Here is a 144179-nt window from a genome sequence, read left to right on the forward strand (position 1 = left end):
CTTTAACGATGATTTGGAGGAAATTTCCAGGTCATAGCTAGAGTTTTCCACTGAAAAAGGTAAAGAGAACCTTGTTTGTAAGTTGAAGAAATCTTTGTATGATTTGAAACGGTCTCCTAGAATGTGCTATCAAAATTTCAACACATGTGTTGTCTTCAGGATTTCTAAGGTCTAAATCTAACCATGATGTGTATCATAAATTTTGTCACATTCTTATCATAGTCCTATATGTGAATGATATGTTGTTTAGTGGGAATGGTGAAAGAATGATTTTAGATTTGAAGTCTTAGTTAGTAGCACAATTTGAGATGAAAGATCTAGGTGTGACAAGATATATTCTTGGGATTGAGATCATCAAAGATAGAGCTAGCATAAAGCTTTGGATGAGATAGAGTAAGTATGTTAACTGTGTTAGAGAGATTCAACATGATAGCTTGCAAGTAGTTAGTTGTTTTAGTATTACAAGGGATGAAGCTTTATGTGGAGGATTGTCCAAAATCTCTTATTGAGATGGAGGACATATCTAAATTACCTTATGTGAGTGTTGTTGGCAACTTAATGTATGTTATGGTCTATACTAGACCAAACATTGCTTAAACAATGAGAGTCCTTAATTGGTTTATGGCTAATCGTGGAAGGGTGCATTGGGATGCAATTAAGAGTGTTCAAGTATTTAAGGAGTACTTATGAGTATTCCTTGTTTTTATAGTTATCCTATTGGACCTCAGCATTCAATTTGCATCCATGGATATGTGGATTCAAATTGGGTAGGTGACATTGACAATAAACGATTCACCAATGGATATGTTTTCACGATGCTTGGTGGTGTTTTTAGTTGGATAAGTAAGTGATAGGTTGTAGTTCGCTTTGTCCAGTACTAATGCAGAGTACATGGTAGCTACTTATGCTTGTAAGGAAGTCATCTGGCTTAAGAGATTGTGTTTTAATATTGGTTTTGATGAAGGTCAAATTACTATCTGTGGTGTGATAGCCAAAGTGCTATTTGTTTATCAAAGAATCCTACTTTCCATGAAAGAACAAAATGCATTGATGTAAATTTTCACTTTGTTCATGATATGGTGGAAGATGGAAAGGTGAAAATCGAAAAAGTTGATACTTTGGCAAATGTTGCAAAAGCATTGACAAAGTCAGTGAACAATAAGAATTTCAAATGGTGTGTCAGTTGTCCCTTGGGCCTTTGAGTAGATATCAAAGTTTTAACTCTTAACAAGTCTTCGACAAGTGGCAGAATATTGGGATTAAGGTGTCTCAACCTTAGAGTCCAAACATGTTTAATTAATCATTTATCTTATTTTTCACCCACTTTGGAAGTCCTAAGTTTAGGGGATTAGTGTCATAAGTCACTATGTTCGGACTATGACCAATTTCCATTATGACTATGATGGTTACTAGTTCAATGGAAGAGTCATGGAGAGTTATTTTTTGGCAACTGGTATTTATGGTGGAGTTCACTTTTTACAAGTGGTGTGAGGTAAAGAAGGCGCCTATTCTTGGTCATGGTAATTTATATGTTGTACTTGCATTGTATTTGGCATGACCGTTATGGATGAGATACATGTTGCTTTGAAAGTTGTGTGCAACGTGTCATAAGATTAGCAAGATATTGTTTATGACACAACTTACTAGCAAGATATTGTTTATGACACAACTTACCACTTAGATATTGAAGATGGTTTTGGAAACCATGAGCACCTACCTCTTTGTTGAGCTCTATATATATGTTGATACCTTAATTGATTTTATGAGATCAATTGATTATTTTCTAAGACATCGTTAGGTTGTCAAAATTGCTCTAGAATTCTTTGTTGTTGTAGCTACTCCTGAAGAACATTGACTATGTGCATTGTATCGTAACTGTTGGTGGTTGTTGATAATACAATTGAGTCTAGCTTTTGGAGAGTGGATTTTTTCTCAAAAAGGTTTTCCCAAGTAAATCTGGTGTTGAGTTTATTTATTTAATCTAAATTTATATGTTTTTATCTAATCTATAATAGTTAAAGATTTTGTAAGAAATTTTTGCATTCACTCTCATGTTAGATTTAGCATTTGGAAGCATTATTCTACACTTTGCTCCCTTTCAATTATTACTAAAAAAAGCAAACATAAATTGATCAATTTGAATAAGGAATGCTACAGGAACTCATATTTTGGAAGTGATTTATTCGTGTCAATGAAAATGACAAGTCCATGACTTCATGTGAAGTTGTTGCTCTTGACAATATTTAGATTGCTACTGCACACTCATGTTTCCAAGTCCAGTGCACATTCATCAAGCTAAACACACTTTCACCACCTAAATGAAGTAGTGAATTCACCACTAAAGGGGAGAAACGAAGCTCGTAGCAAACTAAAGGTACAAACCATGGAGACACATGTCAATTGTCAAATAACCAGATTTCTATTACTTGTTTACCTATTTTCAAGATCCTAGTTATTAATGAACTTATCATGTTAGCTTTACATTTTTAGGCACAATACCAAAATGGTACATTCTAATTATACACCATGTACCTTGCCATCTTCGCAACCATCATATCCTAAGTCCGACGATATTGTCATTTTGAAATCAACAAGCTTGTACAATCCATTTTCACCGATACCAATTACAATCATTGCCATTGTGGTTTTGACCATAGATTTGGTAGCTTGAGAGTTAACAAGAAGAGAAAAGTTCTTAGTCATTTATTGATATAAAGATTAAAAAAAATATATATCCAAAACATATCAAATATTATTGAATGTATAAACATAAATATTCAATGTGACAAACAGTTCTTTGAGAAAATTAGTTCATCGATTTCCTAGAGTGACAAAACCACTTCTATTTTTATCCTCAATAGAAGATACTTCCAATATTTGTGCCATGTATAGTGTCTAGATGTACCTAAATCAAAGTACCAAGTCGTAGACTATATGTGATGTGACAAATGTGAATCCTTCTTTTACCTCTAGCTCACTCAAATCATGTTTTTCTTAATCAACAATACTTGCATGCTTTGATATCTTTTGATCACTCTCTCTTGGAACATTTTCTTCGGCAGTATCTGGATCATTATAGTAAGGACATTTCGCTTGATGGCAATACATAAGATTCTTTGAATTTGGATTATGAACAATTGTATCAATGAACCCCACATGTACTACGAAACAGCAAAAAGAAACAAAATTATGAACAAGGCTAACAACGTCATGAATCCCTAGCAAATTTTTCAATAACAATGAATTCTTGGGGCTTCAAGGATGGCGATCCCAATCTGAAGTCTAGGTCTCCTAAAAAACAAACCCTTCTGTTGACATTCATCCAAAAATTTGGACTACAGGTTTTGAACTTATTGCAACTTACATAGTTGATTATTTTTCAGACTTTTCAGTACTTCAAATCAGATTTTCATGAAATAGGTACCAAAGTAAACTATATACAATGATGAGCATGGGGTTTACTAGGTGTTATTTTTTTTTGTGACTAAATTGGTCCATATAATTCCTCTGTATTTTTATTTTCTTTTAATGTTTTTCCACTATTTATTTGCCAAAAGCATGGCCGCTATGTTAGAAGGCAAATTTGGTATAGTGAAGAAGAGTGGTCAGAGATATCGACCTGTATTCTAAATTTGCCCATTGAAAATTTTCCTCCTCTTCCTGACTGTGGGTTCTATTAAAATGGGTTGCTCCTCTATTCCAAAACCTTTTCAACCAAGTGCAGTGAATGGTGCCCAAGCAATAAGTTGACGCAATAGCTTGAGCTAAACTAGCCATGGCTAAAACAATGGCGTTGAAGGACAGAAAAAGCAAATAGCAAAACTTTGATGGTTGGTATGGTTCAACAAGTCTCTGATTGATAGTTTCATCCACTATGCCTGGTTTGTTGGTTGTATATTTTATAGCATTTTATGCTGGTTGCAATTTAGCATATAGGACTTCATCTACTTTGTCCTTTGTGGAAGACTATGAGGGATGCCACTGCAGAACACATCAAGATCTTTCACATATTTAGATAGATGTTGAAATAAAAAAATGAAAATATACAAACCCAATGTGTTCATCCCATTTATATTTTTGTATTTTATGAAAACGAAAAAAATTATGAGATGCCATTTTATAAAAAAAGGAAATCAAGACAATGAACGATCATCACATCCTTTTTATCTTTTGTACTTGTCCAAGGAAAAATATTACAGGATAGCATAGACACATTCAATTCCGAACTGTGTTATCATACAAGTGACGCATGTGACTTATTCAGGCTGTTTTTGTTTCATAGATTAAATAAGTGCTACATGTTCTTTTTCACAAAAACTTACTAATATCAATTTCTTTGTTATATACATGATAACAACTCATTCCGTGGGGCTAGGCTAACTGGTTAAGATAGGTTAAAACCTTAAAAAGCTAAGTGCCCCAAAATGATCTTAAGATGCTTATATTTCTTAGGTGCATATATATCTAGTAAATTAAATTTAACTTAACTTAAAAGTGGAAATTCGACCTCTTCATGCATGAAGCAGCCAGTTTGTATGAAAGCAGCCAAATTAAGATTGTAGATCATAATTGCTGATCATTTAATTGGATTACATTTTATTTTTGGTGGCTCAAAGCCTCAGTTTGTTTGATAGTTGTGCTATGATTCTGGCTGTATTTCTTTGTCAATCAGTAGCTCTGTATGTTTATTGATAAATTGTTTAATGTCATCATGAAGCATTTTTCTTCTTTTCTCGAACAAGATGATCAACTAAAACATATGTCAGGGCTAGATTGCTGGTTCAGCACACCAGACTTCAAATACAGAAGCAAGTGCCTTAACTAGATTCAAAACTGCTAGGATTACATTCTAATGCCTAGATATAAAATCTTAAAGCTCTCAATTGTGAAAATTTTATGCCTCTCAATCTACTGGAACTCGTTGGAAAAGAATAATTTGGATCAACAGATTAAATCAATATTTGGCAATTACATGTTCATTTCATATATTCCACAACATCTTGGCCAATTTGCTCAAGGAAGGAAACAAAGCCCATCCCATTGTTCAATCCTGTTCCATCAACATCTTGCTCCTCAATGAGGTAGTGCTCAAAAGGTTCAGCATTATCATGGCCACTGCGAATCAAAAGAAGCTTCGGTGTGATGCTTCTTTCCTGCTTCAACTTGTTAATTGTATTTCGCAAAAGACCTGTCGAAAAATATTGAGGGTAAGCAAAGTATGTAGCTCAATAATGCATAAAAAAGTACATGTTGGATTACAATTTGGTCACCAACCATGCTTTGAGAGCCCCTACTACCAGTAGATCCTAATTTCTATATGAATGTATTTACATACATTGTATTTCTGTTTGAGCCATGTAACTCATTGCATAGGAGCACAAATACCATATTGTGAGAAGACTATAGAAAGACATATTAGATTCTTTAATTAACACACCATTCAATCTTTTAATGCATTGATACGTGAAAATAACAGAAATCTGCATACTGATTTTAATGCATATCTTCAAGTGGCGATAAAGACCATCAATAATCATATGAAGGCTTCCATCTCAAATTTTTTTCTCTAATACATAATTTAAAGAGAAAAAATTAGGTTTTATAATAACTCGATCTTTACTTGCATGTTCCTGATAATGAGTTTGGCATTGACTGAAAATGCCTGAGGATGTTGGAAAGAGACCTCCTAGAGATTGGGTTAGGTTTAATTTTGATAAGCAGAAAAAGCAAATCCAGGATTAGCAGGGGAGTAAATCTTTAGAGATGATGGACAACCTCTTATTTAAGATTTCAGCCACTTGTGACTGACTAAGTATAAAGAATAAGCCAGAAGCAATGGCTAATTTAGAAAGCTAAAACTAGCTAAGGAGAAGGGATGGTGAAAACTTGAGGTGAAATCTAAGAGAAGTACCCCATATGACATCTCCTGCAAATAGGTCTTTTCATTATAAATGAAGATTCGTAGTTTGCAAATTTCCAACTATGGTCCTAGTCACTTGTTAGATTCCAGTACAAGGATTAAGACCACGTGCTTGTCTATCCACACCTTATGCTGATCATATTTATCTATTATATAGCCATGCCCTTATTAGTTTATTCCATACCCTGATTTGAAATATCATCCTTGTTTGTCCTATACACCAATTTGAAATGCCATCTCTGTACCCATCTTTTAGCCCATATCTCCAGCTTGCTGTAATCTAAATGCAATGGCATATTGAATCTGATATTGGAAGGCTAAATAAAACTAGTCTATCTGTGATTTGATAATGGTAGCTTTGATGAAAGTTGAATATATGCATTTGTACTCTTGTTTCTATTTTAATATGAATTTTCTTTTTTGCCTGGCATATTAAACTGGACATTGAATTGTAAGCCACAGAACATGTTCGATTTTATTACAAAAAATTTACAAAACAAAAGATATTGCCTATAGAAAGTATACAGAACAGATGTGCAGCTATAACAACACTCACTGCAAATAGATTATCTCAATAAATCAACAAAACTTTCATTTCCAACTTTACTAGACATTCTTCCAAACTAAAAAACTCACAACAGCAAGTGACCAACTTCTACCATGTTTCTCAGACTCTAATAAATTGATGCAGAGTTTTCAATTCTATCACAAAAATTTCACAAAACAGAAGATACTACCTATACAAAGTATACAGAACAGGTGTGCAGCTATAAGAACACTCACTGCAAATAAACTATCTCAAGAAATCAACATAATTTTCAATTCCAACTTTACTAGACATTCTTCCAAACTAAAAAAACTCATAACACCAAGTGACCAACTTCTACCATGTTTCTCAGAAGCAGGTAAATTGATAGACAGTTTGTACTTACAGTTCTGTGGAGGAGGAAATGGTAGTGCAGGATCCGCTGTTGAAGAATAATAAACAATGAGAACAGTGAATGCATCAAGAAAGAAAATAGGACTGCCACTAGTTATGAGTGCAGCACGGCTTAAAGAATGGCGAGGATATGCCTGCTTGTCTGGGGTTGAATATGACGACAACACTGGATATACAGCACGTAGAAGGGAGCTTGGCTCCAGAGCACTGCATCCAATGCCCTAAAGTTAACTACCTCACAATAACCCAGTATCCAATAAAATCCATTATATTCATTAAATATAAATATTATAAAAGAAAAAGTTGTCCAATGAGTAAGAAAATGAGTCTCTCGTGCAGACAAGAAAAAGGTAGTGAGAATAAACGTGGATGAAACAATTTTTAAATGCCATGTGTATACACTACTTGAGATCACTTTTTCCTTCAATAAGGAACAAGCCCTGCAATTTCTATACTGTGAAATTAAATCAGTGATTGTTTTCATGTTCCTCATTACACATGCAGGGTGATCTCAGCCTTTAAAGACAATTATTTACTCAGATTTCTTCAAATTCTAGAAGACCAAACTCCTTACCTGAGCCACAGTTGTACAGTTAGACGTATCCATCAACTTAACTTACACTACACTTCAAACTTCAAGGTGTCAACTAAGATTTAAAAGAATCAAAATAAAAATAACACAAATCTACTACCTGAAAAGGCATTGAAGATAAATTCGATAGTCTGGATGAACACCCTCTTCATGTAGACGGAGAAGAGGACTCCTCAAAAGAGCAAATGCAAGTCTTGGTAAGGACTGCAACTGTGGACAATGTGAAAATGCAACATCAAGCCGACTAGCTGTATTGGGCTTTCCAAATTGAACAAGCTTGCAGGCATCGTTATATTGAGCAGTTAGAATAACAAGCCAATCATGCAATAACAGTCTGCCTTCCTTGACTCCTTGCTCCAAAGATGCTGCAATTACCTAAGAAATCTCTCAAGTGAGGAAGCCAAATCAAACATTTTGTACACTAGTTCAAAGAATCCCAAAAGAATGTTAATAACCAGCAAAACACAAGTTTATTTAGTACAATGCTTAATAGACAATGATCTTATTTTGACAAGAGAAAAATAAAGTGGATCCGACCGCATGCATCCATGTTTGTCAACTCACATTCTGAGCATCTTATCATAATTCACATCTAGTTGAATGGAATCATGGCATGAAAAACAACAATCAGACTGCCAAGCATAGTGCTAGAGCAGGTCAATAAATGTAGTCTTTAACTACAAATAAACAGAATGTACAGACTTTCTAATTTAAGTTTTTCCTGCTTACATTGTGGGTAATGTTAGTTAAATGAGCTAACCAGAATCCATCAGCACGAAAATACCATGAAGATATTATGTATATAACTGTCAAATGAAACCCAAAACAAATGTGCCTTTTATATGTAAAAATCATTTTGTACATCTCATCTCTGACAACTTCATTATGTCTATATATTGCATAGCACTAGTTGCTGGAATTAAGATTTCTACCTTGTGAACGAGAATAGAAAGAATAACTTCTGCATTAGCACTGTCATAAAGCTCATTTATATTTTGTGCTATTTCATACTGTACTGTCCGTATTCTCAACCGCTGTTTGAGCAAGTACCTACAACTGCACAAAATATAGATGTTAATTCATATAAAACACATTCAGTAGTTTGTAAGAGTGTAGTAAGCATGCACAGGAGATACAACCTGAAGAAAGATGTTCCAACTAAATATAGTTTGCTCAAATTAGAAACTAGAGCAACCAAAATGAATAAAGTTTTAGGATAATATCTTATTTAGAATATATTAAAGTTATTAAGTGCATGATCAAGTATGTAATTTCAATATAAGGGTTAGTTTCACATATACTTAACCATCAAAAAAACACCTGTGGGCTAATTCATATTATCATCATCAATAACAGGTTTGATTATTGTGTTACCCTTTTGCCTGAGAACCCAGATTTGGTATCAGATTGTGAAGGTCCAAGACACAATACACAAGATCAAGCACGTGTAGGAAGTTTTTATCAAAGATTGAAAATCACAAACTCAATACAGATTTTAACAATTTGTAGGTTGAAACCCCCATTGTATAAATCAAGAGTTTCATTATTGCAAATACAAAGACTAGAACTCCATGGAAATAAAGATTTTTGCATTTGTGACTAAGATATAAAAATAGTAGGTTTACATATTTCTTGTAGAAGCTGAAACATTATTAGAGAAACCCCTGTTTGCGATTGTGTTCAAGGTGATTGATACATACGTCTTTGCAGAATAGCCTATTGCAGACCAAAAAGATAGTCACCCATCAGTCATAAGATAAGCTAAGAATTTTCTTTTTATCAGAGTTTTAGTTTGGGTCGCACCTGCCAGGGTGAACATCTGCAACCATGGGATCTTGCAGTCAGTTTTGGAGTTGGTACTCTTCTGCAAAAGGGTTTGCCGATTTTTCCTCAAAATCATGGTTTCAAGTTTCAGTTTGGTTACCCAACGTCAGGTTGGATGGATTCTGGTATTCTTGGTCATTAATACATTTTAGATCCAGGGAGGGTCTCCACCACAGCAGAGTGTTCTTTTCGTTTGTGATCAAAAGACCTGTAGTGTCTTCTGTAGGGTAGTTAGTAGATAGAATGACCATTAAGGGAGGGTATTAGAATATTTCATTATAGTTTAGTCACTTATATTTAGTTCCTTGTTTAGTGGTCATTTAGCTTTTAAGTTAATTAGCTTTTAAGCTTTATTTAGCATTTAGCTTTTTCCTTTTAGTTAATTAGCTTTTAAGCTTTATTTAGCGTTTAGCTTTTTAGTAGTTCATTTTAAACGACTTGTTCTTAATTTAGAACGTCCTCCTTGTAATCTCTTTATATACGTTTGTATATTGTTGAATAGATTATCCGATTATTGAATCATTCAATCAATTTATTTTTCAGAAAGTAGGTGAATTTGTGGCAGACTATGATGGAAGATTCTTAGACATCAATGAAATAATTTTCAAGATTGATGAAACAAAATCAGCTTCTTCCAACTAAAAGTCCAAATCTAAAAATAAATGCTAACTTATTTCCTTGAAGCATGGTGTAGACATTGAAAATTGTCCATCGCCTACTTGCAGCATTTTCAATAATTATTCCTCTAAATTGATTAAATAATTTTATTATTTAATTAAGCTAACATTATTCTTCTAATTCGAATTCCAAAATCCAAATTTCCCTCACTCCATTATTAATTAAATAATTTTAATTTTTTTAATTATTTTAATGTCTTCAACCACTAATTAAGTAATTTTTATTCTTTAAATAATCTTCTCTTGTACAAATAATTAAATAATTTTTATTATTTAACTATTATAATTTTCCTCTATCATGCATGTTAATTAAATAACAATAAATATTTAATTAATTCCTTTTCTACCACTTTTCCATAATTAAATAATTATTTAATTATTTAATTAGTTAACTAAGTCTCCTATAGTTAAATAAATTCTTTCATTTATTTAATTATTGACTTTCTTAAAGTTCTCCAAAAAATAAATATTTATGTAATTCTTTTTATGCACATGTTTAAATAATTTTAATTATTTAAATACTAATTAAGTCCACCTCTTAATTGACACTCACTTTGACTTTTTCAATCAATCAATCCACTTCACTAATCAATCAATTCTCTTAACAGATTCATCAATTCACTTAATAGACCAGACAAGTCACTTAACTGATCAATCAACCTCCATCACAAGTCAGTCAACTCCCAATCAATTCCTCTTAACAAACCTCAACCATTGACCATCGAACCTTCTCCTCAAATCACCACCATTGATCGATATTGGAAAATCTATAAAAGTAACCTTGATCATCCATCAAAGAGAACCACACTCTTCAAGCTTTCTTGCACCCATGCTGCGATAATAGTGCTACAATATCTGAGAGCAACAATACTACCAAGTATAGGAAGTAAGAAGAGCAATGGAGACCAAAGGAATGTTTGCATAAGGTTGTATTTACATCATGATTTAGTTTTCTTTCATTTTGTTTCTTCATTATTATGATTGGAATGAATTGCATTTCTTAGGCTTGTTGTGGTTAGGCTTAGCATTGAATATTCCCCTCCTACACATGGTATTTTCTTCCCTCATGCTAACTTATTTACTTGATTGAAAGGATTTAAATTGTAAATGTCATTATACTGCAGAATACAATGCTTGGATAAAACAAACTTCTCATACTGACAGCTACAAGTGATAAGAAATATCTCTATGCAAATGAATAATTTGGATCGTGACTGTATTCAATAATGATAGCCTCGTCTTCTATCTTTTGTTTCTCAAATATCCTATATTATTGTATAATGAATGCTCACAACAAAAATAACAATAAGGAAAGATTGCAAAATAGTACACCTTGCATATTTTCTTCATTTAAATTTATAATCACTTCCATGCTCGCAAATGGGCCAAGACTACAAGTCCAAAAGATTCATTTAAATTCATAATCACTTCAACGTTTGGAAATGGACCTAGATTACAATTAAAAATCCACAAGAAATATTAAATGGTTTGGGCAAGATTGTCATTTATTAAAATTTAATATAATGTTTGGCATAGTTGGGATATCCGGTATTCCTAAGGATGGACAGGTATACTCTCTATTAATTTTCAGTTTCATATTTCATTAATATATCGATAAAATAAAGACTTCTCAAGGATACATTGGGTAAAACCCAAAAAAAAAGACGAACATAAAAAATCAAATGTCTGATTAAGCAATCTAAATGTAAAGGAATTATACAGTACCGAAACTACAGCAGTCACCTTGTTACTAACTCTTAACTACACATACCTGTTCGGTGCACTCAACCCTGTCTTGAAATTTTCCTCGGGTGGTACAACTACAGTATATTGAAAAGCGAATTGTAAAACTGGGGGAGCATCAGAGTTCCTGAAAACCAAGAGTCAAATAAGGGTTGGTTTAAGGCAAAATACAAAAGGCATATATAGCAAGTGCTTTAATATTTCACTTCAAACATGTTAATCTAATCTCTAGACTGATGTTAATGAAAAAAAATTTGGAATGTTATAGGTTTTAGTTATGTACAAAAATTTGGCAAGCTAGCATTTACATAGGATAACCAGGACAATTGTTGACAAATAACAAATATCTCAAATCTTTTATGATAACCAATAAACTAAAAATAAATAGGCCTATTCTAATATTCTCTCCTGTTTCCAATTACTGTTATGTTTATTTGCATACAGCCATGCCAAATGGCAGAAACTGTAGGCATCACTACACATTAAAAAACTTGGGGGTAGTTAAAATTAGTGAAAACAGTTTCACTTCACAAATCTTAAAATATAATCTATATACTTTTTAATAGTATATAATTGAATATTAACGTACCAGTGAACTCTCTAAAATAATTCTTAGGATCCTATGTCTTTCATAAGTTTAATGTTTTAATTCCATCTTCATGTTCTCTTAAGTACCCATAAAAATGGGGACCCCTCTTTTTTGGTTTTTCTTTTTGTCTAGTCTTGCCTCTCTCTGCTTTCAGGATGAAATGAGTGAGTTTATGGGGTTAGCATAGATCAGATAAGGCTAAGTTAGGAGTCATCATTGCTCAGAAGTTTATCTTTTAGGTCTTGTCCCTCCAAAGGTCCAAGAGCGAATTTCATGCCTTGTCCTTCCAAGGGTCTTGGAGCGCACTTTCTAACCTTGTCTTTGAAGCTGTCTTAGAACAAATTGGACTTGTGTCCTTGATTTGATCTTTTAGCAAAGAGTTGGTATTTAAGTCATGTCCTTAGAAAGGACACAGAGCGAGATTCTATTTTAGGTCCCGTCCTTCCGAAGGTCTCAGAGAGAATTTCTTATAGAGGTGTTCTTAGAGGGCTGAATTGATGTTGCTTTTGAATCGATGAAGTAGTAAGTTTCAAGTCATGTCTTTGTAAAGGTCATAAGGTAAGTTGTCGAATCTTGTCATTTAGGTCCTGTCCCTAGAGAGGTCGGAGAGCGAATTTTGCCTATCTTGCTTCTGTCCTCATCAAGGGCATTGAGCGAACTATGTTTTGAAACTTGTCCTTGGGCTGGTTATAGAGCGATTTGAGCTTGTCTTTGGGGAGGTCGGTGAGAGAAGTTTATCTTTTGGTCTTGTCCTCACAAAGGCCAAAAAGTGAAATTGGATTTAGGTCATGTCCTTGAGAAGGACATGAAGCGAGCTTCTTCATTTCGGACTTGTCTTCTTAAATGGGCAAATTCAAGGTATAGGTCTTGTCCCTAAGGCGGTCCTAGAGTGAACCATTTCTTGAGAGCTGTCCTCACAAAGGACATAGAGCAGAATAATAAGATAAAGGTCATGTCCTTAGCAAGGACAAAGGGCAAATTTGTTTATAAGGCCTGTCCTTGAAGAGGACACAGAGCGAAGTGAATAATATGTCTTGACCAAGGCCTGGTCATGAAGCGAATTTATCTTATTATAGGACCTGTCCTTGGAGAGGACATTGGGTGAAGTCCTTGCCTTGAGTTTGATCATCAAACACATGAAGTGATTTGATAAAGCATACATTTTTTAGGGGCTGACCAAAGCGAGTTTATAGGTCCTGTCCTTAGGACAGACATGGAGCGAATTTTGAATGTAGGTCTTGTCCTTCAAGAGGACGGTGAGGGAATTTTGATTATAGGGCCTGTCCCTAAGGCGGCCATAGAGCGAAATATACATCAAGAGCCCCACCTTCATCAAGGATAGTCAGCGAATTAGTTATAGGTCCTGTCCTTCGAGAGGACAAAGAGCGAAAAACCATATAGGGCGTGTCCTTGAAGAGGACTTAGAGCAAAATCAATGTTTAATCAAAATATATAAACCTTGATCAAATTCCAAGCAGAGTTGCATGATACAAAAGGTTTGGCGCTAAATTATTCAAAATTTCGATTTTCAATGAAGGAAACTTAAAATGAAGAGTCGGCCATCATGAAAGGTTAATTGATATTCATTTTTCACTAAGTCGGCCTAATTGTTTCACAAGGCATATCGCATATATAAAGACATTATCAAGATCATTTTAAAAAATCAAATCAAAGCATTTATCTTCTATCATCAGCGAGCTTGATAAGCAGATTGAGCGAACTCTTTTAGCAATCAGCAGATTTCGAATTCAAGGTAGCAAGGTTAAATCATTAGCAAGGCGAATCAAATAAGAAGATATCAATAAACAGATTGATAGGTGAAGTTCATCATTTAAACAGCAAGAGATTGAAAGGACAGAGATTTCTTGAATATCAGCAGTCGCCATTAATCAGATTTCTTTAGGATAAAGTGCTTAAATCAAAGGTAACTCCATCTTTTAGGTAGATTTAAAGGCAGGAGCTGGTCTAGTTTGCATTATTAATGATTTTTTGTCAAAGTCAATTAGAAATTTAGAACCCTTTCAGTAACAAATTTCATATTTGATGCAAGGTTCAGTTTATAGGTCTTAATGCATTAATAATTCATCAAGATTCTAACTTGGATCACCTCTCACAAGTAAACTTATGGCAGCATCTAAGGCAAGTGGATCGTCATCAAGGCAAGCTCTTATCAAAGAAGACCAAAAGAGTGATGATTTGGAGACCAAGATTACATCCCAATGGAGCAACATTGGAGACACAAACCTTGGCAATTTTGACGTGAAGAAGTCTCATGAGGCACCATACATCAGCCAACCGTCACCTATAGCCAAGAGGATAATAGAGAGCGGCATCATCAAGGCAGCCGGCTTCCCTCCTGCAGTTCGATGTCATGAATTGATGATCGAGCATGCCAAGCATTATGATTCACACTCAAGGACGATCGTGGCAGAGGATGGAACCGTACTTGCCTACCTATCAGAGAGAGCCATAAGTGAAGCCTTCCATCTACTAGAACAAAGAGACATGATCTATAGGAGTCTAGAAGGAGCCAAGTCAATTTATGAGGATGATTCTGACACATGCCTATCAATCATCAATAGGGATTGGTTGCAAAAGTGTAGACCCCATCTTAACAAGATTCCCAATGGGCCACATCGCATGGACTTTTAAGAAGAATTCAGAGATTTGATCACCTTGCTTGGTCGAGTTGTAGGAGCTCCTCAAGCCTTTTTCTTTGACAAGTGGATGTTCTTTTTCATTCAAATCATCATTCAAGGGAAGGGAATGATTAATTGGGCAAGGATCATTAGTAATTGCCTAGATGTACAATTAAGGAGGTTGATTCCGACTAGGTCATTTCACATGAGCTCATATATCATATATTCTTTAGCAAGGAGCTATGAATATGCAGGGCTACCACATAGAGGCCGAGTTGGAAGAGGGCCCGGAGAGATAAGGGTTTCTGATTCTTATGAGATATTGCATCATCCACCTAAACAGCATTATAGATTGGTCAATGATACTTTCACAATGCATATCACCAGGACCTTACAAGGAGGAATCCATCAAAGGTTGTCTCAAGATGCACAAGACCTAATCAAGCAATATGGGGCGTGGTTTATTCAATTTCCCAAGTTCACATATATAAGGATCCAAGGATATCCTTCTCCTCCCTTTATGTTGCCACGATATCCTATAGATAGAATAGTATTTCTTGAGATGACAAGGCAATTGTTAGCATGTACTAAATCCTTGAGGTACAAACATGGAGCTGTCATCACTAATTCCATTACACTTGGGAATTCAATAGAAGTTTGTCCTTCACTTCAAGCAGTTTAAGGTGCCGAGCCAGAATTATCTCTCTATTTATCTACACCATTTGCTTCTAGAGAAAATTTTGATCTTCATGGTAATGTAGAAGAGATGGCTGGAATGAAGTACAGGCATGTGTCTCAAGTTGAAAACTTTTGGATGAATGCGCAAGATGATTCTGAGATAAGAAAGAAGATGCATTCTCGAATGCCTCTTGACCTAATCAGAAGATGCAAGATATATAGAGTGGCCGACCAAGCACAAGATAGTGGTCAATAGATCCAATCTACCTATGAGAAAGCCAACAAAGGAATAAAGATCAATTGGGATGAAAAGGAAGTCACTGATTTGAGGGAATTGATGGATCCTATTTTAGCTTGCACACGAAGATGGGTAGATATTCAGCATCAAAAGCTGAAGGAGCAAAATATGACCATGACTTTCAACTTAGAGACAAGGATGGAAGAAGAGGAAAGGGTTAAGTGTGAGTGAGAATGCTTCACACTCAAAAGGATCAAAGAGAAAGAATGAACAAGGAAAGAATAAAACTTCCAAGAAGAAGCAAAAATTAAATCTAGATCAACCTCAGAGCGTTTCTCTTAGACATCAGAAAGAAGATCAAGGTGAAGATCAAAGAAGAAATGAAGATGTAGTCCACGAAGTAGATGAATCAACAGAGTCAACAATACAAAATGACAGGAATGACAAGCAAGAACAAGGAAGAATGTCTCAAGATTCATCACATCCAGCCCTTCATATTCAGATTTGTGATGATGAAGAACAAGAGGATAATAATGAAGTAACCTCTCCTCCTCCTAGGAAAGAACCTCCACCTAAAGAATTACAAGTAAGAGAAGGAATATCCTTCATTCCCGAATGGCTCAAAGAAAGGCTTACCAAAGAAGTGATAGAAGAAGAACAACAACAAGCATTTGATTTAGATATTCTTTTAAATGGATCTCAAGAGGTCATTGAGAAAAGGAAAGCTCCAAAGATGTCTAAGATAATAAGGGATGATACAAGTTCTAGAAGGATAGAGATTGCCACTCCCGCCACAGATAAGTATGAAGATAAGATCTTGGCAGAAGAATATGATTTGGAGACATTCGACTTGGGTCCACTCACTTCCGACTTCCGAGCAAGCCATGGAGGAAGCCACTGAATCCGTAAAAGCAGTAAATGAGAAGCTAAAAGTTGAAATAGAAAAGAACAAAAGATTAGAAAAAGAAGTATGTGCATGGAGGAGATATATTCAGCAGTTTCAGCAGCCTTTGAGACATCAAAGTCCTCTGACCACACCACCTCCTTTGCTTTCTATCAAGTCAATTGATCACATGGAAAAAATGAGAAATTCAGCACAACTTCTAGAGGCTTGGATCAACAAATCTTTCACAACGGCTAATGAGTTTGTAAGGAATATGATGAAAATACTTGGAAGAGCCATTTGAGTTCTTGAGATAGTCACTAGGGACATCACCATTCCTGTTTTGCAAGCAATAAGGAAGGCACCTACACAGATGATGGCACAAGAACGGATAATTAGGAAGGAATCAACTCCTAATCTTTTACAGTGGTCAACCTTGCTTCAAATAAAGAAACTCCTTTTTGAAGATGTGAGTAATTGATGTAACCAAGTGGAAGATACCATCCATCCTATTCATGATAAGATCATCGAGATAATGTGTATCATTCTTGACAAAAGAATGGAAATTGAAGCGGATGTGAACGTTCAAGAGCTAGAAAGAAAGATAAAGGTTATCTTCCAAGGAGAAGGTGGATCGATCACAGAAAAACAGTTGGATCTTATGCATACCACTATGTTTCATATTGATAAGACAAAAGAACTTGAGCATGGATGGGAGGTCTTACTTCTTACAGCCTTTGATGAGGTGGTTCACCTAGAGGAGCATATGAAGAATCTACCTAAGATTCCTATTTCTGAAATTGAGAGCATGACATCCAGATTCATCGAATATGCCAAGAAGGAGAAAGAGAAAGGAAATAAAATTCTAGAAGAAAGTTTGTTATGATCTCATTTGGCATGTCGCGTTCCTATTGGAGGATGCTTCCTCAATTTCCGTGTCAGCATGTGTTATCTCTCATTGGTTGATTCATTATGATGATTATCCAAATAGGGTTTTCATTTATATCAAACCCTAATTAGGGTTTAGGTGGCAGGGTCTTGACCCTTGATCTCCATTCGATCTCGGCCTTTCATTGTATTTGGAAGCTCTATATAAGCTCCACTCATTTCATTTGTAAAGGTTAATAATAAGGAGAATAGGAATAAGAGCACTTAATAGTTGATAGCAAGAGACAATATTGAATTTGATAGAATAGAAGAGAAAGCAATAATAGCAAGAGTTAGACTTGAAGAATTGTTGTTATTTGGCCAATGGATTATGAAACATTGAAGTTATGGTGTTTTAGCTCAATCCTTGAAGCTTATTGCATGTTTCTTCTATCTTCTCAAGCTAATCTTTTGATGATAATTTTAGTATTAGATTTCATGATGGAATGTTGTATTTGATACATTGTGAAGCTTGTTATCCATACCACTAGCTTCCTTGCTGATTGTAAGCGAGCCTTGTGTGGTCAACCGGAGCATTTAAAAGTGTTTTAAGTTCGATTATTGTTTAACCCTTGATATGCATTCAATTGATGGTGTCTATGGTTGACAGTGATTTGAAAACCTTAAAACATCCTTAGAAGATTGCATTAGTTCTAGCAAAGTTGTTCATGTATGGCGATGCTATAACTAGTTGAGTTTCACTTATATCGTTTCTTCATCCATTCATGCTAGAGTAGTTTAGAATTCCCTCTAAAGCCTCACCTTTGGCCTTTTTTGAAAATCATTTAGTAGTATTAGGGAAAATCCTTTACTACAAACCATCTGCTAATCAATTGTTGAGTATTTTCGAACCATAAATGCCCTTTGATGTAACAATAATTACAACGACCAACTAGGCTTATCCACACGTAGAAATCCTACATTCGGAACCTTGGAGTCTTTCTTGGATGAACCTTAAGCAAATCTTCAGCATCCAAAAGATTTTGTTCATGAGAGGGTAAGATACTTTGGTATTCTATTCTGAGTTTGCATGTGCCTAGTGAACACATCAACACTATCCACTCATTCACTTTCAGATTTGTACAAGGGCTCGTGAAAAATCCTAATGAAACATTGAACAACCAAAAACAATACATTAAAAAAGCAAATAGGTGCACATTAAAAAGCGAGCAAAGTTGAAGACTTCTTAAGTTTTACCTTGGCAGGCAACCAAACACTAACTAATCACAATCAAGTTAAGCAACAAAATAATAGTACATATATATCAAACTTGTAACCTAACCTTCTGATACTCTTCTCCCGCATTGAAAATACTTCCACATCTAAAGCAAACATAAGGAGATGTCTCCATACATCTGAAAACCTCAAATCGAGTTTCTTCCTGTCTCTCTATGACTTGAAGTGTTTCTTGAAAATTGGGAAACTTCTTATAGAAGTTCCTTATAATATCCTATAATAATAAATTGCACTTTTTTTCCAGAAATAATATTTGGTTAAGAGAACAAGAAAAACTAAAAAAATACACTTATAGACTTGTAATTTTCTATTTTTTGCATGAAAATTCATGAATTTCTTTTTGGTGAAAAATATTCTTATCAAATTCCAAAGAGGTATTAGCACAAAGAGAATTAATAATAAGGCTTAAGATGTCTATGTGCACTGAAATGTTATCAATTAAATGAAAATATAACAATCCAAGTACCTCATACCATGCTTTTATAGTTAAACTAATGTCATTCTTATGGTCTAACGTCACAGTGATGATTATAAAATTAAATTAAAATTAATCTTTGATTTCATCAACATCTAAAACTGTTCTTTAAGATGTTTTTTTTAAGGCATCATACAAGAAGATAATGAATGGAGAACTGCATACGTATGTGGGTCTGGTTCTAAAAGACATACCAAGCGTTCCATCCATAGAAATGAAAATCGCCATGAATCGCCTAAACTCAGCGAGTCCGAGTCTGAGTCATACTCGCCGAGTCTCTGGGACTCGGACTCGGACTCGGACTCGTCCGAGTCTGGCAAGCAAAATCGCCAGACTCGCTGAGTTGGCGAGTTTGGCTCAAACTCGGCGAGTCCTGAGCCCCAAACTCAACTACTGGCTAGGTTGGTAAAATGACAAAAAAAAAGCATTTTAAATTTTTTTTTTTAAATGAATGGTATCGTCTTTGTTCACTACAACCTCCGCCTGAGAATGAGAAAAATTAGGGTTACAACATGCCAGCCAATAGAAAAATAACACGCGACGGCTTTATTAAATAATAAGTTTTTTTGGCCTCGCGGGGCGCTGCCCCTCAACCCCGCAAGGGGCGATGCCCCTTGACCCCACCTTGGGGGCGCTGCCCCCAAACCCCCGTTGAAAAATATGGGGGGAAACTGCGTCGATAGAAGTAGGGAAAATTTAACCTCTGAGTCTGACACTGATTGGATCGACCAGGTAGATATAGGGGCTGAGACTGTAGCCATGGCAGAGGAGGAGCGGAGAGCACGAGCATAGACAGGAGATTCAAAGGCAGATAGTGACACGGATGTTCCTGATGTTGGTAAGCATGGCATGGTGTCACGGGGAGCGGCTATGGTTGTCGAATCATCCAGGACCTACCTTAGACGCCTTCGCAGAGGGCCGGAGCCGGAGGGTGCACACCTCCTCTGAGCCATAGGCTTGTAGTTGTATTTACCTTTGGTATTTGTATGAAACATTTGATGATGATCATATGATGACATGGATTTTTTATTCCATGAGTTTTGTAATATTGTATACATTTGACAATATTTATATATCTATGTTTGTTATTTCCTTCAGCTACAATTTGCGTTTATGCTTATGTGATTGATGTATACTTGTGTATGTAATCAAATGAGCCGAGTTTGATGATGTTATTGTGTCTTTAAGGTGTATTCAATAAAGGGTGCCTGAAACAAGTTTTAAATCTTTAAAAATCTCTAAATTTCTTGAGTTTTTCACTTTCCCGAGTCCAGTCGAGTCTGACGCCGAGTCCCGAGTCCGAGTCCGAGTCGGCCTTGTCGAGTCCGAGTCCCGTTTCTTTGGTTCCATCCCATTGTAATCAGTCATATTGTGCTGATTTCAACTTTAAACATTCAACCGTATTCCTTTGATGTTGTATATATCTGTTTGACATTAAGCATGTTTAACTCAGTACTAGCTGAGGTATCTTAACGGTTTTTGTTTGGTGTGGGGGCCATTTCTATGATTTTAGCAATTCAAAGGTCTTTAATTGATTGTATGTGGCTACTCATAATGTTTCTAGCCTTAGGTGGTTAGTTCTTTTTGAAAAAGGTTGTATTGGACATGTTTTCTGACAAGTGATAGGTTATGGAGCATTGGTATTCAAAGGCCAGGCATATGCATCATGTGCTTTGCCAATGAGGAAACGTCTAATCATTGATTACTAAATTGCCCATTTGCTTCAAAGTGCTGGGACTGGTTGTTAGAATCATTGGGATAGTTTTCTCCAAGACCAGTGGATTTATACGATTTTATGGTAAGCTGACCAAAGCTGATGTCGAGTGTGACATGGAGTAACATATGGATAGCTGCCCCTTCCATGCTTCTTTGGCATATTTAGGAGGAGCGGAATAGGAGACTTTTTTGCAATCAAAGTATGAATGTGGAGGATGATATCAGAAAATTTGAAGAGGGGATTTGTGAGCTGGTCAATGTGAATCAAAAGAATCAAAAACAACTCTCAGTTTACATTTTGGGACAACGAAATCCAGAAGAAATAGCCTATGTTAAAACTGCCATCAGGCAATATAACAAGTTAAAAGTAGGCGTGAGGCCGGATGGGTCACTCTAGGTGTTGGCCGATACAAACTGAACTTTGACAAGGCTGCTAAAGGGAATCCGGGTCCGGCCGGAGCAGGTTGCATTATTACAAATGAAAGAGGTGAATGTCTATGGGCCCTATCAAGGAAACTTGGGATTACTACCGACAAGAATGCGGAATTTGAAGCTTTGGCACGGGGACTTTGGCTTTGTGTGGAAAAAGAATTGAAGGATTTTGATATCGAGGGCGATTCCCAAATTTGCATCAACGCAGTCTATAGGAAGCAGGTCTAAAATTGGAAATTGAAACCATGGATTGAAAAGATTTAGGAGTGTCTTCAGTGGATGGGGAACACATCTATATCTCATGTTTTCAGGGAAGCTAATAAAGTGGCTGATTATTTAGCCAATTGTGCAATAACATTGGATGGAATTGAGTCTGTGTGAAGCTTCACAGCTGTGGCCTGAATTAGAACAAGTTGTAGATAAGGAGAAAATGGGGGGTTGACAAGGCATTGGTTGATTGAAGGGACAATTCACGTTGGTGTTTTGGCGATGGTATGATAAATCCTTACTATGGGCTCTGCTTGAGGAGGGCTCGTGATTAACTATGAAGTGACACCAATTGAGAGGGTATGAAGGATATCATTGCTCTTATTCTTAAAATACAGCATGTGGTGGTCTTGGCTGAATATCCCAAATTTTTCATCAATATAGAGGATGAACAATATGATATGTGAGGTAGGAAGTGTCGATCGATTAGATTGTTCACAAGGATAAGATATTGGGTCTGGTCCAGATGATTTGTCTGTGGCAGCTCGACCGATCTTTGATGTATATAGTGAATTGGTTGGGGCAGTGGTTCATGTTATAAAAGCATGTCTTTGGACAATGTCGGGGTGTATAGATACGACTTGTCTCTGGTTCCTATTGCAAAAGGTTTCCTAGTGATGGCTAATCAATTTGGTGTGAGGTGCAAATGTGCTAACGAGTCCCATGAGGAACAGATTGCCTCTCTCTTGTAGCTCCGAGATGATAAGGCTCGTGAAGCTATAATAAAGGTGGTCGGGGCCAATTTCTTGGATGATAGACATGTACATGATGGGCTTGTTTACAAGCGATTCCTCTCCCTCACAGTTCAAGTGTTAGGCTACATTCTGTGGGGTGTGCATATTGCAAGGAAGACTGTGTGCAAAGATAATCTCAATGTTGTTTGTGCGGCAGTGGACAACCTCCAAGTGCCAGAATCAAAAGTTATGTTAGGCGTTATGGATTTGAATGTTGAGGGAAAGAAGGTAAAGATGGATAAAGCTTAGGGCATGTTTAAAAAGGGAGCTGAAAAGAGGCACAATGTTGATGATTTCAAGGCATTTATAAATGCCAATAGTGGTCTTTTGCCTCAAGAAGTTGTAGTTAAGATGTTGAATATTGGTGCAGGAATAGGCTTTTTCTATCACAAATACTAAGCCTCTAGCAAACTATGTAACTAGTTTTTATATTAAATATAAGGGAGCTAACCCCTATGGTAGTGCATATATATTGTTCACATAAGTTCTAGCCTGCCTCGATAAAATCAATCTACCGAAATATGTCTAACTAAATAACTGTCATTGGGTACCTTGCATTTGGTCCGAGTATGCATAACGGTATGATACAAGTCACAATTTGATGTGGGTCCTCTCTTAGGTATGCCCAAGGTACCACCTAGGCATATCAAGGACCCACAACGAATCTAAGTTCCCAAGCAATACCTTAGGTGTATCCAAGAAGAACCCAAGCCAAAAAAGGTGCTTATTTCAACCAAAAAAACATTTTTTTTATCTTTGCACTCTCCTCAATACATAATTTCACCGTAAAGAAACTTTATTTGGTATTTGCAACTCATTTGATAGACACAAAGCACCAAGAAGAGCATTTTTTTCCTCAAAGTTGCTATTGTTTGGTTTTGAAGGTTACTTCAAGCGTCTTTGAAGGTGAGGGCCATTGTGACGTTTTCACACATTACCCCATTACAAATGGGGACCCCCACTTTTTGCTTGATAACATAGTTGTTTTAGCTTAGTCGTCTAGTTTTGCACTAATTTTGGTATCTTTAACTTGTTGCTTGTGAGGGGATGCAATACCTTTGTCGTCAAGATGTGATCAAGTGAAGCAATCTAGTAGCAATCAAGCCCCCCTCTACACTAGTTTGGAGTCTTCTCAACTCTAAGAGTCAAGTGATAGGTGAGAGTCAAGGTAGTCATTGGGTGATGCTTCACAATGCAACCTCTAGGTCAAGTCAAGGTGAGTCTCAAGATAGATAAGTAATCAAGTGAGGCAGTGACTTTTATCCTTAGTTTGCTAGAATCCACAACTTGGATGCCTTTTGATCAATGTGAGTCAATGATGATGAAATGCAACGTTTATCTTTCAAATCCACACTCGGGATGAGGTGCTCAACCATTCAATGAATAAGGTGAAGTGCTTGGTGAAAGTGATTTTGTACTTAGAAAAATTTTGGAGAAGCAGTGCAACACTAAGTCAATCGTGTAACAATACTATCTTTCACTTGGTGAAATTCAAGAACTTGAGAGACGAAGTGAGTTTTGTCCATCACCTCATGAAATCCACGACCTTGTTAAATCCACGACCTAGTGGTGATGAATTCAACTAGTCTTTGAGTGCAAGAAACTCATAGCTAGAAGTCAATGAAGGTGTTGATCGAGTGAGTTGCATCATTCTCAAGTGTTGATGAACAATCTTGAACTAGGTGAAGTGAAATGAAGATCAAGTCGAGGTGGAGGTCACACTTGCAATGTTTGTCCTTGACTTGCTCAAATCCACGTCCTAAGAGGTGTGGTGATGACTTTTGTCCTTGAGTTGCCAAAATCCGCAACCTAGGGAGTCCAAGGCTTGAAGATCTTTGAAGGCAATAATGAATGAGAGTGATGCTATCCTTAAACCTTAATGAATGATAATGAAGATGCCTTGGAGTAAATTGGATGAAGAAGTCTTGATGATAAAGGTGGGTGATGATGATCAATCCTAGATGAAGAGTGGTGGGCTCGTGCAAAATATGTTTTGAATTTCATTGAGCCCATCATGAGCATGATTATGTATGTTGATACTAACTGCCCATGTTTAGCTGAAATTTATGATGGCACGGACTCTATAGTGGAAAAAATAAGAACATTAATACAAGCCAAGGAACATGAGCCAATGGAAACATTTTTCAAAATTGCGTGTTAACCATTGGAACAAAATGACCACCCTATTACATCTATTGAGCAAGTTTGGTCACTTCATATCTTAAAGAATCATGATGTTTCCACTCTTCATGACAAATATAGGAAAAGTGTTGATGAGTGATGGTATCTACATGGTCAAGGCTCCATTTTCTTGCAGCCTCTTGCAATTAAAATACTCTCCCAAGTATGTATCTTTTTATTTTTTATTTTTCTTGTTTTTCATCTGATGCTATTATGTTATATATTATATTTTATATTTATAATGTTATAATTTTATAATTTACGTTTAAAGTTTTGAATTTATAAAATTAAGTACTGAATGTTGCATGCAAACTCAAAAGGTTGCAAGTTCTTCTTCAACTAAGCAGAATTGGAGTACATATTCCTTCATCCACTCAGTCAAGTGCAACCATTTGGGTGAAAAAAAGTAGAGGATTTGGTCTATATACACTCCAACCTTCATCTCTTGTCACATAAGAACCTGAATACAATGAGGGTGTGTAAAAGAATTGGGATCTAACCTCTAATTGTGCTGATTTAGATGCTACAATTGAACAGCTTGCCGAAGTTTCTATGGATGAGGCAGCTTCTGCACTTGACGCACCTAGTGGGAGAGGCAATCTAGTTGATTGTGGTTCAAACTCAAAAGGTTGCAAGTTCTTCTTCAACTAAGCAGAATTGGAGTACATATTCCTTCATCCACTCAGTCAAGTGCAACCATTTGGGTGAAAAAAAGTAGAGGATTTGGTCTATATACACTCCAACCTTCATCTCTTGTCACATAAGAACCTGAATACAATGAGGGTGTGTAAAAGAATTGGGATCTAACCTCTAATTGTGCTGATTTGGATGCTACAATTGAACAGCTTGCCGAAGTTTCTATGGATGAGGCAGCTTCTGCACTTGACGCACCTAGTGGGAGAGGCAATCTAGTTGATTGTGGTTCAAATGAAATTGAACCAAATGTTGACCTTGATGCTTTTGATGAAGAAGAATATAAAGGCTATTAAATATTGATTGTAATTTGAATTTTCATTGTTTAATGACATTATGAGACTTGAGCATATTCACTTTTGCAAATTATGAATATGAGGTATTTAAATATTCTAATTATTGGCAATTATGATTATCACTATTCTACTTCTTAGAATTAAATTTATAATTTGAACATATACCCAAGGGAAAAAAAATTCCATACCGAGTTCTAATTCTCGTACCCGCACCCATACCCAAACCAACAACTTAGCTAAATAATGATAAGTTAATAAAAGCCATAAATTTAACAAACCTGATTTGAATCCACCAAATTAGGTTTGCAAAAAAGGTTCAAATTCGTGATTCCCTCAAATATTTTCAAAAATAAGGTTTTATTGATCAATATCAACTAGTTATTGTTGTGACGTATTCACACATCGCCCCATTGCAAATGGGGACCCCCACTTTTTGCTTTCTGGGGTTAGCCCTTTTGGTTTTGTTATTAGTCGTTTTAGTGTCTTAGCCTTTGCATTGAAGGGATTGAGTCAAGTGGATCTCCTCCAGAGGTCAGGTCAATTGAGTGATTAGGGGTTATTTAGATCATTCCTAGGGTTTTTTTTTTGTGTACTATCCAGTCGCACTTCAAGTTGCTAAATCAAACCTTGGTTGTATGCATAATGTCCTCCTAGGTCCCGTCCCTTACATCAAGGATAGAGCGAATTCGCCTTAAGAAGTCTGGAATGTCATCCTGATCCTCAAATGTCCTGAAATTTGGCTAAGTCTGGAATGTCATCCTGATCCTGAAATTTGACTAAGTTTGGAAAATTGAAGAATCCTCCAAAAACTAGATTTTGCATTATAACTCCTGGAGGTCCGAAACCACTCTCAAACATCTTGACAATATATATGGAATATAACTTAAAGTATAAGTGACATTTACTTAAATGTTATATTCCATATATGAATCCTAACGGAGAAACTAACATGTCAAATTTCACTCCTGACCCTTCCAAAGGGTCCAAAGCAAATTTCAATTTCGCTCCTCACCCTTCCAAAGGGTCCAGAGCGAATTCCCTTATATCTCCCTTCTTGGTCTTAATTTGCCTCATAAACCTTGTCCTTATGGCGTAGTTGAGAGAGTGTTGAGGTGTGAAACAAAGTGAAGTGATGAAAAGTAAGGAATTTGAGCATAATTGCAAATTTCGCTCGTGACCCTTCCAAAGGGTCCAGAGCGAAATTTCCCAAAGACCTAAGATTTCACCTAAGTCATTGAATGGTTGAGTTAATTTGCAAGACTATGGAAGGAAATGCATCAAGGGATGATTCTAAGGCAAAGCCAAGTGGAAAACAAGGTGAATTGAGCCTAGAGGACAAATTTCGCTCCTAACCCTTCCAAAGGGTCCAAAGCGAATTCCTCCATAAGGCATTCTACCTTGCCCAAAACCATGAACCAATCCTCGTCCCAAGCATAATTGAAGGCAAAGTACTTGTTTGGATAAGGAAATGTTGGAGATGAAGTCAAGATTTGAGCCTAAATGTGAATTTCGCTCCTTACCCTTCCAAAGGGTCCAGAGCGAAATTCTTGAATGACCTTATTTCCTCACTAAAACTTTGAAGTAAATGCCACTTTGAGAGCAAGTCGACTTGGCGATGATAGGAGAAACCTTGAGAAGTTATATCCAAGGCAAGGAAAGGAGAAAGGAGGTGTGAAATGTGCTCAAAGACAAATTTTGCTCCTGACCTTTCCAAAGGGTCCAGAGCAAAATTTCCCATAACCCCTATTTGCTCCTTGTTATGACTAAGACTTTGACTTCTATGGCATAGTTGGGAAGGTTTTGATGCATACTGGTCTTTGAAAGGTAGTTTAAGGCAATAAAGTGGTGAAAATCAACCCAAAGGAAGAATTTCGCTCCTGACCCTTCCAAAGGATCCAGAGCAAATGTCATGTCCCCTCTTTAGTATGACATGACACTTTACGTGGATTTGCCTATTCCAGACTCTCGTAGGCAGATGGTTGTGATGAGAGAGTCATTTTGGTGTTTATTTGGTGATTGGATGGCTCATTATGCTCTTGGAGACATTATATTTATTATATTTTATTATTACTTTTTATTTGGGGCCAAAATGTTATTGAGGTGCACTTTTTATTTTATGAAGTTACTTTTTATCTAAAAAAGTGCAATGAGGTTTTAAAAGACTATTATGGATACTTCTAGAAAGCTAAGAGGCTTCTAGAAGATTCTATTATGGATACTTCTAGAAAGTCATGGATACTTCTAGAAAGACTAAGAGGCTTCTAGAAGATTCTATTATGGATACTTCTAGAAAGTTATGGATACTTCTAGAGGAAGATTCTAAAAAGTGTATAAATAGACCCCATGGGTCTCTCATTTGGCATCGAAGTCTATTTTCTCTAGTGCATCTACTTGAGCATTTGTGGAGCTTGAAGGTCTGCAAATATCATTGATCTTTGGGAACGATAACTCCCTTAGATTAGCATAACTGAGGAAGTGAAATATCTTCTAAAGGGTTGCGTTATTGGAGATGGTACTCGGCCATTTCATGTTGGATTTCAATTGAAGGTTGATTTGAGGGCTTGTATTTGGTGAATAAGGGTTTTGAATTCATCCCAGCTCAAAATTTGGTACTGCAGCCGCACAGTACGACCCAGGTACGGCCTGCAGCAGGGACAGTACGGTAGTGACAGCAGGGCATTCTTGGGACAGTCCAGTCCTCCTTTCATCAGCATTTCATAATCGGAGTTCAAGGAGCGATTTCCAAGTTCCATTGCATGGTTTTTGTTGTCAATTTTTATGATAGAAGTGCATAGTTGTAACAGTCATATATGTATTCAGAAAACAGTCCATTGTAATCAGACATTGCTATCTTGTAGTTGGATTGATATAGTAGAGAAGGTGCATTGCAAGGTCATTGTTCATGTGTGATAGTTTATACATTCTCTTGTCATAAATTCAGTGCTCATGTGTAAGAGTTTGTAACAGTCATACATTTTTAGAAAATTAGTCTACTGAACAATGCAATCAGAATTTGGGAAATTCATGATATATTAGCATTGAAGTCCTTGCATGAATATTTAGAGTTTCATTATTGTTTATTGTGTTACATTTCAATATTGGAATTGTTATCTCAATTGTACTTGATGCTCAAAACAACTATCATATTGAAACACTACATCACAAACAAAACAATTCAATGCATGCCAAGTGTTTGACAAATTGTCTCAGTTCAGATTTGGGGTTTATTAGTGGCCTTTATAGTAAGGGTCATTACAGCAAAATCCTCAATTTGACTCTTTTTTTTGCCTAATGCATTAAAAAGACCTTGTTTTGAGTTAAATGGATGGCAAATTGACTTGATTGTGGTGAGAAGAAATTGGATAAATCAAGTTTGAAGTGAGTTGAGGAGAGAAGTGGTGTGGAATCAACCCAAATCATGAATTTCGCTCCTAACCCTTCCAAAGGGTCCAGAGCGAAATTTCCCATAAGCACTATTTTCTTCCTTGTGTGAGGTCAAACCTTAGTTCCTATGGCATGGTTGAGGGTAGATTGGTGCATTTTTGCCTTGCAAGGTGGATTGGAGTTAGAAAAATGAAGGATTTAGTCCAAAAACTTGAATTTCACTCCTGACCCTTCCAAAGGGTCCAAAGCAAAATTCTTTATAGGTCCTGTCCTTGGCCATGGTCTGGAGCAAAATCCTCCTTTCAGGCCTTCCTAGGGGTCAAATAAGTGTTGTTTCATGAGAAAGGAATCCAAAGGTGAGAATCAAAAGAAAACAAAGTAAGAAGAAGGAGGAAATCAACCTAAAGCATGAAAATCGCTCCTGGCCCTTCCAAAGGGTCCAAAACGAATTTCCTCATGAAGTACTATGCCTTGCCCCAACCTACAAGCTAGCTCATTCACAAACAATTTTGAAGCCCAAAGACTTGTTCTTAATGACTTAATGGATGAAGAATGGAGCTAAGTGAGGGAAAACAAGCAAATCATGAATTTCGCTCCTGACCCTTCCAAAGGAGAGCGAAATTCTTAAAAACCTCTAATTTGCTCATATTTGAGATCTAGATTTGGTTTCCTAAGGCATTGGTGGAGCAAAGATTAATGTATACTTGCCTTGAGAAGCAATTTGGAGCAAGGAAGGGATGGAATTGTGCCTTAATCATGAATTTCGCTCCTAACCCTTCCAAAGGGTCCAGAGTGAAATCCTAAGATTGAGATGGGGATAAGACATAAAAGCCAGGCTGAGAAGTGAGGTTGAAGGAAATGGTCAAGATTTGTGCATTTGACAAAAATCGCTCCTGACCCTTATAAAGGATCCAGAGCGAAATTCCTATAGGGCCTATCCCTAGAGAGGATCCAGAGCGAATTTCATTTTAATGTCTTCTTGTTGATGATTTAAGGTAAGAAATGCCATGTTAGGATAAACATATTATGTATACTTAATCATCTTTTGGTTTGTTTTGCAGATGGAGGAGGATCAAGCCAGGACAAGGATGACCTATTCCAGTCCCATCATCATCAAGGACACTTCAAATATATGGAGGAGGACTTCAAGTGTTCGAGAAAAGCATTGGGAGATTTCAAGTGTTCAAGGAGTTCCAAGCTATCCTCAAAGACTTCATTCTACCATATGGAGAAGCCACAAGATATCAGAAGAAGGATCTTATATAACTTCAAAGCAACATGAGCTACCAGAGGAGGAGTGACTTGACCGTGAGGAGGCCTCATCAAACACATGGGAGTCAAGGAAGTACATCATTCATCACATCAAAGACAGAGGAGGATCAACCAAGACACAAACGTCAGACAAGGTGGCATCCCAGTCATTGTTTCTCCCAGAGTTCCCAGACTCACCGTGAGTTAGGAGAGTTCGCCGAGTTGGCGAGTCGAGCCAAGCTCGGCGAGTTTTGCTGACTCGAGGCTCGGACTCGGTGGGTTTTGGGCATAACTCGCCGAGTCCGAGCTCCAGGACTTGGCCGCGGCAATAGGAAATTTCGATTTTAAAAAACAAAAAAAACAAAAGCTTTTTCACTTGTTTTTTTTTTACTTTCTCTTTCATATAACCCTAAAAGGTCTTCTAATTGTTAGTTGTGAGAAGAAGAGAGGAAAAGTGAGAGAGAGGAAGGAAAACAAGAGGCCATAGGTTTGCAACCAGCAGGGAAGAAGAGCATCAAGGAGACCACAAATCACATTGGGGAGGCCATAGGCTTGCATTGAGAGCATCAAGGAGTCCATAGCAAGACTTCTCAACTCATTTGAAAGAGGTAGGTGTTCTTTGTAGATTTTGCTGGTTTTTTTAGGTATGTTAATGGATTTTTTTCATTTGTTTGTTAATTTTTTTTAGTTTAACAGTTAACTTTCCAAATCTTGAATGTTTTTAATTGTTTAGCTTAATTTCAATGAGAGAAGTAGAATAATAGCAAAGTGCAAACCCTACATTTTTTTAGAAAAAATTTGTAAACATGTATTTAAATTTTATTTTTTTTAAAAGTAGGGTTTGCTGATTTTTTCTATTAGTTTATAACTTTATTAAATTTTCTTATTGCAGCAGCCTTCACGTTTAAAAAACATTCATTTTTCACAATGCCTAAAAAGGATGAGGCTTGGAAATATACTTAAGACTTTATTGGCAGACAAAAATATCAAACAAAATGTTATTTTTTTAAAGAAATTAATTTTGGTGGCATCAATAGATTTAAATACCATATTGCCGGCATACCTGGCCATGATATTGAGGTATGTAAAAAACAAACTGCTAAGGCAAAACATTTCTGTTATGTCCAATTAGAAACACATGAGCAAGAAAAGTTAACTAAGAAGAGGCAATTGGAAGAGTTAAGTGCTATTGGCTCCCATGCATCCGCATCCGCATCCACATCCGCAGGCTGTGTTGGAGAGGGTTCTTCCATGCCTCCCTTTCACCCTAGTGCTTCTGCTAGTGCTAGTGCTTCTGCTGCTACTCCTCCTAGTGGCACTATTACCTTTGGCCCTAGAGTTCGTAAATCCAGGTTGGATAGTTATTTTGTGCCGCGTAGTACTCTTGGGGCACGACCCTCGCTTGAGAGCATGGTTGGAACAAGGAGGTTCATGATGCTGCAAGAAAACAAATTTGCAAGTTTTGGTACTTTTGCAACATTCCATTTATTGCAGCCAGGTAATTCTTTTTGATTTGATTGCTTTAAGTTTAAAAGTAAATTTATAATTTGAAGTTGAACTCTACTTTGTCTAATCATAATCTATTTGTGACAGATCTCCTTATTGGCAAGGCATGGTAGATGCCATAACCATTTGTGGTGCGGGGTTTAAAGCCCCTACTGATGCTGAGTTAAGCGGCCCCCTCTTGTTAGAAATGGTTGAGGATATGAAAGTTGAGCTAGAGGACCACCGACAGTCTTGGAGCCAAAAGGGTTGTACCATCATGACAGATGGTTGGACGGATAGGAGGAATAGAACACTCCTAAATTTTCTTGTTTCCTGCGGAGGTGATTGATCATGATTCATTCTGATTTGTACTTCCCTAAATGCATTGAATAAATTAAATTTTGATTTGTTGAAACTCTATTTTCAGGATCCACCATGTTCTTGAAGTCTATTGATGCTTCCTCACATGTGAAAAATGCCACATACGTATGTGAGAGGCTATTGAGGAAGTCATACAAGAGATGGGGGATGAAAATGTGGTGCAGGTGGTGACAGATAATGCAGCAAGTTATGTTGTTGCAAGTAAACTTTGAACTTTTCAAGTCTTGATGGAGAGGCATCTATGATTATTTAAAATTTTCTTAACACATCAAAATTTTTAATTAACTTAAAATTGTTGCAGGTAAACTTTTGATGGAGAGGCACCCGAAAATTTTTTGGTCTCCATGTGCGGCCCATTGCCTTGACCTCATGTTGGAGGATATTGGTAAGCCTGAATGGGTGAAATCAATAGTTGAAAGGGCCAAAAATATCAGCAAGTTTATCTACAATCATGCATTGGTCCTTAGCATTATGAGGCAATACACGAGGCAAAAGGAGTTGGCTCGTCCTGGTATCACGAGGTTTGCCTCAAACTTCCTCACACTGAAATCCTTGATGAAATCAAAGGCGGCTTTGAGGCGTATGTTTGTTGGTGAGGAGTGGACTTCCTCATCCTATGCTACGACCACTGCAGGGATAGATGTGGTAAATTGCATTTTTGATGAGCCAGGTTTTTGGACCCCCTGTGGAGAAACCGTGCAGGTAAATTTATTACAATTTAACATTTAGTATCTGCTATTTAGTAATTTAATTTTAATTTATTAACAATTTAACTTTGCATTTTTCTTTTTTTTTAATTTAATTTGTGACTTAATTGTTTATGTTTAACATTATGTGTAGGTCACTGAGCCCCTCGTAGTTCTCCTACGAGTTGTTGATGGGGAGAAGCCCTCTATGGGCTATATATATGAGGGTATGGATAGGGCCAAGGAGGCCATTAGGTCCATATATGCAGGAGATGAGGATAAGTATGGCCCCATTTGGGAGATTATTGATAGGAGATGGCAGAACCAGCTTCACAGGCCCATCCATGCAGCAGCCTATTACCTCAATCCGGCATTTCGATTCCGTGATGACTTCAAGGCGGATGAGGAGGTTCTTAGTGGCTTGTATACAATGGTTCAGAAGTTGTGTACTGATGGCACAGCCTCAAGTACAACGCTCCAGCTGGATAAATATAATAATCGAGAAGGGGCAATCTTCACAAGCAGCATGTGCATAGAGGCTCAGACACAATTGCAGCCAGGTAGAAATATATGTAAACTTAAGATTCTTAAGTTTATGGCTTATGCATTTTAATTTTTGATTTTATAATCTAGCCTTAAAGTTGGAAATGAGTTTGATTTTTTTTTCTTTTCGTTATTTCAGATAGATGGTGGCAAATGTTTGGGCCCTTAACCCCAACCCTTCAAAAAATTGCCATCCATATTTTGAGTCAGCCATGCAGCGCTTCTGGATGTGAACGCAATTAGTCCATGTTCGAGCACATCCACTCGAAGAGGTGTAATAGATTGTCTGTGGAGAGGTTGAATGATCTTGTTTTTGTTCATTACAACCTCCATCTTAGGACCAGATAGATTTTGGACACTGACTCCTCTCCGATCACTTTAGCGGAGATCGACCCAGAGTCTAAGTGGATCACTGAGTCTACTGATCCCATCTTCACTGAGGAGGACCATGAGTGGGTTGACCAGGCAGGTAGAGAGGTTGAGGCTGTGGCTATGGCAGAGGAGGAGGATAGAGCACAATCCAGCACAGGCACCTCACAGGCGGACACTATGGCTACTCAATCATCCAGGACCTACCTTAGACGCATTTGTAGGAGGCAGACAGACTACTCTAAGGCTGAGGATGAGCTAGAGCCTGAGCCATAGACTTGTTTTTGTTTACAGTTATATATATGTTTGGGAACATTTGATGTCATGGATTTTATATACATTTGACAACATTTATAACTCTATATATCTATGTTTTCTATTTCCTTCAACTACAATTTACATTTCTACGCATGTGATGGATGTATGTTTATGTATGTGATCAAATTAGCTTCTATTTGATGATGGTATAGTGTCTTTAAGCTTTATTCAATAATGGGTGCATGAAACAAGTTTTAAATCGTTAAAAATCTCTAAATTTCAAGGGTTTTTTATTTTGCCGAGTCATTGTCGAGTCGTTGCCGAGTCATAGCCGAGTCACAAGTTGAGTTGGCCTTGCCGAGTCCAAGCCGAGTCTGAGTCTGGGAACTTTGGTTTCTCCAACCAGATAGGTCCATCTCAGCGGGCCCAAATTCAATGTACCTGACTTGCCAGTGATGGCACAAGCTTCGATGTACCTACCCCTACTTCCTATTGGTCCACACTCATTCAATGTAATTTTCTCATTGGCTAAGGAAGTTTGTTATAACAAACCCTAATTAGGGTTTCCATCTTGTAATTCTAGCCGTTGATTGTAAATTGATCAGAGCCATTGAATTGTAATGAGCTCTCTATATAAAGCTCTAGCTCTTCTTTTGTAAGGGTAAATAGTTAGAAAATAGTCAATAGTTAACAGTTAAGAAAATAGAATAGCATATAGAATAGCAATTAGAGTAGATTAGGAAGAGAAGGCAAGAAATTGTTGCCTTGATTGTAAATGAACTCCATTTTATTGAAGTTATGGTGAAATGTGTCATTTCTTTGCAATATGCATAGTCTCTTATTGAATCTTCATTCTTAGATGGTAAATAATTAGATTGAATGAAGGAGGTTATTGAATGCACTCGCGTGGAATCCGCCTAGTCCAAACCACTAGCCTCTTGTTGATTGTAAGTGCGCCCTGCGTGGTCAACTGGCATAGAATGAGTTTAACCTCAAGTCGTTACGCGTCTATTGTTCATGCATTATCTTGAATGGTGATCAATGTCTGATGGTGTACGATTTGAACACATTCAAAGCATCCCTTAGAAGATCGCACTGAGTTGGTGTTGATCTGTTCAGCCTGATGGTAAGACCCAGCCCAGTAGGACTCCACCTAGTCGTTCATCTATCTTCTCGCGTTCTAGGTCTTAGAGTAGACTTTCTGAGCCTTTCATCTTTTGATATTTCTTTATCTTCCAGCCAGTAGATAGGACTCGAATTCCAGCAAATCAGACGCTCAGGCAATCAAACGTAAGTCCCCTTGTGATTCTAGCATAATCACATCAGACCAAATTGAGCTTATCCACAAGTAGAGGACCTACATATAAGAACCTTGGAGCTGCCTCGATTGATCCTTAGGCGAAATCTTCAGCATTCGGGGAAACTTTGTTCAAGAGAGGATAAGATACTTTGGTATTTTATTCCGTGTTCGCATGTGCATGAAAAACACATCAACAGTTATCAAACATGAATAATAGATCTAGACTCTCTTGTCATTTGAATAAAAATAATAATAACCACAAAATGTTCATTTTCAAGTTTTTTTCTTTCATTGTAAGCCTTCTCTAATCTGCCCAAAGTTCACCTGCACTCAACTATTTTAAAAAATAAGTGAGGTTTTATTAATCAATATCAACTAGTTATCAAACATGAAAATTACATCTGGACTCTCTTATCATTTGAATAAAAATAATAATAACCCCAAATTGTTCATTTTCAAGTCTTGTCTTTCATTGTAAGCATTCTTTAAACTGCCCAAAGTACGCCTGCACTTAAGAAGAGTATAAGCTTTGCTCTTCAATGCATTTTGGTATCTCCCTTTCCTCATTCTTTAATTGTCGAAGAAAATCTCAACTCTCCACCTTGAAATTATTTTGTATAGTTGAATTAATCTAAAATCCAATCAACATATCTTTTCAAAGACAATGTGGTGTCCTAGTTGTGAAAATAACATAATTGGAAAGTTTGCTCCCTCATTCGTCCAAGACATAATTATCAGGGTTTTGCATGTTAAAACTATTTACTATTTAGTTCTAAATTTGAGTCTTTAACTCTTTGTAAGGTATTTTTTGAGCCCTAAAAGTGTCTTAGCATGTGCTATTTATTATTCACTACAAATTTAAAAAGTCACCTCGAGCGAAATATCCCTCCTTAAATATCCAAGGGAGTTTGCCCCTAGTGAATGAATACGCAATAGAGTTAGATGAGCCCCAAATTTAGTTTCTGTATTGATCTAAATAGGTACTAAATAAATATTTTCTATTTGCAGATTGTAATCAAACTGAAAACAGCAAATACAGTATGCTGATTGAACATGTAATTCATTTTGACTTATGACTGCAACAACGACACAGATCAATAATAACATCATTATTTCCTGCACTCCAACATCTGGATTACAACAATTATGAAAATACAAGGTAATTCATGGGCTCACAACACTAATAGTTCATTTTGAGACTCCGCCCATCTGAGAAATGAGATTAAATTATGATGCCTGAAAGAACAACGCCCTGCTTTGTGTAACTGCACTTTAGTGCTCAGATTTATTGTGCAAATTGGGCAATCGGAATGATGTGGTGGCAGCACTAGTTTGCAGATTTGTTGAGGAGATTTAAGGTGGACGGCTTCTATCTAAAAACCTATCGCACCTTAGACCAAGCCATGTATTACTATGATGCAAATAATCCTTAAACTCCATCTCCAAATTGTAAGAGAGGTCACGATGTTTATGGCAAAGCTGGGAAAGTATGACTTCGAATCTAGGGATAGGCAAAGGTGATGAGGTGTGGATCTAGAGTTTAATTGACTGATTGCTAGTCCATTGACTTGAACCTCCGCCTTCAATTGATGATCGTTGGATGGGTATCATCTGATTCACCCCTTCACAACCTTCAACTCAAAAGATCTCAATTGATATGGGCAGCTAGAAATCTCTAATTGATGTTACTTCAATTGCCTCATTCAGCTGTAACAAATTCACAAATGGATTAAAGCACACTACAATACCTCCTTGGAATTACCCAACTAAGCAGAGTGGGATTTTATCCTCAACCTTAAGTCAACCTCCAAGGGATTTCATTCTTGCAGATCAACTACTTGAAAACTCCAAAAATCAATTTCAATAATAATCCAAAATCGCATACCTTTAAAATGATCCAAAGACCTATCTTTATACATAATTTGAATTAGGTCCCATGGCCCAAATTGAGCACCACTTTTAAGCTTTGAATTTTTTCACTTTATTTTATTTTATTTTATATTTAATTATATTTATGTTATATAGTAAATATTAGAGTTTTAAAACATTATTTTTAAATGCTAAATAAAGTGAGCTTATTGGCAGAAAAAGGGGGCATGACAATCCTCCCTCCTCCAAATTGCTTGCCCTCAAGCACCTTCAAATTTGGATGATCAAAAATCTCCGCTCCTTCCCATGGAGCATCTTCGAGTGCAAGATTCTTCCAATGCACCAAGGACTCCATGATGACCTTGTTTCTTAACCTTATCTCTCTTGTATCGATGATAGTTTTGAGCTCCAAAATCAATTTGCTGTCATCATCAAGTGGTGGCAGCTCCAAAGAAGGTGTAACATGCTGTCCAAGAGCTCTCTTAAGGCATGACACATGGAAAGCATAGTGAATTATGTTGTTTTCTAACAATTCCAACTCATATGTAACCTCTCCTATCCTCCTTAAGACCTTAAAAGGCCCATAAAATTATGGCTTAAGCTTTTCCACACCACTCTCCTTGAGCGAAGATTGTCTATAAGGCTAAAACCTCAGAAAAACCATTACCCCCACCTCAAAATTCCTCTCCAAGCAGTGGCAATCAGCATACTTCTGTTGATTTTGGGCCTACTGTAAGTTCTCCTTGAGTGCATTTAGAATGTCTAGACTTTGTTGTACCAAATCTCTAGCTCCAAGAACTCTATTGTCTAAAAGAATCAAATCCATGAAAGATAGTGCATCATATCCATAAAGTGCTTTCAAAGGAGCTATAACTATAGACATATGATGAGTGGAATTGTAACAATATTCCCTAAGATGGAGCCACTAAACACCATGTTGATTTCTGCCCTATGACATAATTCATTAAATATCCTTCAATCCACTTGTTCACAATCTTTGTTTGTCCATCTATTTGTGGATAACTAGTGTTTGGAGTCAACTTTATGCTTGTAAATAGAAAAAGTTCTTGCCAAAACAAACTAACGAATCTATTGTCCCTATCACTCACAATGTTCCTAGGCAGCATAACACCTCTTCAAAGAACAAATCAGCCAACTGTGATGCTCTATATTCGGAAGATGTAGCATAAAAATGAGCATACTTAGGAGTCTATTCACTACCACAACGACACTCCTTACATGTCACTTTCTAAAGACCGGTGATAAAATCCATAGAGAAGCTCTCCCATTTCTGATTTGGAATGGGCAAGGGATGCAACAAACCAGCCGGAATACATGTTCTACTTTGTCTTTTGACAAGTCAAACACTTCCAAACATGCCTCAAAACATCACCCTTGAGTCCCATGAAAAACTCTCTCTTTCCTACCTGTATGTTTTGTAGTACCCAAGGTGACTAGCTAATATAATGTCATGACATACCCTCAAGATTTTCTCCTTCATTTTTAATTTTGAAACAGAGACATATCAAGTCTTTATAGAGGATGAGCTTATCAACCACCTTGTATCTATCATCTTGTAACTTGCCATCCAAAATATTAATAGCAAATGTGTTCTTGACATACTCAGCTATTATAGGAACCCTCAAATTAGTAGAGATATTAGTCATGGAGCACAAATAGGACTTCCTAAATAAGCATCAACCACAACATTATTCTTCCCCTTAAAATACTCGACATCAAAATCATAAGCCGATAACTTACCCACTTTTACTGCCTATCATTCAAATCCTCTTGATTGAAGAAGAATTTCAAGCTATTCTGATCTATTATTACTAAATATCTCCCACAAAACCAAACACTGCCTCAACTTGGCTAGTGCATGCAAAATGGCTAACATCTCCTTGTCATAGATAAAAAAATCTCCTCTCTAATTCTTTAAGTTTATTACTCTCAAATGCTATGGGGTGTTTGTTTTGCATCAAGACTACCCAAATCCCCTCTCCTCAAACATTATTCTCCAAAACAAAAGGAAGTGAAAAATCAAGAATAGCCAAAACGAAACATGACCTCATTACCTCCTTGAGCTTATCAAAAGTTCTTTGTGCTGAATTACTCCAAGATAAAGCTCCCTTCTTTGTCAAATCTGTCAATGGGGCAACTAACTGTGATAACCCTTTGATGAACCTCTTGTAATAGTTGAAAAGACCAAAACACCCTCTCAAGCATGTTATATTCTTACGTGAAGGCCAATTTATGATTGCCTTAATCTTCTCATCACCCACACTAATACTTTGGGCACTAAATTTATGCCCTGGACATAGATTTTTGCCAACCCAAACTCATATTTTTATGTCTCGGCAAATAACAGCTGCTACTCTAGAATACCAAGCACCTCATCTATGTGCCTCAAATGATCATGCCATGTCTTACAATAAATCAAGATGTCATCAAAGAAAACTAGTACAAATTTCCTCAACCGCTTAATAAATACTTGAATTATGCAAGATTGTAATGTGGTCAACACATTAGTCAACAACAATGGCATGACCAAGAACTCAATGCTCATAATGACACATAAAAGTTGTTGTATGCACATCCTCATTCTTTACCCTTATTTGATGATACCCTATTCTGTAGTCAAACACTGTCATACCCAGGCCACTTAGTCCATATGAAAAACCCTCTCCATCTTTTTTGCCGACATAATCCTAGGAGTCTTGTTGGATAAGCCTATAAGAACCACCTCCTTCCCCTCAGTTTAATCTTCAATTGAATGCAGCCATTACACACCCAAAACCACATCTATCTCACCAATGCCAACCGCATAGAAATCATCCCTCACTCTATGCCTCCCTATGTTCATATCAAGATGTTGAATCCTTTTGTTGCATCAAATCGTAAGCCCATCAGCCAATATAACATTGAATACCTTAAAATCATTTGTCCTCAATCCTATCCTAGTCACCAAATCCTCATTAATGAAATTGTGGGTAGCCCCACTATCAATCAAGACCATCAATACAACATTTAGTCCTCCCAGGCATGTCAATTGCTAACATCCAAACTCAAATATGAGGACATTTTGAGCAAACTGATTTTACTTCTCTTCTAAAACTGTATCTTGTGTATAGCAATGATGATAATGCATTTTTTATACATAATCATCATGCCATCATGATCATACTTTATACAAAAGAATGGCAGTACCACCTTTTACATTTAGGATTAACAGCTACACAATGTCCTAGCCTATACAGTCAAAATGTTTGTGTGTAAAAACATAATTTTTTCACAGAAGTTGTAACTCGCAAATAAATATTCATGGAATCATTCCTGATTAAGTTTTTCCTATGTTTAATGGCACAATCACAAAAAAAAATTGTTCATCAGTCTTCTATTGTGAGCTTCCTTAACTGAAGAAAATCTTTTAAAACCCTAATAGTTTAATTCTTATGAGCAAATGGAAATTTAAAAAGATAAAAAAAATGGGATTTATTAAAGAAATTCTATTAAAAGAAAATATGAAACTCTTATAGCAGTACCTGCTAAATCCAGTAGAGTTCTCAAACTCGAAGTCATAGGCGTATGTGGCATATGTATCACAACAAATAATGTGTTGTACATTCTCGTACTGAGGATCTGGGAAAAAATGGCCATACTGCAAAATGATTCATAAACCAAAAGAAAAAACGATCCTCTATTATATTCAATAAAGGCAGACCAAAAAGAAAAAACAACTCTAAAAATGTCTTAGTTCATGCAAAAGGCATTAATCATCACAATATTTTAAGCTACAGTTAAAAGAATAGAACTTACTGCACGGCCCAGTTTAAATTCAGGTGACGTTCTGAGCCTCAGAACACAAGCAAAAGCATATGGACGACTCAACATCCGGTATCTACAAAAATAAGTAAACTTGTCATATCTATTTCACCTCGATAAAGGAAAATATAAACATATGCAGAGCAAATATTATAATAATAATTCCCTAATATTGCAATCCAATAGTTATAATGTAGAAGAGGATGATCCTCAGACTAGAATGAATATGTGAAATGCAGCCCAGAATTTTGGTGTATGAAAATACATAAAAGAGCACAGAACTGGTCATTGACTGAATTCAATAAGAAATAGAAGTAAGCCAACAGCCGTTTTGTTCTAAAATTTCAATACAATGTTAAACTTGACAGTGCACTTCTGTATTGAATGACAATGCATTTTATTCATATAAATCTTCCTTCAACACCAGAAATCAACAAACTTGTTAACTATTTTCATATTACCACTAAAATACAGTGCCTTGAATCCAATAGACCTGTTTACTTCAATTAAATGTTGTGTAAACAAAGGTATAACTTAACAGATAAGGCTTCAGTTTAATGCTTGGGCGTTTATCATTCAATGATCATCACATTCAACTATTCAAGTTATCAATTGATTCTTGGAGGGTGAAATCTGATACATCTGTGTCCCAGTGGATTGCTCTTACCCCTATCTATTTGAAATGCAGAGCTAACTAAAGATGATGAAGATTGAATTGCAGCAGGTTATCATTGACAGCAGCAACACAGACAATTTAGTCTCCAAGAAGATGGTACAAAAGCTGAACCTGACAAGGATCAAGCACCCAGAACCATACCGAATTGCCTGGATACAAGATGATCACAAAATTTTGGTGAGTGAACATTGCCTTTCAGTTTCCACATTGGTTCATATAGGGATGAAGTATTGTGTGATATCATGCCAATGGATGCTTATCACCAATTGCTGGGGAGGCTTAGGCAATACATGATGGGAGGAAGAATACCTACACCATAACCAAGGAGGGAACCTAATTTGTCTAGAGGAAGAACAGAAGGAGGTGGTATGTGGTGGTGCAAAGATCTGTTCAGTGGATGGAAGTTCGTTCCTGGGATTGGCACGAGAACACTTGTTTCGCACTCATTCTGAGGAAATGCAGCAGTGGGGATGCTAGAGATGTCAGCATAAAGGAAAAGGAGGTTCCACAACAAGAAGTAGCAGAGCTGCTTGAGGATCTCCAAGACGTGTCAAAGAAAGTTCCAGAGGGATTGCCAACGGTCCAGAGTATTGGCCATCATATAGACCTGATACCAGGAGCAAACTTGCCTAACAAAGCCCATGTGCAGTACTTGTTGTCTTGGCACCAAAGAAAGACAGAGAATGGAGGATGTGCACTGATTCAAGAGCTATCAACAAAATCACAATAAAATACCGATTTCTTTTGCCAAGGAGGGATGACATAATGGATTGTTTGAGTGGTGCAAGATACTTCACCAAGATTGATCTCAAGAGCGGATACCATCAGATTAGAATCCAGGAAGGAGATGAGTGGAAGACTACATTCAAGACAAATGAAGGATTCTATGAGTGGTTGGTCATGCCTTTTGGACTCACTAATGCACCTAGCACATTCATGTGGATGATGAATGAAGTACTGAAGGAGTTCTTGGAAGGCTTGAAGATGGATTCGAGGAAAGTGAGAGCAACTGCAGAGTGGCCTACATCGGCAGATGTTGGGGAGGCAAGATCTTTTCATGGCTTGGCAAGTTTTAACCGAAAGTTCATCAGAAACTTTAGTACTATTTGTGCACCTATGACGGAGACAATGAGAGGAGACAGGAGGGAGTTCAAGTGGACATACGGACAAAAGAGTTTTGAGCTGTTGAAACAGAAGGTGATGAAGCAACCGGTATTGACTCTACTAGATTTCAATAACGTCTTTCAAGTGGACTGTGATGCTAGTGGCAGTGCCTATTTCAATGAGAAGTTGAACGATGCCCAAAGGAGATATTCAGTATACCATCAAGAATTCTATGCCATAATTCAAGCACTGAAGAAATGGAGACACTATCTACTGCCAAAGGAATTTGTATTGTACATTGATCACCAAGCCCTCCAATATTTGAACAGTCAAGGCAAATTGAACCAAAGGCACATGCGGTGGGTGGAGTTCATACAGAGTTACACCCTTGTCCTCAAACACCAGAGTAGAAAATCAAACCAGGTTGCAAATGCACTGAGCAAAAGAAGAAATCTGATTTTGTAGATGAGGGTGACCATAATGGGATTTGAAGAATTGAAGAACTTGTATAAGGATGATCCAGAATTTGCAGAGGCATGGAAGGAATGCGAGGAACCAGTAGTAATAGACAAAAGCACGTGGCTGGAATATTTCATCCAGGATGGTATGATGTTCAAAAGAGACCAGTTGTGCATTCCCAAGGAGCTCAATGAGGGAGAATTTGATCAAGGAGAAACATTCCAGAGGATTAACAGGGCACTTTGGTGTTGACAAACTAGTGGCTTTGGTGAAGGAAGGATTTTTCTGGCCTCAGATCTACAAAGATGTGTGGAAGTACGTGCAAAAGTGTCGGACTTGTCAAGTAGCAAAAGGGGCTAGCCAAAATACCGGATTGTATCAGGCTCTTCCAATTCCAAAAAGACGTTGGAGGATATCAGTATGGATTTTTTGTTGGTATTGCCAAGGACTCAGAGAGGACATGACTCTATCTTAGTGGTGGTGGGCAGATTCTCTAAGCTGGCACACTTAATTCCTTGCAAGAATATTCATGATGTAGTTCATATTGCTAACCTATTCTTTTGAGATGTGGTGAGGCTGCATGGAATACCGAAGAGCATTGTTTTAGAATGGGATTTGAAGGACGTTGGAAGAAGATGCAGACAAACCTAAAATTCAGTTCAACATTTCACCTACAAACTGATGGACAGACTAAGGCAATGTCTAGGAGCTTGGGGAACTTAGATGCTTGGTAGGAGATAAAACCAAGAATTGGAATCAGATATTGCCACAAGCAGAGTTTGCATTCAATAATTCAGTGAACCAAAGCATACACCATTTCAGATTGTTACCGGACTGCACCCTAGGGGAGTGACCGAACTCTGAGACAACAGCCCGTGAGGTAAAAAGAGCACGGAGGCAAAGGGGTTTGCAGAACACATAGAGAAGGTTCACAAGGAGGTCAAGCAACACTTAGAGAGCATGAACAGCCAAAGAAGATGCCAAGCAAAGACAAAAAGAATTCGAAGTTGGAAATGAAGTCATGGTATTTCTCTGGAAAGAGATATTTCTGTAAGGCGTGTATAATAAGTTAAATATGAAGATGTTTGACCCTGCAAGATCATCCAGAAGTTTGATTCCGAAAATGCCTACAAAAGTAGAGTTACCGGAAGGTGTGGATCATAGCTGCAAAACTTTTCAGAAACTTGCACAACTCACGAGTACTTGCGAGCTAGCAAGCCCAACAAGTCACTTGTGGATATACTTGCTAAAGAGTTTTCCAAAAACTTGTTGCCAACCTACAAAACCCATGCATATATCCTACAACACCGGCGATTTTTTGGGTAGAACTCAGCAATCGATTAAAATCACTGTTTGCAGCAACGTTTCGACCTTTGATTGGCACGCAACCTTGAGCTAGGGCATGCAACGGCTTCTAAAATTTTCTTGTCCTAGAACATTTAGCTTGCTCTTGCTTTGCAAGATGGAGATTCAAAATTTAATGTAGTGCATGATTAATCGGACTAGGATTTCAAAACAACGTTTAATTTTGCCAATAGAGTGACCTTTGTTGTTCTCTCTTTTTCGAGTGGGGGAATTTTGTTTGAGAACCGCATTATTATGAGTTTATAACTATGCGACTCTTAAAAAAATCAGGTTTAATTTTGTTAATTTGAATATATTTTAAATATATAGTCTAGTTTTAGATATATTTTTTAGTTTTTTTTTTAAAATTATTTGATTTGATTGTGTAATTTAGACTCTTCAAAAAATCAGGTTTAATTTTGCTAATTTGAATATATTTAAATATATAGTCTAGTTTTAATTTATATTTTTTAGTTTTTCAAAAATTAATTTTATTTAATTGTGTAATTTAATTTCATTTTTTTAAATATTTAAAAATAAAATAATTTGAACATCTTTAAAATATATTTGGAATATTATATCTTTTTGTTAAATATCAAATAGATATTTTATAAGATTGAAAAAATGAAAAGATTTGTTATTTATATTAATATCTTTTAAAGATTATACTTGCTATCATCACTAATATATATCATATATGTAATTGGTACTAATATATATGTAATCAGTATCTAATTTCGATTTATTTATGTAATTATGATGGAAATCAATCACATGTTCTACAAATTCAATAATATGTATATTTTTTGAAGAATATTTTAAAAATTTTATATATTTTCAAATGTTTGATAAATTTGCCGAGTTATTACCGATTTTTTCTTGAATTTTTGGCGAGCCCTAGATTTTCAAAAATTTTGGGCCAGCTGATTCATTTTTGAGTCCGAGTTTTTTAACTATGGTGTGGATGTTTCATCAATCTTCAACATTGCGGACCTCTACCAGTTTCATAGGGCACAGGAGGATGGCATAGATGCATTACATCAGCAACAATTGCCGTAGGCACCACCGAAGAAAATTGAGCAGATCCTCAACCAGTGAATCAGTCGCAACACTCAAAATAAGGAATACAAGGAATATCTAGCCAAATGGAAAGACAAGCCTGTAGAAGATGCAACTTGGGTTGCAAAAGATGAACTGAAACAATTTGGAGCACACCTAGCAACATGTGAGGTGCATTTTTTAATTTACCTTGGTGGTCTGATGTAGAGACATCCTGGAAGAACCTATTGGTTGAATATTTTGTACACCTATGAAGGCGTGCAAAATTATGGTTTCATCCACAGTGTGTGAGTTAAAAACTCTCCTAATTCTAAGGGAAGGCTCCCCTTTCCTAATTCCTCTAACTATTACAAATTAACTATAACCTATAAACACTATTTTAACTTGGATGAGATAACATCCTTTTCTCCTTTTCAAAAAGGTGATATTCTTTTCTCTTTTTTCAGAAAAGAAACTATGACTTATAGTAACAAATACAGAAACTTTTAAGAAATTTCAACAATTACAAAGATGCTTATAAAGAAGGAAGAGAAGTTTCCATAAAAGCGCAAAGTCTTCCGTCACTTCCCCAAGACGAGAATGTAGAAACAAAAGCTCAAATTCTTCACTTTTCTAGTAGCCTATCAACCTTCCAAAATGATTATTATAGTAACAATGTACAACATACAACAGCTCAAAGTTTGTTTGTATGATGCACCTCTGGACTGCTATTGAATAAGAACGACTACAAGCACAAAGTCTTGTAGCCTCTTCCTATCCTGACACTTAACTATGCTAGTTTAACCCTCAATATTTGTAGCACAAAGTCTACAAGAAATCAAGTTAAAGCTCTTTTCAACAACCTTAATAGAATCTCAAGTATACGCAAAAAAATATATCACTGTAACATAAGAATACAATAGATATATGAACAAACCATCAACACAAAATCTGAAACTCAAATGTTCTCTTTATATTGCTTGAGAGTCCAATTTACAAGTATAAAACACAAAGTTTCTATTGCTGTAAATTTCTGCAAAGTTTTCTTGCTTGCCAAAAAGATAAAAATTACATTGAGCACCCTCCAATATATATAGGAGAGGGGCTAAGAGCAAAAAGTGGGAAAAGTCCAGCTAACTAAGACTTATTCCACAACTAACTATGACTTATTCCAAATTACAGTCCTACTATCTTTCGACTTGTAATTTGTTTACATGTAATTACAAGTTACAAGAATACGAGTAAGGTGACTACTTGTAATTACAAGTTCTGATATTACATGTAATTTGTCAAAAGGGAAAAACAATCTACAACAAAACAAAGACATAATTCAAGTGTCAGGAGACACTTCTTTTCCTTCTCTATTTCTGGCCATGAAAGCTTGGAATTTGCAAATTGACTCCAGCAATTCATCAGGATCTGGACCCACTGTATTTCTTGCAACAACAACAGTTTTGATGATGACATCAAAATATCTTAATATTGCTACTCGATGTTCCTCAAGAATAGTTTGCATCTTATCAAGAAAGACTTGACTATTCACAAATTTATTGATTGAAGCCACTATAAATTGTTCAAATTCAAGCTCCTGATGAAGCCTTGACACCAACTCAAAGAGTATCACCTTTTCAAGACGCAACTCTTCATCTTGACTTAATATCTTGTAGGACATTTTCTCAAAACTAGAAATAATATCCTGCTTCAGTTCAGTACTCACTTCTAGAGCAGCTTATATATCTTTAATCGGTCCTTGACAACTAATGATTTATCAACCATAAGTTCTTCAAATTCAATCTAGCTTTCTCTATTCGGTATCACGGTGTTGTTGCATAGGATTTCTAACTTCACTTGATCCATCTCATGCCAGATTTTTAAATCCTTTTCGATAGATTCCAAACTTTGCTTAAAAGCTTCAAAAGTTTGGTTTAGCTTCATTTTTCCGACCCTCACATTGGCCAGCACCTGTAAAGATTTCTTCACCGATTGAGTACTTTGATCTGCCAATTGATCTACCCAAGAATCAATAGCTTTTGCCTTCTACATAGCTCTTTCAATTTGTTTGATGGAATCTTCGGAAGTGGAAGAAGTCAAGGGGTCAATTTTTTCAGAAGATTTAGTGATCTTTTGGATCACTGAAATGAGTTGTGCATTTTCCTCCTTGAGCTTATCCTTCTTTGCTAAAAGCTCATCATGACTCTGAACCAATGACGCTGCAAAGTCTTGAGCATCATGCATCATTCCAACATGTGTTTGCTTTCCTAGCTCCACTCTCGTGAACCTATAGTTAGATAGTTGCATTTCCCCTTGTGGCTTATCAATAAGAGGTTCTGCCACCTCTACATACTTCATCTTGTTACTGTCCACAATCACTCGTGAAACTATTTTGGCTTTCTTGGCATCTTTTGGCTTGGATTTTCTAAGCTGCTGAAAATCAAACACATCAAGAGAAATTTCCTGCTTCTTCCTCTTGGGAGTGATTGAGTTCAACCATGGTGGCAAATCTAATGAGCTTGCCTCAGTAACAGCAACTATAGTTTGAGTAGAAACAAGCTTAGTCTATACATAAGTTGTCATTTTAGGGGAGGCCTCGGTTTGAACAGCAACAAGTGTTTCCTCGGATGACATATCATGACAGGCTTCAGACATGAACTTATCAAAGATTACGGCAAAGGTGTCAATCTCAAGAAGTGACATACTTGATAGAATGGCATATGAAGGATTTGCATCAAAAACATTTTCCAAGTTATCATGTGAGGTATCCATACGCAAATCTACCACTGACGATGAAACAACAATGCAAGTGGATACACTTGGCACAACAAGATCAACACGAATTGTAGACAAAGAATCAACATATGTGTCTATTGGAGACGTGGAGACATCCAAAGACACTTGGAGAAGGGTTGTATGAGGAGAGTCTGTGCTTGAAGTAGTGAGAGATTCTAAAGTATTCTCTTGTTGTTGTTCATCCTCAGGGTCAATGACCTAAATTTGCACTAGAGACTTCTCAATTCCTTTCAACGATACCTCTTTTGGGGGTATAGCCAAATCTATGCCGAATCTAAGCTTGATTCTTGTACCAGAAGAAGAAGCACCCTCTTTGGTCTTGACTCTTACTTCGGAATTACGCCCATCAGGTCTTGTTGAATCATCCTCTACTCCAACCTTAATCGTTATGGTTTTAATACCATTAATCTTCAACCAAGCATTGGTGTTAGCAAGGATAGATTGAAATCTATAAGAGATTGAAGTGCATTCCTTTTGCGACCATTGTACAGATGGAAGAGGAACCTCCACGACTCTTTGTTCTATATACTCTGGATCAAGTATTTTTCCATCGTCTACCATGCCTTTTGGAATCTTAGTCAAATCCAGATCTACAATCTGTTCCAAGGTGAGCCTGCTATAGTCCATCTTTCTAATGTCTTCCTCTGTACAAAGATCAACCTAGATATCCTCAAGGCGATGAACATGAGTGAAAGCCCTCTTGATTTTATCTTTCATCCCTCGATAGTCAAAATATTTCCTAGCCTTGAACTTCTTCAATTTAATTTCCTGAAGCTCTGTCTTCATTGCCTTGGCTCTAGTTGAAGTCGTCAAAGAGTATCTATCAATTTGCAGTGGATTATGTGAAAATATATTGATACCTGATTTGTGCTAAGCTAATTGGTATGCATGAATTACCATCAGTTGTCTCCCTAATTCCATCAAAATGATCCTGTCAGTAGGATATCTTGGAAGCATATACAGATGACCATCAAAACAGCCAACTCTCATGTAAGTGAAAGTTGGAAACTGGAGGAATAGGCATCCGTACTCATTCACTTTCTTCCAAGCTGCCTCAAACACTCTTTTTTTATTGAGTGTCTTATCAAATAGACACATGAAATGGCCAAAGAAAGCATCCTGCACCCTCCTATAATGAACCCTGCTAGGTCTCAAAGTGAGCTGATCATAATATTTCCACACTGGTATCAACGACCTATCACCCTTGGTAGAAAGACTTGGAAACTGTCTTAGTAACGCTGCTATGTATACCAGGTAGGAATTCATGTAGAATGTGAGAGTAGTTGGAACTTGTGCAAGTCACTCACACAAATTATCACTGATCACTTCATACAAGCAGGTCCTGGGTGTCTTAAGCCACTTGGAATTGATGTGCCTTATGCAATCTCCCTTTTTCTAGTTATAGTGATCAAGAGCACTCTTTAGGGTGATGCCCGCATACATTGGAGCAGCAAGAACTTTAAAGATCTTGTCAATGCTTTTTGCATCAAGTCTAATGATAACATTGCCATCATCATCCTTGGCCATCCTGGATCCCTTATCAAAGTGAGTAGCGCATGCAAGGACAAATTTTGGTTCCAGGGCAGCCATTGGGAAAATGAAAACCAAGTGAATATGACTGTTCAGAAGTAGTTGCATATTATGATTTGTTGACTTTTTTGCTCTCTCACAGGATTCAAACATATCAACATGCCCAATTTCTGTATCTTTGATTTCATCAACAGAAGAGCTCACTTGAGAAGGAGAAATTTCATTTTGGTACTTGGCATATTTGTACTTCATCCTCTTGTTTGAAGGAGATGCCAATTCTTATGTCATTGGGCAAGAATCCGTAATGCTGCGATGAAAACCCCAAAGAGTTAAGACATCATCACAAGCTATTGGAGAAGCCATGACTCCTTCAAATGAAAGAGCTTGTAAAACAATGCCCAACACTTGACCTATCATGATGTTTATCATGGAAAAGGGAAGATGAGTGGACAAGCTTGAATGATATATTTGAACAAGACACCGATGGTGAAAAAGGCAAATTTCAGATCTTGGGAGGCGGAAAGAAAGTGGATCACAGCGAACTTGGGATGCGGAAATGATGGGACACAAGTTGGGGAAAAACATTGACACTTACACTTGCAATCAGGTCTTAAAGACCCGAATGTAAGTAAGCATGCTTGTATGATAGGTATTAGCTTGCAATCGGGTCTTGGAACCCCAATTGCAAGTGTGAGATAAAGTAAGACTGCAAGGTAGGAATAAACTTGCAATCGGGGTTTCAAGACCCGATTGCAAGTGAAATATATCAAAACACTCATGCAATGTTGACTTGCAATCAAGGCTCAAAAACCCGATTGCAAGTAAAAGACAATGATGAAACATGAAGGACTTGAAATCGGGTTTGACAGACCCGATTGCAAGTAAAATAACTTGCAATGGAAGGATAATTCTTGCACACTTGCAGTCGGGTTTATAGAACCCGATTGCAAGTAAAGTATAATATTCACAACAAAGGGGGAAGAACAAACATGAAGGGAGACTGTTGAAGATTGGCAGCGTCGGTCATCACTTCCAACCTGAGGAAGACAAATATGTAAGTGGCCTAATCAGCCTAATTGACTAAGAGGGAGTGTTGATGCTATGGTCGGATTCCTTCAGGCCGACATCGACAACATAAAGGTTGTGATAATATTGTGATAATATAATATAATTATATTATATTGTGATAATATAATTATATTATATTTATTGTGTTACATATATTCTGGCTCACCTAGTTTTAAATTCATCAAGAGATTACAGCACTTAAAAAGTCGGATAAAGGATTGGAATAAGAATACATTTAAAAACATCTTTGCGGAGAAAGGTAGAATTGAGGAAAAATTGGAAGAAATTGGCAGAAATGTAATGCAATTTGGCATGACAAATAAGGAGTATGAAATGGAAAAGGGCTTAAAAATGCAATATATGGAAATTCTAAAGAGGGAGGAACTTTATTGGAAGGATAAATCTAGGGAGCTATGGGTTTTGGAGGGGGATCTCAATACAAAATTCTTCCATGCATCGTCAAAAGCAAGAAGGAATAATAACAGAATCTGCTCAATCAAGGATAAGAATGGGATACAAAAAAGAGTGGATACGGACATGGAATGAATTGCCATTGAATACTTTGAAGACATGTTGGGCAGCTCTGAGGAAGGAAACATGGGCACACAAACAATCATAGAAGAAGTCATTGAACCCTTGATTTCCTGCTCTGACAGAGACATGGTCGTGGCTCCTTGTTCTTTGGAGGAAATCAAATTGGCTACTTTCGCACTTCACCCACACAAAGCACCTGGACCGGATGACTGCACAGCGGAACTTTTTCAAAAAGGTTGGGAATTTATGGGAAAAGATATATGGGTTGTGGTGGAAGAATTTTGGAAAAAACACAAGTTTGTTAAAGAAATGAATCATACTATTATCTGCCTCATTCCCAAAAAAGTAGATAGCGACTCCATGTCTAACTATAGGCCAGTATCTTTGTGCAATACTATCTACAAGATAATCTCGAAGGTTATGGCTGAAAGATTGAAGAAAGTGCTCCCTAAGTTAGTCTCAAAAAACCAGAATGGGTTTACTCCGGATAGAGAAATCGCAGACATCATAATATTGGTCTCGGAAGTCATTCATTCACTTCATAAAGGAAGACTAAGAGGTATGATCGTTAAACTTGATGTAGCTAAAGCTTATGATAAAGTAATTTGGAGCTTCTTGTGCCAAGTCCTTATCAAATTTGGATTTCCCGATAAATGGATTGAATGCATAAAATTTTGCATCAGTACTGTTAAATTTTCAATACTAATCAATGGGAATGTAAGCGGGTTCTTTGAAGCCACGAATGGCCTACGACAAGGAGATCCGTTGTCTCCCTCATTGTTTGTGCTTATGGCAAAGGCGTTGGGGAGATTAATCAAAAGGAGGCACCACGAAGGCATTTGGAAAGGAATCAAAGTCCATGATCAGTTTGAGGCAATCACACACTCACAGTTTGCTGATGATACTATCATATTCGGTGAGGCCTCCATACGGGAAGCTACGGGCATTAGGAACACATTGGAGGAATACACTTTGGCTTCGGGACAAGTTATGAACAAAGGGAAATCCCAGCTGTTCTTTTTCAATACCAACAAACAAACGCAGGGCAGAATTGCACAACTCCTAGACATAAGCATTGCGGAGCTTCCAATCAAGTACTTGGGGGTGCAAATCAACAAAGGGTGCAGGCAAACACAAATTTGGGAAGATGTTACCAAGGCTTGTCAAGCCAAATTAGAGAATTTGAAAAATAGATGGCTGACTGAAGCTGGTCGAATTACCATGATCAAGTCAGTTCTATCAGCAATACCTATATATAGCATGTCATGTTTCAAAATGTCGTTTGCGGCTGGCAAAAATCTGAACAACCTACTAAAGAAATTTGTGTGGGCTGGAGCCAAAGACAACAGGAAAATTCCACTAATCAATTGGGACACTCTATGCCTTGTTAAGGAAGAGGGGGGTGCTGGTCTTAGAAAAATGGAAGTGCAGAATTGTGCTCTTGGTGCGGAGCTCGCTTGGAAAATGTGTAAGGAACCTCAGAAATTGTGGTGCAGACTGTTCCAAAAGAAGTATCTGGATACAGACAACACCAATAGAATCCTCACAATGGCTAATTCGGAGAGAGGGTTGGCAACCTGGAATTTTCTATGGGATAGTAGACACATTATCACAGATCATATTTCATGGCAAATTGGTAATGGTTGCACCGCGCTGTTTTGGAGAGACTCATGGGATGGGTATCCTGCATTAGCAGATGCATTTGAAGACAAGGGATGGGTGGACATGGTGGAGAATTGTATAGGACGGCATGTGTGCGATTACATGGAAAGACAAGCTGATCAAAATGGCATAAGAATATGGAGGAAAATCAACATTGGGAGTCCTTCATCATGCAAACAACTCTGGAAAGCAATTAAAGATAGGAAAATACCGGAGACTAGGGAAGAAGATATCATAATTTGGTGTGCAGCAAAATCCGGAAGATACAGCATCAAACTCGGATATGAAGTCCAGAGACAAAGAGGACCCATCAACAGTTGGCCACATAAACTGTGTTGAGTCGTAAAGTGCTACCAAAAGCCGGGGCTTTCCTGTGGATCGCACTACATAACAGAATTCTAACTAGGGACAAACTCAAAAATATAGGTATCTCAAGCCCTAGTCGCTGTGTTATGTGTTGTGCGGAGGAAGAATTAGCAAATCATCTACTTTTTTGGTGTCCGATTGTAGAATTTTGTTCGAATTGGTTTCTTGAAAGTATTAATTGGGTGGTTGTTAAAAACGAAAGACTCTTTGAATTCATTCTCTCATGGCCAGACAATCAGAAGACAAAGTGGTGTGATATATGGTTAATTGGACCTTCCTTAATTGTATGGCATATCTGGAAAGAAAGGAACAGAAGGATTTTCAAGGAGACATCATTGTCTTAGGGCATGTTGGTGGAAAAGATCAAAACTGCGATAGAAGAAGTAATGAATGGGAAGAAAACAATAGGGAGGGCTAACATATACACTAATTGGGATGCCCAAATGGAGAAGAAATGGGTCCTCGAAGAGCCACAAATAAATGCGATCCCAGCAAAGTGCCATGATAGAAATACCATCAAATGGGCAACCCCTCCGAGGAGTTGGACAAAATTGAACTTTGACGGTGCCAGTAAGGGGAATCTGGGGTTATCAGGTATTGGAGCCATGATCCGAGATGAACAGGGCAATATCCTTCATGGGTTGTTTGGTGGCATTGGAGTTGCCACAAACAACGAAGCAGAGATTCGTGCAATAGAGGCAGGATTACATCTCTATGTCAGGCAAGGAATTTCTAGAATCATAATTGAGGGCGACTCACAAATTATAGAAACCGGGATCAGTCGATCAAGTTTTCATAGCTGGCAGCTTAATAAATGGGTCCCTATGATAAAAGAGCACCTAGAGAGAATTGGGAGATATGAGATTGGGCATGTCTACGGAGAGGGGAATCAGGTGGTTGATTACCTTGCAAACCTCGGTGTGGGAGACTGTGATGTTCCTGTTTACTTTTCCCAAACATCTGCAGCGAAGGATATCAAAGGACAATGCTTGAAGGACTGCCGAAGATATCCTCGACAGGGGATCGGGTAGCATGTCTACGATATTTTGGACCCTATCGACTGCCGGGACATTGTGGTGGCACCGTGATAAACACTGGCAAAGTACGAATCTGAGGCTGCGAGCAGGAAATTGTCTCTTTGGTGGCTGGATCACATGGCCCCTGAGCGGCTCATCATGACGCCTAGAAAATGGCATTTTTGCAAAATGAGAGATCCTAACAGGATATGGACAGAGCGCACTTGATTGACAATACAAATCACAACTTTATATGGCAAATTTGTAGGGCAAAGGCAAAAAAGGAAAGTGTGAGTGCCGTTTCGGGAGCTTTGCAGAGAAATTTTTTGGCAATGGCATACTTTGGAAAGGTCAGTTGTGTGAATTGTGAAAACGCATTGAATATGCAGTTGAGAAACCTGTTTTACACTGAAGATTACGTGTATGACTCTGTGCGGGGGCTCGTGGGCATCACTCTAAATTATGATAGACATTGGTGCGATGCTATGGTGTTGGAAGTTGTTCTCCTGCCACTGGTGGATATCATCGATTCAAAGGAGCGTGTGGTTGAGCTGTTAGCAGGGTTCATAAAACCATTTATTGCAGATAGTGTTGCCAACGCCATTCTGAGTTTGGAGGAAGAAGTCAAAGTGAGCATTTTGAAGATATACTTCCAGTTTGATAACTACTTACCCTCGAACTCGGAGGATGATGGCGACGGCGATGAAGATGGCAATGAGGATGGGGAAGATCGTGAGGAGTATGCAAAGGATGAGAATCTGTAGACAGTGACACCATTCGTGAGATGGCCCGCAGGGTAGTATGGAAGGAAGAGCGGGAGAGGCTGAAAACATTCGGGGAGAATGCATGGGAGATATTTAGGTGTGCGGTATTCAACGGAAATATGGAACCCTTTCGAAGGGTAACCGAGTCCGACAATTGGTGGCTTCCGGAGAACTCCACCCGCAACGCAATCAGCATTGGTGAATTTGCTGCTGTGATATATCAAGCCATTAGGGGGCAGGTGTAATTTCAGAGTAGTGTCGGAATAGTATTGGGGTATACTTGGATAAGTGCGGGACGATAACTTTTTTGGATCCTTATGTAATTTTGGGTAGAATGGGGTTGGGTGTGCATAGACAAGTGGTTTCTCTTGTCTAAAAATATATGTAATTGTACATAGTCTCAAGTAATATAGGGAGCTATCCCCACTAATGATAGCACTTATCTTTGAAAAAAAATATATATATATTATATTATATTATTATCATGAGATAATATTATTATTATTAATAATATGATTATTGGAGACCAACTTGAAAGAGTGGTGACCCTTGGTGAAGGGGCACCGCCGATAGGTATAAAGGAAGAATAAATCTTCCTCTCTAAAGGTATTGAAGAAAAGAAATAATATACTCAGAATTTGTATACCTCAACTTAACAGAGACGATGGATAACATGCTTGCAAAGGCGAAACAATAAGGACTTGTAAGAGAAGGCAACCCCTACATACTTGCAATCGGGTTTCCAGAACCCGATTGCAAGTGAAATGATTGCCTACCAAGGGAACAAAGACAAAGAAAACATTGTTGTGCTCCAAAACCCCAAATCAAAAGAAAAAAGCGACGGACTTGGAAAAACGCAAATGGAACAAACAAGAAAAGGAACGAACATGAAGGAAGGGATGACATAAAAGGAAATACAAGCTGAGTTCAACATACCTGGAAAAGATAATCCACAATGTCGAAAATGCTTGCCTAAAACTTGACGTAGCACCAAATGAAGAGGCTAGAATGAGATTTCAACACTCCACTCAAGGGCTCAAATAGGTGTGTGAAGAAGAACACTCCTATCACAAAACAAAACGCCTCAATGAGGATCCCTACAATATTGCAGGATCAAAGAGGACACAAGGGAAAGCAAATTGGGTCCTAAAAAGCCCAATGCAAGTGCAAGGCATGTTACATTTTGCTTTTATAAAATATACTTGTAATTGGATCCTAGAAACCCGATTACAAGTAAAGCAAACTTTAAAACAATGAGTTGACTTGTATTCGGGTTTCTAGAACCTGATTACAAGTAAAGTTCATTTCCTTGCAATGACAGCAAAAAGCTCCCACTTGCAATGACTGACTCAAAACCTGAAATTGCACGAAAAGGAAGGAAAAAGAAAACAAAAGCCAACCAAAACTTGGACAAAGACAACAAAAACACTTACAAACAATTGGACACAAAAAAATACGAGTTTTGAACCTCATAAAATGTGCCTTAGAGAAAAGAACTACGATTTTAAAATAAAAATTTGTAGGGGTTGTCATTTTTTTGAAAATTCAAAAAATACGACAACAAACTGACCAAACCAAATTACAAAAGCACGCAGACCTCTCCTGGGCCTCATAGAGCTAATGGAGAGTGTCGTGCAATTGATATGGAGCCAAGTGACACCCAATTAGGTCCAAACCTATTCGCACCAACATTTAGATCCCTCACAAGCAACCAGAACTCATACACACGTCGCACCAACTTTGGGACTTGGGAGGCCGACACAGATCACTTCTAGTGATGGGGATCAATATTTAAACACATCATGAGCAATAGGAGGGCATCGGTGGTAATTAGGGGAGTAGTTAGGGAATAGTAGATAGGGGAAGGGTGATCTAAAAGACTTTTGTTCTATTGTTATCATTGTAATAAGCCCATGGCAGCCTGTGAGCTTGCATGTAGGGCCAATGGGCCGAATGTAAGGAACGTGTGAAGGCATGTAGGCTGTTTTTCATCAATAAAAGTTTCTGCTTCTTTTTGCATTCCATTGTGTGTTGTGTTTCAGTATACGCTTGGCTGCAAGGTTGGACAATCCATTCTGGACCCTCTAACCTTGACTTCATCAAATCTACATACTACCCTACCTTAGCCACTCTAAATAAATGATGTGAAAATTGGAAAATGCACATTATGATAGTTTCAATGATCCTATCTTGTGCAACAATGCACAAGTGCTTGAGATCCAAATCTGAAGGACGTTGAGTTGATGCTTTCTCAAGAAGGGGAGGAAAGTATGGCTTGAGAAGTTCCTCATACTAGATGCAAACCCAAGTAGTGCTGGAGATCAAGAACAAAAATGTGCTCACCTAGCTATGCATAAAATGATGTATGGGCCATAGCACAAAGGCCTCATCTTCCAATGTGGACCATTGAAGCATTCCTTCTAAAGATGTAACCAAACTCTATCATTTACCTTGAACGAGTGAAACTTGGTGTGTTTCATGGAGCTCTTTGTATTTTAAGTTGTTGGTGAGCACTTTGAATGTGTTGCAAAAATTTCTATGCTTTATCCACTTCCTATTCTTGTGTGCACAACTCCAATAATAGCAGTCTACAATAGGATATGTTGAGGGATGTTGAAGGTTGAAACCCAAGACATGTTTAGAAAAGACCATGCTCCACCAAACTATGCAAAACTCAATTGTAGGCATACTAGATGTAAAGAGGTTGTCATCTTAAGTGCATAAGTATGCACAATTGTAGATGCACAATAGGTACAAAAGTGTGAGATTCACTACCTCCATCTAACCATCTATTTATGGATGAAAAGTTGTGCACAAATCAAATTATGTATCCAATCTCTGCCACAAGGATTGCCAAAATACACTATGGAACCTTGGGTTGTGATCAAACACAATGGATGTAGATAGCCCACAATGAATCTATACATAGTTGAAGAATAGGCACAAACTCTGATGCAATGATACTTTTCTTACAAGTAACCATTATGGCCATCTTTGAAAATCCATCCACCATGACAAATAACGAATAATTCTAGTGCTTTGTCATAGGAAGTCCACTCATGGAATCCATGTTGATAAATTCCCAAAGCCTTTGCAAAGAATTGCAAGAGGTGTGTAAAGGTCAAGCTTCCTAATCATAAGCTTGCAATGAAACAAGGAATGCATGACTTGATATAGTGCTCAATGTCTACAGACATGTGAGGACGATAGATGTCGTAATGCTATTAGGGTTGGTAAAGGAAAGAGTCCAATTGTTTTTGTGTAGTGTGCCTCCCAAATGAGTCATTGACAATGTGCACCATCTAGAACACACAAATGTTTGAGCTTGAAAAGAAGCCTATTACTCAAATGAAATTCACCAACATGTTTAACTTTTGCAAGCATGATGAAGGTCTACAAAAAATTTTGATCTATTGAGTAAAGATTATTCCAATTGGTGAAGTTGCAATCATGCACGATAGACACTGTGATGAGTGCATGATTGCTGCAATACTAAGGCAATCTACTTCATCTATCGCACATTCTCTAGCTTGTTTTGTGTGCAAGAACTAAAGTAGTAGCTTTGAACAATGGCATACAATGCTTTCTCATTGATGAAGTGCCATTGCATCGTATCTTTAAATATCTCCAAATGGTAGGTGATCAAATGCCCATGCTAAGCGAGTATAGCACCAAGTACATAATCAAATGTGTCGGTCTAAATCTCGAAGGGCCACACAATGTTAGGCAAAAGCAAACATTACACAAAATCACCGTTTGAGCTTCTCAAAAGCACATTATTGTGCAGGCATCCAAATGAATATTGCCTCCATGTGCATGATTTGCCTAAGTGACCAAGCAATGTGTGAGAAACCAAGAACTTGTTATAGAAGTTACCAAGTCCAAGGAAGCTACATAGCTCAACGATATTGCATAGGGTCAACCAATCTCAAATCAACTTGATTTTCTTTGGACCTACATGAATGTCTACATGATTGATGACATAGCCCAAATACTGAATTTGCATCGTATTGAAGGTAAACTTGCTAAAGTTGGCTTGCAACTAGTGTTGACACTGAGTGTCTCAGATGCGCAAGATGTGCGTCACATGCTCCTCCCAATTCTTGGTGAAGATAAGACTGTCATCAAAGTAGACAATAATGAAGGATCAAGTGAAGGTTCACAAGATGTCATTCCTTAGGCACATAAATGTTGCTAGCAAGTTGTCAACCCGAAAGGTACAACCGTCCATTCATATAATCCTTCAACTTTGAATATTGTCTTCCAAAAAACTTCAAGATTAATAGGTACTTGGCAATATTTTGATTTGAGGTCAGTCCTCATGAAGAATTATGCACCATAGAGCTAGTCCAAGAGGTTGTTGAGGCACGAAAGAGGATACTGATTCTTCACTATCATCTTGTTTAGCATGCAATTGTTAATGCAAATGCACCATGCATCATCTTTCTTTGGCACAAGGACAATCAAACTACTACATGGGAAGAGCTAGACCTAATCTATGATATAAAGAACTATTAGAAAGAGGGGATCAAGGAATCAAATCAATCCTACATTGCACCACACAGTGTGTTGGAATATCTTTGCACTCTTCAAAGACATCCATATACCATTGCAATACCTTGTCCATCTACTACAACAATGCTTGCACAACTTTGCGAGTTGCCAATGGACACGTGCTCTCCTACGTGCATCTGAATGCAAAACATTTGATGCACGAAATTCTATGTGTGTGAGATGGTCTTGTACCACAAATTGGAAAAGACCAAAGCTATTTTAGCCTTTAGAGAAGACTCCTGAATATAGAAGTGTTGATCACCATTATGGACTATCCATCATTGTGGTTTTACCTGATACACACCATCCTTGTCATAAGAATATGGCCTCCTAAGTAGAATATCAGATTTCCAACAGCACAACATCACAAGTGAAAAGAACCAAATGCTTGATTGCATCTTATGCTTCAATGGAAAGAACCAAGCATTTGATTGAATCCCATGTAATAATTCTTTTGGTTGCCACTATCAATGATGATATGCTTTTGTTGCTTGTTGAACTAGCAGTTCATATAGAAGAGATGCTCGCATTCCTTTGATGTGCAATTGTCATGGCACGTGTGTTGAGACATTACGCCTCCTAATCAATATCCCCAAGCTATGCATGATCTAATATAGTTTGCACAATCAATGATGGTTGCACACAACATTCAGCATCACTAAGGTAAGTTGTTTGGTGGCAATGGCATCATTTATGACCAAGATTCTTCTTGCCCTCTCCTTGCTTGACATGGATGATGTCATGGCTTTAGAGTTCTACATAATTGACTTGAAGTTTTGTTGCTAATTTTACACAAGAATTTTGATTTTATGCCATAGGCTTGGAAGTGGTTTCTTGCATTAACTTGTTCTTGTGCGAAGTAAACTTATGCATGGTGTTTGCTTTGGCTTCAACCTTGGATATATTTTGAAATGCTTCACCCAATGTCTCCAAAGTTTGAATCTCCATCTTTGCACAAATATAAGGTGATAACCCACTTATGTACTTGAGCATAATGTGTTGCTCAGGAGTGTCTTCACGCAAGTGAACAAAGTGGCCATGGAACACATTGGTATACTCTTCAACTAATTACTCTTGACACTAACATTACTACTGAAACTTCATATATTCATCCTCAAAGTTTCTGAGGGGGCAATATTCCTCCAAAGTGTTAACTAGGGATTCCCATGTCTAAACTAGATCATGGTCCCTCTTGCACTACATGTACGCTACCAATGGGACACTACAATAGACATTTAAATGCCACAAAAGAAATCTTCAATCTACATCCATGAAGTAATTATAGAGAAATAATTCCAATTGTCACACCTAGTTGTCCAGCATTCTAGCATTAATCTTTCCTTAGAATGTCAATATGTCCAAAATGTTTTGTACCTTGAAAGGGTTTTGGGATTATGTGGGAATGAGTTGTTTGGTGTGTTGTGGCACTAGTCCAAACTCCAAACTGAGCCACGAGTTCCTAGAATTGTCCTAAGAGTTCCTAACATTGTGCTTATAGAGCATCATTGGTCAGCCATTTTTCACTTGTTGCAATATACATCCAGTATCTCAAAAGATGAACCTAAGTGAACAGCCTTCCTTTTGTTGTTATGCATGTTTCTCAAAGAGATAAAGGATCAATGCAAGATGACACTCTAATCTATAATCAAGAAGAAAAAGCAAGGTTTCTGTGTAGAATTTTGGATTCATCTATTTTAGTCTTCAGCTTTCTTTGCTTTGTCTTTTAAGGGGTTCTAAGGGTTAGATTGAGTCTAATCAGTTGACTCTCTTTAATATAGAGGAGGGCCTTTTCCTTGGATATGCTGCTTGATTATGTAAGAAACTTGGTTTTGTCAAGTTAATGAAATGTATTTGAGTAATTTTGTTTTAAAAGTTAAATTAACGGGAGTGAGACCAACTTCCCTCAATTTACAAATCAAAAAAAAATTATTACAGGCATAATGTAAAAGATAGAATATAGATTTCTGAAAACCTATATGTATATTTAATTACTATATTTGCATAAAATGGATGTAATGAAGATTTGGCATGTACATGACAGTCAAATTTATGTGAAGGGGTTTTTGTTATCTACACATTCCATTACAACCCTGTTGCTGTAATTGTAGTTACACCTCTCATAGGAGAACTCTTCTTGATCACAACAAATGCAATTGTGTTCAGAAGATGCTGAAATGCCCAAACGGAAGGAATGGGATACTTAAAATAAAAAAATTATTAATACAATAAAGTGATTGCTCAGATTACTAACGTGCATTTAGTGGTAATCGTATAAGATATTGCAATTATATCAATAAAGATTTAGAAGATATGATGGAAAACAATAGCAGGTATTGAAAAAACTTGAAATATTAATCACAGCAGCTAAGTTATGGGGGTATCCCGTAGCTTACAAGTCCTGAGGAAGTGTTGAATCATCACTATTGGAATATAAAAACAATGAACCACCACTTTCGATGCTCAAAAACTTCAATGACGCCAAGTCTGTGTACTCATTTGTAACAACAAATATATCAACACAGACACCTGCTTGAACAGCCAGAGCAGCCTGTGATATGCAGATTAGTCTAAATTGGTCCTAACCAAAAATTAGAATCTCTTTTGATAGCAAGCACGAATTTTAAAAATAATTACCAGGTCCTTGTAAAATGGTGTCTGTTCTGGAAGCAATGCTCGATCTGCATCTTCACCCTTGCTGGCATATTGCTCCCCATAACGTCTCGTGTCCAATTGCCCAGCCCCGTAGTCAGGTGGACCAGACAAAAAGGAAAAGACTCTTGCTGCACACATTTTGCAGATTTAAATTTCCAGTTTGCATTTTTCAGTCAATCAAACCAGGTAAAATCTGACCTCAAACTGCAAACATGAATGGTATTGTTGTTGAAATGATACTTAAATTTGTCAAATTTTATTTCACAATTTCAATGGTTGATTGTTGATGTTTTCCAGCAAATATACCTAATGCAAAAGTGTTTCCATACTCTGACCCCAGATAACTGATGAGAGCATCCATTGCCACTCCAAAGCCCCGTCCCCCAAGAAGTACACTATCTAGTCCTTGTCCTGCCGCTGTAGTTCTTTCCCAAGATGTTGATGGTTTTAAGGTTTCTAGTGCTGCTGTAATGCGGTCTTTGTAACTCTCCACCTGAGAAAAATGATAGAAATCATCAGGGAACTTTAAAAATCTACAAATTATGAGCAATGAGTTACATACCCATTTACTCATTCTTTTTTTCCAGCCAGCTTGAAGCATTACATGTATTGAATAATTTGTTTCATCAAAATAAACTCAAGAGGAACCTATCAGTGCCATACAGGAGCTAAAAATGACAGCAAAGGCATGGCATCTTCCAAATCTATAGGTACACGTCCATCCAAGTCAGGAGGAATGAAAATGTTCTTCACAACTGGAACAGGCCCCTGAACATCATATAATCCTATCTTGTGGCTGAAAGTAATGAGCCCAAACAATGACCCTGGCGCTAAGGCTGCAAGCAAGGCATGGGGAACCATAGAAGACGAAATAAAGAATTTATACACAAACAGTTCCAAAAACATCAAAAGATATTAAACTCCAAATCTCTCACAATTTTGCTCTTGCAATTCACTTACCCTCCAAAGCGGCAAGGAGAGCACTCTTAACAAGCTCCAAAAATTCCTCAGAAGCTGGGGAAAATGCATTTGTCAGTTCATGAGAATCAGAGAATATAAATCTATATCTATTATTCCATTAGTTCTGAAATATCATATATTTGAGTTCAACAAAATAAACAAAGAAAATGAGAAGTTCCTATTTGCTCAGACCTAAAATAAAGCAAAAAACACAATGATAAGTTTAAAAATAAATAGAGACATCAAATAGTTCTTGCACACAACAGTAGACAAAACAAAGGATGTCCCAAGTTTCAGAAAGGGTCACAAATACACTAGATTTCGAGAGATATGTGGAATTTTATCAGTTTCAATTAAAACATCTCACCTAAAATCAGTAGTTTTTAAAGTGTTTCAAAGTAAACCATACTTGGCAGAGATTATTCACTTGCACCCAAACACTAATGCAAGACATATTTGGACAAAAGTAACTCTTCCAACTCCAGCCTACATTCGCTGTTTAAAGTCCTACAAGTAACACGGCAGTTCAAAAAGAAAGTGTAGCTTTAAACCTAATTTAGGTTTTTCCTTTGTGCAGATATTAAGATTAAATTTAGGTTTTCTTTATCACTTCTACAATATTCAAATATTAAAAAAAAAAATTTAAATATTTTCATGTGAATAAACAAACAAGAAACATCTTGTTGAGATCATATCCAAAACCCAAAGCTTCGCGTCTTAAATTCAACTGTTCTTTTCGCAAATAACCATGAAGGCAGCCTCACAACAATAGCCATGGCTCATAACCTTTGGGCGCTATATGGCCTGCAACCTCAACTCACACTCACCTCCTGAAGCAAGAGCAATCTGGATATCCAGAACACTAGAAAAGAAGATAAAAGTATTATTGTGAATATTCAAATAGCCATGAAGGCAGCCTCATAACAATAGCCATGGCTCATAACCTTTGGGCGCTATATGGCCTGCAACCTTAACTCACACTCACCTCCTGAAGCAAGAGCAATCTGGATATCCAGAACACTAGAAAAGAAGATAAAAGTATTAATGTGAATATTCAAAAACTCAGATCTCCAGACAATTAATACCAAAATATCTTTATACTACAAAGGATTAATTTGGATGTCGAAATAGCTATCATAAGTCTTTGTCCTCAGTATAAAATGTGGCTTTAGATAACCAAAATTAATCTCTGCCTAGAAAACGTTATTCTATAAGAGAAACGCAGATCTTCATAAGAAGTGTTGGTCTTAATAACTACAATTGTTCAATGCTGGAATTGACTTGATACAGAAAAATGGTAAGATGTTCATTTGTCACCATCCATGACCATTACTGATGAGAACATATGGCTATAGCCTTCTTGGATGCAGAAACTTCACATATCTATCATTTTACTGTTAAACTTTTGACATATATGGTTTACTGTTACATAAGTGGTCCTCCGGTTTCATATATAGCCATCATCTTACCACCTATCCTTTAAAAATTGAAAAATGTGACTATGGATTTCTAAAGCTATGTGTTTATAGTCAACTTTTATCATAGCAGCAGGCAAGGGTGCTGAAAAATCTTGTATTGCCCTAACCATTCTCTTTCAAAATAATGAGGTACGCAATGCATGTCGCTTAACTAATTTGCCTTTTTGATGGTTAGGGCATCAACACAGCCCAATATTTATCTATGTTGTGTGAGTCTCAGGGATAGGGGTACATAAGGACAAGTCTAGGGGACCAAGGGCCTAGATTTTGCTATGGTGGTGCAAATAAAAATAGAACTTAAGACATAGTTATAAAGAAATGTATAAGGAATAATAACAAATGAAACTTTGAAAGACTCAAACATATTGTATTCAACGATGAAAATACCAAATATCATTCTATTTATATTATATCCAAAATGATGATTACGTTCAAAATTCAAAAACAAAAAAAAGGCCAATGGCCCGATATCTCTAATCACCATTTATCCCCGAAGTTCACTCCAAAACCCTCATCACTTAAACTATTCGACTCCTCAAGTCAAGTGTAATATCCCCACAATTTTTTTTAAAATTTTGCAATTTACAACACAACAAGGACCCGTTAGGGTTAGCAATGAATGAAAATGTAATAGTTCTGAAAACTGCAACCCTTCCACTTTCTGATCACCAAGTGCCCAATCCGGGAAGGTGAGAGCATAAAGTGTCGAGGGGATCGTTAGTTGCAAAATAAAATACTGAAAATTATTACAATGCTTGGGCGGCAAGCCAGCCCCTTCCGCTTATATAGCGGAATATTGGAAACACTAAAATCACTTGACGGTAAACCAGCCAAGGACAAGCCAAGAAACTGAAATGGCAATCACTCAACCGCTTGTGCAGCGGGAGGACGGGAATGAGATTAACAATCACTCTACCACTTGTGCAGCAAGAGGATAGGAATGAAATTGACAATCACTCTACCGCTTGTGCAGCGGGAGGACAGGAATGAAATTAACAATCACTCTATCGCTTTTGCAGCAGGAGGACAATATTACAAAATCCAAATGTAGGCGGCAAGCCAGCCTCTTCCACTTTTCAACGGGATTTGCTTTACAATCCAGAAATGGCTGATAGTACTACTATCCAACCTTGCAATTATGAGATATGAATCTTAGAGTAGAGTGATGATATTGTCCACTACAAATGAATACTTCCAAGCTTAACACACTTAACAAACTCAACCACACCCATAGCAAAAAACCATACTACTGACTCCTATTCTAAAAAAGTCATTTGCAGTATGCATAACACGCAGAAAACAGCCACTACCTAAATCACTGAAATGCTCATAACTCGCCCAAAACACCACCGAATGTCACAAGGACAAAAGCAAATGAAAGATATGATAGAGGCGATAGGACTAGAACCCCAAACCTGCAACATAGACGCCAAAAACTTTCAACACACAACCTAAGGCAGCCATGAAGTGGTACGGCCCAGCAAGAAAGCACGATTTGCATTATTAAATTCAATGGTGCAAATTAAGATCTGCAAATTGGTAGACTCCATCGCCTAAGGGGTAGAAAGAATCAGAGCCAATACCCAAAATTATTTGACGAACACACCAAGACCCATGAACAGGTTTCTACTTCAGCAAACACACAAACCAGCAACAAGAACATTCAGAAAACACTCCAAACATTTGAAATTGATACATAAATCTGCAACATTGTTGTTCAATCCACTCCTTTGAATGAAGAGAGGTCACAAGCTAGACTAGTTGTTATATTGCAAGCAAGAAATCAAGTGGTAGCTAAGAGGTATGTATTCCCTGAAGCTTCATTCCAAATTTTGGCAGCACTTCGTTATAATTTTCTTCATGGATGACAAATGAGAAGCCCAGCACTCATATTTATAGACTCGAGGCTCAAATTCAAATTCACATGGCGCCCAAATCCTCTTTTCTTCATTTGAATGTAATTTCATGGCACTCCAAGGCTTGGCGTCCCCTCCTTAAGTCCTCTAGTCGAACTTTTCCTTGGTCAACATGTTACAACATACAAACATTATAAACATGAAGTACTTTTTCAACCTTGGCGCCACCTAACTTAGGAGAAATAATGAGACTTTTGAATGAAAAATATGCTTTACCCCTTCCTAAGTCGTCCACCATAAAATTTAAATATTAAAACCTTAGGATGCAATATTAATATATAATAAGTCACCTTCAATACAAAACTAATTAATGCCAAATTGAGCCAGAAGTGGAAGTGCTGAAAGCCATCAAGACTGAATTGGGTTGGAGCTCTGCAATGAACTACTAAAAATAGTACTACCTGAAATAGCACTTACTAAAAATAGTAAGTCCTGAAAACAACTCAAAAAATTTTGCTCTTCGAACCTTGAGGATGAGCTCAGGAAACCCAGAAAAACCTAGAAACACTGACGATTGCTTCCAACATACTAAAAATTGTAAGTTCTGAAAACTTCTCTAAACTGAATGCATGTCACACCCTGCGAAGCACTCGGAAAACCCAGAAGGAATCCACAATCTAAATTGTAGAATTCCAACTCGTCCATCATCAACAACTCCTGTAAACCTCCACAAAAGTTGGAAACCCTAATTTCAGCTTCCAGTTAGCCTACGAGTCTCTGAAATAGGCTAATGGCCAATTGAACTTCTCATCATTGAGAAGGGGACATTACATCAAGCTTACCTATGTTGCATCATAATCAATCTTTATTGGCTTCTCTAGTTCCACATCCCATCGGACCGCAATACTCTTCTTGTATGTAAGCATGTTGCAATCAATGAGATGCAAGGTGTTATGTATAGCTAAAAACTTGGCTACCCTTCCAACCTCGTAGTGGTAAATCAATTCATCTTAACAAAGTGGATGAAACTATAAATAGACCAATTCCTCTCAATAGCATAACTAGAAACCTAGGACAACAAACAAATGGCTGGTGTGATTGTCAAAGAATTAGGCCCACACCTTGTCCACCATAGAATTGAGTCCCCCTATGCCATAGTCTCTCTATTCATTTTGGCCTCTTCTAAATATCCCCTGAGAGTAGCAAATTTTGTCCACTCCATAAAAACTGATGTTTGCCTATGTAGAAACATACATATTTTAAATAGCCTTCATGAACCTTTCTTTTATCTCAGCATCCTATATAGGAGTAACTTTGTCACGCCTCTGCAAATACCACTCCATATTCAATGCATAGGAATCCATTTGCAAGCAAGGGTTGAACTTCTCACATCAATGATGAATGATTAATTGAATATATTCATCATAGAACTGCAATGGGGAGTCTTTCTCATGTACAATAGCCCTTTATTTGGCGAAGCATATTGTCAATGCACACATACACCTCTCTAAAACTAGATGCATTAGCATCCCCATATCTAATAAGCTTGAAGATTGGAGTATTGATGGCAACAATGTATCTTTCATCAGCCCAAAAAGTGCCACTCTTCACCACCTCCCCTACTCTAACTTTAGAATAAGGCCATTGATTTCATTCTAGTATCATGACCATTAGTTGGAATGTCTCTTGCAACTTGTTTACTGCTATATCTCATAAATTAAATACATGAATTAATATTAAAGATGACAATGCATACAAGATACAGGGGTAAAATGTCCCTATTCCCACATGAAATTATTATAGAAGAAGACCAAAGATGATCAGCCAAGGATCGGAGTTGATCCAACTAAATCATACTACTTTCCTGGATGATACACAATATATTTAAAGAACCCAACAGTTGCCAAGAGGAACACAACCATCAACAAATTGACACTTAACTACTCGATGCTTATAACCATAGTTTGAGGACTCTGGAGTTAACTACTCAATGCTTATAACCATAGTTTGAGGACTCTAGAGTTAACTACTCGATGCTTATAACCATAGTTTGAGGACTCTCGAGAACTCTCCAAACTCCAAAGTCCTATCTCTAGCTAAGTTCACTCATCGTTGACTCTTGCAGCGAGTCCGAAAGAGTTTTGGGGTTTACTCGTCCGAATCTCGCCCCAAGAATCTTCAAGTCCCAAACTCGAACTCCTGAGTACTAGGCGCAAACTCTCAAGTCCTCTTGAGTGCAGCTAGGGAGGTAAAAAACCATTAAAAAGTGACTTTTCTTCGCTTTTTTTTTGTCCAATCTTCTCCAAAACAAGTCTAAATAAAAAAATAGGAAAGGAAGGAGAGGAGAAGAGGAGCATTTAATATCCAAAAAGACAACGATGAAGAAACAATTCATCATCATTTTGATACTATAGCAACTTTTAGTTCAAGACCTGACAAATTGAGTTACATTACGAGGGGAAAGTGGAAGATGTATATTGTATTTGTTTGTTTCTCATTTTGACATACATTATATGTAAACATTTATAAACTTATGAGGTTGTTATACATTTGAAGTTTGAAACTGGGTATGAATTATGAAATTTAAAATATTGAGTGTTTGAAGATCATATGAAGTGTAATGTTTGAATTATGACAAATTGATAGTCAAATTAGGCTTTTGTGTTCTCTAAATGCAATAATTTATTTATTTGTAAAACTACGGGTTTTTTTTGCTGAGTCCTAGCCGAGTTTTTTGCCGAGTCTGTGTCAAGTCCCAATTCCAATTCCAAATTTTGGACTATCAAGTCTGAGTCATCAAACTTTGATTATAACTACCCACAGCTGACAATTAATATATGGTCAAATAACCAATATTCTTGAACATAATAGACATTGTAAGCTGACCACACAACTCAATCATCCTCTCCAAGAGAATGAAGTATGATACATATCTAGTCTCTATATGTTTAAAAAACTCCTTAAAAAAGGTCCTAAAGAGTGCATGTGAAGTAAGGTGGTTGCATTTGCACATCTCTACCATCATTAACTACCTCTTTGATCCAAATGATTTTTCCCATGTCCTTGAGTGCATTGTTCATGGCATATACACAACAAGGATTCCATCAAATATGCTTGAAGGTTGCCTCAATCAATTTCCTTGCAACTTTACACGCGTATGCCACATCTATGAATACTTGGACCACACTCTTTGGTTTGTCAGTAAACAGATTTGTCATTGTGGTTTTATCTTGAGAAATAACCCTGAATTGCCCAGCAAGCAGCGATAAACTCACCAATAATTGGATAGAATACTATTTAGTTTGTGATCTTCCTTTGAATTTTAGAGGTACAGCTCCCTCATATGATGTAATTTGGTTTTTGGGGTATGCTTTTAACCAAAAAGCAGGAAAGGCAATAACAGAAAGAAAAGTAAGAAATCTCCAATAGAAAACATACGAAAACCACCCAAGATCCTCAAAGGTAGACTAGAACGAAGGGGACAAAAACAAATGAGACACAAATCACTAGTTACATACTCACCAATGATAATTAAAAGAATAAGCAATGATCTCTGCCATACATATAAGCAGATGTAAAACAATCAAAACTCACAAATTCAGTAACAAATACAACCCTAACCTGATATAATAGAGAATACATCAAAGACCGATTGCAAACTCACACAAGAAAACTTACAATCAAGAAGACAAATAAACGCACAAATTTAAAATCTCTCTTCAATTCTTTGATAAAAGGAAAGCTCACAAACTCCCATATCCTTGTACAAAAGACTATGCTTGAAAAAAAATACACTGGTTTCTTGCCCCTCCAAAACTCCATCCACATCTCATTCTTTTTGAAAAGATAAATAACCCTTCAGAAGACCCTCCAACTCTTCGTAACTATTTCTTTTTAAAAGAATTAATTACCAATATAATAATAAGACTTTTCACCTATCCATGTGTTGGTGTATTACACTTAGTAATTGGTAGAAAAATTGATTGAAATTATTTACAGAAGCCGAAGCTTATAAAGAATCAAAGAAATACAAAAAGAGCAAGTTTCTAAAAAGAAACTGCTGAAAGATCGGAAACACGATCTTACCTAATTATTACATAAAATACAATATTGACCATTAATAAATTATGTACTAAAGTATTAAAGTATTATTCTAATACCCTCCCTTAATGGTCAATCTGTCAAAACACCAAGTTGCCCCTAAGTTAAGCAAACTTATCTGGGCTAAGAGACTTGGTGAGAATGTTTGCAGTCTGATCCGCAATTTGAACATACTGCAACTGAACTGAGTCATCTTCAACAAGCTTTTTGATGAAGCAATCGTGAGTTTCCACGTGCTTGGTTCTTTCATGGAAGACGGGATTCTTGGCAAGTTTGAGCACTCCCTGATTATCAGAACAAGGGAGTCGGACCTGCTTGAGATATCTGCATATCCGCAAGCATCCGGCGAAACCAAACTGCCTCATATGCGGCCTTAATTGCTCCTTGATACTCTACTTCTGTCGAGGAGAGAGCCACTGCCTGCTGCTTTTTACTAGTCCATGTGACTGCACCAGATCCCAAACTGAACACATATCCAGATGTTGATTTCCTGACATCAACCGAACCTGCCCAATCTAAATCTATTAAACCACTGAGTCTAGGATCGTGACTTCGAGTGTAAAGAAGTCCATAATCAAAAGTGCCCTTCACATAACGCAGCACATGCTTCGCTGCTACCCAATGATCAGCCTTAGGGGCTGTCATGAAAGCGTGAAATGTAGCTCACTGCAAAACTGAGATCAGGTCTAGTGGAAGTGAGATAGATGAGACTGCCCACTAGTTGCCTGAATGTTGTTGCATCTACAGGAGGAGAATCAAACTTGGTTGACAACTTCAGTCCTGTCTCCATAGGCGTGGAAGCAAGTTTGCAATCCTACATTCAAAACCTGTCAAGCAAGTTCTTGCCATACTTAGATTGAGAAATAAAAATGCTACCATCAGTCTACCAAACCTCAACATCTAAACAATAATGGAGAAGCCCCAAATCTGTCATATCAAATGCCTTGCACGGGTCTTGTTTGATTTCTGCAATCAAATGTGTTGAACTACCAATAATGATCAAGTCATCCACATAGATAACAAGAAAAAGAATATCATCACCAAAGTGTTTGATATACAAATTACTGTCAGAAGGACGACGCTGAAAACCATGAGCAACCAAGTACTAATCAATCTTGATGTACCATGCTCGAGGAGCCTATTTAAGTCCATAGAGTGCTTTCTTGAGTCTACATACTTGATGTTCTTTGTCGGCAACCTTGAAACCAGGGGGCTGCATCATGTAGACTTCTTCCTGCGACTCACCGTTGAGGAAGGCACTCTGAACATCCATCTTGGCAGTAGGAGCAAAAGTCTCCTCATAATCAAAGCCCTCCCGCTGTGTGAATCCTCGAGCAACCAATCTGGCCTTATATTTATCTAAGGTACCATCTGCATGATACTTGACCTTATACACCCATTTGCAACTAATGGGCTTCTTCCCTGGAGGAAGATCGGAGAGAACCCAGATGTTGTTCTTCAAAAGGCTTTGGTATTCTACGTCCATTGCCTATCCCACTATGGAATCCCTTTTGCCTCTACATATGTCTGAGGCTCAAAAATACTATGAATGTTGGCCATGAGAGCAAAGTTGACTGTAGACTGTTGTTTGCTTTTGTTTCAAGAAGATCTACCCTCAATGAGCTCATCAAGACGAAGATCGCTAATGATTTTAGCCCACCATTTAGGTCGGAGAGTAGAAGTGCCGACATCAGATGAAGGAGGAATAACTGGCAATGGAGGTGGAACTGGAGGTGGAACAGGAACAGGTGGAAGATTAGCATCATCCGAAGGAAATTCAAGTAGTGCATCATCAAATTCAGAATCTGCATCATCCCTCCCATCAGGTGAACCAAATGGAAGATGGACACCCAAATCAAAAGCCTTCAAAAACTGATCCTCAGAATGTTGCTCAAACGAGGAAAGTTGAAAAGGTCCTCGTTCTTCATCAAAGACAACATCACGACTGAAGATAAGACGATTAGTGTCTATATCAATCAGTCAATAAGCCTTGTGGTTGTCATTGTACCCTGTAAACATAAGCTTCTAACTCTTGGAATCCAACTTGGAGCACTTAGCATCTAAAATCCATACATATGCTAAAGAGCCAAAAACTTTCAAATGACTGATCCTGGGTTTGCGACCAGTCCAGGCTTCCTCAGGAGTCTTCCCCTTAACAGCATGAGTGGGAGACCTATTAAGGAGATAGACTGCAATAAACACTGCTTTTGCCCAATACTTCTTAGGAACATTTTTGTGTTCCAACATAGACCTAGCCATTTCAGTAATGGTGCGGTTACGACGTTCTACAACGTCGTTTTGTTAAGTGTATGGTGTGGTTAACTGACGTTTTATGCCATGTGTGTCACAGAAAGTGGAGAAAGCAATAGAACAAAACTCCCCACCATTGTCAAACCTAGGAGTAATAATCGAACCGGACTCTTTTTCTTCTAAGGCCTTAAATTTCTGAAATACAGGAAACACGTTTGATTTCTGTTTAAGAAAGTACACCCACATCTTACAACTGAAATCATCAACAAAAAGCAAGAAATGCCTGCACCCAGTAACAAAAGGAGTATTCATTGGACCACATACATCAGCGTGGACCAACTGTAGTACCTTAGAGGCCCGCCATACCATCTTTGAACGGTGTCCTGTGCTGCTTCCCAGCCTAACAAGCTTCACAAACTCATTGATTCTGAGTTTGAATTTCAGGTAGGCCGTGCACTAAATCTTCCCGAACAAGCAAGGTAGTGAATGTTCGGTGACCATATCGTTGATGCCATAGACTGGTGATAGAGGATGATTTAGCTGCGAAGGCATGCTCAAGAGAATCACCTGTATCCACAAGTCTATAAAGACCATGATCCTCAATGCCAACAACAACAATAGTGTGTGTCGCATGATCAACAATCAAACACTTGTGAGCACTAAATATCACATAAAGCAAAGGAGAATGTCGCATGACCTAACTCACTGAGAATAGGTTTAGTTCCTGTTGATGTGTTTTTCATGCACATGCGAACACAGAATAAAATACCTAAAGGTACCTTATCCTCTCTTGAGCAAAGTTTCCCAACTGCTGAAGATCTTGCCGAAGGATCAGTCAAGGCAACTCCAAGGTTCTTGTATGTAGGTTCTCTACTCGTGGATAAGCTCTTTGTGGTATGATGTGATTTTGTTGGAATCACAAGGGGACTTACACTTGATGACTAAACGTCTAATTTGCTTTGAATATTGTTGGAATACAAGATTTCACTAGCCTAGATTTTTTGAAAAAAAGGAAAAAAGGATGATGGCGAGGGAAGGATCTAATTCTGACACTAAGAATGTAGGAGCAATGATTGATCTTTGATGAAATTCTAACTAAATCTTGTTTTGACATCCCAGAACCATCTCCACAAGATTAGTGCGATCTTCGGAGGAAAGCTTTATGATGTTCAAACCATCGCTACAGGCATAGACACCATCAGGCTGATGCATACCAATGAAGAAGCGACAATTGAAGTTAAGCTTAAGCTGAATGATTCCAGTTGACTACACAAGGCAAGTCTGCAATCAACAAACTGCTAGTAGTATGGATATACAAATTTCACCATCAATCAAACACATTTCTTCTACTCATCTAATAACATGAAATCAAATATGAGAAGTATAGAGACCATGCAAATTGTTGAATCGACCCATAAATTTCACCATTTCTTCAATGAAGTTTTACAAGTTTTTTACAACAACATCTTGGCAATAATGTCTTGTCTTTTCTTCTTAGCCTACTCTAATACTATTAACTGACTTATTCACTATTTCTAACTATTCACCTTCTAACTCCTGACTAACTATTAGCCTTTACAAATGAGGACCCAGGGCTTATATAGTGCCCTCAATACAATTCAATGCTCAAATCAACTTAAGATCAATGGCCGAGATTTTACAATGAAAACCCTAATTAGGGTTTGTTACAACCAACTCAATTCTGCCAATGAAATAATTGCATTATTTGGACACATGTCTTCTCTGGAATATTCGACCAATGGATAACCGAGGTAGGTACATCGAAGTTTGTGCCATCTTTGATGAGTCAAGTACATTGAATCTGGACACGCTGAGGTGGACCAATCCAACTGGAGGAGTGATGACTGGGATGCCACCTTGTCTGACACTTGTAACTTGGTAGATATTCAATTTGATGTTGATGAGAAGCTAGCTTTAATTAACTCTTCTGAAACTGTCTGCTTCTTCAATGAACCCTTGCTTTAACTTCCTTTGTCTTCGATGTGCAGGATGGATGGTGTACCTTTCCTTCGAATGCTGGACTGGAAGAGGTCGTCCCTGATGATGCTGGACCGGAGAAGGCCGTCCTTGATGATGCTGGACTAGAGAAGGTCGTCCTTGTTGATGCCGGACTGGAGAAGGTCGTCCTTGTCTTGCCTTGGTCCCCTTTAACTGCAAGACAAACAAAACAGATGATTAAGGACACATAATAAATTCATTTCAACATAGCATTTTATAACTTAAATCATCAACAAGAAGACATCAAAATTAAGTTTGTTCAAGAGTCTTTCTAGGGACAGGCCCTATAAGAGTTTCGCCCTGGACCCTCTGGAAGGGTCAAGAGCGAATTTTTTGTTTGTAGCTCACTTCTCCATCATTTCAACTACAAATCACTTCACAAGGCAAGGAAACACTTCTCTTCTCTCATCCAACTCCAATTTGACTTAATTTTGCAAGGAGAAAAAGGTGATTGAAGAATTTTTGCCCTGGACCCTTTGGAAGGGTCAGGAGCGAATTTCTTCCTTTAGCCCAAAATCATCATTTCTGGAGACAACAATCAACTCAAGGGCAATCTCAAGGGCATCTTTCACCTTGGCCTAGGCATGGTTTAGCATAAATTTGAAAGGAATATGTAAATTTTAGGGTTTTCGCTCTGGACCCTTTGGAAGGGTCAGGAGCAAAAATCTTGTTTTAGGGTTATTTCCTCATCCTTTCAACTTCAAATCACCCTTTGGAAGGGTCAGGAGTGAAAATCTTGTTTTAGGGTTATTTCCTCATCCTTTCAACTTCAAATCACCTCCAAGACTTAGAACACCTTGCCTCCCTCCTCTCTAGGCCATAAAAATCAAAATTTTACCTTGCCTTGCAAAGAAAATAGGTGGAATTGGGATTTTCGCTCTGGACCCTTTGGAAGGGTCAGGAGCGAAAATCTTGACTTGAGCTTACTCCTTCATCATTTGTCCTCAATCAACTTCAATAGGGCAAGAACACCTCTCCTCACACCCATCCAAGCCATGAAAACCTAACGTTTGACTAGACTTGAATGAAAATAGGTGGTTTTAAGATTTTCGCTCTGGACCCTTTGGAAGGGTTAGGAGCGAAAATCACTTTTTTGGCTCAATTCCTTCAAGTTTGATAATCATTGCTAAGTCAAAGTCATTCCTGAGGACCTCTCCCATCAAAACTCGCCCTAGTTAGCACTTGGCTTGGCACAAAATTGGGAAAAAAGGTGATTTAGAGAAAATTCGCTCTGGACCCTTTGGAAGGGTCAGGAGCGAATTTCTTAATTTAGGCTTATTCCTCCATCATTTCAAGTTGCATTCACCTCAAAAGGCTAGAAAACACTTCTCCTCTCACGTCCAGCCCAAGTTTGACTTGATTTTGCAAGGGAAAATAGGTGTTTGAAGAATTTTCGCTCTGGACCCTTTGGAAGGGTCAGGAGCAATTTTCATCATTTGGCTCAATTCCTTCAAACTTGATAATTATTGACCATTGAAGGACATGCCTAAAGACACCTCTAATCTTGACCCACACTAGACTTGGCATAAATTTGAGGGAAAAGATAGGTTTTGAGAAAATTTGCTCTGGACCCTTTGGAAGGGTCAGGAGCGAAAATCTCATTCTTGACCAAAAATCATCATTCTTTCAACTTGAAACTTCATTGCAAGGTAAAATCTCATCTCTCTTCGCCCTAGGAACAAGGTTTTAAGCCTAAGAAAGGTCAAAAAGTAGGCTTGTAAGGAATTTCTCCCTGGACCCTTTGGAAGGGTCAGGAGCGAAAATTCCTTTCTTGGCTAAAACCCTCATTCCTCAATGCTATCAAACACTCTCAAAGGCAAGATCTGTCCATTTTCCCTTTCAACATGCTTTGGACATCACAATTTGGTCAAATAGGGAAGGAAATGAGGTCTAGGAGGATTTTCGCTCTGGACCCTTTGGAAGGGTCAGGAGCGAAAATCTCATTCTTGGCTTGATTCTCCATTTCTTCAACTCCAATCCACTCTAGAAAACAACTAGACATCATTCTTCACCCAAGGGATAAGGTCTTAAGCCAAAACAAGGTCAAAAGAATAGGCTTGCAAGGAATTTCGCTCTGGACCCTTTGGAAGGGTCAGGAGCGAAATTCACCTTCTTGGCTAGAATCCTTCATTTTTTCAAAGCTCTCACACATTTCCAAAGTCTAAACACGTCCATCCTTCCTTTCAAGATGCTCTGCAAATCAAAATTTGGTCAAACTAGGGAGGAAATGAGCTTTAGGAAGATTTTCGCTCTGGACCCTTTGGAAGGGTCAGGAGCAAAAATCTCATTCTAGGCTTGATCACTCACTTTTCCAACTTCAAACCATCTCAAGAAGCAAACTTAGATCATTTTCCACCTAAGGGACAAGGTTTCAAGCTCAAACAAGGTGGCAAATGAAGTTTATGATGAATTTCGCTCTGGACCCTTTGGAAGGGTCAGGAGCGAAATTCATCTTCTTGACTAAAATCCTTCATCTTTCAGTCTTGACAAGGCTAGAACATTCAAAAATACCTTCAAACATGCCTTAGGAACTAGAAATTTGGCCTTGATAAGTGAGAATTTGAGGTCTTCAAGGATTTTCGCTCTTGACCCTTTGGAAGGGTCAGGAGCGAAATCCCTATTCTTGGTCAAGATCCTGACTTCATTTTCACATTTCTTCATTCAAACAAGCGCTTTTACCTTCATTCAAGCCTGGGAATGCGTTAGTTCTAGGTTTTGGTCAAAGTAGAATGTCTTATGGAGAATTTCGCTCTGGACCCTTTGGAAGGGTCAAGAGCGAAATTCGCTTTGGACCCTTTAGAAGGGTCAGGAGCAAAATTTGACATTTTGGACTCTCCGTCAGGATCATTTTATGGAATATAACATTTAAGTATAAGAATACTTTAAGTTATATTCCATATATACTTCCAGGATGTTTGAGAGTGGTTTCGAACCTCTAGGAGTTATATTGCAAAATCTAGTTTTTGGAGGATTCTTCATTTTTCCAGACTTAGTCAAATTTCAGGATCAGGACACTCCAGACTTAGCCAAATTTCAGGGCATTTGAAGATCAAGATGACATTCCAGACTTCATCACTCACCAACTTGACCTAGCTCGGACCTTCAAGAATGATACCCACTCACAAAGCAAGACACAATTAGCAACAAGAGCAAAACCTTGCCGTAAGGAAGACTCTCAAAGAAACCCTAACCTGGAGCACCTGCTGACTCCCCTAGCTCAAGCAAAGCCTACCATCCTATTGATCCCCTGGCGACACTCAAAATGCAAAGGCTAACAGACAAACCCTAAACACCTAGAAAGCAAACCCCAGAAAGCAAAAAAGTAGGGGTCCCCATTTGCAATGGGGCGATGTGTGAATACGTCACAACAGTTCCATGCCAAGAACGTAGTATACATTGAAGAATATGAGATTCCTCCCACCAGACTATATCTAAACGTTGCTGGCACCTCCTCCAAAAATAATTGAATTAGTATAGGGAGATAATTCTATAAACCAATCACGCCTGTGAGTGAAATGTTGAGATGCACCAGAATCTATATACCAGACAGAAGACTTCACATGGTCTACAGGTCTTTTAGCCATGAAGGCATAAAAGGCAGACTTTTTCTGCTCTATGTGCTCAGTGACATTGGCTTTAGGCTGAGACCCCCTTGCTTCCGTAGTTCGGAAGCTATCCAATTGCGACAATCCTTAATCATATGGCCATATTTGTGACAATAATTGCACTGAACCTTTTTCTTCTTCGAACCTTCCTAAGACTAGCTAGAGCGATTCTGCTGACATGATTGCGATGACTGAGATTTGCCTTTATCCTTATGAAAGGATTTGACTGCAAAGGCTTACACAAAGGAGGACGAAGTGGCACCGCTACCAAACTATTGTTTCCAACGATCCTTCTGCAAAAGTTTGGTGCACAACTCTAGAAATTTCAAATTAACATTCGTAGATGTAATGTTGAGAATCTCTACAAAGTGCTCATAGGATTTCGATAGACTTTTCAAGGTGATGACTACCATATCCTCTTCCTCCATTTTTCAACCAATAGCTTTGAGCTGATCTCGAATGTCCTTAATCTTCGTGAGATTCTCCTATAAGGACATATGTTCATCCATCATGATGGAGAACAATTGGTTCTTCAGGAAGAACACTCGACTTTTGTCAGATGTCTCATGCAACTCCTTCAGATGCTTCCAAATTTCTGATGCCGATTTGCTAGAAGGAATCTAAGGTAATTGGTCATCTGTGACGAAGAGCTTGAGAACCATGACGGCTTCTCGATTCCAATCATCAAACTTGTCCTGATCTAATCCGGCTACGTAAGGACGAGATTCTTTTCCCAAAACAAGATCATCTAGGCAGTGGTATTCAAAAATAGTCTGCATGCGCTGCTTCCAGGTGTTATAATTCATGTCGTTGAATCTATGACTGCCTTCCAACATTAAGTTGGTCAATGACACCATTGTGCACACTTCCCAATGCATGGAAAACAAGAAAATCTGAAAAGGCATGAAATTAAAACAGAGGCAGAATCAAGTACAAACTTCAAAAAGGATGACGTGCAACTGGTACAGATACCGAGGTAAAAAAATTGGAAGACCCAAAAAACTACATGAAAAACCCACCAAGAATCTACAATCAAAATAATTTTTCGACTAGAAATGAAGGGTCAAAACCCTAGCCGAAATTGTAGAAACCCTAGGTCAACGCAAAGGGTTACACTTAGTCACTGAAATAAAGAATCCCATGCAGAAAAAAAAACGTCGCGGGAAATATCAAAGAATTCGCCTAAGAAAATCCACAAGAAAACTTGGCCCCAAAAAAATTCCGGTTCCAGAAGATAAAATACGAAAATCACATTGCCAAAAAAAAAATCCCGCCGAGGATTTCCGTCACGGAAAGCAAAAGAAACAACCTCACACGCAAGAGTAAATAGCGATTTTAAAATGCGTTTTCCAAAAAAAATTACGCAAGTCTCGTCGCCAATTTCAGATCGAGCAGAGCTCGTGTCGCGATTTTAAAATCGTGCTAAAGATCGCAAAAGGATTTGCATCGCCGAAAATAACAAAAAAGAACACGAAAAATTTCGCGTTGAAAGGCAAAATCGCGTCACGCAGGAAGAAAAGAGCCACCGAATGAAATCGCGAGTTGCAAAAAGAAACCCGACAACACAAAAGAAAACCGCGACGAGCTTGAGTGTCATGCGGGTAGCAAGCGAAGCCCTTCGAAATGCAAGTTGCACGTGGCAGCAAGCATGTTGCCCAGAAAAATTCGACGAACCAAAAACCCTACGCGCCCAGAAAAGAATTTTTGATTTTTCAATAACTTAAAAAATTTCAACACGAAAAATTTGAGTTTCCCGCTCTGATACCATATTACACTTAGTAATTGGTAAAAAACTTGATTGTAATTATAAAGAATCAAAGAATTACAAAAAGAGCAAGTTTCTAAAAAGAAACTACTGAAAGATCAGAAACACGATCTTACCTAATTATTTACATAAAATACATTATTAACCTTTAATAAATTATGTACTAAAGTATTATTCTAATATGGTGTACGTTTTATCATTCACCGAACATTAGAATAAAATGCCAGAGACACTCTATCCTCTCTTGAACAAAATCACTACGTATGCCAACATTGCAAAGAAAGACCACACAGCGACTCCAAGGTTTATATATGCAAACAAGTGAATTTATGTTGGATAGCTTCCTTGGTTATGTATGCTGAAATACAAAGGATACTTATGCTCAACTAATATTGATCACAAGTTAGCATTTAGACCAATTTAATGATAACTACTCTCTTTTTTTGGATTTTCAAATTTTGGACATCAAAAAAAAGGACAAAAGGATAAGGGTTTAGAAGTTCTAAACTACTCCTAAGAACTCGGGAGATGGTAAAGTTTAAGTGAAACCAATCAACAAGATTCTACTTCCCCACACTAGGGACAACTAGACAAAGTAAGTGCAATCTTCTGAGGTTGTGCTTGAGATTTTCAAACTACGAATGATACCATCTAACAAACAATATTCATCCAAAGTAGAAGTTAAGCACCCACGATATAAGCTCAGGCTAACTTTACACATTGAATAAAAATCATCTATTCAAAGAAAGTATGAGCAATAGTTTCACTAATCTATACTATCAAATCCTTCATTCATTTAATAACTTTGAGAGCAAATTTACTTAAACAAAACTATTCTATGTTGAAGAAAGATATGCAACCATGTGATAATAATAAGGCTTCAAAGCAAACTGCAAATGAACTTATATTATCAAAATAGCTCTAAGCAACATTTTCATAAATCTCTCCACACAACAAAATGAGAGAATGGGAGTTTATATAGAGTTTGAAGAAACAAATGAAAGGTCGAGATCAATCTAAGATCAACGACTAAGATTAAGACAGCACAACTCTAGATAGAGTTTTCCAAAATAACGCCAGGGACAAATGCATGCTAGACAAGTGGCGTGAAGAGCTATCTCCTAGGAAGGCACATCCCTATCCTCGTGAGCGGTAGTGTGTTCAATGAACTTGGACATGATTGGGCCGACCTCTTCCATGGTGACATGTGACAGCATATTGATCATGTATTCCCATCCGTCCAAGTCGTCTGCACAAGAGGCAAATGCAATCTCCCATTCCATCTCCTGCTTCTAGAAGGCATCTTGAATGGACAAGAAATCCGATGCCTAGGTCAAATTTTGCTTCAAGATTGGTCGAGTGTTGGCGAAGAAAATTTCCTGAATTCTGAGTTTAAGATTTTCCAACCGCATATCATTTTCCCGGATGATCTCCTTTTCAAGCAAATCAACAATTACAAGGAAAATTTTGCTTTGTATTTCTTTAATCTTCTCTTCAGCCTTAATACTTTCAGCCTTCGCCCTCTCTAGGACTTCGCTTCATGCAACCAATGCCCAATGCCATGCGTTGAAATCATATGCAGCTCCTGCTGCAATTATTTTTTCATCAATCAATTCCTGTTTAGGAACGCCTTTCAACACTCTATGGCACGGGATAATTCTGTCCTAAGCATCATGAAGGTCAGTCCATGCTTCTATCATGCTCGCAATTCTGGAGAGCAGAGAGGAAGTTTGCTCGTATGTCAACATCAATCTATCCACGAATGTGGTTGCTTCTTCTCTTTTGCTTGCCATCGATTCTTTAGTCTCTCTTGTCGTCACTTTTTCTTCTTCAAAATTTTCAAGTGCTTCTTGCGAGGAATTCAAAAGTGGAGGAGCAACTGAATTGCCTTGGTTAAGTAGCTTGGTCAAGTGCTGAATGTATTCCTTCAAGCACTCAATTTCCTTCTTGTAATCTTTCTTCTTTCCTACCTCTTTGTCCAGTCTTGTCTTCATGGAAGCGACTGAATTGTCTAAGTCTTCCACCTCTTGACCCTTTGCAGTTGGTCCCAAGTCAAAAGTGCTAATTTCATACTCCTAATGAGTAATATCTTCTTTTGACTTGTCCACTTTTGGTATAGCAGTCTCAACTATACGACAACCTGTCTCATCTCTCTAGATTGTGGAAAACTTCCTAGCAGGCTTCTTTGCAGCAACCTTCACCACTTTGGCCAAGAAATCAGCTGTGTCATCTTCTTCTTGGACTTCCACTAGTGCTTTTACTTTCAACCTTTCTTTCAACCAATCAGGAATCGTAGGTTGTTCAATGCCTTCCTCTTCCTAATTACTCTCCTCACATGGAATATCCTGACCTTCTCGAAGAGCAGAAATCATTCCCTCCTAAAATTCATCGCCCAAAATATCCATTTCATTATCCGATTCCAATATCTTTGTGCCTATAGGAGATGGAGGTTCTTCATCTTCCTGCTGGAGTGACATCACATTTCCCTCATGGATTGGAGAAGGAATTTTTAATTCATCAAGTGATTGATCCTCAATAATCATTAGGCTGTCCAAATTCCTAGATGTAGCAGAATGGGACGGCTCTGATCTCTGCTTCTTTTGAGCAAGTTGCTCATCCACGACTTCCTTCCCCCTTAACCTTGAAGGGTCATCAACTATTTCCTTCCTTTTTCTTGAATTGATGCTTTCGAATGGCCTAGCACTTTGAGATGCCCCTTTATTTGAAGAGTATGATTCCATGACGCCCATTAAGTTGTAAGTGAGAGTCGCACCTCTTCGCTTCAGTACTTGGACTTGCTGGTCAACCCACCACTGTGAATACTTGACAACTGGACGCATCAAGGTGGTTAGATTTGCTAGGTTCTGAATCTGACCATTTCACGGGCGAAAGAAGCCAATTTTCATCAAAGCACGACTGAGTGTATTCTCCATCATCCTCCAACTGGTCAGGCACACAGAAGAGCTCGGTTGTTCTGACAAGCTTATTGGCAATCTAGACCATAGTCTTTTCCTGACTTCAAACTCGTCTGCAGCATTCGCCCAAAAATCCTCCAAATCAACCCTATGTCTATATTTCTCTCCATTTACTAATCCAATATGATTGTGGATTGAAATCAACCCTACATCGGTAAAATGTGAATGGATACCACTGCATTTCCAATTTGGCACTCTCAGCTACCTGTGTTGTTGGGCAAGATTCCAGCATATTGCCGATGAAAAATGGAAAGGAAATGGCTACTTTTTGCTTTGCTCTTTGGAAGCCTTGATACGTTTCTAATTGCCTCAAAACTTCTAGCAAGATCATTCTATTAGTGGGATAGATTGGAAGTCGATAAGGGCATCCAGTAAATCCCTAGACTCTTATGTATGTGAATCTTGGAAATTGGATAAACCACGATCCGTACTTGTTTATCAGGCTCTTGGCTTCTTGAGTAAGCCTCTGATGGGTTCCTCCTTGCAATGTTCTGGTGATATACATCAAGAAAGTATCATTTACCTGCTTGAAGTGGGCCTTCTCGGTAAGTTGCAGCTGCGGATAGCAGTCATAAAACTTGAATTCATTCTCGTTGTCGCCAACTATGCCTTTGCAAATCAATCTGGTGTATCTATAATTTCTTGCCAGTAGATAGACAATGTAGGAGCTCATGTAAAAGGACTTCGTCCTTTCCAAATTCTTCAGTTGCTCATTCAAGTTGTCACCGATTATCCTGGACCAATTGAACACTTTGACTCCAGAGGTGATCTCGTCGATAAAATAATACATCCATGTTTCAAATGGAGCAACCTAAGGGCTGCCCATTACTCTATTCAGCAGTAAAATAGTATCACCATATTCCTCCTTGCAGTCAATACGAAGTAATTCCTTCGGCACTTTCTTGAGGTTGGGCCTTGGCTTCTCTAGCCATGACTTATTGACATTTATCGAGCAGAGCTCAAGCTGGTCTTCATAGAGTCTCCTGGTTTCTTCTTTAGTTTTATAGGAAGTCCTGTTGTAATTTGGTATCCCAAATGCTTCCTAGATGGCTAACTCTCCAAGATGAGCCAATACTCTACCATCTAGCGCAATGATTTGCCTTTCTTGTGAGTTGTAGTGTATGGCACATTCAACCATAAGCTCAACACATTCAACCATAAGCTCAGCACATTCCATAGCTGGTGGAAATCCAGCGGCTTGGACAATGCCATTTCTCATCATTCAATGAACAATAGGTGTTGGCAAAAATCCATCTTGCCCATACATTCTCCTCTTGAAATCTTTAAAGTCCATGTGCCCAAGATTGGTGTCTGTAATGTTTTTCCATTTTGAATTGATGTTTGACTCCAGCTGCAATCCTTTATTGGCGAACTTCATCTGAGCTTTTTGTGAAGGTCCTCCTTTGGTTGTCATCAACCTGCAATAAACATGAAAATTTAACTTTATTATCAAGAAAACTTTAAAGATTCTAACTCTGATTTTTGGACCTTTTGCTCGAAATTTCACTCTCAGCCTGTCAAAAAGCTAAATGTCTGTGAAAAAATAAGACTGAAAGTGGATTGCAAGAATAAGTGAATAAGACAGAAGAAAGATGAAAGAAATCAGTCAAACTAAGATTTTAAACCTTCGAAACTATAATTTTGACTGTAAATCTGCCTTTAATTCTGAAAATTCTGTCTTTAACTCAGAGAAAGCACTTTATTCTCTGGAAATTATGTCCTTCAGCTCAGAAATTTTACTTTGTTCTCTGTCCTCCACTTCGAAAATTTACTTTATCTTCAAAAATTCTCCTCCAAAATCCATCTTTCGCAACCTTGAGAAAGCCAAAACCTTTTCACAATCGAACTTTGGAGAGAATGAATTGAAAGTGACAAGCTAAACTTAATACAAAGCTGGAGAAGTTCGACTCTTTTAGCAACTTCATGTTTTTCTTTAGATTCATCGAACTTAGACTTGTTTTATTTCTTCCAAAATGGAAACTCAATCTTCTCCTCAAGCGAGTTGGCATGGAATCTTCTAGATTCTTCTTGAGTTTGAAAATTTCCCTAAGTGTTGGATTTTTGAGAATTGTTCAAGGCAGGACCAATATGTAGAGAGGGTGGTTGTAAGGGCCTCTCCCACAAGTCTATATAGTTAGTAGGGGGGGGGGGGGGGATCGACAAAAGGTCATTTATGCGCCCCTAGGCGGCTAGCATATAGGTAGGGGGCGAACCACCCCTATCCATAGCTATAGAGAGGGTGGGGGCGACACAACTCAAGAATAGATGTTAGGAAATATGCTAGGACGGATACTCACTCAACTCAATTAGCTGCCCCTTCTTTTTGCGCCTACGCTTCTGTTACTGCCTTCTATACCCCTGTGTTTCCTGGCGCTACTACCCAAGAGTTGGAAAAATATAAAAATATTCTAAGTGTTGAGTTTATTTTTCCAACTTGAAACTGATTTAAACCTTTGTCCATGGTAGCTTTCATGTGTTTCATGCCATGTTTGTCTGTTTCTCTAGCCTTTTCTTCTTTCTCCTTGGCGAACTTGATCATCTTCATGCCAAATTTACCTAGGCGGACTTTCTTAGTATTCAAGCCATTTTTCCTTTCTAGCTGGGAGGACTTTGAGAATGTTTGGGCATTCAACCTTGCTATCCATGCCTAGGTTGGACTTCATAACACCTTGGACATCTCTCCTTTGCCGGACTTTGACATTGTTTGGACATGTGCAAGGCCGACTTGGAGAAAGTTTGGACATCCTCCCTTAGGCAGATTTTAGCCTTGGATTGCCATCTTGCATATGCTAGGGTGGAGTTTGCCATTGTCTGGACATTTTGAAATCATATGGCAAGGCAGACTTTAACTTCTCTTAGACACATCCAACCTCCCCTTAGGCGGACTTTACCTTGCCTTAGGCATGGCGGACTTCATGTTTTGTGTGCCACTCCATGGTGGACTTGGCCATTGGCTCGCCATGTCCCCTTGCCTCCTTCCTTGGCGGACTTCACCCTTGGACAGCCATTTTGCTACCTTGGTAGGGCGGACTTCAAGCTTGATTGGACATTGCTTGAGGGCGGACTTTGACATTGTTTATGCCATGCTCTTCCAAGTGTTGGGTGGACTTTGCCAACCTTGTGCCATCTCTTACCTTGGCAGACTTCACCCGCCTTATGCCATTTCAACCTTTTGCTAGGGTGGACTTCATGATCAACATGCCAAAGGGCAAGGCGGACTTGGAGAATGTCTTGCCATGTGCAAGGCGAACTTTGAGGTTGTCTTGCCACTCCATGGCAGACTTTACCTTAGTCTAGCCATTTCCTCCTTCATTGCATAACCTTCATTCGAACTTGTCTTTGGCATAGACACTTAGTAGATTTTCTTGCCCAACCATTCATTTTTATCTAGAACATCTGGAACAAAACACCTCCTAGAGATTTCACCCTGCTTTTTACACCTGGAGAGACATATTTTTAATTCTGAAGATAAGAACGTTGTTGCCATGACCTGAGGGACCCAAGCCTAGGTCAACTTTCAAAAAAAACTGAAAAAAGCAAAAAAGGCTGCTTCCCGAATTGGTACAAAAGTGCCAAAAAGCAAAAAAGCAGAATCCCTAAAAAATAGGAAGGTGTTATAATTGACCCTAAGCAATTGCGATCTTTGTCCTTCGGGCCTTTCGAGTGCTTTGATGGTGTCCAGACACTAATCAAAGCATGATTTCTCTATTTGGCTTGAATGCTTCTAACTCAAACTCTTGAAAAAGACTAATGAAATTGCAACCCTAAAAAGCAAACAACTGGGGGTCCCCATTTGCAATGGGGGGATGTGTGAAATAGGTCACAACACCATGCACATAATGCCTAACTCACTAAAAAGAGTTAAAATATTATGATTACGCATTTTATAATAATGAATGGGAATATGCCAATTCAATAAGTATATTGCCTATTAAGTCCCCCTAATGGACACTCGGAATCCTAAGTAGAGTACCCTGCCTATTCACAAGTACATGTAAGCTTCTTCTTGTTGGTTTTGGGAGAGTCTTCGATCTTATAATTGCTTCTTGCATCTTCTATTTTACATAATCTAAACAAATGTTTGTATTTTGTCTTTCATGTCCTATAGTATAAACTCCTAATGTCATTCTCTCTTGATCAATCTTTGAGGGAAGAATGTGTTTCTTTTGTAGCTGAGAGTCGAGACTGTACTAGGTAAGAGAGAGAACTCCAATTTGGATCTTTTGTAATAAACCATATAGGAGAACATACAAAAGAGATGCAGCCACATCACCTCATTTGTTCAACCATTTTTAAAGCCATCTTCATATCTTCAAATTTTGCATACCCATAAATTATGGTGGTAAATGTTTGAGCCGATGGCTTTTGCCTTTCCTTACCATTTGTTGAAGAGTTCTAACAGCTCGATCAAGATTACCAAGCTTGCAAAATGCATTGATAATGATACTATAAGTCACAACATCAAGCTGAAAATCTGCTCTCAACATGTCCTCAAAGATAGCAAATGCATTAGCACAATCATCTAATTGTACATAACCATTAATCAGCATTGAAAATATTTTCTTGTTAGTCTTATACCATGGTCTTCCATCTCCTTTCTCACTTTGAATGCTTTAGAAACCCTACCAACCTTAGACACCTAAAACTTTTGACTAAAGGCTCCATCCCTAATTGCTTTAGTCTTTGAAATACAATGAGATGCTTTGATTCATCTCCTACAGTTGTATATCCATTCATCATTGTATGACATAAATCCAATGGAGCCTCAGTCCCATTTTCTTCCATTTCCCTAACCAGTGCCTCAGCTCTCTCCATATTACCAACTTTGCAATGTGCATTCACTATGTTGTTGTAGATTATTGAATTAAGTGAAACATCTCTCCTCTTTGCCTTCTAAAACGGAGGCTCTGCAACTTCAGCATTTCCAATTTTCGCATAGCCTACGATAAGAAAGCTAAAGATAGTCAAGTTGAGTTGAACACCCTTTGCCTCCATTTCTTCCACACAAGAAATTGCTCCATACATATCTCTGGCAACTACATAAGCACGAACTAGGTTTGTGCATATGTATGAATTTGGTTCTATTCCTTTTGCCCGCATACTTTCAAAAGTACATCTTGCATGATGCTTGTCACCTCGGCTTGCAATAATAAATCGTCATTAATCCATAATCTCGTCTTGTTGGCTAGAAAACACTGCAGTTTGCTTGGATTGACCATGTCTCCATTTGCCACAGCAATAATTTAATTGTCCCTATTCCAGTCCCATGAAAAGCCGCTTTATGCATTTTTTGCAATAATGGCATAGGTTTTGCGCCTGCTAAATGTATTTGCTTGATAGTTTAAAAAGCCAATGCAACCATGATGTATGCATTGGCTTTTTAGTGGTTTTATGCCCACAATACCTTTCCAAGCAAACTTGTCAGTTATAATGAAATCCTCATTGCAGCCAATATCTAGGCCATCCTTGTCTTTGAAACATTCAGCTAAGCCAAGTTTCCTTGCCAATGCCATAATAGGTTGGATCTGATGAAGTTAAAGTTTGTGGCAACTTGATTAGACGAAGACATGTCCCAATAGTTGAAGGAGGTGAGTTATTTTGTCAAACAGTTCACAAGTATCCTCTATCCGAACACATTTTGCATTTAAGCAAGAACTATGAATACTTTTGTGCCTTCTCCACAAGGCTTAGTCTTAATTATTTTTACCCTCTTCTCTTTATGAAAAGGCTTTGTTTGCACATAGTTCTATTTTCAAGCATCGACATGTGTTACAAAGAACCCATGACTGTAATCCGCATTCGCAACTCTTACCACATACAATGAACAATTAACATCATAAAGAATGCTTCAACACCTCAACCACTTGCAAAGATTCCCACAGCAAATCAGACTGAATATTAAAAACTCCAGTGGCTTTCCAATTTATTGGCCCCCGCTTAGAAAATTACTTGCAAAGTAGAACTTTCTAGGCTTTCCTTCTTCCATTCTCAACACTCTCTGCTTCTACATGCGCTGCATTTATAGCACGTTGGGCTTCTTCTACAACCGTGTCAAAACCAAAGGATCTGTCAATGACTGCAACTTCCAAGCCACACTTCTGAATTTCCAGTTGCTCCACCCTATAAACATTGAAATAGGCTCCTGTCAATCAAAGGATTTTGTTGGTTGTTGTTGTTGATGCTTCTCTTCCATACTGACTTCACCTTCATTTACATATTTGGATCCAACTTTGCAACCAAAGCCCATCTTCGCACAAGCATGGAAGATGCTAATTGTCAATGATATATCAAAATTTATTATCAAAAACATTTGGTTGCGATTATGAGTAGTATGCCAGGCTCTGACAATGGTTGCATAACCCATGCAATCTCCAATAGACTTCAGACATATAATTTGCAATGTATAATTCTGCTCCTACTTCATCAATTCTTTCCTCACTCATTTTATCTAGCCTCAGAAATCTATAAATGGCATCCACAAATTTCAAAGTGTGAGCATCAATTAGTACTGGAAACTCCAGAATTTCAACTTTCCTTTCCAAGTAAAAACTAAGAAATAATCAAATTGTTGGGGTTGCAGATTCTTTAATTTATCAATTTATACTTGAAGGCGGGAGGAATAACAATGGCTGAATTTCTCTAAATGTTGAGGATCATCCATCTTTCAAGACACTAGAACCAATATCCACTAGTTCATTTGAATCTTTTTTGAAATGCCATGAATTCTATGCATTCTTCGCAATACTCTGTTTCCAATATCAATTTGTACCATTTCTTCCAATCTGTTTCGAGGTTAAGAGGTGCTCCATTGTGAAGAACAGGATGCTCTCTTAACATTAGTCTAAGTGATGAAACAAACTCAAGATTGTATCTCACTATCAATTAGCTCTCATAAAACCAGTAACTCCTTCCTACCCTAATTTCATTGCCTACTCTCACACTAATGCCCGCATTGAATCCCATTGGCAACAAAAATGGATTTCCAGCAAGAGTAGAGATTCTAGTGAAGAACTCATAACCATTTGGATACTCTCCTCTTCCAATACCTTTGTCAATAGCAAGGACCAAGAAGATATCGTTTTATCCTCTATTTATTCCAAAGGAGGAACTTTCCATGCATCACAAATAAGACATTTCCCAATAGGGGAAAAATATTTAAAATTTGGGGTGCCAGATTGCAAACAACATGGTCCAACCTCCTCAATAGCATCTCACGGATTAGGATCTGAAAATCAACATCCTTGCAGTGCCCTAAACAATCAATAGTCCTAAGGAAGTAGAGGCCCTCTGTACGTGCGACCATAATGTTAATGAGTGGACAATTGTTGATGTTCATCAACCCATCCATAAATATGTTACATCCACTAGTGACTCAAGTAGCGTTCATTTTCTCAATTAGAATATTAATCTTGGAATAGTTCTTATTTGTCCTCGATTTTGCCTCCCCTGGTAGCACATATGATGGTCATGCTCTTATTATTTTTCCACAACTCCTTATATCAAGAAGCGCAAGCCACATGGAATGGAATGCCATTGGCAAAGAAGACTTTGTCAATGGCATCATCTGTCTTATCCCTATTTTGCATGTCAACTACTTGCATCACTTGCAGTCATTCTAATTTCTACATTTCCCTTAGTCTTTGTTGCCCTTGAAATAGATGAAAACATTGTAAAATGAACTGAAACTCATGGATCTTGGGCAATCCCAGTACTAGTAGAAGGACCCCCCTCTATGGCAAAGTAGTAGGTACAAATGTTTGATCATCACCACAATCTATTTATTTCAACTCTTTTTCAAGTGACAATGCATACATACTCCTACACCTTTACCAAGGACATGAAGGAGGTTTGCATTAACTCTGTACTACTGCCTCGAAATTCAAGTAGACAGAAATGACATTTCCATGTCTAGTGCCCCCTGCTGACCCAAGTTTTGCTTGTACTTTGGCTGCAAATTGCCTTGAAGGGGACTTCTTATCGAAGGTACCCTTGGCTAAAGACTTTTAATAACTTGGAAAGGCAACTATAAGCAGCAGTGCCAATAGAGCTAGTTGACTCACCCACCACCCTACTTTTGTATTCAAAGTCTCAAATTCAACCCCCATTAGCTCTTGCTTGCCCTCTTCCTCACTCATGCTATAAGAAGTAGAGCTCGTGATGACACCACAAGAAATGAAATTTATGGTTACTATACATATGTCATAATGTCATTAAATTATGCATGGGCTCAAGACACAAGGATTTTCTTTTTGTTTTTTCTTATTTTAGATTGCATGTAGCACAAAAGCAAAGGATACACAAATATGAATCATTGTTTTTCAAACTTCACAAAACAAGGATTTCACTTTTGTTTTTCCTACTTCAAATCACACAAAGCACAAAAGCAAAGGATACAAAAAAGACAAATTCCTAACTTGAATTTTAAATTTTGAATTTTAATCAAAATTTATTATATTTCTGCAACTTTGCCCACAAAAAACATTTAAAAATAATTTAATAAATAAATTTAAATACCTAAATACTGCTGCTGTAAAATTATAAATTGACAAAATTGTAAATTTAAAACTAAAAGTTCAAAAACCAAAACATAATTACTAATTAGTATTACTAATAATTATTAAATTGAAAACAAAGCAAAAAACAAAAAAACTGTTATATGATTATTAATTTGATATTTCAGATTTAGGAATGAAGTTTGAAGGGCCAAAGCTTACTTTGAGGCTTGAAGAATGCATTGAATCAACAGTCAATTGATGAAGACTTCACACTTGCTCTTCCTCTTTATATTACTCTCAATCTTCTTACTACTCTCACTCAACCAATGAAGATTTGGCAAATGCTCTCAATCTTCTTATTGGACTCACTTTTCCTATCCCAAAGTTCTCACTCTTGCAGCTTGCTATTGCTACTACCAACCTTAGTGTTGAAAGTTGTGAGTGATTTGGAGTGAGGCTTAAATGTTTATTTATAGTTTTTTTGTGACTACTTAGGGTGTGGAAGTGGCCCATTGACCATCAGGGTAAGGTTTACTAGCATTAAGATCCAAAAAAAAATTGGTTTTTTATAAAATGAATTTTTTCCTTAAATCGGTGCATGAGATGCCTAGGCATCTCCAATACACTTGGGAGATGAAACTGAGTTCTTTGGAAGTGTCAAGGGCATCCTGACTTCTCTATGGAGTTCCCAAATCAAGAGGACATCTCAGAAAACCTTCTATGAGGGAAACATCCCAAAAATATCCCCTAAGTGGTGGTAAGTGGTGGTCGTGGAATGGTGGGGGGGACGTTTCCCTAGAGCCCCCACATCTATGTCTCCATCCTGAAAGCATTTGGTTTTTCAGGGGGCCACATCACTGAGGAAAACTAATATTTATAGATTTTTTCTACAATGATCTATCATTGCTTTGTTCTTGAACTGGCTGATTGAAACCAATACCCAAGTTCTTCAATCGCATCTTTTGCTTCAGTTGAACTTCTATATATTGGGTCTTATTCTCAGTCCTGCTGCTTTGCAACTAATTTAATGTAATAGTTTATATTTTTCTTCAACTGATTGCTTCTTTCTTTCATTTTCTCTTTTTGCCTTGCATTGTAGCCCTTCATGCCTCAAGTAGCTGCTCCAGGGTAGGGTTGTGACATAGTGTCCACTTGGCATTGACAAGTAACCTCCCTCGAGGTGTGAGAAAAAGTATTGTCACCCAGGTTTTCTTGCTAAATATACAACAAAAATTTCAGCATCCCCATCAGAGTGTTAGTTGACATTAGCAATTCCACACCTATATGGCTTCATCACTGAATGCACTCAGTGACTCATCAACTTCCCATCTCAGCTTGTTCTGGTAATTGCAATACAGCTATCAAACACAATAAAAACCACTCTGGACCATATAACAATTCATATTCTTTGTGTTATCTGTATGTTTGCCACAAAATTCCACTGGAATGAAGAGCAGCTTCTAATGCTACACAGCTCAGCCTTTGCACCTACATGTGAAGTTATACATCCTTCCACGGTGTACATACAGGGATTTCATTACATCCTCGAAGAACACATCTGCCCTCGCAAACCCCACCTAAGCATTGGAATACATAGACTCTACCACCTCCATCAGCACTTGCAAACTTTTCTGCTTCTGAGCACAATTGGTCTTTATCAATAAACGTCTAAGATAGTGCCCAAATTTTAATACCGATGTAATTAATAAATGTCTAAGATAGTGTGAGCAAGCAATTCAAAAAACATATACAAATTTAGACTTCAATGAGCAGGACGGTTGAAATATATGAATGAATAGACAATCAGAATACCGCAGTCCTTATGCTCACAACATAAGCAATAAGATTGATATTTCCAGGTATAATGATGAAGACCCTTCTAAAGCTATTGATTGCTCTAACAAGATGAAGTATCATTTCTAACTTAACCCCTCCCAGATCAGATGAGGAATCAATCACTATTGCTGGACTAGACCTTAAAAGAACCACATGCAAATGGTATAATTGGTGGCACCAAGAAATTGACAGATCCACAAGCACCTGGAAGGGGTATGGTAGTTTTATGGTATGGTCTAAACCCTTTGATACTGACTATTTTAATCAATCCATGCAACTGCATCTAATCAAATCAATCAATGACTAATCTCCAGATTGAGAGTAACAACATTTGTTAAGTATGTTCCAAAACAAATTTTTTTAATCCTATATTCACATTGGACTTCTTCAATTTCAAATTAAGGACAAATCATGTGTGCATGAAATACAAGCAACCCAAAATGAAATATGGGAGGCATATCTTGTTGTACAAAGAATGTCATGTCAAGGCGAAAACTATTATTAATCCATCCCAGTTGAGAACAAGTATACAGTTGTCGTTCAAATTTTAGAGTGCATACCCTCATCAAACCAACTTTGGCAGAAAAATAATGACAGACAAGGATTTTTAAACAGCCAAAAACTGTGATTCTATGATGCAAATAGTGAGGATACTATGAGTTCAAAAAATTGTGACACCAGTAGCAAACAATCAATCCAGGGAAGTTTGACAATAGGTATCACTAGCAGCTCACTGTGAATAGAATCATCCATCCCCAAACCCTGAAAATTCAAGGGTATATCAAGAAGAAAATTAGGGTTATTACTGACCCTGGCAACAATAATAGTTTACTTTAACACTGCCAACAAGAACACTTGTTTCATTTGCCTATCCAACAAAAGATTTTGATGTCATGAAAGTTCTGGTACTAAAAGATTTGTCAGAGGTATGTTGTAATGCCAAATTGAGTAGGAAGGAAAATATACTTTAGAAAGAAATTAGACCTTCTGATGGGGTTTCATATTGTTTAAGGTGTTGATTGGTTGCAAAAACTTTACAAACATTTTTAATGGATCTTACAAACCATATCACTTTTTAAATATGTCGGATTTTACCAAACACCCAAGAGATTTAGACCTCCACCAACCAAATTGATAACTTGGTATAATCTCACAGAATAGAGGGAACGATTTGAAAAGGGATAGGAAGAATCTACCAAATGTCTTGGTAAAATCTATCTTCAATGGAATTGTATCTCTCTTCCTAAAATTTGAGGCTGTGCACCTCAGGCAGAAGGCACTTGTTACAAGATTAGTTAAATCATTAGTTACACATTATATGGATGCGTTCATTAGCACAAAGCCTTGATGCCCTCCTTAAGTTGCAATCATCATTTCTACATTTAGTCATTAACATTGCATAAATTAAATATCAATCCTAAGTTCTTTATACCAGCACTGTATTTCTAGTTAAAATTCACTTCCCATATAACAGACCAAATTCTTCCATTTTAATATGTTAAGAGGCCAGAATGCTTCTAGATAGTGGATCATAAGCCCCTTCTTCCTTTAATTATCTCTTCTGATAACACATGGCCACCCATAACCACACTCAAGCAGCTTTTCTTGCCGAATGAATTTTAACAGTTTTCAAACTTGCCACTTGTGACATGTTGCTTTATTACAAAATGGCCTGACGCTTTGTTAATAGAACACAATACAAGGAATCAAACTTGACATCTTGCTTTCCCATAGCAATACCTTATCCAACTTCACTATCTGCGATTTAAATATTTACTACTAGTCAATGGGTTGTATTTGACCATTGAATGGTATGGAGCCAAGAAGTACAAGTTGGTATAAAATCACAAACCAGAAGCAAAGGAAACCCAATCTAGATCGGACCACCAGTCTTTCATAATAGGACACAGTTTTTGAGATGAAATTTGATCCCAATTGAATCCCAATCAAATTGCAATTTTTCTAATAAACAGAGATTAGATAGCAATTTTTTAATAAAGTGAGATTAAATCACATTTTTTTGAATATATCTGTAGCGTCCTAAAATTGCGACACTTGCAATTTCGACTGCATTTGGGTCTTCACGATGGCGGCGCAACGTTGAACCTGAATGGAGACCCCAGAACTTGCTTATAACACCAAAAACTGCATTTTTCAGCACCCTGGCCTGATCCTCCTTGCACCCTGCTGTCCCGGGAGGTGGGACCATGGCGCCCAGCGCCCTGGTCCTTCAGGACTAGGGTGCCCAGCGCCCTGGTCCCCCAGGACCATGGCGCCCAGCACCCTGGTCCCTAGCCCTATTTTGGGCCCGGTCTCTTTTGGGCATCGGGTCTTTAAGTTTGCAATTCGGGAAATAATGTTTCCTAGTCGGCCTAAGGTCGGGAAAATCAGTCTATCAGCCCTAATTGACAAGTATATAAACTACATTTCCCCTCCCATTTGAGGAGGTAAGAAAGAGGAAGACATATGTAGGAAAAAGGCGGAAGCGATATTCAAACATTCAAACATTCAAGCATTCAAGCATTCCTTCAAGCAATTGAGCATTCTAAGTCTCCATTCAAGGCTAAGTGTTGCATTCAAGACAAGGATTCAACCATTGAAGAGGAGATCACATACAACATACAACATACTACATACATTACACCTTCGCATGTTGCAGGTACGCGGCTGTAATTGAAGATCTGGAATCCTTGTGCAGAGACGAACAGATCCCCCTTCGTTTCGCGGATTTTTCGGAGGACCGTGTGCACGTCGGGCGCCATCGTCCCGTCAACTTTCGCTCAAATTTGCAGAACAGCACCGTCTCGACATTTTACTGCTAATTCCAGGTCCGCAGCTTCATCCCATATCCCTATCTCTGTTTATAAGTGAATCTTTCTTGCTTTACATGCATTCCTAGTTCAATCTTTCTATCTACATTCTTTACAAAAGAGGGTATCCTTGATGTCTTAACCCTTGAAACTCATATAGAATCCAATCTTGCATTGCGTGGGATTGGATCTTGTGGGTTTCAACCCCTCTTTTGAATGTAAAGTCTCTCCTAAGTGAAAACCATCAACCCTAGTGACTCTCCCTTCTCTCTCCTTGGAGTTGGGGAGGGGAGAACAACTAGGGTTCGATTTTTCCGCTTTACAATATCAAGATTTTATCAGGAATTAAACTGGTTTTTTTCATTTTCATTTGTAAATACTTGTTTTTTTCCCTCATTTTTACTCAACAAACTTGCATTTTTTTCAAGCACAGATGCACTCCAAGATTTGAACTTGTAATTGAAATTTTGCGCACAATTTTTGACAAGCCATTAATCACAATTATTAATTTCTAATTTTTGCTACTATAGCCTAGACACTCACACTATTTTAAGGATTTGGAGCTTGGTTAAAAGCGGTCAAAATATAATAAAAAATAAAGTGCCATGAATGTCATTGTGGCTCTGGAAGGCATTAATATGAGCTTGGTAGTGAGGGCTGCACCCCTCTACCCACCTTGTATTACAAAAAGAAATGCCTACGAGATGCTGTCCCAGGACCCCACCAGGGGCACTGCCACTCAACTCCACTAGGGACTGCACCCACAAAAACTCTTTCTGCTTTTAAAAAGCAAAAGTTCAAATTATTTTGGGCTGTGCCAGATGGAAAAGCACTATTTTTTTCCCTTCATTTGGCTAGAAATCAAAGGGAACAGCAATTTTCCCTGTTTTATGGATATATCAGAGACACCCATGGATGATGGCCAACAGAACCACCCACAACGTTAAACTCTCCCACAAGAGCACGTTTCAATTTTCAAAATGTTGTCGTCTGGTGCAAATCCATTGTAAATATGCATGTGCTGCATAAGAATACAAGGTGCTCCTCTTGCAAGCCAATTGGGATGTATAATCTCAGATCTCCAGTTCAAGAGCTAGCATGCTTGCAGAATCAAGGAGGTGCAAGAAAGCTAAACTCATTTGCTGTCTGTTAAGTGGCCAAAAAAATAATGGACCTTCTTTGCATATTTTCCTGGACAAATCTCAGATTTGCAGTTGAAGGGCTAGCGTGATTGCAAATGGAAGCAGATGAAAGAAAGCTACTTTTATATGCTGACAATTGAGGGGCCAACAAAATGGACTTTCTTTGCAAAATTCCAGATCCCTGTTTTTCTTAATCTTTGTGCATATCTTTTGACATGCATTAGACTGCTTATCGGTGACTTGTGCAGTGAAAAACTTTTGTGGCCTTTTGACCGCTGTGCATCATCACTTTTATTAATTGCCAAATTTCCTTTTATTTCAATGGTGCTAGATTGTCTAACCTATTTGAATTGTTAGACCGCTGCATATCTCCAATGTTCTAAAACCCGAATTTTCTTTTATTCCAATGGTGCTAGACTGTCTAGTGTACTTGATTTGTGAATAGATTTGCTTAATTGATATATATACCAATCGTCAAGGATTGTCTAGGAAATAAAGCCAAGTAATCGTTAACTGCCACAATTTCCCTGGCACGATCTCAATAGACAAGAATCAGTAAAATATCACGATGTCTCTATTTTGATCTCTGTTCCTTGCCACTTTTGAAATTAAAATCTTCCAATCAATATATCCTTAAATTAATCAAAAATAGGAGTATAAACAGATATATACCTCAATGACACAACCTTCGATACAAGACGATAAGCCACAATGGCTGTAAGGGAAACAGATCCACGGGACCAATGTCAACAATAATACACAAGTGTTGACTATGAACCACTCTGAATGCACAGTCTGAAGCAGTGCATGTTCAGTCCAGCTACAGTGGCATACACCTGGGTTGTTCGTTTAATACCGGAATGTGCATCAGTATCCTCGATACACTGTGATATAATAAATTAGATAAAATGAAACCACTGGCACGACCATTGTTGCAGATAAAAACACTCATAACACCGGTGTGTATTACATAAAGTAATAACATACCACAGAAGTGAAACGTAAGCTCAAATGGACCCAATCGCAATCAAAAAATGCCACTAACGATTATTAGAGATTTCAAGCTTCTCCAGTCGATCAAATTGCAAGCAAGTACTTGTGGAATGTAACGGCGTCAACAAGTGAAGGATGTCCGCATTTTAGATCAAACTTATTGACCCATCATAACGGTGAATAAATCTCATCAGACAAAATACACTGAATGAATCCTGCTTGAAAATTAGAGCACCTTTAAATTCAACTGCAAATTTAGCGCTGATTTTGTCAAACGCGGGTCTTGATGGGAAATTCTCATCTTTGAATTTAATTCAAGCCAAATGATGGATAGAAGAAGAAATGAGCTCAGAAGGGTCAAGAAATTCATCCAAGGTGTTTAGGACTGACCATAACAATAATAAATCAGATAAACAAAATCAAATAACAGACGATAGAAAACTCGCAGATACTGAATTGAAATTAAATAGGACAGAGGACGAAAATGTAGGACAAAAATGTGGGTCGAACTAGATCCTAAGGCTAAAAGGAAAGAAAGTTGTAATGAACGCAGTACAAATTAGAATACCTGTCAAGTCAACTGCAGCAACATAGACAGGACGGGCCAGGCTTTCTCCATCTGTGGATCCATCCTCTGATAACACAGGAAGAATGAATTATAAGTAATCCAGACAAATTACGAAAGTGTTAATGATGTGGGCGGGGATTCCGAGGAAACCTTGGAGCTCGAAATCGACGAAAGAAGAGGAAAGTTCGGGGCAGGACTGAGGATTGGAATAGCGGGCTGCTAAGGGAGCAGAAAGGGCGTTAAGGGAGGCACAGAGGGAGCATGTCCAGGCCCACTGCTCCATCTCACAGAGGGTATTCAAGTATGCCCAGCAATTCTCGCAGCGCGGAATGTGGTGCCCATCGGAGCAGAGCACAGGCTGGTTGCCACGCTCATCCACCGCTGCGAATGGCGTCACAGAAATCCCCCAGGCCACCCCCGCCCTTTCCTGCGCCTCTAAGTTCCCCGGGAACCTCGTCACGCTCGCTCTCACCGCCATCCTCCTCGATCAACTAACTACGTTTGCCTTGTTTTTTCTCCTTTATACATCCCTGCTTGTTTTTTCTACTTATATTCTAACAAAAACCAGTTTTGCAGTACTTGAATATGTCAATTTTGTAGATCCTTAGGGTTCTAAATCATTGGTGAAAGTTCGCATCAAAATTTAAGAGGCAAATGCGATAGTCCATCATAACATAATATATTTTCAATTGTTGTTTTTCTTTTATTGATTTGATGATGAATTCTATCGTGATGATGGATCATGAAGGTTGATATGAAATGTTGATGATGAAAAAGATTACACACAATTGAATCCAAAAGTGTATCAACAAACATTATGGACTATCGAAACTACTTGACATTGGATGAAATTTTATTTATTTTTCTACTCTCGTCTTTTTGTGTTGCTACTAAAATGCAAGTTTAATTTGTTTAAATGTCATTATAAGTTTTGTTTTCTAAAATAAAAGTGTTTTTCTCCTTCACTATCCTATATGGGTGAAAGACACAAATTCTTTCCTTCCATTTCTCTTTTGGTTTCTTTCATATGTGCCCAATTCGCACCACACATGATGTGAGATAGCTCTTAGTTGAACTATGAGAATTCTTTTCTCTCTAAGGGATATTACATGATTATGATAAGTGGGAGATAATTCATCAAAGTAATAGATCATTTTTCTCTTTAACATATTTTCCCAGATAAACTTGCAATTACTTTAGGAAATGGATTTTTATAGATTAAAGTTGAGGGACATTGCATCTAAAGAGATTATGGGGGAATTTTATTCTCATCTCTAAAAAATATTGAATTAAAAAATTAGGTGTCTAAATTACAATAACCTATCATTGAATCTTTTAGTGTTAGGATATTTTGTTGTGGTGAAAATAAGGGCTTTCACTACAATATACCTAGGACAAATAATTAGACAATAATAAAAGCTTGAGATTTAAGTGTTTTGACTAGAATGATAAATACTAAATTATTTTGGTAAAAATTAAATTTGATACTAAACATGAAATTTGATGATGGAAATATATTGTGGAAGACACTCTAAATTGATACACCAAGGTGTTCGTATTTTATGGCTTGATCTGACAACTATCTCTAAATCTACATACTCAATGTTCTCTAATTTGTTTAGATGTGTGCCTACAAAAATGAACTAGTGTGTGAACCTAAACCTATACATATATACATACAAATTTGGCACACATGGTTTCACTTGTATGGATGGGTGATTAATATATATCGTTGTGTTCATGGAAAAAGAAGATGAAATAGATTTCCTTGCAAATAGATAAAAGTATGGTCAAATTGATCTTACAAAACTTGAGGATGAAGTAGTAAGAATGGACAAGAGGTGTTGATTACCTAGGCTGAGGTGAAGTTCATAAAAGAGAGGGGATTATGATATTTGTCGATAAGGATGGTGATAAGAATATCATCCTATAATTCCTACATGAATCCTAAATGAATTTTCAAGCACATCAAGTCATAAGTTTTACCCTTAAGGTTGTTTAGTGTATTGTTACTTTTTTTTTAATATTTTAAAGAAATTTTGGATTTTTTTTGTGTCATAACCTCATTTTTCAATAATGTAATTATTTTTAGTTATTGTATCAATTCTAATGTGCTATCAAATTTTTGGGCATGCTTGTTTTACAATTAACCTAGTAAGTGCTTGAAATAACTATATTAGTCTCAAAATAACTAAAATATATAATATAATTATTATGTTTATCCTTTCCTTTTTTACATTGGTAAAGTTCATTGATTTTTTATCCATGGGTTGGACTAAGTTTGAAGTCGTTGTACAAATTAAATTTGTTTTTGATCATATTGGCACAAGGATCACTCTACACTCAATTAGAGTGTAGTGGTAGATTTAAAATGGAGTACGAACTATCCATCAAAGTGTAAAATAGTGTGGGACACAATCACAAAAGTTCTTTAATCTCTTGTTTTAAATGTTGTTGATTGTAATGTGTTTTGTTATGATTGGTGTATGTGTGGTCTTGTTGTCTTTGGAAGATTGTACTTTAGTGTGAAATATATCATTGTTGTCAATCTTTTTGTATTATCCTTGAATTTTAACTTTGGTATGCATCATTATTTTATCCTGGGAATATTTTTGCATGCTCTTTAAGATTTGGGGACTGGGTTGAGGTCCAAGGTAGAGTAAATAACTATACTATTGTACATTTAATTAATGTTCTCGTGGTTCAAGAGGATTATTATGGAAATCCCATATTTGATTGTTATAAAGTACTAAAAAAAATTTGCTTTTCTTAGCATGGTTAAATAGGATTGAAGTTCTAAGACACTTGCAAGGTTTGTAAGGATTCCAGTGTTTTGTTTGTTATTACGAATAAAACAGGTTTTGAAGGGACCTAAAACCCTTTACAAATAGATTTTTGTAGGGATATAAAACTCCCTTACAAATCAGTGCTAACAGATAAACAGAGTCAAACAATAGCCTAACAATAGTAGACTAGAAGGCTTGTACCATCATAAAACCATCTGAAAGAGAACAAGGTTGAAGCCACCTTACAACTTAACTCCTATAAACTATAACATCGAGTTTTGAAAAGGCTCCACAACCTTGAAAAATGTTGCAAAAGATACAAACTAATTGCAGCCAACACACAACAAGATAACTACATTGGGTTTTGAAAAGGCCCTTGTAACCTTTACATCAGCCTCAAAATCCACCTTAATAAAAGTTGCAAGATCAAAATTGAGAACTACCTTTAATATCCACCTCAAAAGGATAAAAAGGGTGTAGCTAAAATAAAGGGCATTCATGACCCCCTTACAACACCTCCCAACATCTTTTGCAAAACCAATCCCCACCTCAATAGTAGAAGTAGAAGAAAATTGGAAAGGTAGCTACTAACGAACAGTGTAGCCCACCCACACACTCTTCATTTCAATGGGAGAAACAAGGGCAGACTTGAAGGAAAGGTCAATATATCCCCCCTTGTAGCGGATCTAAATCCTCAAAGCAAGTGTCCATTATAACATCCACCCTAAAAACAAGGGCCACTCCCAAGAATGGCACATATACGAAAACTTGGACAATCCTGTCACTTAGCTTTCTCACTATAGGAGCCCAAAAAGCAAGTTCCATAATATCAAAGACTTCTTCTAGCAATATCTTCAAGGATAGAACCATACAAGGAAGAAGAATATCAAAAAAGAAAGCAGAAACAACCCCTAAAGAAGAACACCATAAACCAACAAAAAAATCCCCAAAAACCACAAGGGCCACAAGTTTGGACATGGAGAGGCCTAAACAAAACTGCCCCACAACACAATGAAAACATAAGAGACCAAGCAAAGGGTCACAAACCTCCACCAAAAACCCTCGAAAAAGAAGAAGGGTATCAAAATATAAAGGGGGGAGAATTTAATACCTAGTAGAACAACACACAAATCAGGCCAAAAAGAAACAATTCCATGAAAATGACATTAATAGCAACCTCCTCAACAAAACACCCAACCTCCTCTTCAAAGTAGTCGAGAAAGAGGAAACCATGACCAAAAATATGAACATAAAAGAACTCCTCACTGACAGCCAAAAGGGTCACCGTGGGTAGCAAAGGAAAGCAAGAAGAAATTCACTCAATCAAATAAAAGGACCCACCACAAACTAACCAAGAGGTAGCAAAAGGAAGGACCACCGAAACAAGCTCCAAGGAGGTAGCGGATGCTTCACACCAAACCAAAGAGAGAAACCAAAGGCAGGAAAAATCAACCTCCACCCAAAGAAAAGCAAACAAACCAACAAAAACCATTGAGTGCCTTGCCACACAAAGAAATAAGGGAAAACTACACTCAGATTAAAGGGCAAGAGCTCCCACAGACGCAACTACAAAATCAAATCCCTCAATTTTCCAAAGAAAAAAACATCAAGGCAAAGAAGCAAATGCCACTGTCAATCTCTCCTCATCTATCTATGTATTGTCCTCCCCTTCATCTATAGCAAGATAATCTCCCCCACTTGAAACCATAGCCCCTCTCAAATAGCCACCCAAGCTCTCCATTCCCTAAAAATAATATAATAATAAAAATAGTTAGATTCAAGTGTTTAGTTAATGAATAAATCTAAAGGAAATATATTTATAATTTGGTTTTTTAGGATTTAAGGGATAGAATAGTACTCGTGCATGTCAAAAGGGTTGAAACTTTGTTAATGGTCCTAAACTATGCATAGAGCAATTAATGGTTCTAGACTATGACATAAGTGCTTGTCTTTTCTACTTTGACTTTCTAAGAAAAATAATCTTGCACTTATTATTGCCCTCACTTAAGTCAATTTTGTAGATCCTTGGGGTTATAAATCATTGGTGTATGTTTTTATCAATAACAAATATGGTATTTCAACATATAAGAGGTCAAAGATAGTTTATGGGATAATAGATCATAATAAAATATATTTTTAATTATTATTTTTTCCTATACAATTTAATAATGATTTTTTGTATTTTTCCTACTTATCTTTCTCATAACATTCTAAGAAAAAAAAATTATAGTTATTATTTCCCTTGTAATGGGTGGAAATAGGATTCACAAGTTTATGCATGCAAACTGGAAATTAAACTTATTTCCAATAATTGCATTAGAAGGAGAATGGATTAAATTGGCTCAGCCTTTGATTGGATGGAAAGAAGTTGAGCACAAGGTGAATTCAAAACTCCTTAGGTTGAGTTGAAAATGAGCTATGGAAATGATGTGAATTGAATGCAAGAACTAGGGTTGATGATGCAAAATTGACAATGTTCAACATATACATATAGTTTTAGAATATATATGCAAACATGAAGCATAGATTTGGAAATGGAAAGTTGAGAAGAACCAGTGACTAAAATCTAGACTCAAAAATCAAGGGCAATGTGTTGAATACACCACAGGATTAAGAGGGGGGGTGAATCGGTCTAAACCTTAACACACTTTTCTTCTAATAAATTAAACTTCTAACCACAATTAACTTATTATTGAATTATGAAACATGAAAGAACAAAGCACAACATACACATGAACACCAGATTTGCATAGAAAACCCTAAACAAAGAAAAACCATAGTGAGAAATTTACACTTGCAATATGAATAATTGATTACAATGTTTAGGCTCAAGGCCAAGAAGCTCACTACCCCTTAAAGAACTTGAAAGACTAATATGCACAACCTTAGGAAAAGATATAAATGGGCATAGACTGCCAAAAGGAACACACCTTCTTTCAGTAGGTATAAAGGATCAAATGAATTTAACCGAACAAGATATCCTAATCATGAAATTGTCCTTGAACCATTGTGTCAAGAAATCAATGTCATGGGAAACACGTTTGACTTCAAACTCTATCTCAATGCTCTTCACAACTGTCTTTCACACTTTTTCTATAGCAAATATGCTTGTGCATCATTCAAATCTACTTCACATCAATTCACATGCATCCCATACTCAACTCATACATCCACACACTTATATATACAAGATAATTCATTGAAACCCTAAACTAGGTCAGCCACAAACAAAATATACAAGGTTACATAAATTCAACCACTCAAACCTATAAACATCCATTTTGGTCCACTCTAGGAGATAGAGGGGACCCAAACACATTAAAACACATCCTTCCCAAATAATTCCAACAAACCACACATGCTAGCACATCCTCTAAGGTCGGAACCAAATGAACCACGTAGATAAACAATGTAGCATGCCAACTAGTCGACCCAAAACAATCTTCCCATGCACAATACTCAATCTGAATCTACACATGCCATGGTGATGTCCATATCAATATCCACACACAACCACCAAAGCATATTGGTACCGAAAAGGATACACCACCTCTATCAACCAGAAACCAACCCAGCTCACTACACAAAACTTTGAACACCATAACTTCACTTGCTAGTCAAACCATCACTAGAAAAATGAACTAGAACATTATACAAATCAAATAAACATGTCTTCCAACTTGTAGCACTTGAAATCTCAAATCGAAGAATCGACAAGCATTCTTCAAACCAGTTTTGACATATCACCACTATCAAAAACAATAAAAACTAACTCCATCATCTGAGTAATAAAGGACCTATAAAATTGATAGTACAACATACATAGATCATGAACATTATATCCATAACTGCACTCTATAATATTCACATACTGGAGGAATGCAAAGCATTCACCTAGTGAGACCTTAAAGACTCTTTCCTAAATTAAAATTGTTTTGTGCATATTGAAACTTCCACTACACCAACCTTCCAAATATACCTCAACCTTAATATCACTACTATACCACACAATAACATCATAACATGCATTTCTAGACCACATACAATAAATAGTAACATCAATGACAACATAAAACAAGTTCACATTGATGACAACATAACACAACAACTCAAGTTTCCAACATAGTGATACCAGGCATCCTTATCCAAAATTGTCAAATGCAAACAAATGAAATATTTTCAGAATTGAGATGTCACTTGGGTATCTTTTTGAAAAATTGTCAAAAAAGTGTCAGACACTAATGCTAGGTGACCTCGACCCAATGCTTTAACTTCTGCAAAATCAGGTTGTGTGCACCTTTATCTAATCTTCTCAAATCTATATTTTTTGTCTTCATATCCTATCACCTACAAACACAATAGGGAAAAATGTTGTTGATTTGTTAGGGGTTTGCCTAGGTCAAACCCTAGGTTTAGAATCAACCCTATGATGAATTGAAATAAAATTAAAAGTGTGCCTTAATAGGGTGAAGGCTAGATCTAAAATTGAAATGTTGAATTAAAATGTTATACCTTTATGAATTTTACTTTGAAGTCTTCATGGAAAGGTTAATGTTGTCATGTAGGAATGTAGGGATCACTAGTAGAAATATGGCCAATAAATGACTACGTGACCAAAAAATTTAGTCACGAGACCAAATTTTAGTATTTTTTTACAAAAAAGCTATGAATGACTAAATAAATGACTAATTTGGTCATCGGGTGAGATCACACAAATAAAAATGACTAATTTGATAGATGATAGAGAAATTCTAAATAAATGACTATATAATTGTTTGGCTCTTCTCTTAAAGAAATTAGATACTTGTGGAAATGATATAGAAAATTGATCCTAATATTTTTGTTTGTAAATTATTTATTATTTAAATATTATTTTTATTTATAAAAAAAATTTATTTTATTAGCAGATGTATTATATTATATAAAAATATAATAAGAATAAAAGTATAACAATTTCACTTGGATTCAAAACAATTTTTGAAGATAAAATAAATATTTTACCTTAAATATTTAAATTATTCTTTAGAAAGGCAACAAAAGAAAAAAAGAGAAGAATAGGTTTTTGGAGCTCTGCTAGGGTTTGAGGTTGCGTATTGCTTCATACCACATTTACTGTGGGACTTTTGAGTTTATTATGGCTCCAACCAACTTTAGCCCAGCAATTGATCCTAGTGCTGGAGTTGCTACGACGGACCCTCATGGCGCCTTAGAACAAGCGCCCTCGCAAATTTGTTCCAAAAGTGTTTCATGATGTATGTCCTTGCCTGATGTTGTGCTTCCTATTCAAGATTTTGATGATGCCTGTGAGTGGCTTGAAAAATGCAATTTGATAGGTTATTTTGTGGGTAGGATCCCTCCCGAAAGCATTCTTCATGACTGGGTTGCCAAAGCCTAGTATCCTCATGGAGTCCGGCTTGATGGCGTCCAAAGCCTCACCAAGGGTTTCTTTTTGTTTCGCTTTTCGAACCCTTCCCATGTTGAGGCTATCCTCTCTCATGGGCCATGGACCGTTCGGTCTTCCCTTCTAGTTTTCCAGCGTTGGTCTTGAGACTTTTCTGTCTCAGATGACAAAAAGTTGCGAGTCTCGGTCTGGGTTGAGTTCCTTGGTCTTCCTTTGCCTTGTTGGCTTTTCATGCAAACTATTGCTCAGTCTGTTGGCAAAGTTATTTGTCTTAAACCAGACCGTTTTTTTAATGCTCACCCTCAAAAGAGGGTCTGTGTTGAGGTTGACCTTTCCTGCGACCTGAAAGAAACTGTTGATATTCAAGTGGGAGGCAATACCTTCACCCAGAAGGTTCTCTATTTGAACCTTCACCCAGAAGGTTCTTCCCAACACTTGCTATCAGTGCTAGTCGACGGAACACAAAATCAGGGATTGTCCCTTGGCTATTCTGAAAATAAAACCCCCTGTTAAGGAGACTGACTCTCGACTTGTGGAGGGAGCTAAGATGGATGAATGGACCATTGTAGTTCGCAAAGACAAAAACTTTGTACCTTCGGTCCAAAATCCACCTATCAGATCAAGTTCTCAGCCGACAGCGGAGCCTCCTATGCAGACACTGTCTGCCCAAGCGGTCTCTACGTCGTCAACTTTAGTTTCAAACCCTGGCTAGCAGGGGAAGGATTCTTTTGAGGGTGTTGCTTGACCCCCTTGGGTTCGCACTCCTCTGGCTACATTTGCGATTTATGCTCCACACTCTCTGCGCTGCTCTCGCAACCCTTATAGGCATGCTAAGATTGTAGATGGTGGTTTAGAAAAAAGATGAGTTATTTCTGGTGGGGACTCTCTTCCCGGTCTCAGTTCAGATTTTTTGCGCAATAGCTTCTCCTCTCTTGGGGACGAGGATGACATGCAAGATTTTTCATGAATTACATATCATGGAATGTTCAAGGTCTCACATACCTCGCCAAAAAGTATTATGTTAGAGATGTTCGTCAACGTGTTTTAGGCCTAGATGTTCTTTGCCTTCAGGAAGTTAAAATTGTTGGTTTCATGCTTACTACTGCATGTCGCGTTATTTGGCCGGATAGCCTTGTTTTTGCTTCCCAACATGAAGTTGGTCGAGGTGGACTTGCTACTTCATTTCACCTCGAGGGCTTTCTGCGGTTATTTCTCATGATTTTGATCCCATGCAACGCGTTGTATGGGTTTTGTTGTCAATTGATAATCATTCTGTTGGGATTGTTAATGTTTATGCTCCCAATGATGTGGTTGATAGATCACACCTATGGCATTGGATTGCTGACAATCTGGCACCTGCAACTTGGGTCATGTGTGGTGACTTCAATATGGTTGAGGTGGCGACCGATAAGGACGAAATTTTACATTTTCGATGGACAGCTGGCGAGAGGGAAGCCTGGTACTATATGCGTAATAAGTTGGGTCTTTTCGACCCCAACACCAATCGTCACCGCCTAGGTGGGGTCTGGCACACTTGGTCTAATTTCAGAGTTGGCTCAGACAGAATATTTAAAAGGCTTGATTGTGCTATGATAATTGCTCAATCTTTTCATTTTTTTTTTAAGATCAAGCTCTGCCCGTCACTCCTCTCGTTGATGTGACGATGTCTGATTACTTCCCCATAAATTTTAGCATTGAATGGCAGCCAACTAGGTCGCATCCTTCCAAGATGCAGTTTTACCTCAACACGTCTCTCCTGCATCATCAAGCCATGATGGCCCACATACAAAGGGTTTGGAATTTGGAACCAACGCCTCATCATCACACTAGTTGGATTGCGTGGTTGAATGACGTCATTTCCCGCTCTGTGAGGTTTCTGCGCATTTATGGTAGACAACTTGCCATGTACCACAGGTGCTCATATGATGCGACCACCAAAGATCTTTGTGTTGCCATAGAAGCTCTGGCCTTGAATCCTTTTGATTCTAACCTGCAACTTTTATTCTCCTAGCTCCATCATCAGAAACAAGTTGCAGATAACTACTCTGCCAGAGGAGCTCAAATCAAAGCCATGTTACATTGGCTCAAGGTGGGTGATAGGGCCTCCAAAGAATTTTTCCTGGCTTTGTGTGCCCGTCATACCTCTATAGGGATTAAGAAAATCAAAGAAGGGCATGTTGTTCTCACCGAGCTGCTTGATATTCTACAAGCCTTTGTCTGTCATTATGAGAAGGTGTTCACAGCGTAGGGAAAATCTTTGGCCAGAGCCCAAGCTTTGCAAGATTGCTTATCTATTGCTCCCAATAAGCTTTCTGAGTCTCAGCAAACCTTTTGTGATCTCATACTGACCATTGATGATCTCAAGGAAGTCATTTTTTCTATGGCAGATGATAAAGCCCCCGGGTGTGATGGTTTCCCTTGCGATTTTTACAAAGCCCTTTGGCCTTGTGTTGGTCTTAAACTACATAAGGTCTACCTTGAAGCTTTTCACTCTCAGTCCTTGGGAAATATGCTTAACTGGGGTAACATCAAATTTATCCCTAAGGTTGGGGATCCGGAGGACATTTGCAATTGGAGGCATATTACCTTGCTCAATGTCTCGTATAAGATCATTGCCAAAGCCTTGGCTCTCAAGATTCGTCATCTCCTGCCCTTGATTGTTCGTCTGAAGCAGACTGGATTTATCAAGTCCAGGTTTATTCTGGATAATATTATTGTTGTTTGGGAAGGGATGAACTGGGACCGATGCTCCAAACAGTGGGAAATCTTCCTTAAGATTGACTTCGCTAAAGCGTGTGATTGCATTGAGTGGCCATTTATTTTAGTTATGCTCAAAGCTCTTAGCTTTGGCCCTAGATTCATTCAGTCTGTCCAGATGTTATTCGGAGATGCCTCGACCTGCATCACCATCAATGGTTGTCAGTTTAAGGCTTTTGGTCTTTTCAGATCCATTCGCCAAGGTTGTCCTTTGGCTCTAGCTTTATATGTTCTTGCGGCGGAGGATTTTGGGTAGTTACTTGCTAACACTATCTCTGTTGGGCATGTTCGTGGTATCTCCCTGCCTGAGTCACCTTCTCAACTTATCAATGGCCATTTTGAGGATGACTCCTTTCTCAATCTCATTGACGAAGAAGATAATATTCAAGCTGCTCTTCAATGTTTGGACACCTTTTGCCTGGCTTCTGGCTTGGCCATTCAATGGCACAAGACACAATGTTATAAGCAGTCTTTTCTTCCCGCCCCGCTTTGGATTCTTCAATATGGTCGGAAATGGCTTCATCATGGCAAAAAAATTCGCTTTTTGGGCATTCCTTTTGCCTTTCAAGCTTCACTTGTGGATCTTTGGAATGTTGTTTTAGCTAGGATTGAGAAAAAGTTAGCCTATTGGATAACTAAACCTCTCTCTCTGGATGGTAAATTTAAAATTTGTTTGAAGGTTTTGGCTGCCACTCATGTCTATTACTCTTCATGTTGGGATCCTTCTAAGGCCTCTTACATGAAGTTGGAAAGACTTCTGCAGGCTTTTCTTTAGGCCTCTGGTTGTGACCATCAAGGTTTTCACAGAGTCGCTTGGGAATATTGTTGCCTTCCCAAGGAGTCTGGAGGGCTCGGCCTTATTTCTACCCAGAAACAAGGGCTTGCCTTATGTGCTAAATGGTTCATCAGAGCCTTATTTGGCAACAAGGCTTGGAAAATCCTTCTTCGGTATTGCATTTCTTCAGGATTTCCTACCAATAGGTCGGCCTGGAAGGGGATTGGTTTTCAAACCCTACTCATTATGAAAGACCATGTTCACATCCAGGGTACTTTTGTTGTTAAAAGCATCTAGCGTGCTTGGGAAGCTATTAAGCCTTGGCTTCGGTGGGCAGGATATGGTTTTCATGATGGGATCTCCTGAATCAACATAACCTCTAGTGGTCACCTCTTTTTCAGGTGCAAGGGTTAGCGTTGGCCAAAATCCAGGGTGTTAGTGCTCTACGTTTTCACAAATGCAACATTCGAACACCTAAGGATCTATTTTCCAGAGTTTTTATGAGTCTCTGGTCATGGGATGACCTCCAGGTCTAGTTTCGTCTATCTCGACCTGATCGACAGACTTACGACCTTCAGGTTTCGACCTTACCCTCACATTTGTTACATAAGCTTGGCATTCAGTCTATTAGACCTTGGTGGAAGGATTGGAAGTGGTATCCTTGGACTCCTTTCACCAACTACAAACCCAAAATGGGTTATCTCTGGTCGGTTCCTCATTTGCCTATGGTCCATATTCTTAACCAACAGTGGCACTTGCAGTCTTCTCAGAAATCCTGGAGACTCGGGTTTCTTGTTGTCTGGTCCACCACCACTGAACCCAAGATTGCACACTTTGCTTGGTGTGTGCCTTTTCAAGGGTTTCCTTTGGGTTTTAGACTTAAGCATTTGGGGCTTCCTGATCCTCAGTGCCCTTTTTGTGGTCACCCAGAAACTTTTATGCACATTTTTTGGTTCTGTAGAAGAGCTCAACAATATTGGAGCCAGATCCATGATTTCTTTCGGCCTTTTCGACCCGAGCCCTTTTCTTGGCATATGGCTCTTCTAGGAGATTTGCCTAGAATCCCCTTCAAGTTTTCCCAGATATGGAATGCTTTTAGAATGGATATCCTATTTACTCTTTGGAAAGATAGAAATGCAGTTCTTTTTACTCACAACTCTTTGGATATTAATGTCTCGCTTTATGCTAAAGCTTGCATTTGTAATAATGTATTAATGCAGATTCACGTACAAGTAGATAAAGTGGCTCTTGAGGTGGGCCACTTACAGGAGCTCCTTTATTATTGGGGTAACGCCCCTTGTGCGATTGCCAGAGTGTCGTCGGATTATGTTTCTGTCGATCGCACTCTGCCCCATGGTCAAAGTTCCTCTGCCTGACACTCTCCGACCCCACGGTCCTAGGCTCCTCATCGCTCCTCTAGTGGGAGAGATGATGCGTGGAGGCATCGCTCTGCTTCTCCTCTGCGTCGTGGCTCTACCTTGGGGTGGCCTTTTGCTGCTCCTGTTACTTTGGCTCTTGTTGTTGGTGATGGCTCTGGGTGGCCTACTGCCACCACCTCCAAGTTTCCTCACCCGACTCTAGCTATTTTTCCTCCCAGGTGGGAGGAAGGAGAAGAAGAAAAAGACCCTGAAGATGGATGGTCTGTGCTGGAACCAACTCCTGGCCCCGCTGATGTATGGGGCAAGAAAGATGATCCAGATCCTCTCCCCTCGGCTGCCTCTGCTTTGGCTGCTTGAGGAAGTTTTTTGATGAATAGATTTGTTTTCTGATTCCAACTTGTTGTGTGACTCTCGCGGGGTGATTTTTATCCCCTGACCTTTTTTTGTGAATATGTACTTTAATATTTTTATCTAATAGAGAAGGCCTATTCATGAAAAAAAATATTCTTTATATATATTATCTTAAATTAAAAATTAAAAGTATTCTAATTGTCTTAATTAAAACATAAATAAAAAAATAATATTTTAGAAATATTGTTTATAGGCTAAGATGAATGGCGGTAAATGAAAAAATTTCTTTGAGTGAAATTTCATGTTGGGCACCATTTTTGGTTGGCACTCTACTGGCGCCAAATATTCCAGCATACATTAACCCAAGCGACATTTTGATTGCATTTTGGGTCTGCAAAAATTGTATGTAGAAATATTGCAAACAGATTGCATGCAAACCTTTCTATACTGCAGTTTTATCATTAGAAGCTTGTTAAAGATAGTGATTTGTGGCGTGCAAGGCTTCATCCATAGAGGAAATTGAACAAAACTCCTAAAAGGGCACTTAAGAGTCTCTCAAAGTTCGAATTCAATAGTTTGATTCACGCAAAAGATGAGGTTTTAATCCTTTTAAAACCTTATTTCTTCACAGGAAAAGATTTTATGGTGTTTCCCCACGTAACAGTGAATATTTTAGATTTAGAGTTTTTTATATCATTGAAAGCTCTAACTTCAAGCTATTTAGAAATATGGAGGAGATTTTATTCTTGTTCTTTTTTAAAGATTTTCTCCCCAACAGCCTGTGCATTAAGATAGAAATAGAGAAATGACAATGTTTTGTTGAAGTCAAGGGTATTTTACTGTGTAAAGACAACCCCAAATCTGAACACAAGGAGGAGGGTAATCAAGTGATCTGATGTATGTTTCATTTTATAAGTCACAAAGAGATTTTGTATAAAAAATAAAGATTTCAAGAAGTTGTGCCAAATTGTGACATAAGCTTGTTCCTTTATACATGTCCATCACTTGAAACAACCAGCAGGGCAGTCATTAAGGCCGAAATCTTAGACATTGAAGGGGCATATTTGCAACCTCCAGGGAACAAAATAGATATATCTTTTATGCCTTTAGCTATTTTTCTCTTTAGTTGTGATGTCCATTGTAGATGCTTTAGGTCTGGACCTTCATTACTTGATTCATTGACTCTACTCTTCAATGTTTTGAGTGTCTTTGATCATATCTAAGTGTGTGTTGCTCCATGACCTCTATTCTATAAAGATAATGATCTCCTTCTTATTGCTAACTGAGTATTCTTCTCTTTTATATCTTGACTACTATTGCTCTATCTCGTGGGGCTGAGTGCTTCTTTTAAATCATTAAATAAATCTCCCTTATGATCGTTCTATGGTTGCTCTTACAGTCTTAATGGTTGCAACTCTATCCTAATATTGTCCTAACCTTGTCTACACCTTGAGTAGACTTAATCATGACCTCATATATCTCTTTTGTCACCGCTGGGTCTGTCTTGGAAGGACCATAATGACAGTCATAATAGGACTGCATGTGACCCTTGTACATTTTAATGGTCTTTGGAAGCTCATTGATGGTGGCTTTATGTTTCTTGGAATCTCTATTGCTCCTTTGGGTAGATGATTGTCCTGACTGTATTTGCCTTGCCCTTTTGAGCTTTAACTGCTCCGTGTCTCAAGACTTTTTTATGACTACCATTCCTCTTGGGGTGTTCATATCATCCTCTGACAAAGACTATCATTAAATTCATTGTGATATTTGAGTCTTAAGCTCTATCACATTGATGTTTGGTTGTCATTTTGAATTTATGTTTACCAACAAGATCTTGGATCAATCTTCTCATATCTTTAACTTGACTTTCAACAGTAAGGATTATCATTTAATGCCCCTATATGCTACCTATTGATGACTGTCAAAACTAATTTTGATTGCTTCTTTGTGCTTAGATTGTGTTTCTCTACAACATTATTTTTGAGGGAGGAAACTCTTCAAACCTTCATAACTGTTCTTTATCTTTTCTCCTTGTTTTGTATAGATGTTTTGTAGTTGTGATCATTGATCATGTTGCCACCCCATGTAATAATGAATTGATTGCCTTGATTCTTATGTGAAGCATGATTGCATTTTTTGTATGTTGTCGTGTGACTATGATATCTCTCCTTTATACTTTGTAGCTTTCCATCATGTCTACCATAGCAAGTTTATTTATGATCTTTGTCACTGATATTAAGCTCTCCATATTTTGAAATTGTAATGTTTGTAGGTGCAACTACTTTATGGAATCTCTGCATTTTTTTACAAGTTTAGATAAACTAATCAAGTTTGACAAAAATTGTGTCAAGAATGAAAGTAATAGTTAAGGGATGGAATTATTTTAACGTGCATAGAATAGTCATCAAGAATCTTCCCATTCCCCAAAATGTACAATCTATCGATAAGTGCTCTCCTGAGTGTCAAACAAAAATCATTATATCTATTCAATATACAAGTATACTTTCCAATCTCTACCACTTCTTTCACCTGACAACTATAGTAGTAGTTCCCAAGTGCAATGACCTTCGTATCTCCAATGCAGATGCATAGTTTTCAAATTTTGCCATATTTTCTTTTATAATTTGGCTAATGCTTTTTGGTGGAATATTTTGCCACAAGAGTAATTACATGAAACAAATGCACAAAAATATTGTGAATGGATCAAATTGTGTACCAGCCCAAGGAGGAGGAAGCGTTGAAGTGATTTCCTCATTATTGTCAGACACTCTACAAGCAGGAACCCAAGTTTCACATGAAGGAACTACCATTCTTGCAGTAATGACACCATGATTCGAATCTTGTACAGCTATGGGATTATACCTTCCCTGCACAACATCTTCAACTACAATTTCTAAGAACAATGTAAAGACTTGAAAACATCATCTTGTTTTTTTTTTGTTTGTTTTTTTTATATTTTTCGATAAGCCTTTCCCGAAGCTTAGGATTAGAAGCAACCATAAGAAGCTCCTTCTTTACATCAATAAACGCGTCGTCCATTTCTATATCTTTCATGTCCTCGGCACGATAAGTCCATAGCTTACATAAAGTATCGTTATAACCATCCCAATTGATTTTGCAAGTCCCCTAAAAAAATTTACAGTACACTCCACAGCTACTTTGCAACACATTTCCTGCATAAATTTTTCACTGTTAGAATCTCTGCATATTTGCCTGTTAAGATTCTGGAGCGACTGTAGAGTTTCTACGGTTTTCTCAAAAATGATGCCCTTCGAAAGGTCTGAGGAAATACTCTTCAGCAACATCATTTTTTTTAGCTTAAAATTTTCATTTGAAAGCATGAAGTGCTCTGATGAGTCCAAAAATAATCCAATCCTCATTGCAGTGCCTGGTAATGTACTCTAAAATCCACTCTGCACTTTTCTTATCACTTTTGATTTCAGAAGGAATGACCATCAAACATTTGGAAGCACCCTGTAAATTTCATAGATTTCATCTGCTTTCTATATCTTTCATGTCCTCGACGCGATAATTCCATAGCTTACATAAAGAATTATTATAACCATCCCAGTTGATTTTGCAGGTACCTTGAATTGTTTTACAATACACTCCATAGCTACTTTGCAACACAATTCCTGCATAAATTTTCACTGTTAGAATCTCTGCATATTTGTCTGTTAAGATCCTTGAGCGACTGTAGAGTTTCTACGGTTTTCTCAAAAATAATGCCCTTCAAAAGGTCTGAGGAAATACTCTTCAACAACATCATTTTCTTGAGCTTAAAATTTTCATTTGAAAGCAGGAAGAGCTTTGATGAGTCAAGAAATAATCCAATCCTCATTGCAGTGATTGATAACGTACTCTAAAATCCACTCTGTACTTTTCTTGTCACTTCCAATTTCAAAAGGAGCGGCCATCAAATATTTGGAAGCGCCCTATAAATTGCATAGCTTTCATATGCTTTCTATATCTTCTGTGTCCTTGGCGCGATAAGTGCATAGCTTATATAAAGCATCGTTATAACCATCCCAATTGATTTTGTAGGTCCCCTAAAAAATTTTACAGTACACTCCACAACTACTATTCAACACAATTCCTGCATAAATTTTTCATTGTTAGAATCTCTGCATATTTGCCTGTTAAGATCCTTGAGTGACTGTAGAGTTTCTATGATTTTCTCAAAAATGATGCCCTTCGAAAGGTTTGAGGAAATACTCTTCAGCAACATCATTTTCTTGAGCTTAAACTTTTCATTTGAAAGCAGGAAGAGCTCTGATGTGTCCAAAAATAATCCAATCCTCATTGTAGTGCCTGATAACGTACTCTAAAAGCCACTCTTGTCGCTTCTGATTTCAGAAGGAGCGGCCATCAAACATTTGGAAGTGCCCTGTAAACTACATAGCTTTCATCTGCTTTCCATTAATCATCCACAAAAGCCAGATATGGAGTTATAACATGACTAAACTCCGTGATGTCCCATTATTTGTGCCTGCGCAATTGACTCATTGTGAACATATGAGGAAATACTCTTCAACAACATCATTTTCTCGAGCTTAAAATTTTCATTTGAAACATGAAGAGCTCTGATGAGTCCAGAAATAATCCTATCCTCATTGCAGTGCTTGATAACATACTCTAAAATCCGCTCTGCACTTTTCTTGTCACTTCCAATTTCAGAAGGAGTGGCCATCAAACATTTGGAAGCACCCTGTAAAGTGCATAACTTTTGTCTTCTTTCCATTGGTCATCCACAAAATAACTAGCACTTGCACCAAATAAAGTGCAATGATTACGTCAATAGTAAGATATAAAATATGATTTAAATCTTGTATAAATTGTGTATTAAACAAAACTTTCATGATTATGTTGTATTTGAATTTCTTTGCATCAGAGTATAAATCATTAATGTGTCATCATTGAATATCACTAGTTACTTGAATGTGCCTTGAATGTGTCATCTTTGGATTATTTTTTACGTTTGTTATTCTCATGGATAGGTATTGAAGCACTTGCATGGGAGATAAATCTTGTTTGGATAGGACCTGGAGACCTTTGAAAAGGCAGGCAAGGAAATCAGAGTTTGTTGCAACGAATTTGAAGTCAGCGAGGCCCTCTGCAACAAATTCAGAGGTAATTTGAAACCCTCATTGCTGAAAGTAAGTTGATAGGAAACACACACATATTTCACTCTTAGTAGATAAACTTCAAATGAATGTAAGATAGATCTCAAAACAATGACTCATTGTATCCTCTTCTTTCTATTACGGTCTCAGAATGTAAGATAGATCTCAAAATAATACTAGAATGAAAAATATTATAGATGGATCAGTGTCAAAGGTTGACTATGGAGAAATATCATGCACATGATGAAAGAGTATCTAATGAGAGGATCTTGGACAAATATCCATGTCCATGTAATTATTGTCTTGGTGGAAAGGTGAAAAAAAGAAATGTGATTTATCGACATATGATAAGTTGTGGGCATAGTGGTATAAGCCCTTGGGATTACAATTATTATGAAGATATGATAGAATTATAGACTGAGAGAGATGAAGAGGCATCAAACATAGACAAAGTGGCAACAAAAATAGATGAAGTGACACCAAACGTAGATGAAGAGGCATAAATGTTTGACGAAGGGTTTGAAGTTGACAGAATGTTGAATGAGGGTCTAAGAGATGATTGGGCCAAGTCAATGGATGATGCTTTAAAGCCTGTTTATGCTAATTGTAAGTTAATTCATTTGACAACAATCCTTCAAATTCTTAACTTGAAAGTGGTGCATGGTTCGACAAATGAGAGTGTAGATCAATTATTGGCATTATTAAGTTCATTGTTACTAGTTGACTCCACATTGCCAACAAAACGAAGTCAATATAAAAAGAAAATTAGTAAGCTTGGCTTAGGGTATGAAAACATCCACACATGTGTGAATGGTTGTGTATTATTTTGCAAAAATCTTGCAAGTGGCAATGAATGTCTAAAATGTCATGAAGCGAGGTATAGACAAGGTTTGAAATTAGTTGTGGTTCCTAGAAAGGTTCTTCGCCAATTTCCGATAGTCCCACGATTACTCTGAATGTATAGGTACAAAGGCATTGCTGAACTTATGCAATGGCATGCCCAAAATAAGAGAACTGATGGAAAACAACAACATGTGTCTGATTCAAGGACGTGGATGGAATTTGATAATACATGACCTGATTTTTCTCAAGATCCTTGTAATATAAGGTTGGGTTTGGCTCTAGATGGGGTGAACCCATTCTTAGATCAAAGTACTAAATGGTCAACTTGGCTAGTGTTTCTAATAAATTATAACTTGCCTCCATGGTTAGCAACTAAACCATATTTATTAATATTATCATGGATTATACCAGGAAAGAAAAGTGTGACTTTAGAAATAATAGATGCTTATCTAGATCCATTGTATGATGAGCTAATGGAATTTTGGAAAGGAATTGAAGCAATTCATTCTTTAAGGGATGGTCATTCAATCAAATTCATTTTAAGAGCTTCCTTATTGTTTACGATTCATGATCTTCCTGCGTATGGCACATTATCTAGTCTCTCTATTCATGGATACCATGAATGTCATGCTTGCAACTTTAAGGATTTTGTGAGGCACTCAAGAAGTTTGTGTAAGTGTATTTATTGTGGACATCGTGCTTACCTTAAAATGGATCATCCATATCATCAACCAAAAACACATTTCAATGGTCAAGAGGAGAATCGTGAAGCGCCATTGCTAATAACAAGTGATTACATTATTGAGTATGGACAGAAAAGAATGTCATTTATTGAAAATGATGGGATTGCGGGTAGTAGAAATGATCCATGTAATGAAAGCGGTGTAAAACAGTTGTGCATATTGTATAAGTTTCCATACTTTAAGGATATAGCAAGTAGGAATATTGTTGACTTAATGCATACCGAGAAAAATATAGCGTATGCTATTATAGAAACTCTTTTTGGTGCCTTAGATACTATTTCATCACGTGAAGACTTTCAAGAAATAAAGATTCATCGAAATCTTTGGGTTGAAAAATATGATAATGAAAAATATAGAAAACCTTGTGCTCCTTACGTCTAGACAAAGGAACAACGTGCACAATTCTTACAGTTGATGTCTCAGATTCACTTTCCCACTGGATATGGTAAGTAGTAGCATCACAAGGAAAACTAACATTAATAGATTAAGAGGCCTCAAGACCCATGAATATTATGTCATAATCAAGAATATCTTACCTATTGTGGTAAATATATCAAGTTTGGCAAAGGGGCTAAGATTGGAAATTATAAGGTTGGGCCTAATATTAAAGAGAACGAGATTTGAGGGAGGAGGTTGTTGAAGTCCTTTGTCTATTGGAATGAGAATTTCCAGCAACAATCTTTAACATTTATATGCATCTTTTAATACATCTAGAATATGAACTAGAGCATTGTGACCCAATAAGAACGAGATGGATGTATCCTATAGAACTATATATGAAGGTTTTGAAAAAAATTGTCCGTACTAGGGCAAAACCAGAAGGCATCATGTTTGAGGGATATTCATTGCAAGAGGCCATGGGATTTTGCACAAAATATATGAAGGATTTTAAAAATGTCAATCGACGTGTATGGGATGATGACGAAGATGATAGAGTTGCAGATGAAGTATTAGAAGGAAATGGATGTCACTTCAAGCTATCATATCAAGAAAGAAGTGCAATACATGCCTTATTCTTCAAAACACATCTTCGTTCGATAAGTGGTGCATGTAGAAAAGAAATTATACAATAATTTATTTACACAATTGCATTTACACATTTTTATTATTAATCTTACTATTTGTACATCATTATTTTATGTAGAAAATATGAAGAAGATAATCAAACTTGGATGCAACATCAACCTCAAAAGCGCAACCGTCATGATTTGATTGGAGGAGATTCTTTTCCAAAATTTGAAGAATGGATTGCTAATGCAATCAATGATGCAAAAGAAGGAGATCACGATATAACAACAGAGGAAAGTGAACTTTCACAATCTCCACATTTATGGGCTGTGAGTTTTAGTGGAATGTGGGCCTATGGTAGTCACTTAAGAGTGGAAGAAAAAGACAAAGGAAAGACTAATTGTGATTGTGTTGTTAGTGCTGAATTTCTTCATGGAAATGAGAAGAAATTTTATGTTGGATTCATCTAAGATCAAGTGGATTTTGGTGAAAATAGTCCTATATTATTAAAATATAAGTGGATCTGACCATTCGTGGTACAATTTGATGAGTATGGATTTGTGCATGCAAATACACAACAATTTTTATCAGAGACAGATGAGCTGTATGTTTCCCCTCTTCAAATTAACTAGTCATTTCTAATTGATGATGTAAGAAGCCCAGGATGGTCTTATGTCATTCAAACAAAGTCTCGTTTGAAACGAAAATTCATGGAAGTTATCGATGTAATGCCTGATGGGCAATATACTAATTTATAAGAAACATTCAAAGAAGTGGATGAAGACAATGAGGGACTGTTTGAAAAAGAAATTTTGATTACAAATGAATAAATTGGGAGAGAGAATGTATTACATTTCTTAAATGAGGATGAGGAAGAAAATCAAGCAGATGCAGACACTAGTGATCAAGATTCTGATCTCGCTGGCAATGCAGATGATTATTGATGAGCCGCATTTTATGACTTTTTATTTAAGACTTTTATGTTGTTTTAAGACTGTTTTATGTTGTAAGGACATGAACCTTCTAACTAATATGTTGTAAGGACATGAACCTTCTAACTAATACTTGTTTGAAAGCTTTAATGTTGAACAAAGTTGCTATATGAATATGTTAGCTTTAATCTTTGTAACCATGCTACACTGTGACTATCAGTTGTGCCTTATAACAATAATGACTACAAGACAAGCATTTGATGAAATGTCTTTGTAGATAGCCATTACCTTAGACTGTACTTTACTCTATCCTTGTATCATGGACCGCTCTGCATCTATTGGGACTGCTATATAATGACAATCTTTTAGCTCTATGACTATCATGGTATGATTTGTTATTGCCTTATACCTGCTCTAGATGATTCATATTCTATGTATCAAACTATGATTCACTGAGATATGCTTTGTGAACTGATCGGTTTGATGAGCTAATTATACATTATTGTTTATTTGGACATCAAAAAATGAGGAAAAAGAATTTAAGGCACAAATTAGATGATAGTGATCATATTTCTGAAGTTCCAATCACAGATTATGAGCACTTTCATGAAGAACGTGTGGCCAAAAATAATATTTTTTTATCGGATCTTGGTTTGACAAACAGGCAAGTTGTAAATCCATTAAGCAACATATTATTTGTTTAATACTGTTTAATGAAATTTTATAGGCAAGATTTTTATGTACATAAGACATGATATGATATATTTTTTTGTTTTTCAACCAGGAAAAATAGTGCAGAGAAAAAGCAGAGAAAAAACAAAAAGAAAGTAAAGATACAATGCAACCAACTCGTAGAAGCCAACGTTTCTATGACTCAACAAATGTACTTGGTGAAAACTATAGTTGTGGTGATGTGAAATCTCACAAAGAACATGGTGATGTGCATCCTGATATCCCACATGGTTATGTGCAACCTAATATACCACATAGTGATCTCTTAACACAAAGTCTAAGAGAAATTATTGAAAAACAAGAGAGTAAAGGAACAATGAATTTGCAGATGATTTATTCAAGTTTAAAGGATGTGTTTGAAATGAAATCTGTAGAGACCACTACTGATCTATCTACTCATGCCACACATAATGTGGCAGAGGAGCATGAAGTTCTAGTGGCTTAGAGTGAAGCTGTTGCATCTGCAACTTTTGATGGAAGTACTGGATCTGCTAGAAATATTGGTAGTGGTTTAACAGAAGATGTGGCCACTTTTGTTAAAAGAAAGAGATTGAGTCAAGATTTATATAGATCTGTAGAGAAGAATGCAAAATAAAGAAAATTAGAAGGGAAGAAGGCATTCTTGGTTGAGGTGTCAAGAGATGGTGAACCCGTTGGGCAAAATGCTACAAGGTGGGCCACTGAGTTGGGTGTAAGATGTAGGGCACATTTGGATATATGTAAATCAAATTTTGTAGACCAAGATCCACAAAGTGTGGAAAATGTTATTAAAAAAATGGAAAATGCCTTTGACAGTATTGGTGGACAGATCTTAAGAAAATATTATATAAAAGGACTTTTGATGAACAATTTTAGATACAATTGTAGAAAAGCAATCATGGAGGGAAAAGAGAGGTCTGACTACTCCACTTTATCTCCAAAATAGTGGGAGGCATTGAAAGAAAGCATGCATTCTGAAGAATATTTGACAACGAGTCACAAAGGCAAGAGAGCAAGAGATAATGTGAGCGTTGAATATATGTCATTTGGCCGAGGTGGGTTGCAAGCCAAAATGGAAAAATTAGGAGTAAGTGTATGGCTTTTTGGTTCAATCTACTTTGTGTTAATTAAAAAAAATTTGGACTGACTATATGTTAAAATTGACATTGTATTTTAGGTGGAAAACAGTAATAGAGAAGGAAGTAGTATGAAGTGCAAATCTAGTTCATCCAAAGAGATTTCACATCCATTTGTTGAACGCCCACTAGGAGCCTCAAAAAATCATGTCAACTCAAATGAAGGGTTAGAAGATATAATGAGTTTCTTACATAGTCTCACCGAGAAAGTTTGGCAGTTGGCTGCCTCTATTAAGCCTATAATTTCTGCATGGAATGACCATGATTCTATGGATTTAGATCACATAAGAGTCTATCCCTCAATATTTTGATTTTCACCTATATCATCTTTATATTGTATTTTGAATATGTATGCAAATGTATTTTGATTATATATAGAACAACGAATCTATGAAATTTTGTCTTTTGTTGACTATTTTTTAAATGAATTACTCCTCATATGGACAATTTTTTAAACTATTTGCAAATAAATTTTAGCAAAGAAACAAAAAAACAAAAACACCTTGATGCCAATAGAGTTGTCAATATTGATAGTGATGATGACGAATTCAAGTAGTATGTGAATGATATTCATAGTAGTAGTTGTGCTCAACTTGAGGTTAGTGCTATGAAACCTTTACTTTTCTTTTGTCTTTTAGTACTTGTTTTTTCTTTTGTGCCAACATACTTCTGATGATCAAATTGAATATTTAATCAAATTAAAGATAACATTCACTGTAATGTCCCTACTTTGAAATATAATTTAATAAATAATACTAATATATATTCATAATGCATAAGAAATTAGTATGCTTATAGTCTAAACCATGTTATTACTGCCAGTACTTAAGAAGATGGGAATGAGATGTTCCAAAGAGGGGTAGTCTAAATCCAAGCAATAGGTTAAGTCCCAAGAGAGGGTGGGGATCAACGACCCATAAGCCTTGAGGGTATAGACCCAATATAGGTAAGGGCTTGGATCTATAAACTTTGAGGGAACCTATTGTATTTGGTCTCTAAGCGCTTTGGTAACATACATAGCCTTCTCCTTCCTTAAAGATGAAGTAGTAACAGAGGTTGGTACATTGAATTAAGAATTAGGGATCAGGGATGAAAGAATTAATTATCTAGTATGATAAATTGATAATTTATTCTTTAATGATTGATAAATAATTTGAACTATGACAACATCGAATAGGGAACATTATAAAATCTCTGGCCCCTATGCACACACAAGTTTGCAACTCAGTCCTAGAATATGATGACTAGGAAATTAATGGACATGTTGTATTTAAGTTTGATCATTTGACATATAACAAAGACAATCTATATGAACCATTTAATAAACAATAATTTTTATACTTTTATTGACTATTAGATAAGCTTCCATACATGAGGTTGATCATATATAACTGATCTGTGCAATACAAATGAGGTTTTTCTAATTATTTTTACTGGTATCTGTGGTTAAATTGGCCCAAAGCAAGCAACTGCCATTTAGATATTCAGGTGGCATGATTAGAAGTCAATAATTAGAAACAACATCATTATTTGCATACTTCGAAGGAATAATTAGACACAATAATTAATCGTCATCCCCATAAGAGACAGAGAGAAGACTTATAACATAAGTTTATAGTTGTATCAAGGACAACAAAATAATATTTCCATAATATTAACTAGAACATTGTCATTGCATAACACCCACGGTTATTTCTGACATAACAAAGATATTATATGTTATCATTTTGATAGGGACCATACACTATGTGTTCTGAGTATCACTTTCATCGTAACCCAATAATAGTTGCAGATCATATATCGCTTCAGATATCAACTGTACCAATTAGAGGGATAAATATATTGATATAGCAGATTATAACCATCATTCTTAGTGTAACTGGTAACTACTATTGTATATATTAGTTCTCATGAAGGTTTTGAGTTAATTACTTAAAAAAAGAAGTCATTTGTGATTAAATAATTCCTTATTCTTAAGAATTCATAAGAAGGGACATTACATTCACTAGCATTCCACATCAATAAATTCAAGCAACCTTATCTATTGTAGATAATATCACAAGGAATTAATACCCACGACAATATGTTCTACAACTTGCACAAAAGAAATCAAAGTCTATTGTATTGCATTAACAAAGTCTTGATAAATTCTTGCAGAGATCTAAAACTATCAGATGATGATTAGTATCCTTTGAATATATATGAGAATCATGAGTCTTTTGAAATGAAGGGGTGCACCCCTTTTGAACTAAACAACTATAGTTTGTTAAACTTAGACATAAACAAATTAAGTATGCCAATATGATTGATATAATCATCATATTGGTAACACTGGAAGTCTGAGGTCCATTTCTTCATTGCGCTCTCCATGGTATAGGATCTCTCTATCATCTGGATCACATATGGAGCTAGATCCCCATCCTCATAGACTAGTTCTCTAGTTGTGCTCATGAAACTTGTCAATTGAAGTGTTTCCAGTCTCCCAACGACATGAGTTTTCCATCACAAAACATGGCTAGCAATTGGAGCGATTGTTCATTCTCTAGAAATTGGATGGCATTTTTCAACTTGTCCCCGAATTCATTGTGTGCCTTCAGTAGGGTATCTACTTCATTCTTATCCTCTGGAGTCATAGAGTCATGAGTGGTCATGATCTCCTGGATCCGTTCATGCAACCTCATATGGTCTGTGTATGCTTTGATGGTCCCAGTGTGCATCTTCAAGAAGTCTTCAGAATACTTTAGCATAACCTTAAAATGAGCATCAACTATGTCATCAACAAAGTTGACAGTTCAAGCCCGTGCAACTTTGAGAAATCTATTCCCCTTCTCGCTCTTATACCTCCAATATGAAGCATCCTGGATTGTTTCAAGTATATATTTATCAGCTTCATAAGTAGTAATTCCAACCTCTATAATCCTTGGGGCCGATTCCAACTGTAATGCCTTATCCTTCCAATATTGTTTCTCTTCCTGTGCTTTCTCATAAAGGCCTTTGACAGTTTGGTTTTTCCTCACCAAGAACTCAACTTATTCTTTGTTTATCTTCACAACATCGAGGTTTAACTTGGCAGTGATCCTAGGGTTTGTTTTTCCAACTTGATGGATCATGAGGTGGCCAAATACTTCATCTATGTCTACTAGCAGGGGTCTCTTGTCTCTTGGATATAGAGCCCATAACAACAAGACCTTCTGCTCTGGATCATACCCTAAACCTATAAAGATCCCATCAACCTCCTTTGGTAACAATTTCTTGTCATTGTGCTTCTTTCTCCCGAAGCTGTCAAACATAATAACAACTTTCATTTCCCACCCAGGGTAAATTATCACAACAGCACCCTTGAGGAGTTGTCTTCTTCTTTCAGGGGTCATTTCTCTTTTCTCAGCATTGATTTCCTCGTACAACATTCATAAAGTGTCTTCCTCTGTCATGTTTCCCATCTGCTGTCTGATCATCCTACCTTTGTATTGATAGAAGAAGGTTTCAAACTCAGGAGTGTTAACAAACTCCTGACCTGAAACAAATTCCTCATGCTCGAGGCTTTTGACATCATCAATTTCCATCTCGTAGGGTTATCTTGTTGCTAGATCCATGTGGTGATCAAGTCCAAACCCAGCGGGTGGCACATCTTCTTCTATGTTAACAAATTCAGCAGTGGATTCAAGGGATACGTGGGCAATCAGAGTAGTCTCCCTAGGATCTTTAATCCTTTCTCTAAAGACATACAATGGCACTGCATTATCTAAAATCTCCAATTCATGAGACATTAGTTTGTTTGTTTTGGCCACGGAGTCATCAATTGCTTCCAGGATTTCTTCGTTGATCTTGCCCCTCCTCAATTTCCATTCATATTCTTTAGCTACCTTATCATGCGTTGGCCTCTTCTTGTTTGCTTCCTCCCTTTCCACATTCTTGATGAAGTCATCAATCATTAATGACACATGTTCTATGGGTTTCAATCTCTGTGACATTCTATCCCCCCGCATATATCCTTCTGGATCAAAGTTGGGCCTGGGGTCTCCTTTCACAAGGTGGAAATATTCTAAATTATTTTTCAGTAAACCATAACTTTTTGAACTCTTAACAAGAAAATTAGAAAAGGACAACAACCCAGTCACAATTGACTGCTTCCCATGATCTGTAAGATTTTTGGCACTGGCTATAGACAATTGCCTAATGATTTCCAAATAAGCAATTCTATCCGGAATAGTCATAGGAAGTAAGTAAGGTTCTCCCTCGAACTCATACACCCTAATATGTGTGTAATCCAAGAAACAATACCAATCCCCCCAGTTATGGGTAATGTGGCCTTCTTCATCAAAATCTTTAGGTCGAAGGAATTTCTTAACTCGAGGGGAAAGTGAAAAATCACATGGATGTCCAAGAAATTTGTATAACGGTTTCACAAAATGTTCTTCAAAGTGCATGTACTAGCTGTTAATGTATCTTTGGTCCCAGACTGATAACCATAATTGCATTGGCTTGTGGATTCCTGCTCTACCATACTCCCTAATGGACAAAACTTGAGTCCACAGCCCTATATCTTGACCAATGTATACATAAGGTGAGAGTAGTATACAAAATTCACATTAACCCTATCTCCCTTTAATTTTTCTAACCCATGGTTGATGGCATGAGCTAAGTAAGAAGCATAATCAAAGGTCCTTTGATTGGATGTCAGCACATATCACCATAGAAACAATGTCCATTAATGGGGAGGCTTCCATGCCCAACACTTGTGTAGTACAATAACAGGTGAACTTAAAGTAGGGAGAAAACAAGTTAACATCAAATGGGGCTTTGTCAGTATCTGCAAACAAAGTCACAGCTCCTTTGGTCTTCAGTCTATATGGTGGGAGTCTCCATTGTTTATATGTTCTCTCCATGTTTAACTACTCATCCACCAAATTTTTGGCGTCAACTTAATCCTCATGCCCCCATTCCAGACTGAAAACTTGCTCAATATACTCTTTACTAATCGGCAATAGGTAATTCCCTTTATAGTCACAGATGGTTTGCGTTTGTGGGTCATACTTGTCTACCAACGTTGTTATCAGCTCTACATTCACAAAGACGTTGGAAACAACAAGTCTCCCTAGATTTAGCTTCCAAATATTGCACACTGGCTCTACTGCAAACCTTCTAGCATAGCTGAAAATGAACAATTCATGCCCTCAAACCTCTATCCAAATGTCCCCTATGTTTTCAAATCTATCTTCCAATCTCTCATTATCGTTCTTAATCTTTCTAGACCGGTGACCTGAGAGAGGGAATTGATCTATTAGGTCTTGGTCTAAGGGTCGACCTTCTTTTTTATGTCATTTTGGATTTTCTTCTTTGGTTTTAGGAGGGTGAGGCTCTTTGTTCTTCTTTGTTTTAGCTTTCCTAGATGACGAAGCTTCCATCTTTATGTTGAATTCAAAAGAAGACAAGAAATTCTGAGAAGCACTTACAGTTTTTACTTCTTTCTGCGAAGAATTCTGTGACCCCTGTTGCACCAGTTCCTTCTTTCCTTGATGAATTTATCTGCCTGAACAATTTTGGTATCCGAGTAGTTTGATTACTTCTGGTACGGCAATGGTCATTAAGAAATGCATTTTAAATTTATGATGATGTGATTTGTTTGGATTCATGTAATATTTATCGACAGATTGATTGTGCTTTTTTGTTGATTTTTGCCTTTCGATGCCTGAGCGTGCCACATTTCCCGAAGGCAACTCTTATTTCGATGAAATATACCCCTCTGATGACTTTCTTTTCATATTCTTTGATGCCCCAGTTTCATCGATGCCCATCTTCAGTATAGACCCAACACTATTTATTTTGTTTCAATGAAACTCTCTCTTCGCTCAAGTGTTTTCACCTTTTATCAATATATATTTTCTATCGACAACCATATTTTGATGAGTTATCCATTGAATTCGTCGATATTGGATTTTCAATGAAAGGTCTCATTTCGCCATGCACTCTAATGCTTTACTCGATAGCTTGTTTTCATCGAAACCCCTTTTACTTCGATGAGATCTCATTCCATTTCATCGATCTGTGACTCTAGCCAGAGGGCTCACTTCATATCCACTTTGATGAGTCTCATGCTTCGACAGATGATTTTGGGATTTCACTAACATGTCCTTTTCATCGGTGAGACCCTCTCTATGAGACCATGCCCATTTTCATCTAACTGGATACTTCAATGGAACTTGATCTTTCAATAGATACTTTGAGGGTCAAGTTGATGTGCTTGTCTTGCTTTCTTTTCGTTTTGATGGAACATGCTGCTTCGATAAGTTGTTTATCCCATTCATCAAAACCCTTGTTTTATCAACGAGTTCCTTTCACTGAAATTTGGCATGATTCCATCGCAATACATATTTCGATGAAACTTTGCCTTCGCCAAGAGTTCATTCAATTCTTTCGACATCATCCTTTCATCAAAAAAGTTTGCTTCGGCAAGACCGTTGTTATTTTCATCGATGTTGGGTTTTTGGTGAAACTTTAGTGTCGCTAGGTGCCTTTTTTATTTCCTCAACATCACTCTTTCACCAAAAGGCTTTTCTGGTTACATTTTAATGCCTCTTGGGTTACCCTAACGAGGTTTTTGATAGCCTTCCACTAACATGTGAATATCTCAGCCAATACTTAATGGAATCAGGTGATTCGAAAGCCAAAATGAAGTGGATTCACGCCTCCATCCAACCAATAGGTTTCAGAACCTGGCACTAAGTAAATGACACAAAATAACATCTATAATAAGACTGTTATGTAGAATAATATAAGCAAATGTGTGCATAAAACTGCTTTTATGCACATTGCAGTATTTCTTATAATTGTATGACTATTACAATGAATTCGTAACTTTTTTCGCTAGATGTCTTTTTTTTTTTTCAGTCGTAGAATCATTGCAATTTTTTTGAAATTTTCTTTTTGTAGTTATTTTAACACACGTACTATTAAATTAATGGTTGTTTTATTATGCAAATAAGAGTAATCATTACATATGTATTAATATAACGAGTTATTTTTTCTTTTTGTAGAAACGAACTGATAAATTCAATGAAGGTGATAAAGTTAGGTTGTTGGATCCATTTGATAGTGTTGTTGTTGGCATTGGGAGGATTCACTCCCTATCTATTCTACATGGAGTAAACTTAAAAGGAACATGCGACGCAAATGTGAACATTTTAACGGTCACAAGTAACATACCTCTTCCTTATGAAGACAAAATAGATGGAGCCATCCGTCTAAAAGAGAAAGAGGGAACCTTCGCAAGGTGGCCATTAAAATATTTGCAGAAAATGATATAGTTGAATATGTTTATCATGTTTCTTATTGTTTTATGCAGTACTTTGAATATTTTGAAAGAGTTGGAAACTCTTAGACATCTTTGACATTTTTTACTATATTTACATATATACCCTTAGACAAATTTGACATCTTATAACTTGATTTATATATACATATTTGCATTATATTTTTTTATTGCAGATTACCTTGTTTGTCATGATGTTCCATCAATCTTTTAATTCTAACATGTAGCTTGTTCGTATATGTAATATTTTTATTTGCTTTTACGATCTAGTTCGAGTTTAATGTTATATTATTTTTGCATTATAAAATGATTAAATATAATACCAATAAAAAAAAAATGATTAAATATACTACCAATGGATGTAAATATATGACTAAAATAATGACTATGATGACTAAATAAATGACCATTTAACAACAATCAATGATTAAATTAATGACTCAATATATAACTAAATTAATGACTAAATAAATCACTAATATGAATAAATAAATGACCAGAGAACAACAATCAATGACTAAATCAATGATAACATATATTACTAAATTAGTGACTAAATATATGACTAAATTAGTGGCTATCATGAGTAAATAAATGACCAGATAACAACAATCAATGACTAAATTAAGATTAAATATATGACTAAATTAGTGACTAAATATATGACTAAATTGGTGACTAAATTAGAGACTAAATATATGATTAAATCAATGACCAAATCGATGACCAAATCAATGACCAAATCGATGACCAAATCAATGACCAAATTGATCAATCAAAACAACCAGTGGTAACATGACCAAATTGATTTATGATTGGCAATAAACTACCAGTGGTCATGTGATCAAATTTAGTCATTTATCTAAACATTTTGGTAGTTTTTTTAGTCATATATTGTTGTTTTTGTACTAGTGGATTTCTTCATAAGAACATGATCATGGATGCCAACTTGAATGCTTGAAATCTAACTACTTGACCTCTCCTTCACTACTCTAATGATGCTTGATCACTTGCTCAACTAAATTCAAAAATTGTAACTAGAAACTTATGGAGAGATGTTTCAAATGATGGGGTAAGAGTTGCTTTTATACCTCAACCCACAAAACATATTTGAAATTATGAAGAAGGCTGACATGGGAAATATATTCTCGCCCAAAATTGTACAACTATTAGAGGGTCCAAAATTGGGGCCTTTTGGTCTAGAAAATGGCACTAGGCACCCTTGACCAGTCCATCAAGGTTGAATTAAAGACAAAAGAGTAGAGCAAAAAATAAGGATTGAATAATGGTGTTGGTGTGAGCAGAATCGGGCAAGATTGGGACATAGAAGGTAGAAACACCGAAGTGAGGTCCAAGTGAGTATGAAATTATACGAGGATACTATTTATGATGTTATGTTTAGCCCCCAATTTAGTGGAACTATGAACCTACACTCACACTCTCAGTAAAGTACATAATAGCATCGAAAAACTTTCATCAAGATATTAAAGAGGGAAGACACACCAAGGCCCCAAGGACTTAGGATCTTATCAATCTAATATCAAGTAAAAGAAGTAACACATGAAGAGAAGAAAGAAAAAAAGAATATGAATTATTGGCCTAGTAAGGCTATCATTAATAAGAGTCATCTTGAGAAAAAAAAACAATTGAACTGTAAAAATCAATGCATGAAGATTAAAAAACAAAGCCTTAGTTTGTGAAATAATCCAAATAAAGATCAACTACAAAATGGGTGTTGTAGTGTGCGCCAAACATGTCATGGTGTGTGATCAAAGTGTACAAACCAAATCTTGTGATCTATGCACAAAGTGTAACAAAGAGTAGAGTGTATGCCCCCACATTAAAGTGATTGCATATTCATTTTTGAGAGAAAATGCTTTAAGGTCTAGGATAGATGCATCCAAAATAAAAGAACATCAAGCCCCCAACCAAAGTCAAATCAAATTTGATGTCTCACAAGAAAAAAAAAGAGAGCACACAAGGGATCCATTAACTAGGGTCAATATGTGCATTAGATAAATCACGTATATCAAGTATGATTGTAATTAATTGACCTTGTCCCCGAAAGGTAGTGGAACTATGAGAAAAGTGGAAGAAGAGAATATAATATGAACAACAAGACATGGGAGGTAGAATTGCAACATATATAGCTTGAGGAATAGGAGTAGGAAGAATTCATGGTTTGGGATGCATAGGAGGAATATCCATATCCATGGGTGAGGAATCCTTGGGCTTACTCAAGGATAATATCTTTTCATGTTTGAATTTTCGGTAAGACAGGAAAAGGAGATCTTTACAAGGTTGCAAAGGTTCAATTTTTTGAGCCAAAAGTAATCAAGGTTGAAGTTTCCATGTCTTGCTAAGGGTTTGATACAAGAGCATCCCCGATTCATGACATTCTTGCATCAACCAAAAATATTTCCTTTATGTTTTGGATTTCAGTCTGCATCTTCTGGCATTGGCACACTCGATCTCGAGGAGTTGGATTTTGCTTGAGGACTTGATCACCTTATTCCCAAACCGTGGAGCATTTGGATCATTTTTTGGCAAGTTATCGCTACCGGTTTCTAAGATAGTTTTTCGGTACCGGTTGCCTGGTTGTAATCTATCGGGATCTACCAAATCCTTTATGTAGGTTGTGAAGCCTTGAGTGTTGATTTTGATGTTCCTTGGCATGTGGTCGACCTTCCCTTTGATCTACACTTCATCCTTTGGATTTTTCGGAGGAATTTATTTGGTGGAGGTCAACCTTGTTGTTTCTTACACATTAGGTCTTGTTCTTCAACATTTTGATCCCTTTTGGGCCGAATGGATCCCCTTGGATCATATAAATAATTGTAACTGAGCATTAGAATGTAGGTAAGTTAAGATATAGAACATAGAAGATAAATATGAAGATTTGAGGTCCTAGTTGTGACCTGTTCTATGATTAAGCATGTTTTAACAGGCCAGTGAGCCGGTTTCTCTAACCCGGTTGCTACCAGTTGATTGTAAATAGTTTTCATGATATAATTCATTCAATTTTACATTGCCTCCATCATATCCTTGTGTTTCTATTGTGTTTACTCTTGTTGACCAACCCAGATTGATCTCTTTGAAGTCTCTCCTAACCGATGACTATACCAAGTGGTATCAGAGTGATCTTTCATTTCGAAGATTGCATTGTCCTGAGAAATTTGGTTGTAGGGTTGCAAACTATGGAACCGACCTGCAGATGCAGAGGATTGGCGCGAAGAGGAAATAGGAATGGTGGAGCACATGGGAATGTAGACCCTATTGTGATGGAAATATTGCGAGGAATTTCAGCCCGGTTGGAAGCCATTGAGACAACCCAGAGAAGAGGTCGACATGTTGAAGATGTGAGTGAAGATGAAGGAGAAGAATCCCTGGTGGAACAAGTGAACCCACCAATGATTGATCCTAATGAAGAAAGGTTTTTGAGGGTTTTGAGTAGGGCAAATATCAAAACTAATTTTACCCCGCCAGAATATGATGGAAAGTTGGATTCAGATGAATTGGAACTCGGAGATGGAGACATATTTTGATTTTGAAAACACCACAAAAGAAATAAAGGTGAAATATGTCTATACTTGGTTGAAGGGTCATGCATCTCTTTGGTGGGAGCATTTGCAGGTTGATAGATAGAGAAGAGGTAAAGAGAAGATCAAAACATGAGATCAGATGGTTGCTAAGTTGAAATCAAAATTTATGCCGACTGATTATCAAGTGAATCTGTTCTAGAAGTTACAGAATTTGAGACAGAAGGAATCTAGTGTGAAGGAGTACACCAAAGCATTTTACAAGTTGAATATTAGATCCAGATATGTTGATGATGAAGTTGAACAAGTTGCAAGATATTTGAATGGATTGCGGGTATCTATACAAGATGAACTCAGTTTGATCAAATTGTAGAGTGTTGAAGAAGCTTACCAGTATGCCCTGAAAAGCAGAAGATAAGCTGAACAAAAGCATGAGTAGAGGAAGAGAAGCAGAGGAAAAAGGTTTTACGGAAGACTATTTCAAGGAGGAAGAGGATATACCGGAGGTAGAGGAACCTGTACGGATCAAAACAAGGACAAGGAAGTGAGAAAAGAAAGTAATTCATAACAGAAAGATGATAGAAATTTCTACCGGAGGAGAGAACTGAAAGGCTACCAGAATGAGAATTTTTGAAAAGATGACAAAAGACAAGACAAGAGACTGTTTAGAGGAACTTTCTGTAAGTGTGGAGGAGAAGGACATCTTGCTTTCGAGTGTAAGAAGACAAAGAATACCAAAAGAACAACACTAGTGGAAGAAAACCCCACCGGATCAACTAATAAATCGGAAGATGGAGAACTATTGATGATGAGGAGAGCTTTGTGTCATACCGGGAGAGATGAAGAGTCCTTGAAGAGGAAGAATTTGTTCAAGACCAAATGTAATGTATCTAATAAGTGTTGTAAAGTTGTCATTGATAGTGGTAGTTCAGATAATCTTGTTTCAGAAGAGATGGTGAATATGTTGAATTTTGAAAGATTGAAATGATCTAAGCCTTATCAGATAGCGTGGATTCAGGATGATCATAATTTGTTCGTAAGTGAGCAATATTTGGTGAAATTGAAAATTGGGAATTATCATGATAAAGTCGTGTGATATTATGTCTATGGATATTTGTCATGTTTTGTTGGGTAGACCTTGGAAGTTTGATAGACATGAAATACATGATGGGAGGAAGAATACATACACTATTGTGGCCAATGGGATGAAGAAAATCTTGTTGCCCTTGGAGGAGCCTTTGAAGAGTGAAGTCTGTACGAATGCTAGAATCTATTTGGTGGATGGAAGGAAATTCTTGGATGGAATGAGACATGAGAATGTGTGTTTTGCCTTAGTTCCTAAGAAGACTGAGAACCTGGAACATGAAGAAGAACAACAATAGAAGAGATAAAATATTTGTTGATAGGGTATGAAGACAACAGTTCAGATAATGTGCTTGATGGATTACCACCTGTGAGAAGTATCAATCATTGCATGGAGTTGATTCCCAGAGCTAGTTTTCCTAACAAAACTGTACACTGGATGACACAGACAAAGAATGAAGAGTTGAATGGACAAGTGCAGGAGCTATTGAAGAAATGTTTGATCAGAGAAAGTTTGAGTCCTTGTGCAGTACCAACATTATTAGAACCTAAGAAGAATGGAGAATGGAGAATGTGTACTGATTCTAGAGCAATAAACAAGATCATAGTGAAATAGTGGTTTCCTTTGCCTAGGATGAATGACATAATGGAATGTTTGAGTGGAGCCAAATACTTTACAAAGATAGAATTCAAGAGTGGATTCATCAGATCAAGATCAGAGAAGGAGATGAGTGTAAGACAACATTCAAGACAAATGAAGGACTATATGAATAGTTAGTGATGCATTTTGGGTTAACTAATGCACCGAGTACTTTCATGAGGCTAATGAATGAGGTATTGAAGAAATTCTTGGGTAAGTTTGTTATTGTATATTTGGATGACATTTTGATTTTCAGTAAGACAAAAGAGGAGCATTTGTTGCATTTGAGACAAGTTTTGCAAAGGTTGAGAGAAGAAAAGTTGTTGATAAATCTTAAGAACTGTGCTTTCATGGAGGATGAGTTATTCTATTTGGGATTTTTTATATTTGAGGATGGTTTGAAGATGGACCCTGAGAAAGTAAAAACAATTATTGAATGGCCTACACTAGAAAGCATTGGAGAGGTAAGATCATTTCATGGATTGGCTAGTTTCTACCAAAAGTTCATCAGGAATTTCAGTTCAGTTTGTAACCCTACGACTAAGACAATGAGGGGAGATATGAAGGAGTTCAAGTGGACCACCAGAGTGTTGGGTGAATATTTTGTCACCAGCGTACCAATGACAAAATATATAATTCACACAAAGCTATGCTAAGAAATTAATCTCTCCTCTCATCAAGGGGAGGTTCCCTATGAAATTTCTCCTCTAATTAATAAGAAATTAAATTTGTGGGTTGGTGTTGGGCATATAACTCGCTTTTTCAGAGTTTATGTATTTTTCCTTCACCTAGTTACAATTTCTCCACCTCTTCAGATACTTAAAGAAAAGAACTATTAATCTAACAAACTACACCAATAGTTACTATTAAACAACACAAAGTCTCCTTTAAGGTAACTCTAATTCAAACTGATCGTTACAAATTAAACAATTAGAAACCTAGCTTATAGCTCAAAGTCTTTGAGTATAGATTTCTAATCCATCAAACTACAAATAACCGCAACAATACAAAGCTTACCACAAGTTACTTAATTTATCAGCAGATTTCTCAAGTATGCTAGAGCACAAAGTCTACTTGCAAGATTTGAGAGCTCTCTAACCACATAACAATATCTTAAAGATCAAAGAAGTAAAGATAATATATATTCAATGGACATAGGAACATTAAATATATAAACGATTTTCTTGATACAACACAAAGTTTGTGATCAACAAAACTGTTTCTTTATTCGTTTGATAGAATTTTCACCACAAAAAGCCCAAAGTCTTAGTTGGGATAAAAAATCTGCAGAGTTTTGCTAAGCATGAAAAAGATAAAATATTTACAAAAGAGGTCCTCCTTATATAGGAAAAGAAGTTGAGAAAAAGGTGGGCACAGTTGACTTATTCAACTGCACAGTCCCATTTTACTACAACTATAATATAAAGAAAACGTGCACCTGCATAAAAATTGACATCATCTATCGGTGCAATTGCATAAAGAGAAGGTGTCAAAAGGGGTCACTTCATTCTTCATTCTCCTCCTCATTGAATTTCTGAAAATCTTCGAACTTAACTAGGATAGCTTTCATCTCTGCTTCGTTCGACATTGGAGGAGAACTTGTGATTACTCGGACGGGAGAAATTGCATCTTCAATCTTTACCTATTTCTTTGGCTCATCTTGTGTTTGGATCAAAGTGATCCGCTACTGCATGCACAAATTCTGGATCATGAGCTGCAACTAGAAAAGATGCATATTTATGCAACTTGGATTTGATTAGATTAGTTAGGCGAGTAGGAGCCTTCTTAACTTGGTCAATGAATTCTTGCATATCTACATGCTCGATTTTAGTGTCTTTGATCTCCTTGATATTCGAGTCTACTGAACTCTCTGGGTACAGATTCAAGTACTTGTTGTACTTGTACTTCATCTTTCTTGATGATGCTTTACTTGGAGAAGATTCCAACAGACCTGAGGAAGACTCGGGCTTGTTGTGAGGGAGCTTTGACATTCGTGATGACTGCATTCAACACTGATTATTAGCTATTCATCATTATTAAAAACAATTTTTCTCAAACAGATCAAAAAACGAGGCTTAAAATAGGCTTGGGAGTAAAACTGCCAAAAACAACAGGTCGGGGAAAAAAGTCTGCATGCTCTTTTGAAAACAAAAAATGCACATCGGACTTTAAAGTTCGAATTGCAATTAAAAACACCTTGATTATCACATCAAAATTTAAATTCCGATGTGCAATTTTGGTATGGGTTATCAACACATCAGACTTTAAAGTCCGATGTGTTGAGGTAAAAACTTGAAACAAGTACATCGGACTTTAAAGTCCAATGTGCAATCTGGGAAAGATTAAAGGCACATCAGAATTTAAAGTCCAATGTGCTAGGGTAAAACCAAATGCTAAACCAACACATCAGACTTTAAAGTCTGATGTGCTAACAAAGGGGAAAAACAATCAGTTGACATGTCGGGTTTTGAAACCTGACATGTCAACCAAAACTTCGACTCTCCGCATATCAGACTTTAAAGTCCGATATGCGAAGGTTATGATCCCACATATCGGACTTTAAAATTCGATATGCAGAGATCCTACCATCCAGCTGCACACCGGATTTTAAAGTTCGGTATGCGACTGGAGAAGGATGACTTCGGAGGGCAATCGGATTTTGAAGTTCGATTGTCCTCCTGACGAAAGCAAAACAAAAACCAAAAAAGAAAGAAAGCAAAGCAAAGCAAACAAATAAAAAAAACCCGAAAAGAAAACAAGAAAAACCTACCTCAAGTTTGCAATGACGATCGAAAATCCGACAATGGAGCGATTTTGTCTGAGGTACAACGAGCAAGATCCGAGAAGGGCACACGGAGAAAAAGAAGACAAATGAAGGAAAGAATCACAAGATTTAACTAAATAAACTTAAAAAGTGCTTTAAATAATAAAACCCTAATTAACAATAAATGTGAAATTAATGCCAACTCGCAGTGCATGTCGGACTTTAAAGTCCGACATGCAAGCTAGAAATTCTTGCATGTCGGACTTTAAAGTTCGACATGCATTGTCCAACCAAGCAGTCTGCAGGTCGGACTTTAAAGTCCGTACTGTAGGCAAAGACCACCTGTAGGTCGGACTTTAAAGTCTGAACTGTAGGTTTAGACCAAGCAAACGCACATCAGATTTTAAAGTCCGATGTGCAGACAACAAAGAAAAGACCTTGCAGTTTGGACTTTAAAGTCCGAACTACAAGCAAAACTGCAAACTTAAGAAAAACAAGAAAAACAAGAAAAACAAGAAAAACACTAAAATGAAAAGCAAAGAGCTAAATGAGCTAACCGACGAATTCGATTAAGCTCTCCCAAAGACCATGAGGTACGAAATGGACCAGTTTCGTAGGGTTGCCTCACGATTTTGGTCATGCTGAAATCGAGGACAACACGAAGCAAACAAAAGTTTTGAACTGTTGAAGCGTAAAGTGACTGAGTAGCCTGTGTTAGCTTTACTGGATTTAAATAAGTATTTCAATTGGATTGTGATGCAAGTGGAACAACAGTAGGAGCAGTCTTGAGTCAGGAAGGGAGAGCAATAGCTTGTTTTAGTGAGAAATTGAATGATACCCGGAGGAGATATTCAGTGTATGATCAATAATTTTATGCCATAGTTCAAGACTTGAAGAAGTGGAGACATTACCTATTGCCTAAGGAGTTTGTGTTGTATACAGATCAACAAGCTTTGCAGTATTTGAACAGTCAGAGTAAGTTGAATCAAAGACATATGAGATGGGTAAGATTTTTGTAGAGTCACACCTTTATATTGAAGCATAGAAGTGGGAAATCTAAAAAAGTTGTTGATACATTAATTAGGGGGAATTTCTTGACAGAGATGAGAGTGATAGTATTAGGATTTGAGGAGTTGAAGACCTTGTATGATGATGACCTGGATTTTGTAGAACCTTGGAGAGCATGTAGAGAACCGATTACGATAGACAGAAGAAAGTGGTTGGATTACTTCATTTAGGATGGGATGTTATTTAGAGGAGTTTAGTTGTGCATACCTAAGAGTTCTATGAGGGAGAATTTGATAAAGGAGAAACATGGTGGAGGATTAGCCGGACACTTTGGTGTTGATAAAACAGTAGTTGTGGTGAGTGAGCATTACTTTTGGCCTCAAATTCATAAGGATGTTAGCAAATATATGCAAAGTTGTAGAGTTTGTCAAGTTGCAAAGGGTAGTAGTCAGAATGTGGGATTGTATAAACCTTTGACAGTACCGGAGAGACCTTGGGAAGATATAAGCATGGATTTCATACTAGGATTGCCTAAAACATCAAGAGGGAATAATTCTATATTTGTGGTAGTGGATAGATTCTCGAAGATGGATTATCACCTTGTAAGAAAACATCAGATGTGGTACATATATCAGACCTGTTTTTCAAGGAAGTGGTGACATTGCATGGATTACCTAAGAGCATAGTTTCAGATAGAGACACTAAGTTTGTTGGTTATTTTTGGAGAACACTTTGGAAGGAGATGAAGACATATTTGAAGTTTTGTTCTACTTTTCACCCATAGACCGATGGACAGACAAAAGTAGTTAACCAGAGCTTGGGAAATTTGTTAAGATGCTTAGTTGGAGACAAAACCGGAAGTTGGGATTTGATTCTTGCTCAAGCAGAGTTTGCCTACAATAATTCAGTAAACAAGAGTATCATAAGAACACCTTTTGAGATTGTTACCGGAGCACACCCTAGAGGTATATCAAAATTAAGAGATATTAGCAATGAAGACCAAAGAAGTACATAAGAAAAAGAATTTGCAGATCACATGAAGGACTTACATATTCAAGTTAAGAAACATTTGGAGGACATGAAAAACAAGTATAAGGAGAAAGAAGATGAGAAGAGGAGACATAAGGAATTTGAAGTTGGTGATGAAGTGATGGTGTATCTGAGAAAATAAATATTCCCAGTTGGAACTTATAACAAGTTGTAGATGAGGAAGTTTGGATCTTGCAAGATTTTGAGAAAGTTTAGTTCTCCAAATGCATATGAAGTGGAGTTCCCAAATAGTCTAATTATTTCACCTGTATTTAACATTGCAGATCTTCATCAGTATCATGAACCAGAATTCAGTGAGGACAATATTGCAGGATTGGAGAAACAGTTGCCTTGGATGGAACCAGATCAGATTTGAAGACATTTTGGACAGTAGGATTGGGTGTAGTACCCGAAGCAGTCAGTATAAGGAGTATCTTGTGAAGTGGAATGATAGACTAGTTGAAGATTCATCTTGGATTTCTCAGGTAGAGGTAGACTGCCTTGGTTTTCCTCTAACACCAGCAAAGTGAGAGACTCCCCGGTTCATGGCAATCTTGCATCAACCAAAAATATTTCCTTTCTGTTTTTCATTTCATTCTACATTTTTTGGCATTGGCTCACTGGATCTAGAGGAGTTGGATTTTTCTTGAGGACTTGATCATCTACCTTATTCCCAAACTGTGGAACATTTGAATCATTTTTCGACAAGTTATCGCTACTGGTTTTCGAGATAGTTTTCTCGTACCGGTTGCCTAGTTGTAATCTATCGGGATCTACCAGATCCTTTTCGTAGCTTGCGGAGCCCTTAGCGTTGATTCCAATGTTCTTTGGCATGTGGCTGACCTTCCCTTTGATCTACACTTCATCCTTTGGATTTTCTGGAGGAATGTCTTTGGTGAAGGCCAACCTTGTTGTTTCTTACACGTTAGGTCTTGTTCTTCGACATTTTGATCCCTTTTGGGCCGATCGGATCCCCTTGGATTGTATAAATCATTGTAACTGAGCATTATAATACAGGTGAGTTAAGATATAGAACATAGAAGATAGATCTGAAGATTTGAGGTCCCGGTTGTGACCTATTCTGTGATTAAGCATGTTCTAGCAGGCCAGTGAGCCAATTTCTGTAACCCGGTTGCTACTGGTTGATTGTAAATAGTTTTCATGATATAATTCATTCAGTTTTACATTGCCTCCATCATATCCTTATGTTTCCATTGTGTTTACTCTTGCTGACCGACCTGGATTGATCTCTTTGAGGTCTCTTCTAACCGGTGACTGCACCAGGGTTGATAAAGGATATAATAAATTATGATAATACACCCATTGTGAGAGAACTTCAAGAATTTATGGATGGTATAAGGGACATATTTCATGGAATTAAGCCAAGGGTGTCCCAACTTCATATGAAATTGGTTGGAGGAAGATAATAGAAAAGGTAACATCAAGGTATGCAGTACCAACGTCAACGAGAAGAGTGATTGAACCTAAAGTGGGAGAAATGAAACTATCATGCACCTTAATCATAACATCAGATCTATCAAACATATATTGATATAACTGTTTTGCATAAATATGTTCTTCAATAATTACATTCACCATACATATTGAATCAATGAACACTCCTCGTCAGAGGTTTCCTTTAATTTTTGCAATAATGTATAAAGGTCCATTAGATGCATCAATAATTGAGCTCTTGAGTCAAAGTTAATGTAAGGGTTGGGTTTAGGCTTAGGTTTCTCAATAAGGTTCACAACATTATTGGATTCTAGGCACATATCATCAATAGTCAAGTATTCATGTTTCTTAGGCTTAATAACATTGGTGGAATGAGAAGGCAAATGATTGGTGAATATTTGCAAGTTTTGAAAGGATGTGTTGTAGATTTATTTCCTTTATCATTCACACCCTCCACAGTTGTGGGGTTGGAATCAATGAGATCTTGAATCACATGTTTCAATTTATAATACTTCTCAGTATGATGGCCAAGTTGACAATGGTATTGGCAAAAGGCTTTAGTATCAAAGGAAGTTGGAAAAGACTTAGAAGTTTCTATGGGTTTCACAGGAGGAAGCTTCATCACATTAGTATTAATTAATTTAAGCATGAGAATATGTAATGATTCAAAAAGAGGAATACAATTACAATGTGCGAAGATTGATAATAAAGGGGGTACACTTGATATTGTAGCTGTCACTTGTGTATCAATTTTATTGGGAGAATTGAACTATTGATCTTGATGAAATTCTTGTTTTATATTTGAGAAGTTTTAAAGTATTGATAAGATTCTTCATTGTTATCAACCAAATCCATTGATGAAGAGGGTTCAAAATTACTCACAAGCTGATAATTATGAAGTCATGTGCAGAAGTGTGTGAAAGAATCCTAATTAGACAACAAAATCTTATTTCTAATATAATTTTGTAAATTATTAATAAAATTTCTTTGAACATCGCCATTAGGCACATGATAAGCAATTTTTGAATGCAAATGTTTGTATCTACCAATGAAATCAATCACTTTTTCTTTAAGTCCTTGCTTACAATTCATCAAATCAGTTAAAGTAATTTGAGGACCAATATTGTTGTGAAAATATTGCACAAATGCATTAGACAATTTATGAAAAGAATCAATTCATCGAGGAGGCTAGGAACAAAACCATTGCAAAGCTTTATCTCTTAATGTATGAGTGAATACTTTTGTCATGAATCTATGATCATGAGATAAGTCAATACAAAAAAATTGAAATGTTTTCACATGAGTTTGGGGGTCACCTTTTCCGTTGTATAACTCCAAATGTGGAACCTCTATGTATTGTGGGACAAGAGTACAAACAATGTCATAAAAAATGGGGTAAGAGTATCACATGCAAGAACATTGAATTTGGATTAGGTTAATTAATCCATTTTTTGTTGCAAGGATGAGACACTTAGAGATAAAAAATTTATAGTGGCTTTGGTGAATGAGTTGGAATTGAAAATGTTTGATTGTGATGGAGGTGTAACATTATAAAAGGTAGGTGGGGTATTGGAGTAAGAAGGTGGAACATTATGGCATGTAAAGGAGATAGTTGGAAAACAAATGGAAGGATAATGGAAGGAGGTATGTAGGAGTATTGATTGATAGGATTTTCCCCATGACTAAAATATGTAGCATCAACATTTTGCGTAGAGGTGGCTATGATGGAAGATGTTTATCTAGGCGCATTAGGCAAAGATGTGAGAATGGAATGCTCATCTTGGTTTGTAGCATTTGAAAACCAAGGGCTTTGGCATAAATTTTCATTGGCATAACATTACTATCCACAATATAAGCAATACATTTACACCTTGTTCATCACTTTGAATCATTCTCCTCAAACCATCAATCAAGGAGATTGCCTCACTATTCAAGTGTTCTTGACCCATCCATTGTTGAAGCCTATCCAACT

General features: G+C 37.3%; 1 protein-coding gene across 2 annotated transcripts; it reads right to left on the reverse strand.

Moving 5' to 3' along the window:
- Positions 1-4550: 4550 nt before the first annotated feature.
- Positions 4551-100067, reverse strand: LOC131073621 (protein transport protein SEC23 D). Of its 2 annotated transcripts, XM_058010100.2 has the most exons (15): positions 99586-100067; positions 99436-99501; positions 63543-63596; positions 63246-63418; positions 62889-63075; positions 62565-62710; positions 62324-62478; positions 41023-41104; positions 40749-40864; positions 11725-11823; positions 8385-8508; positions 7553-7827; positions 6995-7067; positions 6853-6888; positions 4796-5188 (listed from the first exon to the last, which is right to left on the reverse strand). In XM_058010100.2, exons 1-15 carry the CDS (start codon positions 99911-99913, stop codon positions 5159-5161), a joined length of 1944 nt encoding a protein of 647 aa, XP_057866083.1. In that variant the 5' UTR covers positions 99914-100067; the 3' UTR covers positions 4796-5158. The 2 variants fall into 2 exon arrangements, with proteins under 2 accessions (XP_057866082.1, XP_057866083.1); XM_058010099.2 differs by having other exon boundaries at positions 4551-5188; positions 6853-7067; positions 99586-100065.
- Between the last annotated feature and the right edge of the window lie 44112 nt (positions 100068-144179).

Source organism: Cryptomeria japonica, chromosome 11, assembly GCF_030272615.1.
Source record: "Cryptomeria japonica chromosome 11, Sugi_1.0, whole genome shotgun sequence".
NCBI lineage: Eukaryota > Viridiplantae > Streptophyta > Pinopsida > Cupressales > Cupressaceae > Cryptomeria > Cryptomeria japonica.

Excerpts from the sequence above, each read along its gene's own strand:
- LOC131073621 (XM_058010099.2), bottom strand. The coding sequence starts at position 99,913 with ATGGCGGTGAGAGCGAGCGTGACGAGGTTCCCGGGGAACTTAGAGGCG. Across the intron at positions 62,479-62,564 it reads CACCATTTTACAAGGACCTG|GCTGCTCTGGCTGTTCAAGC; the intron begins GTAATTATTTTT and ends TGCATATCACAG. Across the intron at positions 7,828-8,384 it reads TTTCTATTCTCGTTCACAAG|GTAATTGCAGCATCTTTGGA; the intron begins GTAGAAATCTTA and ends GAGATTTCTTAG.